General features: G+C 46.1%; 3 protein-coding genes, 1 long non-coding RNA gene and 4 pseudogenes across 6 annotated transcripts; 2 read left to right on the top strand and 6 right to left on the bottom strand.

Moving 5' to 3' along the window:
• Positions 1-10412: 10412 nt before the first annotated feature.
• Positions 10413-12202, top strand: LOC140712535 (uncharacterized). Its single transcript, XR_012094138.1, has 2 exons — positions 10413-10970; positions 11060-12202. It is a non-coding gene; the product is annotated as an uncharacterized lncRNA (long non-coding RNA).
• Positions 12203-27087: 14885 nt separating this feature from the next.
• LOC140712475 (ATP-binding cassette sub-family B member 10, mitochondrial pseudogene) lies at positions 27088-28788 on the bottom strand (annotated as a pseudogene).
• Positions 28789-35766: 6978 nt separating this feature from the next.
• LOC140712437 (putative golgin subfamily A member 8D) lies at positions 35767-36611 on the bottom strand (annotated as a pseudogene). Its single transcript, XR_012094078.1, has 3 exons — positions 36288-36611; positions 36037-36192; positions 35767-35951 (listed from the first exon to the last, which is right to left on the bottom strand). The product of XR_012094078.1 is annotated as a putative golgin subfamily A member 8D (transcript).
• Positions 36612-39352: 2741 nt separating this feature from the next.
• Positions 39353-86050, bottom strand: LOC140712438 (uncharacterized). 2 transcript variants are annotated; one of them, XM_073019493.1, is made up of 14 exons: positions 85943-86050; positions 84934-85032; positions 82320-82457; positions 81383-81447; positions 78148-78425; positions 76362-76490; positions 75225-75275; positions 75043-75136; positions 74841-74947; positions 73413-73471; positions 72942-73083; positions 71120-72612; positions 39677-40136; positions 39353-39611 (listed from the first exon to the last, which is right to left on the bottom strand). In XM_073019493.1, exons 5-14 carry the CDS (start codon positions 78229-78231, stop codon positions 39435-39437), a joined length of 2796 nt encoding a protein of 931 aa, XP_072875594.1. In that variant the 5' UTR covers positions 78232-78425; positions 81383-81447; positions 82320-82457; positions 84934-85032; positions 85943-86050; the 3' UTR covers positions 39353-39434. The 2 variants fall into 2 exon arrangements, with proteins under 2 accessions (XP_072875594.1, XP_072875595.1); XM_073019494.1 differs by lacking the exons at positions 39353-39611; positions 39677-40136 and adding an exon at positions 70325-70497 and having other exon boundaries at positions 71155-72612.
• On the bottom strand, positions 40166-44970 carry LOC140712436 (golgin subfamily A member 8C-like). The gene is made up of 8 exons (XM_073019492.1): positions 44762-44970; positions 43850-43971; positions 42961-42999; positions 42648-42695; positions 42475-42559; positions 42270-42379; positions 41147-41233; positions 40166-41041 (listed from the first exon to the last, which is right to left on the bottom strand). The coding sequence occupies exons 1-8, from the start codon at positions 44967-44969 to the stop codon at positions 40910-40912; spliced, it is 831 nt and encodes a 276-aa protein (XP_072875593.1). The 5' UTR covers position 44970; the 3' UTR covers positions 40166-40909.
• Positions 41241-42209, top strand: LOC140712450 (uncharacterized; annotated as a pseudogene).
• On the bottom strand, positions 85191-89574 carry LOC119619376 (U3 small nucleolar ribonucleoprotein protein MPP10-like; annotated as a pseudogene).
• A 17537-nt stretch (positions 89575-107111) lies between these two features.
• Positions 107112-107764, bottom strand: LOC119619377 (cystatin-B-like). The gene has a single exon (XM_037985314.2). It carries the CDS (start codon positions 107685-107687, stop codon positions 107391-107393), a length of 297 nt encoding a protein of 98 aa, XP_037841242.2. The 5' UTR covers positions 107688-107764; the 3' UTR covers positions 107112-107390.
• Positions 107765-116280: the final 8516 nt, after the last annotated feature.

Below are 116280 nucleotides of genomic sequence, written 5' to 3'. Positions count from 1 at the left end.
GGGCTGGGCAGGAAGTGCTGGGGAAGGGCCTGGCCGAGAAGCCCGAGCCAGCCCAGACCCAGGCAACTTCCGTCGGGAGCTGTGGCAGCGCCAGACCCCGCTCTGCCCCCGGGTGGTGACAGCACAGGCCACCGCTCAGCTCCAGGTGCCCCCACACGCTCATGCACACACAAACAGGGCTGCCTGCCACCTGCGAGGAGCCTGCTCTCTCTGGGCACCCAGAAGCAGGCGCCAGGCCAGAGACACACCACAGTCAGAAAGGCAGGCATCAGGAGCCAGCAGGCGCTTGGTGCCTGGAGGCCACACCCCAGACACCCACAGGCAGGGCCAGCTCACCCTCAGGAAGACAGGAGGCCCTCAGCAGGGTTCCCGGGGTGACCAGGGCCCTGGCAGCATGAGGCTGTGGAGCCTGTTGAAGCCAGGAACCCTCTCAAGGGAGTGTGGATTCCATCCTGGCTGGAGGAGAGGTTCTCAGGGCAGGGCTGGCCCTTGGGAGGCGCCACAACCCCTGTGCAGGGTCCCCCAACTGGGGAGAAGCCACCAGGCCACGCCGGAGTGGGAGCCAGGCCCGCAGCGCCAGGTCCCCGCAGCATCTGCTGTGCCCACCCCCGTAGGGTGCTGAATCCTGGCCCCTCCCAGCTCTGGGTGAGTGGTGGGCAGGCGCTGCTGCTCTCCGGCCTCACCCGGCCTTGCCCTCGGCCAGCAAAGACCCCAGAGGAGAATGAGACCCTTGGGAGCTCCCTGGAATCAGGGGTTCTGAGCGCTTGTGCTGGAACCTTGGGCGGCCAAGACGCTGCCTGACTTCCGAGTCCTGTCCTCCAGCGCCTGCACCTGGTCCTCTCCCTGCCCGTGCGGCCAGCTGGAAAGCGCGCGCCCTCCAGTGGGACGGAGAGCAAGTGGGGAAGGTCAGGAAATTAGGAGGAATGTCGGGCGGCTGCAGGGAGGTCGGAGCACAGGCCCCAGGGTGGGGGGTGGGGAGGCGTGAGGGGCCCAGATGGAGTAGGGCAGGGGGAGAGGAGCTGTCCCAGGTGGAACTGGCAGGAAAAGCCCGAGGCCTCCCAGGAGGAGCTGGTTTTTAGAATTCCAGGACTCGGGAGGAAACCGCAGCATGAGCAGGATGAGGCTCCCTTCTGGGCGGTCAGCGTGTTTCTCAGCGGGAAGGTGGATGTGGGTGCCCCTCACGTCACCTGGCGTTTATTTTTGCATGTGTGAAATGTAACAACAATTTTAAAGGGAAAACACCCTAGGGTGCACACACGTTGTAAAAGATGGTCCGAAACTCGCTGCTGAATGATGTGCTGTCATGAAATTTACTTCAAAAACTTTCCCTCACACAAAGTACGATCTTGGGTAGATGAAGGAGAAAAAAAGTAAAAATGAATTTTAAAAATCTATTAAAGTTTTTTTTTTTTTTTTTTTTTTTTTGAGACGTTGTCTCGCTCTGTCGCCCAGGCTGGAGTGCAGTGGCCGGATCTCAGCTCACTGCAAGCTCCGCCTCCCGGGTTTACGCCATTCTCCTGCCTCAGCCTCCCGAGTAGCTGGGACTACAGGCGCCCGCCACCTCACCCGGCTAGTTTTTTTGTATTTTTTTTTTAGTAGAGACGGGGTTTCGCTGTGTTAGCCAGGATGGTCTCGATCTCCTGACCTCATGATCCGCCCGTCTCGGCCTCCCAAAGTGCTGGGATTACAGGCTTGAGCCACCGCGCCCGGCCTTTTTTTTTTTTTTTTTTTTTTTTGAGACAGAGTCTCGCTCTGTCGCCCAGGCTGGAGTGCGGCGGCACCATCTTGGCTCGCTGCAAGCTCCGCCTCCCGGGTTCACGCCATTCTCCTGCCTCAGGCTCCCGATTAGCTGGGACTACAGGCGCCGCCACCACGCTGGGCTAGTTTTTGTATTTTAGTAGAGATGGGGATTCACCGTGTTGGCCAGGATGGTCTCAAACTCCTGACCTCAGGTGATCCACCCACCTCAACGTCCCAAAGTGCTGGGATTACAGGTGTAAGCCACTGTGCCTGGCATAATTATTTTCATTTTTTGTAGCAATGGGGTCTCACCATGTTGCCCGGGCTGGTCTTGAACTCCTGGGCTCAAGCAATCCTCCTGCCTCAGCCTCCCACAGTGCTGGGATTACAGGAGTGAGCCAGTGTGTCCGGCCACAAAGCTTCTTTAGATCAAGCTGTAAATAACTTCAAATAGTAAATTAGCAGAGCAGAGACAACTGACTGAAATTATTAGCAATGAAAGCACAAAGGAGTAAGCAGGGGAGAGGGGAGCTGGCGTGGAGTCCAGGCTCAGAGCACCCCACAAGTGTGCAGGAACTGGGCTGGACAGGAACTGGCATGATCCACAGTGATTGCCTTTGGTGGCAAAACTTTCTTTTCTGCAGTGCTGGCAATTCTCCGTCATAACAATGTATTGTTTTACCAGCAGGAATAAGTGGAAACGGTGGCTGTTTAGAGCTTGCTGGAGAAAGGCGGTGGCAAAGCTCTGCTGCTCCTTCTGCCCGTATTTCTGGAGCCTGTTTACAGTTGTATCCTCGCCTCTCACAGACTCTGAGAAGGACAGATATGTTTAAAGTATAGATATAACTTCCTGGAAGAACCACTGAAGGCTGAGCGCGGCGGCTGACGCCTGTAAGCCCAGCACTTTGAGAGGCCGAGGCGGGCGGATCACCTGAGCTCAGGAGTTCAAGACCAGCCTGGGCAACATAGCAAAATCCTGTCTCTACAAAAATTACAAAAATTGGCCTGGCGTGGTGCCTGTAGTCCCACCTACTTAGGAGGCTGAGGTGGGAGGATCGCTGGAGCCTGGGAGGTTGAGGCTGCAGTGAGTCGAGACTGCACCATTGTACTCCAGCTTGGGCCACAGACCCTGAAATAAAGAAAAGCTGTGGACGTGGCTGAATCATGTGCACTGCTGACCCCCCCAGCGTGGGGGCCTCACCCCACCATCCATGTGACGCCCTCACCAGGAAAAACAGAACCACTGACCTAAGAGGGTTGATGGGGGTGTCCAGAGGCCAGAGTGCCCCGGCAGGGTGGCCCCTCCCCATCTGTCCCTGGGGGTCTTTGTCTCCTTCTGTGCCGAACTCCACCCTCCAACAGCTCCCCGTGGCTGCCCAAGCAGGGGTGGTGGGGTGTCAAGGAGGGTGGGCGGCGGGAACACGGGGCAGAGGGGCTTTGCATCCTGGGATCCTGGGCAGTCCCACCCTCGCCCTGGGTGGCCACCAAGCAGTGCCGGCAGCTGGACCTCGGTGCAGAGTGTGGAGCCAAGTTCACCTGCCTTCTTGTGGCTCCCAGAGGAACACACAGAGACCCAACCGAGGCCAAGAACGCACAGAGACCCAACTGAGGACAGCCTAACTGGCGCTGCTGAAGCTCGGCCCCGACATTGGCTCAGGGCACCAAGGACCCAAGGAGGCTGAGCAGGGGCCGCAGCCGCTAATCGGGGGTTGGAGGTGGAAGGGCCCTCCTCAGCCTGGGGGAGCTCAGCCCTGTCCTCAGTGAGAAAGACCCCCGGCCCCCAGGAGTGGACGGCAGTGACCGCACAGGGGCCTGAGACCCGGGGCTAGGACCTGGGCTGAGTGTGGGGTCCAGACCCAGGTGGTAGAGAAAGGGGTAGGCTCTGCAAGTGAGTGTGTGCATGTAGTATGCTGTGTGTGTGGGTGTGTGTGCAGTGCTGTACACATCATGTGATGTGTATATGTGTGTGGTGTGTGGGGTGTGTATATGTGGTGTGTGTGGTGTGGGGTGTGTATATATATGTGATGTGTACATGGGTGGTGTGTGGGGTGTGTATATGTGGCATGTACATGTGTGGTGTGTGTGTTGGGTGGTACGTGTGCACGTGAGACAGAGGGGGTCCAGCCCGGTGGCCCCAGCTCCTGGCCAGGTGCTCCCAGGGAGGGGACAGAGGCTCCTGGACAAGGCAGCTTTGGCCCCTTCCACCTGCTGTGGCCTTGGAGGGCAGAGGAAAGTTCTCATGCTCAGTGAGTCCTCCTGATATGTGGGTGTGCACAGGAAAGGAGAAAGAAAATATCAAGAAGCCGTGATTATCTCCTCTGAGGGAGTCACAGACACGCAGCCTTGAAACGCCGGCCCTGAGCTTGGGGCAGGGCTCTCCCAGGGCCAGGGGTTAACTCTTTGCCTCCCTCTCCCACCAGGGACTGGGGGCTGCCCACGGTGGCTCAGCTGAGCCCCCAGCCCACCAGCCCCTTGAGACCATCCCAGACCCTGCCAGGGACCATGCGGTGATCAGCCTCTGGGCACAGGCCCGGCCCTCCATCTCCCGTACAGCCGGCCTGGAGCACAGATCCCAGGGCCTGGCCCCTGAGGGGACATCCCATGGGGGCCCAGGGCCTCAGGAGCCTCAGGGCCCGGCCACTTGGCTGCACTGCCCTCCACACATGACGTGGGGCAACCCCACCAGACTTCAGGTCCTCACGCTGACCTGGATCCCGGGAGCCCCCTGAAGACAGACGAAGTGACCTGGGGTCTTGTCACTGCTCCAAGCTCATGTCCTCTCCATAAACTGGGGGTGGGGCCACCAGATGTAGCAAGTAAAAGTTCAGGACACACAGTTAATTCAAATGTTAGCTAAACAATGAAAACTTACAGTGTAAATGCGTCCTAAATATTTCATGGGACATATTTATCCTAAGAAATGGTCCGTGTTCATCCGAGACGCAGGTCTGACTCTGTGGCCCATGTTATTCCGGCCAGGGCATCCCGGGGTCAGCCGGCCACCGCAGAGCGGGCAACCCCACGGCTCCGCCGCACAGCCCCAAGTTTTATTTCTATTTTATTTATTTTGTGTGGAATGAACAGTCTCAAGTGTACAAGCCCAGGGTTCTGGCAAATGTGCCCGGCATGTAACCATCTCCTCCTCAGGCCACGGAACATTCTACTGGGGACCCTGTCAGCCCACGTGGTTTGGCCTGCTCTGGGGAGGCCCGAGAACCTGTGTGTCTGCTTCTTTCATGCACAATCATCATGAATTTTTATCCATTTCTCTGTGGATGAAGGGGACTTGGGGACTTGGAGTGGTTCCTATTTGAAGACTTTCTTCTTCTCTCTTTGTTTTTAATACGGAGTTTCGCTCTTGTTGGCCAGACTGGAGTGCAATGGCATGATCCCAGCTCACTGCAACCTCTGCCTCCCAGTTTCCAGCGATTCTCCTGCCCCAGCCTCCTGAGTAGCTGGGATTACAGGGGCCCACCACCACGCCTGGCTAATTTTGTGTTTTTGGTAGAGGCAGGATTTCTCCATAATGGTCAGGCTGTCAGGCTCGAGCTCCCAACCTCAGGTGATCTGCCTGCCTCAGCCTCCCAAAGTGCTGGGATTACAGGCATGAGCCACTGTGCCCGGCCATAATTTTTGTACTTTCAGTAGAGTCGGGGTTTCATTATGTTGGCCAGGCTGGTCTCGAACTCTTGACCTCAGGAGATTCACCCTCCTCAGCCTCCCAGAGTGCTGGAATTACAGGCGTGAGCCTTTCCCGGCCTTTTTTTTTTTTTTTTTTTTTTTGAGACAGGGTCTCGCTGTCACACAGGCTGGAGTACAGTGGCACCATCACAGCTCATGCACCCTCAAACTCCTGGGTCAGGAGATCCTCCTGCTTTAGCATCTCGAGTAGCTGGGACCACAGGTGCATCCACCACACACACCTAGTTTATTTTTAATTTTTTTGTAGAGACAAGGTCTCACCATGTTTCCCAGGCTGGTCTCAGACTCTTGGGCTCAGTTGATCCTCCTGCCTCAGACTCACAAAGTGTTGGGATTACAGGCGTAAACCACCCACCGAACCCAGCCCAGAACATTCTTACTGAAGTCTTTCTGGGGATGGATGATTTCATTCCTGTTTGCAAATGCTTAGGAGTGGAACTGACAGGTCATACGGTGGACACAGGTTTCATTTGTAAGACTCTGCCCATCTCCCAGGGAACTCTACTATTTCCAGCACCTCCTTTGACAGGTGGGGAAACTGAGTCCAGGAGCAGTCAGCTTTGCTTTAGGCCTCGGCTGCTTCTCTAGGGTAGCCACTGACATTGCCCGGCCTGCAACTCAGGGGTCAGTGGGGTCAGCACATAACCTGAGGGTCAGCACATAACCCCTGACTCCCGGGACAGTGGCCTTGGGGTCTGGGGGCTGCAGGGCATGACGGGGTGCAAAGCAGGCCGGGGTGCAGGGAGGGATGGGGTGCAGGGTGGGACGGGATGCTAGGCCAGGACAGGGTGCAGGGAGGGTCAGGGTGCAGGGCGGGCTGGGGTGCAGAGCGGGGCAGGGTGGGGTGCAGGGCGGGACAGGGTGGGATGAGGTGCTGGGCTGCTGGGCAGGGTGGGGCCCAGCCTCAGGCTGTGGCCAGTGTAGACTGAGGTCTCCACGTGCCATGCAGGGGGAGCAGGCCACCCTCTTTGGGAGCTTCAGCAGGGAGAGTACACCAAGGGTTAACAGTGGGCTGCCTTTGGCCAGAGACAGCTGCAGGGATACCCCCGCCACCCGCCCTCCACCAGGCCCCACAAGGAATGGAATGGAGGGAGTGGAGCCGCCTGAAGGCCACCCGTTATCAGCGCCAGCTCTGTGCCAAGCACGTCCGCCAGACCCACAAGATCCTTTCTGTCTCTGGTAGAGGGAGGGGGGGAGGGCGGGAGGCCAGTGTGTTTGGTGTGGAGGGGCTGCTGTTGGGGTCTGAGGTGCCAGGGAGTGTCTGGACCCAGCAGCCGGGCCCCTGCCCGGGTGGCCGTCCTGGCCCTGCAGATGTGAGGAGGACACCGTCCCGGCTGGTGCTGGCCAGACTGCTGGGGCTTCTTGGGGTGGGTGGTACAGCAGGAGGCCCCGGGATGGTGGGAAGGATGCCCGGGTTGGGGGGTCCTCTGCTTTCAGGCCTTTCCACCCCCCGCACCTACAAAACCCCAGCAAGAGGTCCCCAGGTGGGAGCCAGGCTGTGCGACCTCCAGTGGGTGAGGTGGGGCCGCCCCCACGGACCCCGTGCTTCTGCTCAGACTGGGTTTCACTCAAAGCACTGGGGAGCCACAGGGAGCTCAAAACGGGGGCAGGTGTGGGGCGCGCCTGTCGGGAAGCCTGGGGTCCACCTGCGGGTTCTCCCTTGGCCCTCAGGGGTTGGGGTTTACCCTAAGTCCCTCCCTTCACCTCACAGAATCCCCCGAGGGGTCTCAGGACCTCCAGGGCTCGTAGCCAGGATGGCCAGGCGGCACTGAAACCTGGTGCCTTGGCAGCCTGCCCGTCTGATCAGTTCCACCCGGTAGCCCAAGCCCAAGACAGCATCCAGCACCTCACTGCCTGGCCACAGCCTTCCGTGGGTCCCTGAGGCCTAGGGGGAAACGGGGGGGGGTCTGGGCCCCCACACAGTTGTCACCCCGGCTCCCAGGCTCCAGCCGATGGGGCAGCAGGAAGACGGGCCCTGGGCTCCTCCACCTGCAGAGGCAGCAGCGGGGTGACCGTCCTCACACCTGTGCGCAAGTCCGACCCTCCGGCCCCTGGATGCCCCTTTAAACCTGTGCGGATGTTTAAAGTGCTTTCTTGTCAGCAGGTGTGGGTTTATAATCCAGAAAAAAGTTAGGAAAACAAAGTGAAGAACTGGGCGATGCCCTAGAATAGCCCAGGGCCTCCCTGCTGTCTCTGTCTCTGTGTGTGTGTCTCTCTGTCTCCCCACTGCCTCTGTCCATCTCTGTCCGTGTCTCTCTCTCTTTGTCTCTCTGTGTCTGTTTGTCTCTCTCTGTCTCCCCACTGTCTCTGTCTCTGTCCCTCTATATCTGTGTCTCTCTGTGTGTGTGTTAGTCTGTCTCTGTCTCTGTCTGTGTCTCTGTCTCTGTCTCTGTCCGTGTCTGTCTCTGTCTCTCTCTGTGTCTCTCTCTGTCTCTGTGTATGTTGGTCTCTCTGTCTCTGCCTCTATCTCTGTGTGTCTCTCTGTCTCTGTGTGTCTCTCTGTCTCTGTGTCTGTCTCTCTCTGTCTCTGTGTCTCTCTCTGTCTGCCTCTGTCTGTGTCTCTCTCTGTGTGTGTTGGTCTCTCTGTCTCTGCCTCTGTCTCTCTGTGTGTGTCTCTTTGTCTCTGTCTCTCTGTGTTGGTTTCTCTGTCTCTGCCTCTGTCTCTCAGTCTCTCTGTGTCTCTGTGTCTCTTTCTGTCTCTGTGTCTCTCTCTGTGTCTGTCTCTGTGTCTGCCTCTGTGTCTCTGTGTGTGTCTCTCTGTCTCTGTCTCTGTGTCTCTGTGTGTGTCTCTCTGTCTCTGTCTCTGTCTCTCTGGCCCTCTATGTCTGTGTCTCTCTGTGTCTCTCTCTGGGTCTGCTGGTCTCTCTTCTCTCTCTCTGCCTCTCTCCTCCTTCCCTCTTGCAGAACCGAGGCCAGGAGCCCAGAGTCAGGGTTGGCACTGTGTGTGTCCCAGAAGCCCTGCTGGGCAGCTGTAAACGGGAAGGGCTGAAGCCAGGTGGGGGCTCAGGATGGGGGGCTCTGCAGGGGCCTTTTGGGTCCAGGCCCCCGAAGTGTGATGCTGGGGCTTTCTGGGTAAGGTTCTAGGTGTCCGGAGGAGTGGGGCCCCTCCCCTGCTAGCGCCCTCAAGGACCCTTCCTCTGATCTGCAGACCTCATGGAGGTGGGGGACCATGGGTGTGTGTGAGTGCGGGTGAGCCTGAGTGTGAGCATGTGTGTGTCTGAGCTCCACGTTCCCTCCTTCCCCAGAAGGCAGCCCTCAGCCTGCCAGCAGGTGGATGGAGTCCAGCAGCCCCCCCGGTGCCCACTCTGGGCCTCGTTGTGGGGGCCCAGCCCTGAGCAGAGCCTGTCCCCAGCCCCGTGCCCCACCAGGAGGGCTTGTGACCGACTGCTGTGCTCACTCCCACCCCTCGGTGGCCATCGCTGGTCGTGAGAATCACCATGTGCCTGCAGGTCAACAGTTTGCACAAGGTGGGGGCAGAGGCTGCTCCCGCGGGGGGTCTGCAGAGCGGTCTGGCAGGCAGCTGGGTCACCATCCATCGTCCGTCGTCCCCCTGGTCCCTGTGGCTCCTCCTGCCCAGCAGGGCCCACGCGTCCTTCCCCAGACGGGGGTCTTGGCCACCTCGGGGGCCGTCAGGAGGACGCTGAACAGTCTAGCAGCCCCACCTGGCCCCTCATGCTCCCCGTGCCCCTCCCCACCGCGGGCTCTGGCTTTGTCCACTCAGGTGATGGGAGATTCTCGCGCACAACAGCCAAGCTCCGCCGCACCTGGGGGTGTGTGTGGCTCATTGTGTGCGTGTCTCTCTGTGTGTGTCTGTGTGTGTCTCTGTGTACATCTGTGCCTGTGTCTCTGTGTCTGCGTCTACGTGTGTGTGTCTGTGTCTCTGTGTGTCTACATGTCTGAGTGTGTCTCTGTGTGTGTCTACGTGTGTCTGTGGGGGTCTCCGTGTGTCCCTGTCTACGTGTGTCTGTGGGGGTCTCCGTGTGTCCCTGTCTACGTGTGTCTGTGGGGGTCTCCGTGTGTCCCTGTCTACGTGTGTCTGTGGGGGTCTCCGTGTGTCCCTGTCTACGTGTGTCTGTGGGGGTCTCCGTGTGTCCCTGTCTACGTGTGTCTGTGGGGGTCTCCGTGTGTCCCTGTCTACGTGTGTCTGTGGGGGTCTCCGTGTGTCCCTGTCTACGTGTGTCTGTGGGGGTCTCCGTGTGTCCCTGTCTACGTGTGTCTGTGGGGGTCTCCGTGTGTCCCTGTCTACGTGTGTCTGTGGGGGTCTCCGTGTGTCCCTGCCGCATGTGGGTGCTGCGTGGGGTCAGTTCTGAGACTCTGGCCCTACAGACCACAGGGGTTGGAGCCAGGCGCCTACATGGGCCTGCCCAGCGACATTGAGTCTCCCCGAGGACATGGTCACTGCAGCGGCCTTCGAGGCCTCAGCCTTGCTCCTTCGCCAGCCTCCACTTGCCTACGTCCTGGGGAGAGGCCACTGGCTGGGGTTCAGAAGCCCTGTCCCCTGGCCTCCTGTGGGCAGCTCTGGGCCTCTCCCAGAGGCCTGTGTCCCAGGACACGGGGGCAGTCCCAGACCTGCGGGAGTCCCGCTGCCCGCCTGGGCCCTGGGGGGAGGCTCCCTGGTCCTAGGAGAGGGTGTCTGCTGGCCTGTGTGGTCTCTGTGTGGGCAGCTGTGGGTCTGGCCAGCTGTCCCTGAGGGGCCCTCTCCCTCCGACCCTGCACTCTTGCCCCCAAGGCTGCAGAGCCTGGCGCCTTTCCATGTGCTTGGGGGCTCTGTGGCCTGGGGAAGGCTCTGGGCCTCACTATGTGGACCAGCGTCCGCCTGGTGCTGGGAATCCTCAGGGAGCCCCAGCTGTGGAGGCCGCCCCAGCCAAGCAGGGCCACCTGCCCTGGGGTGGGGTCTGGTTCTCAGTGGCCGGGACAGTGTTGGGCGCGCTGGCTGGGGGTTCTGAGAGCCCTGTGAGCCAGGAGGCTGCGGTGTAGACTGCTTATTGCTGAGCCGGGCAGGCCCAGGAGGGAGAGGTGGCCCCTTCCCTGGACAAGCAATTCTTGCTCACGTGTGCTTTCCAGGCCCTTGACGCAAGCAGAAGCGCATGGGGAGATAAGGGCTGGAGGAGGGCGTGTGGACAGGCTGGCCCCATCCCAGCTCCCGGGCCGGCAGCCCCCGGCCCCCGGCCCTCACCACCCGCCTGCCCGCCGGGCCCTGCCTCAGCACTTCCCACAGCAGGTCTTTGTGCCCCAATCTGGCAGGTGCGGGGGTGGGACGGGGTCCTTGGCGCGGAGCAGCCCTCTGGCTGCATGTGACAGTAGCGGCCAAGGTCTCCCCTGCACATAAATGTGGACCTCGCTGGGCAGCAGCAGAACTCCAGGCTCAGAGAGTTCTCCACCGCTCCTCTGGCTCAGAGGTCTCCACCGCTCCTCCCGGCTCAGAGAGTTCTCCAAGCTCCTCCGGGCTCAGAGTTCTCCACCTTCCTCCCAGGCTCACGAGGCTCACAGGCTACCCAACGCCAGCGGCCCAGGAGGCTGGACCACAGGTAAGACGAGGCCCAAGTCCTGCCTCTGGGAACTCGGCCCTGCCTTGGCTCTGCCCTCCTCGCTCCCACAGGATCTTGGTGCCCACCAGGCCTCGGTCCCGACTTCTCCCGCTGCCCGGCACGAGACCCTCCCCCAGGACGGGCCACCTCCTGGTGCTGAAGAGCTTGCCCTCCGCAGAGCTGCCCGCAGAACCGCCCGCCGTTCCTTTTTCCTATGCATATACTTCTTTGAGGGTCTGGCCTAAAGAGGTATAGGGCATGGGAAAATGGGGCAGTGGGGTCCTCCCTAGCGGCACCGCACCGGCGGCACCTGCGTCTTGACTTGGGACTCCGCCTGCTTCCTCTCTCCTGGGCCCGGGAGCCCCGGGGCTTTGGTCCCCATGTCCTTGGGGCAGAAAGGGGCCAAATGTTCCAGAACAAGGAAAGCGTGGATGTGAGCTTTTGTGTGGGTCCGGGAAGTGTCTGGGGAGGAAGTGGTCCAGGCCTCTGCAGCCCCCCGGCTGGGACCCAGGCTGCAGAGAGCAGGGCTGGAGCGGGGCGGTGCCCCTTGGCCCGTCTGACCGGAGATGGGACTGGCCGGGCTCTGGCGCCGCCTGGTGGCCAGGGGAAGTGGGGCGGGTGCCCGGGATCTGGGCTCTGGCTGGATCCACAACTCATTCTATGGAAGTTTTCTTTGCAGAAGCTGCAGCGTGTGGGGCCCACTTGTTACACCAGCGGGAGGCGGAGGGCCGGGGCGCAGATGGCAGCGAGGCGTGGCAGAGGACGCGTGCACTCTGGTCTGCGCGCTTTTGCTGCTTTTTTTTTTTTTTTTTGAGACAGAGTCTCGCTCTGTTGCCCAGGCTGGAGTGCAGTAGCGGGATCTCGGCTCACTGCAAGCTCCATCTTCCGGGTTTAAGCGACTTTCCTGCCTCAGCCTCCCGAGTAGCTGAGACTACAGGCGCCGCCACCACGCCTGGGTAATTTTTGTATTTTTAGTAGAGATGGGGTTTCACCTTGTTAGGCTGGTCTTGAACTCCTGACCTCGTGATCCACCTGCCTCGGCCTCCCAAAGTACTGGGATTACAGGTGTGAGCCACCGCGCCCAGCCGGCGTTTGCTTCTTAACACCTTTATTACTTTTGTAATCATGGGTATAAGTTGATTTTCTGGTCAGAAATGTCAGTAGAGCTAATTTCATTTAAATGTGTGAGGTGTGGTAAAGTTTTGACAATAAATGCAAATTTTGATAAAGAGGCTCTGTCGTGCTGGTCTCCTCTCATTCATGGTGGTCGGATGTCACATTAGTCAAGCGTGGACTTGGGGGAACTTAGTTAAAAATGCATGAACATAAGGGGGTGAAATGGGTCCTGGCGCCTTGGTTGGGGGCCTGGGCTGGGCACCGGTCTGGGGCCACCCTCCTGATGACCAGGGTCGCTGGAACAAGTCCAGAGCCTGGGACCGGCTGGCAGTGTTGGGAGAGCCCAGAGGGACGGTTTGTGAGGGTGGGGGGCACTGGTCTGCGTTGGTTGGGGGTCCTGTGGCTTCCCAGCCTCCACAATGGCCAGGCTGGGACTGTGGTCTTGACTTCCCGCTGAAGAAAAATGGACAGGGGGGGTCCCTCATCAGGCTGGTTTAAAGAATGACTGTCAGTTGCTGTCTTAAAAGGAGGCCTGAATGGGAGGCCGGGAGACCCCACCCTCCAGCCAGAGTCCTCGCCAGCCGGCAGGGCCACACCCAGGTCTTTGAAGGCCGCAGCCTTTGCCACCAATGAGCCCAGCAAACGGAACAATGAGCCGGCTGAGCGGGAGGCCTCCAGGTGCCCTTATCGGGGCTGCCTCCCCTGGCCGCGTCTCCTCTCCAAGCCTAGCACTAATCTCATCTGATAGTCACCTCCCACCTCCCTCACAGCCAGCAGCCTGCGTGTCCGAGGGGAAAGCTCGGGCAGCAGGCCGAGGGGTGGGTGCCTCCAGCTGGCAGGGCTGCAGGTCACATGTGGAGGGGCAGCCACGCCCCCCACCCCCATGAGCTGGACTGCTCCCCCAGCCCCCTGGGGAACGGTGGAGGTTGACCCTGCTCAGGAGTCTCTTCCAGGCCTTTGAGTCACTCTCCACAGGACACCTTAACATAGGGTTTTAAATCTGCACAGACTAAAGCAGGTGTCACCTCACTGTGCTGTGTGGACACTCGGCAGCTACAGACGGCGTCAGCCGAATGGCGGATGCAGGCACAGCTGGATCCAGGGAGCCAAAGGCTCTGCCTCACTCTGTGCTCGTACCCTACCCGGCTCTGTTCCTCTGCCTCGCTCTGCCTCGCTCGTACCCTGCCTGGCTCTGTCCCCGCAGGGCTGCGTGTCATCAACAGCACCTGCTGGGCTGTGAGAGGAGAGGCCCCTGCTCTCCAGCATGGTGGCCATTTCCCCAGAAGAGCTGTGGTTCTGGGGGCCATGCCCTCCCTGGGCTCTGGGCTGGCTGAGCTGGGCCGTGCACCCTCGCCTGTACCGCAGGGCGGGCGGCTTCCTGGGCAGGGAGAGGGGTGAATTCCTCCCAGGAAGATGGGCAGGGCTCCTAACTGCCAAGACCACGCAAAGGTGGCTGTCCAGGCTTGCCAAGACATGCCCACGTATCAGGTCCAGCTGCTGAGACCCTGCCGAGGACACTGGCAGGAGCACAGGGGCCAAGATGGGGCTGGAAGGCGCCCCAGAAACAGAGGCATCCTGACCACACCCTGAGGCTGTTGTCCCGTGAACGGCAGGTGGGGACTGTGGGGGAGTGGCTCACTGTGGCTTCTGTGGACAGCCAGTCTGGGAATGAGGGTCCTCCTGGCCTGGGAAAAAGAGGAAGCCCGCTGAGGCCTTGGGGAGTACTCAGAAGCCCCGGGAGTCCTCTGAGATGCTGACCGCCGCCCTGGGCCACCAACGGAATCTTTCTGAGGTGGGAGTGGCAGAGCCTCCCAGCCAGGCTGCAGAGCCAATGGGGGAAGGCCAGCGTTTCTGGGTGGTGGCCCCTGAGCATACCAGGTACTTTCTGTTTTTTGAGACAGTGTCTTGCTGTGTTGCCCCGGCTGGAGTGCAGTGGCACAATCTTGTCTCACTGCACCCTCTGCCTCCTGGGTTCAAGTGATTCTCCTACCTCAGCCTCCTGAGTAGCTGGGACTACAGGTGCCTTCCACCACGCACAGCTAATTTTTGTATTTTTAGTAGAGACGAGGTTTTCACCATCTTGGCCAGGCTGGTCTCAAACTGACCTCGTTATCTACCCGACTCGGCCTCCCAAAGTGCTGGGATGACAGGTGTGAGCCACCACGCCCGGCCCAGGTAATTATTCTTTTACTGGGGGCTGTGCAGGGTCCCACCAAACACCCCTAAAGCGGGCCGAGACCTGCTTTTGTTCAGTGAGCCCACTTTGCTCCAGGGGTCCTGGGGTAGCCTAGGAGGCCCTGAGCACTCTGCCATTTCCTCACGGCTTGGAAGCCAACAAGTCTGGGCTCAGATTGGGAGCAAGTGCCAGGCCTTGGAAGAGACGCTGGGGCCAGCTAGGGGCCGAGTCCAAGCAGCCCCTCCCTGCAGTTTCCTGGATAGTCTCAGGCGCAGAATCTAAACGAGAAGTGCACGAGCCCCGCGGACTCCCCACACAGAGGGCAGTGGATATTCTGCCATATTTATGTCATGCTGTGTTTTGAACCCTTTGAATGTCAGTTTCAAATCTGAGGCCCTGAGTGCTGCCTCTGGAGACAGGGTTTCTCCACACCTGAGGACACGGACCACTCCCCAGCACTGTCCTGAGCCCCTCGGAATCGTCCCCACCAGCTGTGCAGGGCCGTGCTTTCCCACACTTCTTCGTCACGGCTCATGCGTGCGTCTGCGGCTGTGTCGCCCCGGCCTCTGCACCAAGGGCACCCCGCCCTCTCCCAGAGGCTTCTGCAGGAGCCCGGCTGAGTCCCCTGGGAGTGCCCGAGGGTTCCTGTCCACTGGAAGTTAGATGTGGAGGTTCCCAGAGATTCTTGGCAGGACTATTTCATAGCAACTGCCCCTCCTACCCAATCCTGCGGGGAAGGAGCCGGCACAGCCCTTGGCCCCATGTGGCTGAACAGCTCAGAGGGAAAGGAGGGTGAGCAGGAGCCTGGCGGCATCCAGCAGGCCCCGGCCCATCAGCAGCCAGACCCCCTGGCGTCCACACCCAGGCCCACAGCCTCTCTGTCCTGACAGCCGCTCGGGTTACATACAGAGAGGACAAGGCAGTGACAAAGGGTGTCTGGGGCTTGGGAGAGACACAAGACACACGTTCACTACACACGACACGCACAGCACACACGTCCTACACAAAACACGCACAGCACACACGTCCTACACACGCACAGCACACACGTCCTACACAAAACACGCACAGCACACACGTCCTACACACGCACAGCACACACGTCCTACACAAAACACGCACAGCACACACGTTCTACAGAAAACACGCACAGCACACACGTCCTACAGAAAACACGCACAGCACACACGTCCTACACAAAACACGCACAGCACACACGTCCTACACAAAACACGCACAGCACACACGTCCTACACAAAACACGCACAGCACACACGTCCTACACAAAACACGCACAGCACACACGTTCACTACACATCCACACACAGCACACACGTCCTACACAAAACACGCACAGCACACACGTCCTACACAAAACACGCACAGCACACACATTCACTACACACACGTTCTACACAAAACACGCACAGCACACACGTCCTACACAAAACACGCACAGCACACACATTCACTACACACACGTTCTACACAAAACACGCACAGCACACACGTCCTACACAAAACACGCACAGCACACACATTCACTACACACACGTTCTACACAAAACACGCACAGCACACACGTCCTACACAAAACACGCACAGCACACACATTCACTACACACACGTTCTACACAAAACACGCACAGCACACACGTTCACTACACACACGTCCTACACAAAACACGCACAGCACACACGTCCTACACAAAACACGCACAGCACACACGTTCACTACATGACACACGCGTAGCACACGTTCACTACACACCCACACACAGCACACATGCTCTACACGACACATGCAGGGCACACACGTTCACTGCACAAGCACACACGACACACACGGTGCACATACACAACACAGTAGACACATTCACTACACATGCACACAGGACATATGCACACATGCTACGTAGGACACGGCACATTCATTACACATGCAGAACACACACGATACACAGTAACACCACATGTGCATACACTACACACGCACACACCCCACATCCAGAGCACAACACACAATCCTCATACATGACACGCACTCACACCACACACATCACACGTGACACACCCACAGGTGACTCAGCTTCAGCAGAAATCATTGAGGAGCTCGGGAGGGGCGTCTAGACACAGCTGTTTTCTGATGCATCTTGGCCACACTCCAGGACTTTCTGCCTCTCACTCAGAGCTGGACCCTGAGGGCCCCCGTCCTACCCCCCAAGCCCTGCCCTCCGGCTCGTCCGGCCACAGCCCTTGTGCCCAGCTCTGCTGAGACCTCCTCACAGAGGCTGCTCTAACCGCCTTCCTCTGCCCGGGGCGTGTGGTGTCTGCCCCGCCGCCCTGCGGCCCCCGTCATGTCAGGACCCCCCATGCCTGTCAGATGTCCACCTGGGGATGTTGAGTGGGGTGGGGCCGAGAGCAGCTGGGGTACTGTGCTTGTGGGGGCAGCTGGGGGCATCCAGGAGCAGAGGACTTGCCAAACTTGGGGCCTGACATCCAGCGGTCAGTCAGAGGACCCCAGGGGAGAGCGGGAAACGGGCTGCGGGGATTCGAGGAAGGCCCCGCCGCCTAGTGACGCAGCAGGTGGGTGGAGTAGGGCTTGGGGGCATCTTGGTCTTCAAGGTCCACTCAGATACCAGCAGCCCATGGGGCCTGGGCCAAGTCCCTACAGCCCCGGGTAGGGGACATGGAGGGAAGTTTGGAAATCACTGGTGGCAGAGCCTTCCCTGCGCCTGAGGGCCTTGTGGACCCCCCCGGAACTCAGGGTCTAGGTCCTTGCTGGGCACTTGGAGCCCGCCCCGCTCCTCAGCCTCCAGGACTTTGTCCTTTTCCAGAGCTTCTCATCTGCAGGATGGAGCCAGGGCCCTAAGAAGGTCCAGGTGTGGCTCTGAACAGGCCCAGCTCTGGCCCAATGGGCTGTCCACCTTGTAGGGCCCAGCGTGCTGACAGGACCTCAAGACACCCCCGGGTCAGGGCCCTTACTCACTGGGGGAGTTCAGGGCCAAGACTGTGTGGTTTGCGGCCCAGGGCCACACAGGGGACCGGAGAGCAATCCCTAAGGGCGGTGAGGGGCACTTGTACATTTATCACGGACGTGCCCCCATCCACATCCACAAATCAGTGCTGTCCAGGCCCCACCAGGAGCCCCTGTCCAGCCACTGCCCTCCGAGGGCCTCGCCCAGGCTTCCCTCACATGGTCACTCACCAGGACGGACGCACAGCAGCTGTTCTCCTCTTACCTGACGTTGTATTATAAAATCACATCCAGTTGTAAACACTTCCAACAAGGCAGAAGCGAGCAAGGGGAAAGTGGAACTCGCTGTGGACGTGGCTGCAGGACTACACTTCTGCTCCCGTTGGGGTGCCCGGGTGGGTTTCACAGGTCGCAGTCCTGCAGGCTGAACCTGTCTGCCTGGGCGCCCCGCGCTGCCTGCCTCCTGGGCACTCTGGGGCGACGTGGACGGATGCTCACTTGTCTAAGGTTCCATGCATGCGTCAGGAGTCTGCACCAAGAATGGTCCATCGATGGGGGAGTTCTCCCCGGGAGGGGCTTCCCAGCCTCCCATTCTGGGCACTTCCAGACCTTCTGCAGGAAGTGCTGTCCTTGAGTCATTCTGTTTTGTCCCAAGGCTGCTGTGAGGAGGGGGCAGGTGAGCTCGTGCTGGAGGGTAGGGACCTGCCGGACAGCTTCAGTCCAGGCACAGCCACAGGTCCCAGCTGCCCCATTTTCCCCGGCCGGTGAAGAGCAGCCCCCAGCAGGCTGTGCGCAGTCCCGGCTCACGCACGGCCCAGAGCGCACTGCAGGGCCCCAGCATCCCCACCTTCGTTTTCACCTGTTCCCTCCTGCTTTCCAGCTTTGGAGTGCTTGCTAAGAGGGACTTGAACCACAAGGCTGTAAACATGACACCTGCCTTCCCTTCCAATCCCTCCTGGTTTTCTTTCTGACACACAAAGCTTACAGCCTTTACTGTTTCCAACTGGAAAACCAGTTTTTCCAACACTTTTTAAAAAACAAATGATCCTTTTATCGTACACTGAAAGCCCTACCCATGACAAGCCCACTTCTGCATCTGACTCTGTTCACTGACCCTTCATTTACTTCCTAAACCAACCCTTTTGGTAACTTTCAGTGAAGAGAATATGTTCTCAGGGCGGGGCGTGGTGACTCATGCCTGTAATCCCAGCACTTTGGGAGGCCGAGACGGGCGGATCACGAGGTCAGGAGATCAAGACCACCCTGGCTAACACGGTGAAACCCCGTCTCTACTAAAAATACAAAAAACTAGCCGGACGAGGTGGCGGGCGCCTGTAGTCCCAGCTACTCGGGAGGCTGAGGCAGGAGAATGGCGTGAACCCGGGAGGCGGAGCTTGCATTGAGCCGAGATCCGGCCACTGCACTGCAGCCTGGGCGACAGAGCGAGACTCCATCTCAAAAAAAAAAAAAAAAAAAAAGAGAACTGATGAAATACCATTTCAACCATCTCATCCATCATTTTATGTAGTTAAAGTTTACATCGTTGTCCATAACATGAATATCTTCTTCTCTTCAAGAGTAAAAGGCATAAATAACGGCATCTCAAACTTTTGAAGAATAAAGATCGTGAATAACCCCCCAAAGAAGGTCAGTTTGTTTGTTTTTTTTGTTTTTTTGTTTTTTTTGAGACGGAGTCTCACTCTGTCGCCCAGGCTGGAGTGCAGTGACGCGATCTCTACAAGCTCTGCCTCCCGGGTTCACGCCATTCTCCTGCCTCAGCCTCCTGAATAGCTGCGACTACAGGTGCCCGCCACCACTCCCGGCTAATTTTTTTTGTATTTTTAGTAGACACAGGGTTTCACTGTGTTAGCCAGGATGGTCTCGATCTCCTGACCTCATGATCTGCCGGCCTCGGCCTCCCAAAGTGCTGGGATTGCAGGCCTGAGCCACCATGTCCAGCCCAAGGTCAGTTCTTTACCCTTGGCATTCACTAAAGTCCAGAGATAATGACGTTCAGTATGTACTTAATGATAGGCAAGATGAAAGACTAGAAAGAGAGAGAAGGCGTAACCTCCCGTGTGTGTGTCTGTGTGTCGCTCTCCCTAAACTCTTCCCATTTATTCCAGGAAAAGTGTCCTGAATTCTTCAATTTACATACACTTCTCATACTCCAACCCTGAGGTCAGAACAGGAGCGAGCATCTCTTCCCGTGAAGCCAGCTCCACAGTTTCACAGTTAATTGATTTAATGATGCCACCTGACCAGGGCTTGTCCAATCATTGTACCTAATTCTTTAGCTACAATGACTGGTCTAGCTTTGAGCATATGACCTAATCCAATCCAATTTGAAACTCCCCCAGGGTTTTACAAAATGAAGCTAAAAGCTGGAATTTTTTTCCTTTCTCCTTAGATAGGTATGAGGATATAAGCACTGATAATGTCTGAAATCATGCTTTTAACCTTGCCAAAAAACAGTCTGAGATAACTTGTTCAGAACATAACAGAAAATGAGAGGTAGAATCTCAACTGTTCTAATTTTCTCTTCCCTCTGATTGAGGCATTCTGTAGTTTATGTGGGCCAAATAATTCCCTGTGTTGCTTAAGTACATTCAAGTTGAATGTCTTGCATTTACCACCAAAAGTGCTCTGGCTAATACAGTTATTGAAAAAAAAATGTGCTTATCAAATGTTTATGATTAAGGGTAATATAGCGATAATTACTTTGTGTGACAGCAAATGACAATCACATCAAGTAAGAGCACAATAGGATTCATAGATGTGAATAAAACACTCACTGAGGTTGATTCTTTTTCCTCTTAATTTTATTCTGTTTTCTTTCTCATCTGCAAATAATGGATCCTAATATATAGTCCACAGTGAAGGTATTAACCAAGCGTGTTTTAGGAGGAAGAGCCTATGGCACGCATCACATACCTTCTGAACATTGTCATGTCCTGAGCATCGCTCTGGAGTCAGAGATACGCATTATTTGCATCCCAAATACACAGGATGGACTCTGCAAATTCAGGCAAGGTGCTTAAACTCTCTGATCATCAGCTTTTGTTTTGTTTTATTTGTAGAATGAGGATAATAATCAGTACTTCAAAGGTTGTTATGACAGTAAATTGCCATAAAGAAGTCATGGTACTTAAATGCACTCCATAAACTATAATAATTTCCGTTATTCTTCCTCCTTTCTTTCCTTTCATTCATATAACAAAGATGTATTAAGTTACTGTTGAGTTTCTGCTATTGGCCAGTCACTGAGTTCTCCATGGTACTAAACACCGGAGATTCAAAAAGAATGTTATTTCTCTTCCTCTTAAAATGTATATAGTTGGATAAGAGGTAATAAATAAGTAAAAATATAATAGTACATAACTACGTGTGCAATAAAAAGCTGTGTAGATTATAATGGGAACAGAGAAAGGAGTGGTTAATCTTCCTGGCCAATAAAAGCCTCTTGAAAGAGAATGTAGGGTATATGTAATTTAATTACGGAAGTATCAGAAAGGATGCAGGATTTCTGGGGCAGAGTTGAATGAGCGTAGCCACTTAGATCCTGCCTAAAGAGTGGCAACAGTTCCTTAGAACACCAATAGCAGTGGATATAACTTTCGGATTAATTTGTTTACAATGATAGTAAAATGGTATAAAGTTTACATTTCAGAATTTAAATATAATCATTCTTAAGAGGTATTTTATCATTTTAATCAAATCTGGAGTTAGTTAATTCTCTCTTATCTATTATCCAATACAGATTTCTCTGTTATCTATTATCCAATATAGGAAGCTGCTCTGGGGATTCTTCTTTACTGTTAGTTACATGTACACAATAAAGTGAATACTGTTATTGTTTCGCAGTACTGGAGATATTGAGTTCAGAATTTGCACTGTTTTGTGATATAAATGCAAATATGCTAGTTGATTCCATTTTGAGTTATGAACCAGTAAACTGTTCTTGTTTTTATTAGAAAAAGAAAATATTTTATTTCAGTGTAGAATTTTGTAGGCAGAAATTTAGTTAATAATATTCTTGAAACTTCTACCTCTACATAATATGCAATATGTTTTTCTTTTTTATTTTCATTTATTTGAGACAGAGTGTCACTCTGTTGTCCAGGCTGGAGTGCAGTGGCGCCATCTCAGCTCACTGCAACCTCCACCTCCCAGGTTCAAGCGATTCTCCTGCCTCAGTCTCCAGAGTAGCTGGGATTACTGGCGCCCACCAACATGCCTACCTAATTTTTGTATTTTTAGTAGAGATGGCGTTTCACCATGTTGGCCAGGTTGGTCTCGAACTCCTGACCTTGTGATCCTCCCGTCTCAGTCTCTCAAAGTGCTGGGATTACAGGCATGAGCCACCGCACCTGGCTGACTATTGGTGAAATTTTAATGGGGGCTTGAGAATTAGATGCAAGAATATGTTAATAATTTTCTGGTTTTGTTTGTTGTATTGTGCATGTATTGCATGTGTGTGTGGGGGGGCACACATATTACTGTAATAGATTTGTAATATATAGAATTATATATCTGTATATACACATATAGACACACAATTGTGTTTGTAGAAAATATATATGAAAGGAGAGTTTTTCAACTTTGGCACTATCGCTTTTCACATTGGGCCATTTAATTCTTTGTTGTGGGCATTTCCTGTGAATTGTAGGATGTTTAGCGACTTGCTTTGCCTTTAATAACTAAATGACGGTAGCACCCTCCTCACACCATTCCCCAGACTAACAACTAAAACTATCTTGAGATATTATCAGATGTTTCATGGAGGGCAAAACTCTCCCTGGTTGAGAATCACTCTACTACAGTATTTGGAGATGACAGAGCATCGGGTTCATTTCTATATGTTGTTCAAATATCTTTCAAAGTTGAATGTAAAATTAAGACATTTTCAGAAAAATTAAATGGGCTAATTTGTCACCAGCAAATCCATACTACAAAACATGCTAACGGCAGTTTTTTGGCCTGAAGGGAAATAACATCAAATCTAAACTCCAAATTAGAAGAAATTAAAAGCATAGAAATGATAAGTATATGAGTAACAGGAAATACTTTATCTGTCAATTTCATTGAAGGGAAACTGAGTATTTAAGTTGAAAAAGATATCACTTTATTGTGGGGTTTATGATGTGCACAGAAAAATTTATACTAAAAAAATCACAAAAGACAGAGGGGGATAAAGGAAATGTTATGGTCATCAGTTTTTGTTGTTGTTGTTGTTTTTAATAGACTTTCTTTTTTAGGGCAGTTGTAAGTTCACAGCAAAATTGAAAGAAACCTACAAAGATTTCTCAGACATCATTGTGTTCACACATGCACAGCCTGACCCTTTGTGGTCATTCTCCTGTGGAGTGTCACATTAGTTACTGCCGATGAACCTGCATTGCATATCCTTATCACCTAGGTCCATAGTTTACACTAGGGTTCACTTTTGCTGTCATACGTTCTATGAGTTTGGGTAAATGCATATACCAGTATCGTATCATGCAGAATACTTTTCTGCCCTAAAAGTCCTCGGTGCCAATGAATAGGATAGGTGGAGCACAGATCACGTTTTAGTAAAATGTTGCCTTGTTTTGATTTGACAAAGTAGCCATCGCTATCCATCACTGGAGAGAATGTAAACATAGAAAAAGGATTTTTCACGTTGTATATGAAGTTTTTTTTACATTATATATGAGGTTGTAAAAAATTACCTGTAAGTAAAATGTAGATTAGTTAAGCATAAGTTGATGATGATTATCATACAATTAACTCAATACAAAAGCAATGCAACTAACTCATCTATGCAATTTAAAATGAATACTTAAAATGCAATTAAGCAAAAATAAGAGAAGAGAAACAAACAGATTGTACAGTTTTTAAAACTGGCAACACCTTTCATTTAACATATTGATGAACTAAATCATCCAAGTAAAGGCAGAGATCGTCATATTAGACATCTAATGTTGTCTACCAGAAACATACATTAAACATAAAGACACAGATAGGTGAAAAGTCAACCTATAGGAAAAGATAAACCATATACACAGCAAGTATAAGGAAGCTTGTGCGGCTGTATTAGCAAAATGCAATGTAGACTGGAAAAGAGGGTGCATTATAAGAGAAAATGGGGGCATTTCATAATTATGAAATAACCAATTCATCAGAGGACAATAATATTCCAAAAGGGACACCCACTTAATAATAAAGCCTCATAATTCATGAAGGAAAGTAAGCAGAACTGAAGGGAGAAATGGATAAATGACAATAATAATTAAAGATGTTAACATCCCTCTGTTCATCACTGATAGAACAGTGAGACAAACCAATCATATGGCTATAGAATATTTCAACTTCATTATAAATCACCTTGATCTTATTGACATTTATAAAAACTACACTTAAAATGCTGAATATACATTGTTTTCTTATGTATTGAAAGCATCGCCAACATAGGCCAAATGCTGAATCAAAGAGTAAGTTTAAATGAATTTATGTTTTAGATTTTATAGAATATATTCTCTGATCACAATAAAATTTAATTTGAAATCAATGACATGAGATACACAGGAAATCCCCAAATAGTTGTAAATAACATGAAAAACTAACTAACTCATAGTTCACAAAAGAAATCAAAAGATAATTTAGAAAAAATATAATCAAGGAAAACAGTATATTGAATAAACATCTGCACCTAGATGTTTATTTCAGCAGTATTCATAATAGCCAAGATATGGAATCAACCTAAGAGTCCAACAACAGATGAATGGTTAAAGAAAATGTGGTATATCGGGCGGGCACGGTGGCTCACACCTGCAATCCCAGCACTCTGGAAGGCCAAGGTGTGCAGATCACTGGAGGTCGGGAGTTCAAGACTAGCCTGGCCAACATGGCGAAACTCCATTTCTACTAAAAATATAAACATTAGCTGGGCATGGTGGCACATCCCCAGCTACTTGGGAGTCTGAGGTGGAAGAATCACTTGAATCCGGGAGGCAGAGGTTACAGTGAACCAAGATCATGCCATTGCACTCCAGACCAAGACTCCATCTCAAAGCAAGAAAGAAAGAAAGGAAGAAAAGAAAAGAAAAGAAAAGTTATACATACATACATACACAATGAAGTACTATTCGGCCATAAAAGAGAAGGAAATCTTGTCCTTCACAGCAACATGCATGGAAATGGAGGATATAATGTAAGTGAAATGAGTCAAGAAAAGAAAGGTAAACATTACAGCTTCTCACTCATTATGGAAGCTAAAATATTTTGATCTTATAGAAGTTAAAAGTAAAACAGAGGATGCTAGAGGCTGGGAAGTGTAAGAGGAAGGAAGGGATAGGAAGAGATTTGTTAAAATATTCAAAATTAAAGCTAGATAGGAATAATAAGTTCTAATGCTCTATACCACTATGGTATGACAATAGTAACAATAATATATAGTTTTGAATAGTTAGCAAAGGATATTGAATGTTCCCAAAACAAAGAAATGATGTTTGCAATGATGGATATGCTAATTACTATCATCTCATCAGGGTAATTAAATATATACACTGTGTGTATTGAAACATCACTATGTACACATAAATATGCACAATTATGATGTGTCAATTAAAAATAAAATTATAACACACCTACATATTTGTGGTGCAGAGTTAAATTGAGAGAGTAATTTATTACTTTAACTTCTTGTATTGGAAAAATACGTAGGTTTAAAAGTCAATTAAAAAAACAAATTGAAGCATAATTTGAAAAAAATAAAATAATAGAGGTAATGAAAGAAATGAAATTGGAAGTAAATAGTAAATTCACAAAGTGAAACAAATGTTACTTTGAAAAGATCAATAAAGTTGTTACATACTAGTAAGACCAAGAAAAAAGGACTGATGAAAGAAGAAATATCATTACAGAGCCTCTGTATTTAAATCATCATTATTATGAACAATTCCATACTCACGAATTTGGCAGTTTAAAGTTCTTAAAAGAGACAAATTAGCAAAGCTTATTTAAGAATAAATTGATAATGTGATTTTTTTCTGTATCTATGTGTATCCTTATATTCTAGGTTTTCTAATTTATTGGCCTATGGTTGCTCATAGTAGCCTTTAATGATCCTTAGAATTTCAACAAAGAAATTAAGAAGAAATTGAAAAATGTATTGAAGCCAATGAAAATGGCAACGCAGCATACCAAAACCTATGGGATACAGCAAAAAGCAGTAGTAAGAGAGAAATTTATACTTACAATTTCCAAGATCAAAAAAAGTGAAAAACCTCAAATAAACAACCTGATGATACATCTTTTTTTAAGTTCACTATAAATTTTAATCTATGATATAAATATTACCTAAAGATATAATTGAACATCATGTATCAGAAAATAAAACATAACAATCCAATGCAATTTTGTAAATACCTCCATGACACAAGGATTATTTTCCTCAGATTCAACCTTGTAATTGTGTTTTATTTGCTTTCTGAAAATCACACTTTATAAAGAACACAAGTAGAGCTTGTTAAAATGATTGTCACAGATGTTCTGTTTACTATTTCAGAAAACACCACATTCATTCATTCCTATAAATTTTATTCATTAATTATGAAGAATAAAATAAAATATTCCATGCTTGTCATGAAACAGCGGTTTCTTCTTCTAGTCTAATCAGGGAACTAATAAATGCTTAGTTCATGGCAAAACTTCCATTTGATTTCCATTGACTTAATTACTTCTTAGGGTCTAGCCTCATCAATGGAGAAAAAGCACTTTTTTCTTCAGGCAACAGCACATTAACAGCACTGAATAAAAAATAAGGCAAATTCAATGGTTGTCAGCATTGCTTTAGTAATTTCGAGACTATAAATAAAACTATAACCATAAACAAAAAAGTTTACTAATATCTTCTTTTCAGGAGAGTGATACATTCTGAAGGTTTCTTGTTATTCTATTGAATAGCAAGGACTTCCAAACTTAAATGTCTTAAGGCTGAAAATTAGTTATGTTCCTCAGATTTTAGCCTTATTAGTGAAATTCCAAAAGTATTATAGATTCAATTTGTCTTGAAATTATAAACTTCTAACAGATATTTTTCAAAATACATGCCTTCAAACAACTTAAATGAGAAAATAATTCATTCTTAATAATACCTGACAGTTCGTCCCTTGCTTCCCAGATGTCAAACGTGAATTCAAAAAATAGGTCTTCCTGTTCACAAAATAGGTTTTCCTGTTCAAGAAATAAAGTTTCTGCCCTTTTAAAAACTTGTTAGGATTTCATGTGCCAAAATGTTGAAAACTGCACATATTCAAACGTAGTTCCCATAGGAACACATACTCCTCACCTCTCACACCTTTGAAGACACAGGCGACAGGCAATATAAATGTTCCCTTCTTTCCAGCTGATGTTAAATGGTTCAGTTTGCTTCATGGGATTATCGGATACAGGGTTAAATTTTCATTTTCCATTACTCTATCTAGTAAAATTGAACTTAAATTAGGTAGAATACTATCAGAAGAATTACACAGTGATTGGTAAACTGCCCTAAATAATCAGGCTTTTTATTTATAATTCCCTTTTTAATGTTGTCATTTGACAATTGCTTCAATCTTCAGGCCAAAGAAAATGAGGTGCCAGGCTATATTAATTAAAATATTCCACAATAAAAGAAAATGCAAACCCTGAAAATAACTTCGGTGCTATAGACATTTAAAAAGTTACAATTGTTAAAACTCTGAATAAAAAGATCTTGAGAACAGGTACATTTCAAAACAATATTTTACACACTGGAAAAAAGTATTTTTCAAATAACATGATATATGGTTTACATATTTCAGTCTTAGTGTTTTTTTTTTTTTTTTCCTGCAACACTGTTTTGCATTAAAGTCTCTCATATGGTTTACTAGATGGGTTCCTGACTCACTGTCCCAGTCTTGGATCTCAGCCACACTGGGTTTAGCTGACAGATGTCATGACCATCAAGACTGATAGTTCCAGAAGCAGGGTCCTACAACCTCAGCAGGAGCGAAAGCACTGTTGATTTGCCAGAACCACTTGGGCCAACCAGTGCCGTGACAGATCCTGACGGAATGGAAAGGCTGAAATCCTGAAATACGGGCACCTCTGGGCGAGCCGGATAGGCAAAATGCACGTTCTTAAACTCCAAAGCACCCTGGAAGCTTTTCTCATTGAAGGTGAGCCCTTTGTTAAAAGGCAGCTTGGGCTTTCTCTCCAGGAGCTCCCAGAGGCGCCCTCCGGCACCCAGTCCTTTCAATCAGCTCTGAGTAGAAAGAGCTCAGACTTTCGATGCTTGCTTATTCCACCCCAGAAAGCATACATTAACCCAGAAAGCGCACATTAGAAAGGAAGAGGGTCCACCCACGGTCATGTGGGCACTGCCCATCAGCAGCCCTCCTTTGTACGGGACAGAAAGTACGGTCAGGTTTCCGCAGAGCCTAGTTGCTCCAAAGAAGCCAGCCAGAGTCATGCCTCTTTCCTTGCTAACTGCATCACATGGTCCACTTTGCTGGCATGTATCTCTTATTTCAGTCGTTTCTTTCCCAAAACCTCAAACAGTTCTTACACTGCCAATACATTCCTCAGCTAGCTGAGTGGCTTGTGCCAGGGAATCCTGGGTGACTTTGGTCAGTTTCCGTAGCTATCGTCCATAAATTACAGCCATGATTGACACTGGAGGCACCGCTCCAAACAAAGGTGGGCAGATTAGGTGAGACAAAAACCATCATACTGATGCCTACAGAAGCCTGGGCCCCGGCCCTGAGCCCATCTGAGAGGTTTTCAGTCACTGAGCGCCCCACGAGCGCAGTGTCTCCTGAGAGGCGGTTAATCAATTCTCCTGTGCGAGTCTTGTCAAAGAAAGCAACCCTGCCTCCGAAGGGAGAAGAATGAAGTTCTCAGCCTGGAGTTTGCAAGCGGTAGACACGAATGGCATTGGCGGCAGCACCACACAGAAACACGCCACTGAGCCCAAGGCAGAGGCGGGTCAGGTTGTCGCTGCAGTCCACAGTGGGGCTGGTAGAGATGACATCGATGACCTGAGCCGGGAAGAAGGGGGAAGACATGGAGCTAACACGACATCGTGAGAAATCCAACCGCAGCTGCCAGCCTCGGGCGCTCAGGTTACACCAGCTCCAGGAGCTTCGTGGCCTCAGACTCAGGCCGCTGCGTCTCGTCCCCGGGAGGCGCCTCCAGCCGGTGCCGCAAGCCCTCTTTTCCCGCCCAGGCAGCGGCGGTGGGACCTGGGAACCCCGCGCGGGGGCGCCAAGGAGCGCCCGGCCCGGCTCCAGAGCCCTGCACCTGCAGCTGCCCGCCAGAGCCCACAGCCCCAGGAGCCGCGCCGCCCCGCGAGCCGCCCTACCCCGCCCCAGCAGCAGCTCCTCCAGCGGCGCGCGGCTCCAACCCCCGGAGCAGCGCCGTCCCCGCGCCCTATAGCGGCTCCGGCCTCAGGCCAGTGAACTGCCACAGGGACCGGGGCGCGGTGGCCCAGCCCATGCGCAGGATACCGGCAGGAGCCGCCTGGGCTCGGCGGGACCGTGGGGCCGTCACATCTTAAAGAACTAGAAAAGCAAGAATAAACCAGACCCAAAATAAGTATACAAGAAAGGAAAGAGTAAAGGTAAGAGCAGAAATTAATGAAATTGAAATAAAAAAAAATCAACAAAATGTAAACTTCATTTTTTAAAAAAGATAAACCAAACCACTAACCTTTAGCCCCCCACCCACACACACACAGAAAAAGAAAAAAAAAAAAAACTAAATAAAATCAGAGATGAAAAAGGGGACATTATCATTGATTCTGTAGAAATTCTAAGGATCATTAGCGGCTAGTAGGAGCAACTACAGGCCAATACATTAGAAAATCTAGAATAAATGGATACTTTCCTAGACACATCCAATCTAGCAAGAATGAACCATGAAGAGCTCCAAAACCTGAAAAGACCAATAAGTAATGAGATGGAAACAAAACATCTCCTAGGAAAGGCCGGGCGCGGTGGCTCCCGCCTGTAATCCCAGCACTTTGGGAGGCGGAGGCCCGTGGCAGGAGATCACGAACATCCTGGCTAACACGGTGAAACACTGTCTCTACTAAAAATACAAAAAAAATTAGCTCGGCATGGCGGCGGGCACCTGTAGTCCCAGCTACACGGGAGGCTGAGGCAAGAGAATGGCGTGAAGGGGAGGCAGAGCTTGCAGTGAGCCGAGATCGTGCCACTGCACTTCAGCCTGGGCGACAGAGCGAGACCCCGCCTCAAAAAAAAAAAAAAAAAAAAAAAAATATATATATATATATATAAGCTATACAAAATCTGTGTGATTCTAAATTAAAAAGAACAAAGTAGTAAGAAAGGTGTTCTTCAAAATCCTATTAAGTGATGAAGTGTTAAATATTAGATTAAGAGATCCCTTCATTGGTATTTTCCCTTAATGTTTTACTATAACATCTGTTGACATATTTAAAAGTTTATATTATACAACTAATGAATTAAATCTGTCTACCATGTACATTGACAGAGCATAATTTGTTTAATCATCCATCTACTACTGTTGGACCTTGAAGTGATCCTCCCTTTTTTATTATCCTGAGAGATACGTCATAATTATTTCAAAAGATTTTTACTCTATTTTAATTTATTATGTTCCTGTGTTAAGCCAAGGTTTTTGAGAAATTAAATTATACTAGCTTTACTCTAGTAACTAAATGGATTAATTCATTCAGTGAAGAGAATTCTCTTATACAGACTATAATTGAAGAATTTATAGAAAGAACACTGTCTTTGCATTCAGATTGGACTTTAAGCTCAAACTTTCCCTGGCACTATAGGAATTATGAGTTAATATTCAAATATTGTGCCCTAATCTGCAAAATAAGAGATAAAATAATCTCTCTTTGTAGGAATATTTAATGCTTTGTAGGAAGTATTAAATAACACAACTTACATAATTATCTAGTAAGAATTCTAGAACGTAACAAACAAGCCATCATAGTCTTTTTCTATCCTACCAAAGGTAAGAAAAATGACATCGTAGGGCCTGATCATCATACACAACACACTTGAAACTCCAGGTTTACTATTCTGGTATTACAGCAATTAATTCTCTGAAACTAAATTGCTTCCTGTTTTCTGAATTCTCTCCAAACTTCTCTTAGTTTCAATGTTAGAAAAATATGATTTCCTCCCCTTGGAATAGAATCACTTAAGACAATTTTATACCACACCCATTAAATGTTATTTTTTAATTGCACATAATTCCCTGACAAAATCTGAATCCCTGAATCATAGATTTCACACCATAACCTTCCCTAAAGGCTCATTAGCATATGCATCAAAAAAAGAATGAACTATTTCCTAATGTCCACTTCTAAACTGATTAATATTTCAAAAAGTCAATTTTCATTTTACCTTTTATGTCATATATTCATAAGAATTTTTCACATATATAAAATTTTGTAGAGTATATTCAGTATATGTTTCAAAATGTCTTTGGGCCATATGTATTTTGTGCTAAAGTTTCTCTTTATAAAAAAAAAAACAAAGCAGGAGATGAGAGTTTTTATGTGTGGGAAATGAATTCAATTATTATTTTCTAAGGGAGATTAGAGAGGAAAATACATTTTCCAGTTAATTCTGTGACCAACAAAAGTAAGCAATATAGCTGAGAAATTCATCTGAGCTGACAGTTGATTATATATATAATTTTTTTCTAACAGACCCACAACCAATGAGACAGTTATAGTTTCACCAAGTCAAATGTCAGCCAGAGGACTTACAGTTTTGACACTTGGCAAGGCAAAGCAAAGAAAATGTGAAGGATCCTCATGTACTTGTTAGCCTGAAAACTTAGTGTCAAAAAAGCACTATTCATCATTGGCTGTCAAACACAGGATAGTTCTCTGTCACTGGAACTTCTGCAGAAAGGATAATTATGATTAAATGGCAGTGGATTTAAAATATTTCAGTAGTGGTTAAAATAACTGTTGAATACTGATGGTATAATATCAAATCAAAGGTGCAAAACTGTCCACTAATTATCCGGAGTATAAAATATCTGATCACAGCCACAGAAATTGATAAGGGCTTAATCATGCTTTTTGGAAATACAATAAAGAAGATAATCATTTTTCTACCTTAAAAAAATAAATTTTAGACCATGTCCTTCAAGGAATACAGTTTGTATTGTTGAAAATTAGCTCTGGTTATATAATTTCCTCTAGCTGTTGCTTTCAATTTATTTATCTCTATTTTCTGATTATTCCTCTAACACAAAAATACTGAGGGCTTTCTCTATGTTAGGCAGCAGCTGCAAAGCTAAGCCCTGGAATACAGAGATGTGAAACAATGCTAAAACTGGCTCAGAAACAGTTCATTGCCTCATGAATTTTTAGCTTAGTCCTATTCCCATAAACGTTTCTATGTGAGTGGCAGGGATTGGGGGGCACCTCACTCTCCTCTAGGGACAGGCCATGTCCTAAGCAGTAGTTTGAAGGTATCACTTTGGAGAATTTAGGTCTGGAGACTGTAGAAATCAGCAAGATTTCAAAGAATCATGATTACATTGCAAAGTCACACGGGCAGGAGTAGATAAGAATATGTTGTATTTCCTCTTTTGTAGTGTGAGTTAGTTGATCTAAATGTCCACTGTGTTTTCTCTATCTTTGAATTATGCATAACAGTGTAGATAGTAAAGAGCTGTCAAGAGACCATGAGATTTCAAACAAACAGGTAAAAGCATACTCCAGGAAATTGTAAAAGAACTAATTAGAGTCCACCACGTGTTCAGTGTCAGTTCAAAGACACAGAGAGATAGGTGCTCAACAGATGGAATATGTTAGAACCCATAAAAATGACCAAGATGGGAAGGCACAAAATCACCAGAGCTATAATCAATAACCAATGAATTGGTACTCTCTTCTGTCTTTCCCACTGTATTTGGGCCTTTGTAAGTTACTCAATCATGTAAGTGATAAAAAACCGTTATTCATTCTCAAGGCAAAAGAATTATATATGCTTTTGGGAAAAAGGAGGATAAGGGAAGGTTTTTAAACTTTTATAATGGGCCATACTACGTGTAGTACACAAATCTAAAATTCATTTTTTTCCCCTAGAAACAGATCTTAAACTGGCTAGAAGTAATAGATAATGTGGTTCATCAGAGCTGTATACTCTTAAATTCAGATTTTCTGAATCCATCTCACATTATCCTAGTCTCACAAGATAACTGCAAAAATGTCTTGTTGCCGAATACATTCAACAGTGAACTATACAGTTGCCTCCAAGAAATTCACTGCACATTGGTCTGTTCATTGTTTAAGAAATCTTGCAGCTAAAAACAAACAAAAACGTACCTAGTATGTTTTAAGATATAGCATCTCCAAGATTATTTGAAATGTACTTTCCTTGTTTCTCTGAATATCTCTCAAAAGAACTGTTGGAAAATATTGCTTCACATGATTGATCTTCCATTTGAGTGACCTGCATTTACACCTATGCCTATTTTGTGTAGGTGATCAATTCATTTGTCAAGAGTGCTTTCATAATCATGCATTAAAATGCACAAGATTGTCATTCCTCAAAAATGCTACTATTATCACCTGTAATTAAGTCTACCAAATTTACACTAGAAAACAAACACAGGGAGAACAATGGGTAGTTGTTAGATCACTTAGCAATCAGAGGTAAAAATTAGTAGCAGAAATGAAATTGTCATTTCTCAAATTATTTTTCAAAGGACAATGTTGCCTTATTAACTAATATTTGATTGGGGACATTTACAACCATTAATCTAGAAAAGAAATTCTTCTACTGCAGTGCACTTCCTCTACATACGTGTGTGAATGAGTGTCCATTTTGTTTAAAGTTCCAAGTTACTTATTCATTCATTAGGTAATCTTTTCACATGGAACAAAATTTTTGTGGTAATTTATGATAGTTGGAAAAAAAAGATTTGGGGGGATTATAACTCTATTTAGATATTTCTGCCTACATCTATATCATATAAAAAAAAAGTAAAATCTGTTGACTCTCACAACTTACTAGCCAAATCTTAGATGCTGGTTGAAAATGAAGATACCTGGGTTAGTTCCCAAAAACTATGATTAATTTGGTTGGGAGTAAGAGCTAGAAATCTATTCTTCATAAACTCTAGTGAATCTGATATTAGTTGGTGTGGGAAACAGGCTTAGAGAATATCGATCTATTGTAAAAAGAGCACTTTTCTTTGGACACCTGGAAAAAAGAGCATGCATTAAATGCACTCAAACTCTATCAAGAATACTTCCATAAAATAGTTCCAAAAATATATTGATATAGCATATACAATTTTGATAACTTCCAGGGTAATGCAGATAATGTTTTTAAATGAGTTCATTTGTTTTGGCTTTTCCTTCTCCCCATTTTTCACTGTATATTGTGGATCTCCCACCTTTTAAAAAATAGATGACACTTCCACTTCCCACTCCCACTAATATACTCACAGCTCCTCTTTAGTGAAAATTCTATTGAATGTTCTTGTGCTCCAACAGAAAGGAAAAACACAGTGGCACTATTAACCATACCACTGTTAATTAGCCGCATTATGTGGTCTAACATTTTTCTTTATCATTCTGAAACTGGGTTTATCTGATACGTTGACACATTCATACAATTTGAAAGAGTCAGTTGAAGTCACAAGGACCCAATATTAGCACTTTTTCAGTGAATGCAGGCAAATCAGTTATTCCATCGTAAAATTGTATTTTGCTTTTCTGTTAATATCATATTTATAAAAGTATCATGAGGATGCCAAATGCTGAAAATGGAGATGGTCTAGTAACTAGAAATCCCCACCCCAGGGAGCACATGTACGTATCTCCCTACATCCTAATACTGTGATGTGTTTTGAACACTGACATTAGAACTTCATGAAGTTTTAACTGTTGATTCTTTCCCAAGCACCATCAAGTTATGATTTAGGCAATATATGACTGAAATTAATTCATTCATCATGCATAGGCACAATCACATAAATATTGCACAAAATATGCCCCTAACTGAAACCGAGAGGTACAAAAACATAATTTCACTCTTCGTAAAGAAGTTTGTGAGGAAATATACCTGTGATTGTATAGACACGTTTCCTGATAATACACTGACATTCACAAACAGTAGATTGCACTGCAGTTTGTAAACATTTTAAGTTGCATAAACTTCCCCTTGATTTTCAAAGACAGTATGATACTGTCTCCTAAAACTCCTTTTGTTTCAACTAAGTACTCTCACATATATTTTATAATAATGTTATTTTTTTAAAAGTGTTTTCCATTCAAGGAAAAGAAGTAAATTCCAATGTCAGAGTAACCAAGGTGTTTGAAGAATAGGTATTAGCCAGAGAGGTCTAGATGGTAAAATCAATCTTCAAGCCTCAAAGAAGCTCCGTGAACAGAGAGGAATGCCAGGTGTCACACGGCTTTCCTTCACTCTAACTTATTCTTGACTACAGTCTGTATGCCTGTTCCTGGGACATTTAAACTCGTAAAGGATTTCTTATTATCTTTGCTAAATACATTAAGAAGAATGCCAGCCAGCACCCTTTTGTGTACTGGGACATGTAGTCATGTAATTAAAACAGGTAACATGAACTCTGACTTTAAAATATATTATAGATACAAATGCTCTAAGCTAGGAAAGGTTTTCCACATCCAGTCAATGATGCAAACCTTTCATTCCTCAGAAATAATACCTTTTTAGGTCATCGAAAAAGAATACAACTGCTGCAGCTCCTGATGCAATATCTTCATGAGCCCAGAGCACACACGAATCCTAAGGGAACTGCCATAGTACAGCGCTCATTCCTGGCACTGGAACAAAGGAAACACAATCTATCCTGCACATACCTGCCGGAGCAGGCCACTGTCCTCTTTGGTAAGATTTAAAAAGCTCCCCCAAAATGTTATTACTCCCATCACCAGTACACAGAGAATGGGGGAAAGGCTGTTTCCAGTTCTTGACCTTTAAACAACTCTAATGTCAGTACTCATAGTGGCATATTACAAAGTAATCAACAGTGCACACTTGGAGGTAAACCACATATTGAGCGAATGAAGACCTTGCTGTCATTAAGATTAGATCAAACAATAGCACAATATAAGGAAATTTTATCTGAATTCTGTAATGAACATACATGCTGTAATAACATTTAAAAAGCATGGCAGCCTATGCCAAACCAGTGAGAATAGTTCTATGCAAACAGTGGGTCTTCATGTGTTTGAACTCCCACCATGTAAGGCCAACTCGATATGCATGCTAATGACCTATAATTATGAAATTAAAAAAGAAAAATGCTAAAGGATGCTAGAATGAACATCAGTGAAAGCCACAGAGACCCACTCTCTTTTAACTTCTTACAAATATAAATTAGAAACACAAATCATCATGAGTAGCTCTAACATGCAAATGAAGTAAATGAATTGTGTAGGAGATTAACCCCACAAGTTTGTTTCTTTTTAAAAAATTTCTTGACCAGCTCTTTGATGATGGTGATGTTTATCTCCTTCTTCTCTGCAGCCAAACCCAGCAAAAGAATGGCACAGAGCGGTTGCTGCCCAAGCCTGGGTGCTCCTGGTGCTCCTGCACGATGGGCTGTGCAGAATGGTTGTCGTGGGGAGAACCCTCTTTGGCCTCTCCTTGTGCAGGCTCCACGCTGTCGGTGAGGCTCATCTCACAAAGATCTTTGGAGAGTTGGAGGTGGGGATCTGAGTGCAGCGCCAGCACCCCCTCTCCTGCCTGCCCGCCCCGCCTGAGGGCTCTACTCACCACCATGCTTGTCGGCAGCCCCAAGCTCCTGGGGGGCTGGGGTTCCTGGACCGGGCTCATCAGCAGGGTTCTGGGCAGTGGCCAGGAATTTGTGGTGCCCCTTGTTATAGTCGCCACAAGCTGCAACAGCATCTCCTGCAGTGCCAGCAGCTTCACCTGGACGGAGGGGTGCTCAGCTGTCACGCCGCTGCCGGCACCCACCCTCACGCCCACGCCCACGCCCACCCCCACAGAGATGTTGCACACCCTACCTTCATCTCCTCCCTGTCCTGGGCCAGCCTGATGATGTCCTCCTCCCATTGCCGCATCTTTGGCACTGGCCCCTGCCTCTGTTACAAGGTGATGAACTTTCCTGCGGGAGGACAGGGCTCAGACGCTGGGGCCCCTCCGAGGGCCCTGCAGCTCCCCCTGCCGTGCCCTGGCCTCCCACTCACTGACGGCATCTCTCCCTCCAGTACTGGATGAATCAAAGTTCTTGTTTCTCCACCTGCTCCCTCAGGTCCGCCTTCTCCTCCAGGTGGTCCATATGGCCACTCTGGAGCCAAAATAATGGGGTCACATCTCGACAGCGACCTGCCCTCAGGTGGCACTTTCAAGTCACGGAGAAGCTGGAGGTGAGTCCTGGTATAGGACAGCTTCTCCATGACTTCCTGCAGGATCCAGTGGGTCTCCCCACTCACAGACTCATCCCCCATCCCTGGGGCTGGGACCGCTGCCTCTGGCTCCTTCTGGGCCGAGGCCACCGGGTGAGCCACGCGCTGGCAGCACACCCTCTGCTCTTTCACCCGCTCTGATAACCGTGCCTGTTCCTCCTGGGCACTGGCTCCAGCGGATTTGAAAAATGGCACCTGAGGGCAAGACCTGAGCATTCTTGTAGGGGCATACACAGAACAAATGGGGCAGAGGGGTGGAGCGCAGCCCCTCCCTTGGGGCCTCAGAGTGTGCACCTGTTGGTCACAGGTGAAATGGGGTCTGACCACTGGCTCCAGGAAGGGGTGAGGGTGCAGAGAAATCAGAAGGCAGGGAAACTAAGAGCATAAAGGGGTCCTGCAGGGACCACAGAGGAAGGTGGTAAAATGGGTGCAGGGGGAGTCAGGCTCACCATGGCCTCCCAGCTCTCCAGGTCCTCTGGGACGCTTGGCATGGGCCGAGGTCCCTCCTCCTCCTCACTGTCCAGATGTTCTCCTCCATCTCCTGTGGGGAGTGGCCAGAGGGCTCCTCAGACAACCCAACAAGGCAGGTACTGTGGGCCCAACTCTGCCTCCACCCTCACTGGGTAACCCTGAGCCAGCCCCTCCCAGAGAGGAATGAGCTGCTGTTCTTTATTTTTACTTTTAAGAACCAAGATCTTGCTATACTGCCCAGGCACAGTCCCACTACCGGTCAGTGCTGGAGTTCTGACCTGCTCCCTTTCTGACCTGGGCCAGTTCAGCCATCCTTAGGCAACTTGGTGGCCCCCCCCCCCCCCCCCCCGCTTCCAGGAGGTCACCATATTGATGCCAAACTTAGTGCAGGCACCCGGTCGACATAATGACCAGCTGTTCTAAAGGTCTCTTCCAACTCCTCAATTCTGTGCTGCTAACAGTCCCCCCTTCCTCCTGGGGCTCTCTCTTCTTACTCTAAGCGTCTCCCCTACCTTCCCCAGGGAGAGCCATGAGGCTCAACTGGTCCTGCAGCTGCTGCTTCTGCTGCCTGGCAGCTTCCAGGCGCTCCTAAGGGGCCAGGAAAGAGTGAGAAGGCACGGAGTTTGCCAGGTCGTCCCCCTCATGGCCCCGTCCTCAGCCACTCCCTCCCCTGGGTCTCCCGCAACTTTTGGCGGGTCATCTTGGTCACCACTTTGCCCCAAGCTTCCTGCTGCTGCAGCTGGTTCATTAGCTGGGTCTGCTGCAGGAACTGCCTGTGCAGCGCCTCCTTCTCAGAGGTCAGCTGCTGATAGGCGGCCACCTGCTGCTGATAGATGGCCACAGACTGCTGCAGGTCACCCAGGTAATGGTCTGGCTGCTGCTGCAGACTCTGAGCCTCTTGGCTCTTCAGCTCCACCTGCAGGAAGACCCTGGGCGTGACGGCACATGGCGGGCTGGCTTCCAGATTCGGGGCCCATTAATAGGGTAGCAAGGGCACTGTGGGGCTCTGTCGTCTTCCCAGGACCCGGGCCCCTTGCTCCAGGTCTCAGTGACTGCCTCCCTTTCCTAGAACCCCATACCTTTTTCCCCATCCTCAAATGGCATACCCTTTTCTCACCATTTAAACTGTAGGCCACAGACTGATGGAAAAACAGTGGGAGCCAACCACTATCTGCTAAGTGTGCTACAGGCCTAATGCTTTCCATGTATTATCTCATTTAATCCTCAGCACCTCTGTAAGGAAAATGCTAACTTCCTTTTGAAGTTAAAGAAACAGAGACTTAGAGATGCAAAGTACTTGAATGGTGACCAGTGGAACTGAGGCTGGAAACCAGTTTTAATCTAAGGAGCCTTTTTGTTTTGTTTTGAGACAGAGTGTCACTCTGTGGCCCAGGCTGGAGTGCAGTGGTGCAATCTCAGCTCACTGCAACCTCCACCTCCTGGGTTCAAGTGATTCTCATGCCTCAGCCTCCTGAATAAGTGGGATTACAGCCATGCACCACCATGCCTGGCTAATTTTTTTTTTTTTTTTTTTTTTTTTTTTTTTTTTTTTTTGGTCATTTTAGTAGAGATGAGGTTTTACAATGTTGGCCAGGCTGATCTCAAACTTCCGACCTCAAGTGATTCTCCTGCCTGAGCCTCCCAAAGTGCTGGGATTATAGGCGTGAGCCACCACGCCTGGTGTAAGGAGCCTCTTATCCCACTGTCTCTTCCCCTATGATTGGGGGGCTCCATGCCTCTAGCTGGGATGATGATGTCCAGACCTGGGAGGAGCCCAGGGCTACCCACCTCTAAAAGTCACGGGACAGGAAGCAAGAAACAGTCACGGGACTGTCCTGGAGGGTGCTGAGGTCACCTCCCCCAGGCTGGAGCTGCCTCTGGCCTGGCACACCCCTCCCTAGAGGCTGGTGCCCGCCTCCCAGCCCTTCTTGGATGGGGCAGAGGTTACCGTCTCCTTCACCTCCTCCAGCTTCTCCTGTAGCTCCTCTACTTGCTGCTCCAACTGCAGTGCGCCCTTGTTCTCGTTGTTCTGGACAGAGAGAAGCAATCAGCAGCCACCCACTGCAGCTGGAGACTCCAGAACTTGGTGTCTGCCTCCCACGGCACGGGGAAGGGTGGAGGCAGGTTAGAAAAATCATCCCCTCTGTCCCATAGCCACCAGAGCAGGGCTCTGGCTCACAGGTGCCTTTAGAAGTAACATTTCACATGAGGGCTACACTGCCCCATTTTACAGGTGGGGAAACAAAGGCCTGGAGGGCCAGGGAGGAGGACAGACTACCCAGGGGGGCAACGCACCAGCTCCTCAAAGCCGCTCTGTGGCTCGGCCAGCTGCTGAAGCTTCTCCTCCTGCTCCCGAAGCCTCTCCTCCTGCTTCCAAAGCTTCTCCTCCTGCTTCCGAAGCTTCTCCTCCTGCACCCGAAGCTTCTCCTCCTGCACCCGAAGCTTCTCTTCCTGCACCCGAAGCTCTCCTGCTCCCAAAGCCTCTCCTCCTGCTTCCGAAGCTTCTTCTCCTGCACCCGAAGCTTCTCCTCCTGCTTCCAAAGCTTCTCTTCCTGCTCCCGAAGCTTCTCCTCCTGCTCCCGAAGCTGCTTCTCCTGCTTCCGAAGCTGCTTCTCCTGCTTCCAAAGCTTCTCCTCCTGCTCCCGAAGCTTCTCCTCCTGCTTCCGAAGCTTCTCCTCCTGCTTCCAAAGCTTCTCCTCCTGCTTCCAAAGCTTCTTCTCCTGCTTCCAAAGCTTCTCTTCCTGCACCCGAAGCCTCTCCTCCTGCTTCCGAAGCTTCTCCTCCTGCTTCCAAAGCTTCTCTTCCTGCACCCGAAGCTTCTCCTCCTGCTTCCGAAGCTTCTCTTCCTGCTTCCGAAGCTTCTCCTCCTGCTCCCGAAGCTTCTCCTCCTGCTCCCGAAGCTTCTCTTCCTGCTTCTGAAGCTTCTCCTCCTGCTTCCAAAGCTTCTTTTCCTGCTCCCGAAGCCTCTCCTTTTGCCTCCGGTTCAGGAGACTTACGTGCTGATTGTTCTCTACCTGGACCTGGAGCTCTCCTGCTGCTCTCTCTGTAGTTCCTTCCTCAGGTGCTGCAGCTCCACCTCAGGGGGCACTGCTGGGGGCTCCGGGGACAGGGGTTCAGCTGAGAAAGGAAGCGGTCAATAAGGGCCTCTGGATTCTCCAAAACCAAAAAACAACAACGAAACCCCTCCTCTTGGTGCACAGCTCCTCTCAGGCTCCCCAAACTTGGCCGCACTGCTAATGATTCCTCACACCCGGATGGTAGCCAATCTTCCAACCACTTTCAGATACAGAGCACTGTGGGTGGCTGACAATGGGCCCCCTTTGCTGATGGGGACACTGAGGCTCATGGAGATGACAAGACTTGCCATCTCCTGGCACAAACCTCTTTCCCTCTGCCTCAAAGCCCTTCCATCCACCCACCTCCCTGGGGCATTCTAAGCCCCCCACAGCCCTCTGATGCCAGGCCTGCTCCCAGGTCACGCCAGCCCCATCTTACCCATCTGGTTTTTGAGTTTGGACAAGCTCCTCTCCAGGTTCTCTACCTGATGCGTATCATGCTTCTTCTCCTTCTTCAGTGTGCAAACCTACCCAAAGCACAGGGGGAAAGGGCCCTGGAGAGAGGGGCTGGTGGCTGGTGGCTGCCATCTCCCTCTCTGCCCCCACCTCCACAAAGCCCAGACCCATGACCACCTCTGGCTGTACTGTTCCCATTTTACAGATGCCCAGAAAGATTCCGTGACCCATCTAAGGTCAGGGGGCTGAAGGGTCAGATCTCACCTCCTGAGACATTTTCCTCATCCTCTGCTGCCACCGGACTCTCTTTTTTGTATGTTGAGCATATTCATCTCTCTCTAGATGGGCTTGTTTTAGAGACTCCTTCAACTGCAAGAATGGGCACAGAAGTTAGGAAGGGCTGTCACTGGTCCTCACCTGCTCCTGGCCACCTGGGGTCATCTTCCTTCCCTCCCTCCCTCTGCAAAACCTCACCCGTGTCAGGCGTGCTTTCAGCCGTGCCTTCTCCTGTATGGACCGCTCTAACTGCCACTCAATAAGTGCTTGACTGCGGCTTGAGAACTGGATGATGAAGAGTGAGAAGTTTCCAGTTGGGGAGCCCGGGCCATTCCACATAGTGCCCCTTAAAAGGGCTAGGGCTAGGCTCAATATACAACTCAGTCAATAAAGATCAACGCACTTCCAAGCCCATGGTCTGGTTTTTAACAGAACTCAGTAAAGTTGGAAGGGACAGGGAAAGAGATGGAATTTACAGCTGCCTAACAGAGGCCCAGAGAGATCAGATAATATTGCTCTTGTTATTACTGTTATTACTACCACTGTCTGAACCTTTATGGAGTGTTTCACCAGGCACCATGCTAGCAATCCCATTTAATCCTCACAACCACCATAGGAGACGGTTACTATGACGACCTCTATTGTGTAGATGAAAAAACATGGAGTATTTGAGGTTAAATGTTTGCCTAACATCACTTAGGCAGAGCTGGGATTTGAACACCCAGGTCTATCTGATTCTCTAAGCCCATTTTTTTGCTGGGGTTGGGGGTACAGATAGGAAGGGGAAAATTAATCTTTCGTTCAGTTTTTGAAACGATGATACCTTTGCATAGTCCAAAACTCAGAAGGTACAGAAGGAAATTATCTCCCAGCCACCCTGTTGCTCTCTCCCAAGTTTTTTATGAACGGTTGCAGACATGTTTTACGTATACTATCATAATATGTGCGCGCGCACACACACACATACATTTCCTCTCTCTACAGAAATGGTATCATACTAAAGGTAATCTTCTGTACCTTCACAGAACAAGTACCCAATACCCCACCTAGGATTTGGCCAAGACCACAGCCAGGTAAGGGCAGGGCAGGCACTTGGCCTCCAAGCTCTGCATCCAGTGCTCACCCCCCACTGTGCCCCCCAACTCACCCACAGCAGCTGACTCAGCCCCAGGCTGCCTCTAACAACCACACACAAAAGCAGCGAGACATGGCCATGCCGCCTCCTGGGCAGGACACTCCATCCTGCAGAAGGGACCCTTAGGCTCACTCCTCCATCTGTGAAGCCGGGCTCCCAGGGGACGGGGCAGGTGGTTGGACTCACCCAGTTCGCCGCCGCCTTCTGTGTGGCGGTGACAGCACAGAGCACCTGCTCTAACTCTCCTGTACGCTGCAATGAACATTGCAGGCGGTCGGCCAGATCCTTTGACTCCTCTGTAATGAGAGAGTTGAGATGGGGCCCAAAGGACTCCCCCTAAAGACCTGTCAAAGTGCCAGGCTGAAGGATGACAGGGTGCCCAGATTCCCACCTTCAAAGTATCTGAGAGAACGTTTCATGTGATACAGGTCCGTCCTTAGTTTCCCTTTCTGCATGTTCAGTCTCTGGATTTGAACCTTTGGGAGAAAAGCCAAGCAAGTGCTGAAAGAGAAGGAAAGAAACTTTCCTCAGAGGACAGGAGAAAACTTCACACCCTCCACTCACCTCTAGCTCCCTTTCAGTTTTCTGTTTCTCGTTGTTTGCTTTCTTTTCCTATAGGAAGAGGAAGACAGAGCTTTTACCAGGGGGAGGTAGAGATGGCACAGCAAGAGACATGCCCCCAGAAAGCCACCGATGCCCCAGGACAGGCCCACCCATGGGAGCAGGTTATCAGGGACCCTGTGGGGATGGGGTGGAATCTGAGGGGTGAGCCTTCTTCCCCAGGTTGGGAGTAGGGGAGAGGAGACTGGGGCCTCTACATCTGAGAGCCCCCCAAACCCAGCAGTCATGTTGTGAGCAAACAAAGAAATCACGTTACTTCTTCCAGCTGATGTTCCACTTGTTTCTTCTGTTGTTGCTGTGGGGAGAGTCAAATTAAGGTGATGGAGGGTGGCCCCTCAACTCTATTCCCCACACCAGGAAGCGGTAGGTGGGGCCAGGAATGGATTTTAAAGGCAGAGTTCTCAGACTCAGTGGGAACACGAACTGGTCAACTCTCCTCAAGCGCCCAAGGACAGAGAATTCGGGTCTTTGTTGGTTTTTGCCCACAGCCACAGAACTCAAAGTCTGAATCTGGAATCTCTTGAGAGGACAAGAACATAAACCTCTAGAGATGGAGTTTGAGAAAGGCCCCCTCCTGCCCGCTTGTGATTTAGAAAAGTGCGTTCATTCAATAAACATTCACTGAGCACGTATGGGCCAGGTACGGTTCTTCACAGTATATATAGGACGGAAAAGGACAGACAGCAGCCCTTGTCCCTGAGGTTTCTGTTCTAGGGAGCCTTTAAATCTCGGACTCTCACAGCTAACAGACACCTTTGATACTCACTACCTCCTCTGGAAACACGAGTCCAGAAAGGAGAGGCGGCTTGTCCAGAATCAAAGAACAAATTAGGGACTGAGTCACAGCAGAAATACGGGGCCCCTGACAACCAGTCAGGCTAGCACTTCCCCGAGAGGCAACAACCCCAGGGCGTGTGTAGCAAGGACTCGAGCAGGGGTGTGTGGAGAGGAGACAGTCGGCAAAGAGGGCTGCAAAAGAAGAGCCATGCTGCGTGCTCTGGGGTCCCTCCATGTGAGGCCTGGGCACCCCAGCTCCCTATTTGTCCTTGGCACCAGGGCCCCCAGCCCCTTTCTTCAGGGCCCCAAGGGAAAACTGGAGCCCATGATTGGCAGCGTGGAATCAGGGGACCCCACTGGACTCTTACCAAGGATTTGATGGTGTTCTTCAATTGACTGATTTTGACGGACCTCGAGTCCAGGGCTGCTGGTAGTTCCTGGCACAGGCTCTGAGGCACATGCAGAGAGGAGGAGGTGGAGGAGGAGTCATGGAGAGGTAGAGAGAACAATCATTAGGGCTGGGGTGTGTAGGCTCTCTCAGCTGGCAGAGGGGCACCCACTCCCTGCTGTGGGAGGAGGTTGGAGGATTGGCCTGCAGGGTCACTGCACCTCCGCCCAGAGCCTCTTACCTCCAGTTCCTTCAGGGGAGCAGATGACGTAGGGACCTCTCCGTCGATACCCGTTGCTGACTACAAGAGATGAGAGTGCACGTGGAGATGTTCTGTCCCCCTCAGTGTCAGAGCCTTCTGACTTCCTTTCTTCCCCATCAACTGGCAACATTTCATTTTCTGCCAATCTTGAACCCTTTGTCCCATAACTCCTTTGTGCCAACTTCTCCCATGCTTTTTATCTCCCCACCATCCCACCCTGGGTCCCTTTCAGTGAATCCTGATGACAAGTGGCTGTTCTCATTGTCCTGGCTTCCCCTTGAGACTGGGGATGAGGAAAATCGAACAGCAATGACCATATCCTGGGTGTCCTGGGTGTTTACCGCAGGCCATGTACTAGGGATTAACATAAAAACAACAGTAACAAATCTCATTTAAACCTCACAAATGGAAGTCAAACAATACCACTTCTATTATACAGATGTGCAAAGAGAGGCCCAAAGAGCTCAAGCAACTTGCCCTAAATCATATCCCTAGCAGACGGAGAGGCAGGATTCAAACCCAGAATTCTGAACCAGTACCCAGCAGTCCATCCACAATCTTAATAATTACCCTCTACTGCCCCTGAGGCCCCCTGTCCCCAGGAGCCTGGTCAGCCAAGACTCACATCCCCAGGTGAGTGGCAACCACCAGAAGTGGCTGTCTCAGGGACACTGCCATTTGTTTTCCTGTTCTTCTTCGCTCCTGTTGGACCACCAGGGCTGTTTCTCTGCCAATATTCTTTTAACTGTGGGAAAGAAAAGCAGTAATACTCATGAGAACCATCATCCCCTACAGCCACATCCTCCTTACAGTTTTTACAAAATACTCTATACACCATCTGATTTAATGGCACCAACAACTGTACAAGGTGTTGTCACAATCATTTAGTGACTGAGAGGGCTTGATATGGATAGAAAAAAAAAAAAAAAAGAAGAAGAAGAAAAGAAAAAGGCAATACTGGAACTTTGAAACTCAGTCTTCTGACTCCAAGCTCTGGGGTTTTGCCAAGAATGAGCAACTGCCAGGGACCAAAACCAGAGGCAGAGGTAGAAAAGTAAACATTAGGTAGGCAGGAACTGGATGCCGTGTGGTTTAGAGTCATACATCCTCACACGTCTGTTAATGTGAAGAAGTGCACCAGTACCTCTCAAACTTTTATATCAATGTATCCTCACGGCAGAAGGCAGCCTTTCTGTTAAATTTGGGAATTCATCAGAAAGAGGACAACCCAAACCTCATATGCCTCAACAGCAGCAGATCAGGGTTAAAAAGTCTGGAGTCAAGGGGAAAAAGTAAAATTGGATCATTTCCAGAATCTCACAAAAAACAACAACCTGATGTTCTAAGTGCCCAACACGAGCAAATTAGAACCTTAAATAGAAGAAACTCTTAATGCCTATCCTGGCATAGATTCAGCACCAAGTACAATCTCATTTTACTGGTTTACCTTTTTCATCCTCAGAAGTACGGGCTATGAAAAAAAAAAACACTAAAATTTCTTTAAGAGAACCTTCTACTCACAATCTAACTTACATAATCAAAACACTCTACTGAGGGTGAAAATTGGGTATTATAAGAAAATAATCACCTGTTTTGTGAGAAGTTTCATGCATAATGCTCCCCCACCCAATACGCACCTTATAAAGAAAAAAGGAAACATACAAAATTATCTCGAGAATTATTCCTGCTTAAAAAATGTCTACAGGTCGTTACTAAGAAAGTATGCACACAGTAAAGATGAAAAGAGAACATGCAAGCATGAACATAATTGTTAGGGATATAGGACTATGGGTAACTTAAAAATTCTATTGGTATTACTCTCATGTAATTGCTCTGAAATTGTAGTCCATCGTTTGAAATGGCTCTTAGAACAAAATAGTTGGAAATTTTTGTGATGTCAAAAACTAAGGAATTAGCCCTAAATATTCCAAAGAATAGGGACAGAAAAACCCATTCCCTTAAATGGCATTAGAGTACTGTTTACAACTCAAACTTTCTCTCCTATCCTGTGATGGCCAAAAGTTTTTCCTCTGACAATGGCATTGACCTTACCCTATCCAGAATATGAACATCTGCATGGTTTCATGGTTAAAATTGTTTTTACCCATTCTGTCATGAGAATCAAATGGTTCAGACCATGCAGCTCCTCTCTGGGAATCCTCAAGTCCTTTCTAGGTCTGAAGACTATTTTCTGAATGAAAGACAGCTTCTGGGGATTTATCAAATCTCCCCATAGAAAATTATTTAGATCAAGATGTTTTAACCTTAACTTTTTCTCAAACAAAATAATTTCATTTCTCCTTTACTGTTGTTTTAAATTTGAAAATACACAGATAGCATGCCTAAAATAAAATCAAGGGGATGACAGTTTTAGAACACAAACTGTGGTAATTTTGAAAACACAAAAGCTAAGACCACTGATGAGGTCTATGTGGACACCAAGTCCACCACAACCTGTTCTGTCCTCCAGGTCTCTGCCCACGCCTTTCCCTTGCCTGAGATTCCTTCTGCTTCCTACACTTCTAAATGCTGAATTTCCCCCCAGAAGAGTTGCCAAGACCACTCCAGCCTGCACATCTTCCATTCCAGCTAACCAAAGGCATCCTTGCACTGCCTAAACCAAATTATTTTGTAGAGAAGGCATTTAAAAACTTCTACTGTAGACCATTCATTCACCTTAATAATTGTTATCGTGACATTATTCAATAATAAAATGAGGGAAAGAAGTCCTCTTCACTCCCTTATCCTGGAGAATCCAAGCCAGTGTCTTTCCCACTTGCTTTGCCCAAACCCTGGGACCTTTCAAAGTAACAGTCTAATGGAAAGGAAAGAAAATCTAAAAAAAAACTCTCCAGAAAATTAAACATGGGCAAAGAATCATGGGATTAAAAATTTTTACTCTTTGTGTGTTTGATTCCTGAAACGTAGAAATCTATCTCCCACTCCTTAAATCTGCCACTGGGCTAAGAGAATTTTGTATAGAATGTACACTTACTGATTTAACAGAATTAGAACCTCCAGGCACTCACTGAGATTTTGCTTCCACAACCACTCAAAGTCTAGTCATTAGTTAATGAGTTAACACCACACTTGGTCTTCACATTTTGGAAATGCTGACAGTAGACAGGGACTTGTTTTGGGAAAGGAAGTATACAGTAGACATTGCTACCCATTACCCAACCACCACCACCTTTCCTTTAAAGTACTCCACTCTTACTTTAAGGTTGCAGAGTCTCAGAAAGTGGGAAGAAAGGAAGTTTTTGCATTTTCAGGTCAAAAGAAAGTACATTTGTACAACCACATAATACCTCTGCAAAGGTTTCTTGAAATATAAACACGAGACAGAAGTACTTCTAGCACCTCCACAAAAAGTAAGATAAACAAACTTTTCCTCAATATACACTTTCAGCAGCATCGACACCTAAAAGTGGTCGACTCTACTACTATATTAAGTGACATTCATTTCGTCAATATGTGTTCCAAATTCCTACTGCTGTTTGACTCCAAAGGGTTCCTGCTGAATATTGAGACAGTTCAATACTAGAGGAAAAAATTCTTAATAATCAAAGGAAGGGTCACCTAAGGATAATATGCTACATACACAGACACAGTCAGATTTTCAACTTTAAAAAAAGTTGAGTTGTCAAAGTTGTACAGCAAACACTATGCTAAGCTTAGGCTCTTCTGGCATTTGATTTATAATCTCTGTAAAGAAAAGCCAGTCAGAAAATGGCACATTTTGTATGATTCTACTTATATGAAATGTCCAGGATAGGCAAATCTACAGAGATAGAAATTAGATCAGAGGTTTCCGGGATCAACGGTGGGGGAGACGGGTACAGGGAGTGACTGCTAATGGGTATGGGGTTTATTTTTGGGGAGATGAAAATGTTTGGAAATTAGGTAGTGGTAATGTTTGCATAACTCCGAATATACTAAAAACCACTGAACTGTACACCTGAAGGGTGGGGCTTATCATATAAAAACTGTATGACAATAAAGCTGTTTAAAAAATGTTTGGCTATGTCAAGACATAAATAGCGTCATAGCTAGAAGATACAGGATATAAAATATATGGGACAAACCTGCTCAATAATCTATCTAGGATCACACAATGCTTAAGATTTACCCTGACTAAAATTGCAAGCTTTGTATTTTATTGATATTTCTCAGTTTTTACTTCTTCCTAAGTCAGTCAATAATTCCTCCTTCTCATTTAACTATTGACTACAAAGACCCAAGACATTTTGACTCTGCCGCCAATGAGGTTCACATTTCATTCCTCGTTCCATCCCCAGGACTACCAAACCAGTGTGTGTTCTCCTCATTTCACTGTAAGACAACAGCGTGGCCCTCAACTACTGTCACACTCTTCAAGGCTCTGTGAGGACAATGTGTCTCATATTCTCTTCCGCTGTCACCAGATTTATTCTAAGACAGTTTCTTTACTGTTACCCCTGTTTCTCAACCAGTTACACAGAAAAATGAATATCCAGTGATGGTGTCATGTGCCTGTAGTCCCAACTACTCAGGAGACTGACACAGCAGGATCGCTTCAGAATGGGAGGTTCAGACTGCGGTGAGCCATGATCATGCCACTGCACTCCAGCCTGGGCAACAGAGTGAGATTGTCTAAATAAATAAATAAATACATAAACAAATGTGGTCTATCCATGCCATGGAATATTATAATATTATCAGCCTAAAAAAGAAAGAAGTCCTGTCACATGCTACAACATAGATGAACCTTGAAAACATTATACTAATTGAAATGAGCCAGTCACACAAAACCAAATAGTGTATGATTTCTCTTACATTAGGTTCGACATTAGTCAAACTCATAGAAACAGAAAATTGAATGCTTGTTTCCAGAAGCCAGGGGATACAGAAATGGGGAGTTGCTGTGTAGTGGGTATAGTTTCAGTTCTCCAAGAGCAGCAAGTTCTAGCAACTCGTTATTCAACAACATGTATATACTTAACACTACTGCACTGTATACTTATAAATGGTTAATACGGCAAATTTTATGTTGTGCCTTATCAGCATTTTTTTGGGGGGGGGGGAGTCTCGTTCTGCCGCCGAGGCTGGAGTGCAGTGGCATGATCTCCGCTCACTGCAAGCTCCGCCACCCAGGTTCATGCCATTCTCCTGCCTCAGCCTCCGGAGTAACTGGAACTACAGGCACCCGCCGCCATACCATGTTAATTCTTTTGTATTTTTAGTAGAGACGGAGTTTCACCGTGTTCATCAGGATGGTCTTGATCTCCTGATCTCCTGATCCACCTGCCTCGGCCACTCAAAGTGCTGGGATTACAGGACTGAGCCACCGCACCCGGCCTATCACCATAATATTTTTAAAAGAAGGGGCTTGTGTTTCCCTTTGTTGTCATTACCCATTTTTCACTTCAGCATTTTGAACTTTAGGTTTCCTGCAGCTGTTTTCCTGAGCCCTGGATTTACTGGCTCAGAATGTCTCCACCAGCTTGTAACAGCAGGCAGACACTTCTCAGCATCTTATTGGGCTCTGTGTGCTTGATGCTTAAAGTGACATGGAGATATGCCACTTGCTGAGAGGCAAAGGAAGGCAAAAGGTGACTGCCTTCCTGGCATCGATGAAGGCAGAGAGAAGGGATCTTGGAGGCACAAAGGTTAAGGCATAAGCAATAAACAAGAGTTGCCAACAAAAGAACTAACCCCTCTCCTGGTAACATTTGCAGGTGTTTTTCACACGGCCAGTGCATTTCACAATGTGAGTGCTGTCCAGCACCAAAGGGAATGGCCAACAGGCATGGAGCAGCCTGCAGCGTCCAGCACCCAGGAGGATGGCCAGCAGGCACGGAGGAACCTGCAGGGTCCAGTTCCAAGGAGGGTGGCCAGCAGGCATGGAGCAACCAGCCTGTCCCAGGAAAGCAGGAGTCACAGGACACAGCTGGACCCAGGTAGGCATGTATATTAGTTTCCTGTGGCTGTTACAGCAAATTACCAAAAATTTGGTGACTCAAAACAACAGAAATTTATTTTCTCACAGTTTTGGGTAACAGAAGTCCAAAATCAGTACCACTGGGCTGAAATCTAGGTATTGGCAGAGCCAGTGCTCTCAGGCGCTTAAGGCAAAATGCATCCTTTGACTTTCCCAGCTTCTGGTGGCTGCTGACATTCATTGGCTTGCAGCTCCACCACTCTGGTCTCTCCCTCCGTGGTCACATGGCCTCCTTCTCTTCTGTCTGAACTTAAATCTCCTTTATCTCCCTAAGGAAGCATGTGCCAGGATTTAATGCCCACTGAGACAAACAAGGATAATCTCTCCTCAAGATCCTTAACTTAATCATACCTGAAAAGATGCTTTTTCCAAATAAGTAACATTTACTGGTTCTAAGAATTAGGACTTAATGATTAGCTCCCACTTATAAGTGAAAACATGCAGTATTTGGTTTTCTGTCTCTGTGTTAGTTTCCTTAGGATCATGGCCTCCGACTGCATCCATGTTGCTGAAAAGGACATGATTTTGTTCCTTTTTATAGCTTCATAGTATTCCATGGTGTATATATGCCACATTTTCTTAAAAAGATTTATGCGGCAATATTCACAATAGCAAAGACTTGGAACCCACCCAAATGTCCATCAATGATAGATTGGATTAAGAAAATGTGGCACATACAAACCATGGAATACTATGCAGCCATAAAAAAGGATGAGTTCCTGTCCTTTGTGGGGACATGGATGAAGCTAGAAACCATCATTCTGAGCAAACTATTGCAAGGACAGAAAACCAAACACCGCGTGGTCTCACTCATAGGTGGGAATTGAACAATGAGAACACCTGGACACACGACAGGGAACATCACACACTGGGGCCTGTTGTGGGGTGGGTGGAACGGGGAGGGGTAGCATTAGGAAATATACCTAATGTAAATGACGAGTTAATGGGTGCAGCACAGCAACATGGCACATGTATACATACGTAACAAACCTGCATGTTGTGCACATGTACCCTAGAACTTAAAGTATAATAAAAAAAAATAGAGATTTATTATGGGGTCGTGGCTTACATGATTATGAAGGCAAGAAGCTGTCATCTGGAAACTGGAAGACTCAGGAAAACTGGTGATTTAATTGTGTCCAAGTCAGAAGGCCTGAGAACCAGGAGAGCTGATGATGTACATTCCAGTCCCAGGGGAGGAGAAGATGAGGTGAGATGTCCCAGCACATGCACAGAGGCAGAAAGAAAGGGGCGAATTCTCCCTTCCTCCTTTTGTTCTACTCAAGCCCTCAGTGGGTTGGATGATGCCCATCTCCACGGGGCCATCTACGTTACTGAATCCACTGACTCAAAGACTAATGTCATCGGGAAACACTCACAAACACACCAGAAACAATGTTTCATCTGAGCACCGGTGGCCCAGTCAACTTGGCACATAAAATTAACCTTCACAGTGTAATCCCAGGACTTTGGACTGCCAAGCGTGGTGGATCACTCAAGCCTGGGAGTTCCAGGCCGGCCTGGGCAACATGGTGAAACCTGTTTTTTTTTTGTTTTTTTTTTTTTTTGAGACAGAGTTTCGGTCTTGTTGCCCAGGCTGGAGTGCCATGGGATGATCTTGGCTCACTGCAACCTCTACCTCCTGTGTTTAAGTGATCCTCCTGCCTAAGCCTCCCAAGTGGCTGGGACTGCAGGTGTGAGCCACCATGCTTCGCTAATTTTTTACTTTTTTGGAGGACACAGGGTTTCTCCATTTGGTCAGGTTGATCTCAAACTCCCGATCTCTGGTGATCTGCCCGCCCCGGCCTCCCGGGGTGCTGGGATTGCAGGCATGAGCCACCGCACCAGGTGAAACCCAGAATGGAAAAACAAAACAAAAACCACAAAGATTAGGTGGGCCCAGTGGGCTGCGCAGGTATTCTCAGCTACTCTGAAGGCTGATGTAGGAGGATTGCTTGAGCCCAGCCGTCTAGGTGGTAGGGAGCTATGATGGTGCTGCTGCACTCCAGATTGGGCGACATAGAGGGACTCTCTCTCGAAAATGGAAACGGGAAAAGAAAAGGAAAGTAAATAAAACTACTAAATCAAGGAACAGCTTGACAGTATATTATTGAAAGAAACAGAGGCAAAGGTTAGCAGACACCAATGTTCACTCAGTGGGAACTGCAGGTGTTCCCTGGACAGGAGGCTGCTACTTTTCCAAAAGAAATCTGTTATTGACTACCAATAAAAAATACACTGTACGTTTGTTACAATATACAAATAGTGAAACTTTATATAGCCAAGATCATATTCCAGCACTGCTCTAAGACTTTTCCTGCTCTGAAATAGCTACTGTTGTTACCTCCATTGTAGAGAAAACAGATGCCAAAGCTTGTTGTGGAAGGACCAAGGAAACTCACTATGAAATTGACTTCTTATAAGTTTTGGACTTAAAGGTTCTTCCTGCTCTGCTCCTACATTCCCACATTTTAGTTAACGTACCTCTTGAAATACTGGTCCTTTCTATATTTGGAGGGACTCCTTGGAATTTGAAGTTTTTTCTTGCAGTCAACATTTGGTCATAAGATCATCTGTGTTTTATGTCAGTTTAAGTACCTCTTTAGACATTATTCAGTTAGGAATGTAAATAGGAGCTAACATTGTGTGTAACAGTTGCTTACAACCATTTTTGTTTGATAATACAAATATAAATCAGTGTTATTGCAAATGCAGGCTGGGAAGGGAGGGAATATATGCAGAGAGAAAAGCCCCATGTCTGCTTGAAGTTCAGCACTGGGTCTCCTTCCCTTCCTTGTCAAGGCTTCCACAGTGACAGAAGCACACAGGGCTGCCTTTTAGTGACACTCGCTGGGACGGACCTGGCAGAAGGGATTGCAGATTTGCATGGTTCCTGGCTGCCGCTGCCGGCCTGAGTCAGCAGCCCACTCCACTCCATGCTGAGCTTGGACAGCTCAGGTTTGAAAAATTCCCCCTTCCCTTGGACCAACCACCATGTTTCAGCAAGTTGCCCAGGCTGGTCTTAAACTCCTGAACTCAAGGGATCCCCCACCCTGGCCTCCCAAAAGTGCTAGGACTACTGGTATGAGCCACTGTGCCTGGCCTACAGCAAAATGTTTCTGGAACTTGTGGGTTGTCGGTCTCACTTACTTCAAGAATGAAGCCACAGACCCTGGTGGTGAGTGTTACATTTCTTAAAAATGGGGTGTCCGGAGCTTGTTTCTTCAGACTTTCAGATGTGTCTGGAGCTTCTTCCTTCTGGTGGGTTGGTGGTCTCCCTGTCAGGAGCTAAGCTGCAGATCCGCCTAGTGAGTGTTACAGCTCTTAAAGCTTGCGTGCACCCAAAGAGTCAGCAGCAGCAAAACGTATTGCAAAGAGTGAAAGAACAAGGAATCCACATTGCAGAAGGAGACCCAAGACAATTTGGTCGGATTGCCTCGGGCAGCCTGCTTTTATTCCCTTATCTGACCCCACCCACATCCTGCTGATTGGTCCACTTTAAAGAGAGCTGATTGGTCCACTTTAAAGAGAGCTGATTGGTCCATTTTGATGGAGTGCTGATTGGTGTGTTTACAATCCTTGAGCTGGAGAGAGAGTCACAGAGTACTAGTTAGTTAGATACAGAGTTAGCTAGATACAGAGTACCAATTTGTGTGTTTACAAACCTTGAGCTAGACACAGAGTACTGATTGGTGGATTTAGAATCCTTGAGCTAGACACAGTCACAGAGTGCTAGTCCTCCAAGTCTCCACTAGGTTAGCTAGATACAGAGTACCCATTGGTGTATTCACAAACCATGAGCTTGACACAGAGTGCTGACTGGGGCACATAGGACCCTCTGGCTAGATATAAAAGTTCTCCAAGTCCCCATCCAGTTCAGGAACCCAGCTGGCCTCACCTAGTGGATCCTGCAACAGGGCTGCAGGTGGAGCTGCCCGCCAGTCCTGAGCCTCAGCCTGCACTCTTCAGCCCTTGGACTGTCGATAGGACCCAGGCAAAGCAGGGGGCGGCACCCTCGGGGAGGCTCAGGCCCGCGCCGGGTCCCACTGCAGGGGGAGGAGCTCAGACACCACGGGCTGCAGGTCCACAGCCCTGCCTGGCCGGGAGGCAGCCAAACCCGGGGAGAATTTGAGTGCAGCCCCAGCAGTGCAGCACTGCTGAGGGACCCGGCACAACCGCCGCAGCTGCGGGTCGGGTGCTAAGCCTCTCACTGCCCTGGGCTGGCAGTACCGGTTGGCCGCTGTGTGTGCGGGGCCCGCGGAGCACGTGCCAGCAGCTGCCGGAACACACACTGGCCCGGGAGCCCAGCCAGCAGCTCCGGTCCGGCCCGCGCCTCTCCCTCCTCACCTCCCAGCAAGCAGAGGGAGGGGGCTCCGGCCTCAGCCAGCCCAGAGAGGGGCTCCCACAGTGCCCTGGTGGGCTGAAGGGCTCCTCAAGCGCCTCCAGAGTGGACGCTGAGGCCGAGGAAGCGCCGAGAGTGAGGGCTGCTAGCACTTTGTCAGCTAGCACTGGGCCTACAGGTATGAGCCACTGTGCTGGGCCTACAGCAAACTTTTTAAGGAATGTGTGTAAGCTAGATGACTCACAAGGTTGCCAGTTCAAACCTCACATGGAGCAGATAAGCAATTAAGAGTTTTGGCTTAAAACTTTCCTCCTGCTCCCAGAAAACAAAAGGTGGTGTTGTCATTGTTCTTGGTCAATAAAGCACTTATTACACAAAGAAGGTAATAGGACATATCTGAGAACAATCTGTTGACATGTAGCTAAGATTACAATCTGAAAAACTGAACAGAATTCCAAAAGAGAGCCGTGTTATTATAGCATAGTAAAATGTAATATAAAGTGTCTCATGTGTCTAAAATATAATGTCTCTGAAGTAGCTCAGGATTTTTGTAGCTCCAACAACCCATTCTACCACATAATCATTGAGATTGCAATGAGAATAGTTACTAAAAATTTAACAAACAAGGAAAATGGAACCAACAGAAAACTATACGAGGTTAATTTGTAGAGAAATGATAACTGCATAGTTTCTTTTAAAGAGACAGACATTATTTTAAGGATTTTTACATTGAAGAATTCAAAAAGCAGTAATTTTTGGGAATTTGTTGATTTGCATTTCAAAGGAACTGCTGACAAAGATTCACCAGTAATAATCTGAACAAGTTGGAAACTACAGGCGACACTATTGAAACACTACTAAAATATTTTGGGGACATAGGCTTATTAGAACAAAACTTCTCAGATGCTGTCTTTGATGTGAACATTGACTTATTTTCTAAACACACAGTGATAAAATTAACAATATTCAATCACCTGTGTTCTTTCCGGCATATATAATAATTAAAATACCAATTACAAAACTAATATATCTTCTCATTTCTTATGGATATGATTTCAGTGTTTCACTGAATAGTGGTGTGGTTTAAGTGATTTATTTCATTTACAAGTTAAACCACAATCCACCCAAAGGGAACTGACAGTCTATAGACTCATAGTGCAAATAAACACTTTAGGAATGCAGCAACTGACATTTCTAAACTACAAAACAGATACAGTTCGTAGAAGATACATGCAAAAAGTTCTACTAAGCAGATGGCCACAGAACTAGAACATTGATAATTTTACTGGTGATGTCCATAGGACTCCAGATGTTTCTAGACTCAACTTGAACTCTCAACTGAGGCTTGTTTTGTATTTTGCTTTTCCGGTTTCACTAATGACACAAACATGCTATAAAATGAAAATCCAGACATTCACATTTAAAAAGTATATTCTGAAATGAAAGGCAAGAACAGCATTTTACATATAAGAACACTGTTATGTTGCTAGGGTCCTTACTAAACAGAGATAGTACTACTGTATTTTAGACCAGTAACTTTTGGGGAGGGTATCTTCTGAAAACAAAGCAGTAGTCTGTACCATTAGTTTAATTTGTTTTTTGTCTTAATATGTAGTTTTTTGGGTTTTGTTTTGTTTTGTTTCTTTGTGTTTTTGAGACACAGTCTTGCTCTCTCGCCCAGGTTGGAGTGCAGCGGCGCAATCTTGTCTCACCACAGCCTCTGCCTCCCGGGAGCACGTCATTCTCCTGCCTCAGTCTCCCAAGTAGCTGGGACTACAGGCACCTGCCAACACTCCCAGCTAAATTTTTGTATTTTCAGTAGAGACGGGGTTTCACTGTGTTAGCCAGAATGGTCTTGATCTCCTGACGTTGTGATTCGCCCAACTCAGCCTCCCAAAGTGCTGGGATTACAGGTGTAAGCCAGCATGCCCAGTTCATTTATTTCTTTCTTATGACCAGATTTATCATCTGAAATAACAAGGCAAAAGTTATTATATAATACAGCTGTTCAACTATTTCAGTTAACAGGAAGTGTCACCCTAGCCTGGCCAGGTTCCAGTTCTAAGGACGTCAGTACTAGACTACAGCTTTATGTTACTAATAGGAATCATCAGTCTGTTCAAATTATGAGGTGCTGGAAGGAGAAAACAATTCTGTTTCCTAAATTTTTCAGCGGGTTTTGAAAAACGAGTGAGAAAAAGAAGCAATTACATTCAAATCCCTGAAGTCTTCATTAGAGTCAAGGGCATATCCTACAACAAACTTGTCTGAATTTCAAATCCAACAACTGAAAAGAATCATAAGTCATCATTTAGATACAGAAAACGTCACTTTTAAATCTAATACTGGCAAATGCGCCTCTCTACAAATACTCTCTGAGCAATCATAAGCCATTTCACATAAAACTCTTTTAAGTTAAAGATGGTTAAATGAATGACAAAGTAATTCCCTTAGAGTCTGGCCTATAGACAAGACTTGGTGGGGACCTTTTCACCAGCAAGCTGTTAGTTAAAAAATGTGACATATACAGAGAGACTACAGGGCATTTAAAAAGAGAAGATTAGTGTTTCTAAACACTGTTTCATTCCATCCATGCTGAGTGTGCCATGGTCACTGTTAACACACCCAAGGAAAGTCTATGAGATGGAGAGCTAAATTGTGGGGATTACTAGGAAGGGGCAGCAATGAGTTGACACTACAGACAAGAGCTTTGATTGATCACCTGGAGCCTGAAGGACAGTTCTGAGACCTGCACCGTGACTACTCATGTGTCCATCGAAGGGGAGCTAATCAGGAGGATGAATGGGGATAGAGTGTCAATGAGCAAAGTTGAAAAGATAAGGGTTCTCAGTCCAGAAGCCTTGGAAATACAATCCCTAAACTGTAAAAGGGTGTGGGAGAGGCGAGCACCACCTTTCATCACAGCATTCTCTGTTTTTAAAGAGACGAGTCTCGCTCTGTGACCCAGGCTGCCGTGCGGTGCTGTCATCACAGCTCACTGCAGCCTTGACTTCTTGGGCTCTAGCGATCCCCCCACCTCAGCCTTCCGAGTAGCTGGGACTACAGGTGTGTGCCACTTCATCCTGGCTGCATCACAACTTTTAATAACTGGCTTACAAAGAGGAACTTTAGGCTAAAACAACTAGTGTGCCAAAAGAACCACTATTTATTTTTGAGAGCAAAAGCTGCAGGTGGTATAAGTCAAGTCTACCAAAAGCTAATTTTGTAACCCAAATGCTGCCTGTTGAATAATATTCAGCCATTAAAACAAGTTTTGGAAGCTGCTTTGAAAGTCTTTATTGATGTTAAAGGCAGTCTCAAGAAAACTTATGCTTTCACACCTTCCTAGATAAATACATGTGTTTAAAGAGCTGGAAAGGGCCAAAAGTGATTCTCAACCTGGACGGCACATCAGAATCACCTGGTTCCATTAAAAAACCACAACCCAGGCTGCCCAGGCCACAGCCCCGACCAATCACCTCAGAATTGCTGGAGATGAGACGCAGGCTGCCCAGGCCACAGCCCCGACCAATCACATCAGAATTGCTGGAGATGAGACACAGGCTACCCAGGCCACAGCCCTGACCAATCACATCAGAATTGCTGGAGATGAGGCGCAGGCTACCCAGGCCACAGCCCCGACCAATCGCATCAGAATTGCTGGAGATGAGACACAGGCTACCCAGGCCACAGCCCCGACCAATCGCATCAGAATTGCTGGAGATGAGGCGCAGGCTACCCAGGCCACAGCCCCGACCAATCACATCAGAATTGCTGGAGATGAGGCGCAGGCTACCCAGGCCACAGCCCCGACCAATCGCATCAGAATTGCTGGAGATGAGGCGCAGGCTACCCAGGCCACAGCCCCGACCAATCACATCAGAATTGCTGGAGATGAGGCGCAGGCTACCCAGGCCACAGCCCCGACCAATCACATCAGAATTGCTGGAGATGAGGCGCAGGCTACCCAGGCCACAGCCCCGACCAATCACATCAGAATTGCTGGAGATGAGACGCAGGCTACCCAGGCCACAGCCCCGACCAATCACATCAGAATTGCTGGAGATGAGGCGCAGGCTACCCAGGCCACAGCCCCGACCAATCGCATCAGAATTGCTGGAGATGAGGCGCAGGCTACCCAGGCCACAGCCCCGACCAATCACATCAGAATTGCTGGAGATGAGGCGCAGGCTACCCAGGCCACAGCCCCGACCAATCGCATCAGAATTGCTGGAGATGAGACCCAGGCTGCCCAGGCCACAGCCCCGACCAATCGCATCAGAATTGCTGGAGATGAGGCGCAGGCTACCCAGGCCACAGCCCTGACCAATCATATCAGAATTGCTGGAGATGAGAGGCAGGCATAGGGTGTCCTAGTTTTTGTTTTTACCTCTCAGGTGATTCCAATGTGCAGTCTAAGTAGAGAATGACTGACCTAAGCCATAGGCTCCCAGGGATCATCTAACCATGTCCCTCATGACCCTTCCAGTAAATGGATAGAGGAGACACTTCAATTCCACTTCCATTTAGAAAGAACATAACGAGCCAATCACAGCCAAAACCCTTTCCTCTACCTGAACTCAGGAATGCTCCAGAAAAGGTATCACTAAACTCAGTGCAATCTGTATGAGGAGTTCAGGAGAACTCAGCACCTCATATGCCTACAGATCTGAATGTTTAATAAAGCTCCATCTCTAAGGCATGACTAGAGTTGCATCTGAAGCATTTTCCATACTATAAATGAGTAACCACTCCTAAGAGGATATATGCATATGGCCAATAAGCAGACAAAACCATGTTCACCATCATTAGTCATCAGAGAAACACAAATCAAAACCACAACGAGATACCACATCACAGCCACTAGGATGGCTATAATAAAAAAGACAGTAACAAGTGTTGTCAAGGCTGTGGATATATGGGAGCCCTCAGACATTACTGGTGTAAAATAGTACATATACCTTGTTAAACAGTCTGGCAATTCCTCAAAATGTTAAACATAGAGTTACCATATGACCTAGCAATTATATACTCCTGAAAACAGGTATTCAAACTTGTACACAGACATTCAAATCAACATTGTTTATAAGAGCCAACAGGTAGAAACCCAATGTTCACCAACAGATGGATAAACAAAACGGGATATAGTCATACAATGAAATATTATTCAGTCAAAACAAGGGATGAAGTACTGATACACGCTCCAACCTGGATGAACCTTGAAAACACTATGCTGAGTGAAAGAAGGCAGGATATTGCATGAGTCCATTTATACAGAATGCCCACAATACACAAATCTGTACAGACTTTCTGTAGAAAGTAGATTAGTAGTTGGCGGGGGCTGGGAGAATGGAGACCGACTGCTAATGGGTACGGGTTTCTTTTGGGTTTGATGAAAAGTTCTAAAATGAAATAGTGGTAGTAGATGCACAACTCTGAATATACCAACAACCACTGGATTGTACAACTTCAAAAGAGTGAATTTTATGTGACTCACAATTCCGTTAAAAAAGAGTATGTTTACAGTTCCAGAACCAACTGCGTATATAATATGCTAAAAATCTTGTGTCTTCCCTACATTGTAAAGGCACAATTAAGCAGTTAGCCAGCTGCTCACTACAATGAGATCACATTGTAGCCAACAGTGAATCAGTGTTTGCAGTTAAAAAGATTCTCAAATATATTATTTCCTTGACTCACATAGTTCCCCTAAGAAAAAGATGTTAACAATCATTGCCCTTTAAAGATGAGTAAATACGTTCAGAGAGATTAAATATGGAAGAGTTTCTCAGGTTAAGTTGCAGTGAAATGGCAGACTAACCTCCCACCTCCACGTCTTTCTCACTTTACTGCTCTGCCTAGAACAGGAAAACAGGAACTGGGTGGGAAGAACCTTAGACATCATCTAGGCCATGCATTCTCTCTTTTCTCTCTCTCTTTTTTTTTTTTTTTTTTTTTTGAGACAGGGTCTTGCTCTGTCACCCAGCCTGGAGTGCAGCAGTGGTGCAGTGCTGTGATCACAGTAGGCCATTTATTCTCAACAGAGGCGATATCACCTCCAAGGAAGCCACAACTAATTCTCAGCAGGGAGACATTACAAATCGTAGACATTACAGGATTTGTGACTCTCCAAAACTCAACCCTACCCAACACTCTTATTCCTTAGTGTTGAATTTCTCTCTGAGTATCCTATAAGTAGCACTGATGTGTAGTTCATGGAAGATACATGAAATGTGTGCAAGATCAGTGCTACAAAACTATGGCGAATAGATGGCTTGTGTCAACAAATGACCCAAGTATTTTTTGAGCGTGTCCTGCCTGTGGCAACACAAAATCTCTCTCACGAACCAGTCTATCTCAATTCCACAGCATATACAGGAAAGAACAACAAAAGACTACCCAGAGGATTAAAGTCTATGCCACGGTAGGTTGACATTGAAAACCCTAAAGAGCAGGTAGAAAAATAAGCAAGGGCACTGGTAAGTTTCTATTAGGTTGGTGCAAAAGTGATTGCGGTTTTTGCTATTTCTTAGGACACTACTTAGTGTCCTATAACACATCACTCATACTCCCATAGTGCCTGTCCCAAATCTATTTAAAAGATAACTCACTGAGAAACACGTGAACTGGATATTAGTAAAGCCCATACCGTCAAACTACGGACACATGGCTCACTAAAGGCTTACTCTGATTGAAAGATGCTCGACACATACTGTGATTAAAGGGGTTTATAAAAACCTGTCAATCACTCAGGAAAAAAATAAAAGATCACTACCTGACCCCTACATAAAAACTGCAGATTGATCAGAGACTTCAATTTTTTAATGATATTTTAAAAGAAAGAAACATATTCTTAAATGTTTGTTTGATGTCATTCTATTAAAACTTAAAGTAGTAAAAGTATAAACTCTTTTATAGAAGATGCAGCATCCATCACTCAATTCCAGGAGGTCCCGATCTTCAGGGCCCACCCCTTCCTATCACTTCCTCCCCCCCTTTGGAATCCTGATTCTTAATTTTGTAAGGGGGGCCCAAAATCCTCTGCCATGCTACTCAGGACAAACTGAGTTTTTTACTTTTTTTTCCAGCATGCTGAAGAAAATAAATGTTAATATTAGGCAAGGAGGTGACCGTAATTATAAGTTTTATTAACACATGACACAATGATTTAAAAGGATTATATCTTAAGTCTTATATAATTTAAAATTACTTTTTAATAATAAAATGGTAGTTGAAAACATTTATCCTTACAAAGAAGCAATCACTTAATCCTCCTTCAAATGGGAAAAATAGTATATATCAAAATGTCATACATACCTGGTGACCTTGACCATCTTTGGGTTGTACTGCCTGACCAAGGAAAGCAAAGTTTGCATTGTTTTGCCAGTGTCAATAATATCCTTTCAAAAAAGAAGACATTGCATACCTTTAAATTCAGAGTCACTATAGAAACATAAAGTACCAAAACCCCCATGTATAACTGCAATACTGCCATTGTTTTCAGTGCAGTGATTCTCACCAAAATTCACACTGAGATATTCTGGAATCTACAAATCATCGTCCCTCAGCAAACAGTAAGAATGCCTATCCCCAGGACTGGATTTTGTAGGCACAGAGGTCAATGACAGCAAATTTCAATATATACAGGCACATTTTATTAGGTCCTTCGTCATAAAAAGTATTTTAGATTTTTTTCCCATAAATTCAAAGTAGAGACTCTCTCCTTCCAGCTCTCCAATATAGGTGGCTAACAGAGTACACTTTGAGAAACACTGCTTGATACCATTTTTAAAGGCACCCAAATTAATAAGGCTATAAAATGACTTTACATAACAGTGAATCTCAGCTTTTCAGTCAAAAGTAGGACATTAAACAAACCCAGCTGTGTTAGGGAAAAGATTTTTTAAACCATAACCCTCATGCTTTTCAATAAAATACTCTTTAAAAATGGAAGAAAGCAGTGTGAGCCATCAGAAATACCATGTCTGCAGACTTGGGAAAAATGCAGATTTCTGGGCTGTGGCAGGTGGAATTCTGATGGCTCTAAAAATTCCTGCCTTTTTTAGGGAAAAAAAGACTTTACGGGGGGTTCTGTTTGTTTGTTTGTCTGTTTTTAAGTAGGACATTACTCTAAACAAACCTATCTCTGTTAGGGAAAATATTCCTGCCTCTCAAAATTTCTGCCTCTTTTAGGGATGAAAGACAAAAGAAAGAAAAGGAAGGAAGGAGGGAAGGAAGGAAGGAAGAAAGGAAGGAAGGAAGGAAGGAAGGAAGGAAGGAAGGAAGGAAGGAAGGAAGGAGGGAGGGAGGGAGGGAGGGAGGGAAGGAAGGAAGGAAGGAAGGAAGGAAGGAGGGAAGGAAGGAACGAAGGAAGGAAGGAAGGAAGGAAGGAAAATATTCCTGTCTCCTGGTGTACACAGTCAGAAGAGTTCCCTCCCCTGGAATGTGACCAGGATCTGTGAAAATAGTGGGAGAGCTGCTCCTGTGACTAGGTGATGTGGCAGACTAGAGCAGGATGCTCCTGATGCTTTTGAAGAAGTCATTTACCATGTTGTGAGAGTGTCATGGGCTGGCACATGAGCCTTTAAGTAGCTGAGAGCAACCCCTGGCCAGCAGTCGGTGAGAAAATGGGCCCTCAGTCCTACAATCACAAGGAACTAAATTCTGCCAACCACCTGAATGAACATGGACAAGGATCGTGAGTCCCTTGATTCAACTTGATGAGCCCCCGAGCAGAGGACACAGCTAACCTGTACTAGGAAAGTATAAAACACATGCATGGGAATGATACATTTCAGCTTTAAGGATAATTGTCACACTTCTGGGAACGAAGGGAAAGAAATGTATTAAGACCTTCAGTTTCTATAAAAAGTAAGATCAGAAGCAAATATGACAAAATGTTAATACTTTGTGGTGGGTGCTTATGTATTGAGCATTCCCTTTGTTCTGAGTTCAAAATACTTCATAATTAAAAGTAAATGCAGGCCAGGCACAGTGGCTCATGCCTATAATCCCAGCACTTTGGGAAGCTGAAGTGTGAGGATGGCTTGAGGCCAGGAGTTTGAGACCAGCCTGGTCAACATGGCAAAAGTCTCTACTAAAAAAAAAAAAAAATGAAAATGTCAGGGATGGTGTCTCACACCTGTAATCCCAGGACTTTGGGAGGTCAAGGCGAGTGGATCACGAGGTCAGGAGTTCGAGACCAGCCTGACCAATATGGTGAAACCCCATCTCTACTAAAAATACAAAAATTAGCTGGGCGTGGTGGCGCACACTTATAATCCCAGCTACTCAGGAGGCTGAGGTAGGGGAATTACTTGCACCTGGGAGGCAGAGGTTGCAGTGAGCCGTGATTGTGCCACTGCACTCCAGCCTGGGAGACAGAGGAAGACTGCGTCTCAAAACAAAAACAAACAGCAACAAAAAACATATATATAAGCCCTGGAATGTTTTGAGCTTTGGGGGTGGATCTCCCAGGAAATGTGTTTTATGGCACCGCCGCCTCTCGTCACCCACCCCGAGGTGTGGTGGGCCTGGACAGATAGCTTGACTGACGGCCAGGCTGGTGAAGCCAAACCTGCCACTCAGGAAGGGGACCCAGACCTTCTCCAGACAGAGTTCAAATCTGAGGACTCCCTTCTTTGGGCCTCAATTTCCCCACCTGAATTCCAAGAACCCTTCTAGCTCCTACACTCTGGGCCAAGCTTTTCCTCTGAGCCCCAGTCAGCCTAGAGGACCAGGGCTACATCTTCCTTGGACAGAGACCCACCATAGGGGCAGAAGGAGGTAGGGGTGGGGGTAGGCAAGGTTCCTGAAGGGAGGTGGAGCTGTCATCAGAGATGGTGTCCGCAGGCAGTGGGTGTGTTGTGGCTCTGCTACTACTTGCTGAGGACCCTGTGCCATTTCTTTCCCCACTCTGGACCTCAGTTTCCCTATCTGTTCTATGGAGATGAGATGCCTGCCTACGTATATGGGGACTTGGAAGTGTGTGGGGAGTTGCAGTGTTTCTTAGGTGTGGTCCTGGGGCAGCCTGCACCACCCCATAGAAATTTCCAGGCCCCACCCTAGGCTCACAGGACCAGAATCTCCGGGAATGAAGCCTGGGAACTTACATTTACACAGGCATCCAGGTGATTCTGACATGATTCAAAAACCACTAATAGTATGTGGCAAGTTCTTCATAAACGGTAAATTCATAACTGCCTTTTACTAAACATAAATCTTACCTTTCCTTCCTCAGTGAGGGACACACACTCCAGCTGAAAGTCACTGTGCCTTTCCAGGTGCAGAATGTGACCTTTCCAATAAGATTCTGTTAACTGTTGCTTTCTGTAGTTTGTATTCCAAAACAAGGGGAATAGCTTTCCATTTTTTCAATATAAATGATGAAGTCGGATATGCTTTTTCAAACTGGACACACACTCACACAGTTTAGAATTTCAGCTACGGCTTCCTCTCAAATTATCAGCCCATTTCTGCCAGGGAGCAGTTTTTCCAAACAAGAACCTGGACAGAGGCTGGTGGGGCCCCCTCCTCATCAGAATCACTAGATCATGACTGACTCCTAGAGGCGACTTCTCTGCTTAACTGTCATCCCGTGGGCTGGGATGTGACCCCCAAAGCTGCAGCAGAAGCTTCCGCCCATCCTGGGCCCCCCTGCCATCTGTGGGGAAAGGGCCTGTCCTTGTCTTCTGGGCCCAGCCGGCCTCACAGGCATTCCGCAGATTCCAGGCGAAGCATGTGCTGTGCTTGGCTGGGCTCTTCTGTGCCCCTTTTTGGGGTGAGGCAGAGTGCATTCCAGCCCCCAGCATCCCTGCCGTTTATTCCCACCCCTCATCCCCACCCCCATACACACTCACAAGTACAAACACAGGCACAGTCACGGACACACACCGCCCTGGACAGCACCATTTCCAGCCTCGGCAGGGCAGTCTCCTTACAGGGAAGTTAATGAGGCACCAAAAAAGGCCCAGGGGACAGGGAGAACCTCTGTCGAGAAGAGGCTCCTAGACCCGGTTCTGCCTCTACTTGCTGTGGGTCCTTTAGAAAGTTGCTTCCCATCTTTGGTCTCAGTTTCCTCAGCTGAGAAATGGGGGGTTGGGCCAAATGGTCTAAGGTTCTGGGAACCCCTAAGTCAGAGCCTGTAGCTGGTGATCAAGATGAAGGACAGGACCTCAGGGTCAGCCGAATGCCTGAAAGGCAGGACAGGCCCAAGGGTGAGCAACCTGAGCACATCAGGTGGGCTCAGAGCTGGTGCATGATCCCCACAGCCTGCAGAGCTGCCCTGGACTCGGGAGCCTGCTCACACCAGCCCGGTGGGACTTCAGAGATGTGGGGTCCAGCCTTTGCTACTATTGCAGGGCTGGGGCCTGGGAGCTGCAGATTCTGTCCCCACAGCTGCCTTAGACATGCCAGATGGGCTGGGGCAAGACACACCCCTCTCTATGAGATGACCAGTCAGTCCAAGTAGATGCACTAATGAAGGGCTGTGGGATGGACCCAGCTGTAGCCTGGGGCCACAGTCAGGCTTCCAGGGTACTCGAGCAGCTGGGCTCTGGGGTAGTAGCCCCAGGTATGAGAGGCAGGACTCAGAATCTAGGCCGAGCCTCCACAGGAAGGACATGTAACTGACTCCTGAGCCTGACGAGTCAGGCAGCCCCTCACCAGCATCCCCAACCCCACCTCTCCAGCCCCCTGATTCCCTGACACTCATGTCCGCCCCCTGCCCCAGCAGTTTCCTCTGCTCACGCTCATCTCTTTTCCTGCTCCCAGGCTCGCCTGATCACATGTTCTTCACTCTCCTCTGAGTCTCCCTCTTTCCAAGCCGCCTCCACTCTACTTGACACATTCTCCCTTAAGACACCAGAGTACACAAGCTCCAGTCCCTGCACCTCACCTTTACTCCCAGACATGGGAGGGAGATGACACAAAGAACCAAACGCCACTTGGCAAGAGATCTGGGGTATGCAGAGGGGCAGATCTGAGGCTGTGGAAGCTCCAGGAGCTCCCTGCAGGAGGCTGCATTTCAGCTGGCTATTGAGTGTGGCTCTGAGCTGAGAACTCTCCTTGAAGCTCCAGACCAGGAGCCACCTGCCAGCTGGACCCTCCATTTGGTGTCTCCGAGAAACCTTGCACTCTGTGGGTCTAACTCTGAACCCAGAACATCCCCCCATCTCAGTCCTGTCTCTTCATACGGAAAGCACCACCTCAGACCCAGTTGTGCACCAAACCCACACTTGAGTCAGGGGCTCCTGCCCTTCACTGTGAACGCTCTAGATAAGCCAGTGCCGAGGGGGAAAGAGCTCTGAATGTCAAACCATGAGTTTCAACTCCACCTCCAGCTCTGAGAGCTGTGGGCAGGGAAGAGACCTAGTCCAGTGTGCTGTAGAAAGACCAGTCTGCCACTGTATGGCACATGGATGGTGGGGACAGAGTGCGGGTGGAGAGACCAGAAGGTGGACAGGGCAGGGGAGGCAGGGACGTGGCTGTAGCTGTGGAAATGGGAGGACAGACAGGACTTGGTAATTACTTGGATGAACCAAGGCAGGAGTCTGAAAGAGACACCCAATTTTGTATCAGATGTGTGGAGCGTGGGATGCTGTTCATTGATTGAGGGAGGAGGAGGAGGAAGAGGTGTGGCATGGGAGGAGGTAGCTGAGCTCTGTCATGAATGTCATTTGAAGTCCCCAGGGAGAGCCAGGCCTGTCAGCTCCTTCACTGCTTCAGCTGGCCCTCGGGGTGCCTGTGCTCCCTGGCCCTCTTGGCTCCCGCTTCATAGCTGTCAGCTGCAGTGGGGGACAGCTGCTCAAGGACCCAGGATGTCTGTGTGTTTAGCCAGGGGACTGCCACATGGCCCATGCCAAGCAGAAGCTGATGGACGACCCTCTGAACAAAACCCGTTACAACAACCTGATCCGCCCAGCCACCAGCTCCTCACAGCTCATCTCCATCGAGACGGAGCTCTCCCTGGCCCAGTGCATCAGTTGGTAGGTGCAGAGGACACCTGTGGCTCAGGCTCAGGTGAAGAGGCAGCTCATGCCCAAGCCCCCGGCAATCAGTGTCCAGAGGAATGAAATGACTAGAGTTGACTTAGACTCACCAATGCATGGCGGGGAGGCTGGAGGAGGGTCCATGAGGTTTATAGGTGTCCAATATTTAATGCGGTCATGGTTTTGTTAAAGAAGAAACGAGGGTGGGAGCGGGATCACCACTGGCCAGGCAGCCAATGGGCCTGCATAGACTCTGCTCCGCTGAGTCTCCAGCACGACCATAAGCTTCTCCTCCTCATCCTCCCAGCCCCACCCTACTCTGTCCCCCAGCTTGCTCAGCAGGTGACCTTACAGGCTCCCTACTTGTTGGGGGAAATAAGAACCAGACTGGGGGAACTGATGGGTACAGAGGCCCAGGTGTAGGGGCAGGACCCCAGGCAGTGCAGCCTCTACTGAGCCAGGAGGGTGAGGGTCTGGAGAGTGGGCATGGCTGCTGCAGGCATGGAAAGGAGGCGCAGGTGGCGGCACTCCCAGGGACCATCGTCAGGGTCTCCATATGTGGGTGTGTGCGGAGGTGGGTGCTGAGGGAGGAGGTGCGGGGAATTTCTCATCTTCTCTCCACTGCCTCTGAGTTGGAGATGTCAGAGGGAGCCATGGCCCACTATAAACTAACACAATGTCCCCACCCACAGGGTTAGAAGCCCTCCCCTGGAAGCGGCTCTGAGGGGAGCAGTCACATGTGGAGAGTGCAGGGCGCTGTGTCCAGCCAGGGGAAGGAGGTCACCAAGGGGGTTGACCCTCCTCTGGCCAGGTGGCTGCCTTCTGACACAGCAGCCTCTCTCTCTAGCACGGTGGCCCCCACACACCCAGCCTGTCAAACCTACAGCCCTCAAGAAGGCTTTGGCCAGATTAATGAACAGCTCCCTCTCCCAGGAGGAAGCACAGCTGAAGGATGTGGAGGGCAGTAGAGTTGTGTATGCTCCGCCCCTCTCGCCACAGTCGGACCAGAAAGAAGGGGGCTTTCAGCCAGGCTCACCCAGGCTGGGGTCTGAGTGTCACTGACCAGTGACTGGCTTCTTGCTTAACGGGTCAGCCCAACTGCTCCTGTGCAGCTGCCACCCTAGTGAGGGTGAACCAGCAGGCAAGTGACATGTCTGATAGTTTGGGGATACAGGAAAGATTAGGCTGTGGGCTGCGCCAGGAAGGGGTGTTTATTTTCAGGGTTTATCTACTGACTTGACAAGGGAGGGTTATAGGTACAACCAGTTTAAAGATGGAAATTTTGAGAGAGCAGACAGAGACTTAGTGCTGGGTAAGGCAAGCAGGCTTGTCAAAGCAGCTCTTTTGGGGAGACCAGAATCCTGTACCAATGTCGTCAGCAGGTTCATCAGCTGCTGGGGGAGTGCCGGACAGGGTTAAAGCACAGGAGAACTTTCAGGATGATAGGAATGTTCTATATCTTCAAAGGAGGTGGGATACATGGGTAATGCATTTGTTGAAATTCATCAAAATATACACCAGATCTGTGCATTTCACTGAAGATAAATTAACCTCAAATTAAAAACATTTTTTAAAAGAGAGATGGGCCAGACGCAGTGACTCATGCCTGTAATCCCAGCAATTTGGGAGGCCAAGGCGGGTAGATCACCTGAGTCAGGAGCTCGAGACCAGCCTGGAAAACATGGTTCAATCCTGTCTTTATTAAAAATACAAAAATTAGCCAGGCATGGGGACACAGGCCTGTAGTCCCAGCTACTCGGGAGACTGAGGCAGGAGAATTGCTTCAACCCAGTAGGCGGAGGTTACAGTGAGCAGAGATCACACCAGTGTACTGAAGCCTGGAAAACAGAGCGAGACTCCATCTCAAAAGAAAAAAAAAAAAAAGACAGATGAAGGTTTTCAACTTTCACTAAAGGCAGAGTAGCTTGTTATAGATTAGCCTCTCCACAAAAACAGTTAGAGAAACTGGACAAAAATGTGCCCCCACCACCAAAACAACTGTTTGAAGGTAATTGGAGACCTCAGTCACGACTTGAGTGACCAGGCCTAGGAGGTGACCCTGATAGTCTGTAGTGCTTTTCCCACATTTGGTGATTGGTTAACAGTAGAGGGCTAAGAGGTTAAGAAACTGAGTCTGAAGTGGTGGTTAAGAGGCTGGAGAGCCTAGCTGAATGTTTGGCACTCACAGGGCTGAAATGACCTAATGAGAATTTGGGTCCCAGTAAGGAGATGGGACCTTGGTGGGAACCCTGGAAGGGTCACCCCTAGCAGTCCAAATGAATAAAAAACAGACCAGCCGTCACAAAAACTAAAACCTGCTTTGAAACAGCTTTATCCCAAACTAGATGAAGGTGATCTGCCCTTACTCCAATTGTGTGCCATAAAGTCAAAGTCAATACTCTCTGGAGGCAGATAAAAGTTTACTAGGAACGCCATAAGAAAAGACAAGACTAAATGAGAAAGAACAAGAAAAAAAAAAAACAATAGAAACATACAAGAAAAAAACCAATAGAAACATACAAGAAAAAAAACAATAGAAACATACATGTAAGTAAGATAAGGAAGAAAGGTTTTTTTTGTTATTTTTATTTTATTTTATTTTATTTTATTTTGGAGAAGGAGTCTCGCTCTGTCACCCAGGCTTGAGTGCAGTGGCACGATCTCAGCCCACTGCAACCTCTGCCTCCCGGGTTCGAGCGATTCTCCTGCCTCAGCCTCCCAAGTAGCTGGGATTACAGGCATGCGCCACCATGCCCGGCTAATTTTTGTATTGGCCAGGCTGGTCTGGAACGCCTGACATCAGGTGGTCCATTCACCTCAGTCTCCCAAATTGGTGGGATTACAGGCATGAACCACTGTGCCTGACCAATATTTTGCCGCAATTTAAAATAAATTAATTTTCTTTTTTTTTTTTTTTTTCAGGTTTGTGCTCAGACTATATTCTAAACAGTCACACGGCGGCTGACTCTTCTCCAGGCCTTGCTGCCGGCTTTTACATGTTTCTTGTTTTTGCCTTCTTGTCACGTGCTCGGTAGATGGCAGCTTCCAGGTGCTCCTAAGGCGCCAGAAAAGAGAGTGAGAAGGCACGGAGGCTGCCAGGTCGTCCCCCTTGGGGCCCCACCCTCATCAAGTCCCTCAACTGGGTCTCCTGCAACTATTTGGGGGCCACCTCGGCCACTGCTTTGCCCTGAGCTTCCTGCTGCTGCAGCTGGGCAGAGCCTCCTTCTCAGAGGCCAGTTGCTGATAGGCGGCCACGTACTGCTGCAGGGGACCCAGGGAATGGTCTGGCTGCTGCTGCAGACTCTGAGGCTATTGGCTCTTCAGCTCCACCTGCAGGATAGGCGTCAGGGTAGGCAGTGGCTGGCTTCCAGATTCTGGGCCCATAAACAGGGTGGCGAGGGCACAGTGGAGCTGTGTTATCTGCCAAGGCACCTGGCCCCTGGCCCCTTCCTCCAGGCCTAAGTGACTGCCTCCCTTGCCTAGAGGCCCATGCCTCCCTCCCCAGCCTCAAATCTCACACCCTTCTTCCCACCATTGAAGCTGTAGGCCACAGACTGGTGGAAAAGCAGAGGGAGCCAACCACCATCTGCTAAGTTGTGGTGAGGTCGTTCTGTATGATCTCCAGGGTTTGCACCCACCTCCGCCTGCTCCCCCAAAGCTCGGCCTTCCGCCCCAGCTCCCCCAGCCTCTCCTCCAGCTCCTGCAGCCTCACCTCCTGCTTCTGCATCTTCTCCTCCTGCTGCCACAGCCTCATTTCCTGCTCCCGCATCTTCTCCTCCTGCCTCTGCATCTTCTCCTCCTTCTCCCGCATCTTCTCCTCCTGCCTCCACATCTTCTCCTCCTGCTCACGTATCTTTTGCTCCTTCTCCCATATCATCTCCTCCTGCTTCCACATCTTCTCCTCCTGCTCCCACATCTTCTTCTCCTGCTCCCGCATCATCGCCTCCTGCCTGCACATCTTCTCCTCCTGCTCCCCTAGCTGCTTCTCTTGCCTCCACATCTTTTCCTCCTGCTCCCCCATCTTCTTCTCCTGCTCCCACAGCTTTTCTTCCTGCTCCCGCACCATCTTCTCCTTCTCCCACAGCTTCTCCTCCTGCTCACACATCTTCTTCTCCTGCTCCCACAGCATATCCTCCTTCTCCCCCAACTTCTCCTCCTGCTCACACATCTTCTCCTCCTGCTCCCACAGCATATCCTCCTTCTCCCCCAGCTTCTCCTCCTGCTCACACATCTTCTCCTCCTGCTTCCGCATTATCTCATCCTGCTCCCGTATTATCTCCTTCTGCTCCCGTATCTTCTCCTCCTGCCTCCACATCTTCTCTTCTTGCTCCTGCCTCTTCTTCTCCTGCTCCCGTATCTTTTCCTCCTGCTTGTGCATCTTCTCCTCCTGCTCCCGTATCTTCTCCTTCTGCTCATGCATATTCTCCACCTGCTCCCGTATCTTCTCCTCCTGATTGTGCATCTTCTCCGCCTGCTCCCGTATCTTCTCCTCCTGATAGTGCATCTTCTCCGCCTGCTCCCGTATCTTCTCCTCCTGATTGTGCATCTTCTCCGCCTGCTCCCGTATCTTCTCCTCCTGATTGTGCATCTTCTCCTCCTGCTCCCGTATCTTCTCCTCCTGATTGTGCATCTTCTCCTCCTGCTCCCGTATCTTCTCCTCCTGATTGTGCATCTTCTCCTCCTGCTCCCGTATCTTCTCCTCCTGATTGTGCATCTTCTCCTCCTGCTCCCGTATCTTCTCCTCCTGATTGTGCATCTTCTCCTCCTGCTCCCGTATCTTCTCCTCCTGATTGTGCATCTTCTCCTCCTGCTCCCGTATCTTCTCCTCCTGATTGTGCATCTTCTCCTCCTGCTCCCGTATCTTCTTCTCCTGCCTCCACATCTTCTCCTCCTGCTCCCACCTCTTCTCTTCTTGCTCCCGTATCTTCTCCTCCTGCTCCTTTATCTTTTCCTCCTGCTTCCACATCTCCTTCTCCTGCTCCTGCCTCTTCTCCTCCTGTTCCCGTATCTTCTCCTCCTGCTCGTGTATCTTCTCTTGCTGCCTCCACATCTTCTCTTCCTGTTGCTGGTACAGGCGGTTCCACAACTTGTTCTCTTCCACCTGGGCTTGGAGCTTCGCTGACACACTCTGAAGCTCCTTACCCAGGTGGTCAGCCTCCTCCTGCAGCTGCTGCTGGAATAGTGAAAGTGTTGGTTTGAACCTCAGAAGGAAACAGACTCATGGGATAGTCATCTAAATGTAATCTATCAAACAATGGTTTTCACCCATGATCCTTTAAAATATATATTTTTAAGCCCTAACTCTGAGATTCTGATTCCCCAGGCAGGGCCCCACTTTTGTAGATTTTTAGTACACTCTAGAGGATTCTATGGCGGGACCAGAACAAGGACCCAAATATTCTAGCTCTTGACTGGAGCCTCCCCATACCCTGCATGATCCCTAGACCATGGTCCCAGCTGGACGGGGATCCCACAACCCCGGGGGCTGTAGCCGCTTGCCTGTGGCAGCAGGAGCTTGGCCTTCTCCAGCTTCCTTTCTAGCTCCTTTACATTGAGCTGGATCTCAGACTTCTCAGATTCTACAAGTCGAAGTTTTTCTTGTAGTTCGGCATTTTTCTCCTTCAGCTCATCATCGGTTATGCTACGACCAGAGGCAGTAGATAAAGGAATGAACGAAGAACAGAAAGGACTGCTTTGGTGATCAACCCTCTGCTTTCACCCCACAACCACAGAACCGTGGCATTGGATGGGACCCCAGGAATTTAAAGCCCCAGGTGGCAGGCCAGAGAGAAGACATGAGTTGCCTGAGGCTACCCCATGAGTCAGTGGCACAGCCAGCACTAGAGCTTCCCTGTGCCCACATGAAAACCTGTATGAGCCTCTCACCATGCTCACCTGTACCCCCACCTCCCAGCACACCCCCCACGCTAAGAGCCCCCAGACCTCCCATCCCACCGTCCCCCATCCTACGTGTTCCTGTACAGTTCCAGACTCAGGGCGTCCCTCTCCTTTGTTAACTCCTCGATGTACTGCAAATAGAGAAAGGTGAAGTCAGGATAGAGCAGGCAGAGGAGCGGCTGGCCGACCAGGAACAACAGCCACCGTGACCACTCCACACACCACTCCCCACTCCCGGTCACACCTGACATGCTCTCAAGGCACTTCCAAGCCCAGGATCTCCTTTGGTTTTCTTTTTTGTTTTGTTTTGTTTCTTTCTTACTTACTTTTTCTTTTTCTTCAGGCAGAGTTTGACTCTTGTTGCCCTGACTGGAGTGCAATGGCGCAATCTCAGCTCACCACAACCTCCGCCTCAGCCTCCCGATTAGCTGGGATTATAGGCATGTGCCACCACACCCGGCTAACTTTGTATTTTTAGTAGAGATGGGGTTTCTCCATGTCCGTCAGTCTAGTCTTGAACTCCCAACCTCAGGTGATCCGCCAGCCTTGGCCTCCCAAAGTGCTGGCATTACAGGCATGAGCCAGAGCACCTGGCCCTCATTTGTTTTTCAAAGAACTCAGTAAAGGTGGAAGGGACAGGGAAAGAAATTGAATTCATAGCTGGCTAGCAGGGGCCCTGAGACATCAGATGGTATTGCTATTGTTCTTACTGTTACTACTACCACTGTTGGAACCTTTACTGACTGCTTCACCAGGCACTGCACTAACAATCCCATTTAATCCTCACAACCTCCATAGGAGACGGTTACCATTATTACCTCTATCGTATAGATGAAAAACATGGGGTATTGAGGGTTAAGTGCTTGCCTAAGATCACGTAGAGCTGGGTTTTCAACACCCAGGTATGTCTGATTCTCTAAGCCCATTCTTTCACTGGGGGTAGGGGCAAAGATAAGAAGGAGGAAATTAATCATTTGTTGACATTTTGAAAGGATGATACATTCGAATCGTCCAAAACTCAAAGTACAGAAGGGAAATATCTCCCCCCAACACTGTTCCTCTCTCCTGAGATGTTTATGAATCTTTACAAACATGTTTATTGTATATTCCCATAATACACACACACACACACACACACATACACAGGCTCCCTCTCTCAACACAAATAATAACGTACTCAAGCTACTCTTCTGTACCTTGATGGTATAAGTATCCTAACTGCCACTTGGGACTTGGCCAAGGCCACAGTCAAATATGGGCAGGGCGGGCACTTGGCCTGCGAGCTCTATGTCCAGTGCTCACTCCCCATGGCGCCCCCCAGCTCACCCACAGCAGCCGACTCAGCCCCCGTCAGCCTCTAACCACCACACACAAAAGCAGCAAGAAATGGCCATGCTGCATTCTGGGCAGGACACTCCATCCTGCAGAAGGGACTTTTAGGCTCACTCCTCCATCTGTGAAGCCGGGTTCCCAGGGGACGGGGCAGGTGGTTGGACTCACCCTGTCAGCCTTCTTCTTCTGTGTAGCAACAGCAGAGAGATCCCGCTCTAAATCTCTTGCAAAGTTCCATGAATCATGCAGGCGGCTGACCAGATGCCTGGACTCTCCTGGAATGACAGACATTCAGATGCGGCCCAAAGGATTCCCCCTAAAGGCCTGTGAAAGTGCCAGGTTGAAGGATGACCGGGTGCCAGATTCCCACCTTCCAACTGCTGGACAGCACGCTGGCTGTAATAGAGTGCCGTCTGAAGCTCCGTTTTCTCACATGTAAGGATTCGTATGGTATGAACCTGGGCCTTTGGGAGAAAAGACAAGCAAGTGCTGAAAGAGAAGCAAAGAAACCTTCTCCAGAGGACAGGAGGGAACTTCACACCTTCCACTCACCTCTAGCTCCCTCCTTAGGGCTTCCTGATGTTGGTGGCTTGCCTTCTTTTCCTATAGAAAGAGGAAGACAGAGCTCTTACTAGGGGGAGGCAGAGATGGCACAGCAAGAGATGCCCCCAGAACGGCACCACTGCCCCAGGACAGGCCCACCCATGGGACCAGGTTATCAGGGACCCTGTGTGGACGGGGTGGGATCCGGGGGGTGAGCCTTCTTCCCCAGGCTGGGAGTGGGCAAGATGAGACTGGGGCCTCTACGGCTGAGTGCCCTCCAAACCCAGCAGTCATGTGAGCAAACAAAGAAATCACGTTACTTCTTCCAGCTGGGCTCGGTTCTGTTGTTTCTGTGGGGAGAGTCAAAGGAAGGTGACCGAGGGTGGCCCCTTCAACTCTATTCCCCAGGCCAGGAAGCGGTAGGCAGGGGCCAGGGATGGATTTTAAAGGTAGTTCTCAGACCCAATGGGAACACGAACTGGTAAACTCTCCTCAACTCCCAAAGTAAAAGGACTTGGGTCCTTGTTGGTTTTTGGCCACAGCCACAGAACTCAAAGTCTGAAACTAGATTCTCTCAAAAAGACAGTCACAGAAACCTTCAGAGATGGAGTGTGAGAAGAGCCCACCCTTCTGCCAGCTTGTGATTTAGAAAGGTGCATTCATTCAACAAACATTGAGTGAGCACATACGGGCCAGGGACGGTTCTTCACAGCGCGGATATAGGACGGAAAAGGCAGATAGGAACCCTTGGTCCCGAGGTTTCCATTCTAGTGGGCCTTTAACTCTCGGGCTCTCAGAGCTAACAGACAACTCTGATACTCTCTAACTCTACCTCAGGAAACGCAAGCCCGAGAAGGAGAGTTTACAGCAGGCCGTGGACTAGGGATTAACATAAAAACAACAATGATAAATCTCATGTAAACTTCACCAATGTAGGTAAAACCACACCACTCCTATTTTACAGATGTGAAAAGAGAGGCCCAAAGAGCTCCAGGAATTTGCCCTATATCATATGCCCAGCAGATGGAGAGGATTCAAACCCAGAATTCTTAAGCAGTACCTGGGAGTTCTTCCACAATCTTAACAATTACCCTCCACCACCCCTTGGGCCCTCTGTCCCCAGGAGCCTGGCCAGCCAAGACTCACATCCTCAGGTGAGTGGCAACCACCAGAAGTGGTTGTCTCAGGGTTAGCACCATTATTTATGTTCTTCTTTTTGGTGTCGCTTGCTCCTGTACCAACACTAGGGTTGGCCTGGGGATGGTAGTCTCTCAACTGTGGAAAGGAAGAGCAGTGATACTCATGAGAACTATAAACTCCTCCAGTCACATCCTGCTTTACAGTTTATACAAAATACTCTTATGCACCATCTGATTTAATGCCACCAACAACTGTAGGAAGTGTTGTCACAATCACTTAGTGACTGAGAGGGATTGATACCATGGCTGAACAGAAGGCAATAATGGAACTTAAACTCAGTCTTCTGACTCTGAGCTCTGGGATTTTGCCACAAATCAGCAGCTGCCAGGGACCAAAACCAGAGGCAAAGGCAGAAAAGCAAATATGACGTAGGCAGGAGCTGTACACCGTGTGGTTTACAGTCATACACCCTCACACGTCTGTTAGTGTGAAGAAGTGCACCACTACCTCTCAAACATTTATATTAATGTATGCTCATGGCAGAAGGCTGCCTTTCTGTGAAATCTGGGAACGTAACACAAAGAGGACAACCCAACCCTCATTTCAGAGAGAAGTCTTGTATATTCTTATGAATTTGTGTGACAGTCACTCCTAAGTACATTAATGTTTTGTCTCTCAGTAGACTCAAAGGAAACTGATGCTTCAGAAAGATGCCCCATATTTATCCTGTGGCACTCGAAGTACCCCAGGTGGAGATGACATGAGGAAGATTCAAGCTGTCAAGTTCAGTTTCCCAAGATCTGTTCCACAGAAGATAGGCAGATCTCACTCCAGCAAGCACTGAGTGAGGGGCACTCTGGTCCCAGAACAATGCAGAATTCAAATCTGAGGTGGAGAACTCAGAAACAATGTTAAAATCTCTCTGGAGAGTAGAAGCCTGGGAGAAAACCAAATCAAACCTGTTCTCCCATTGCCACCCAGAGACACTGTTAACGTGTTGAGCTCATGGGGGACTTGTTGGCTTTTCACACTGTCAATGTCTGTATTAAGGAAGTAAGGCAGCCTGAAACCTCTCTCTCCTAGGTCCCAGGGTCCCCATTCCCCTTCCAGCTGGAAACCTGTGCTGCAACCAGAGGAACCTGAAATGGGCAAAAACACTTAGGGGACTGGGTCCTAAGTCCAGAGACCGGTCTCGTTGCAGTAATGACAGTTCCTAGAGGGACTGCGACATCACTACATTCCACTCCTCGGTGGAGTGGTGGGGGACACGTGAGTGCAATGCCCAAGTTGCCGCTTTGAGATTCGGGAGGGGGGTCACAGGATTGGGACCCAGGTCCTTAGAGACGCAAGCCCAAAGAGCCCAGGGAGGTCAGGCTTGGGGCGGTGGGAGGTGAGGGCCGAGTATGGAGCAGGGAGCCCCAGGAGTCACCTGTCCAAAGTGACTCTGGGGCAACTGGTGGAGGGCAGGTTCTGGGGCACCCAGGTGCTTGGAGACATGAGCCCAAAGACCCCAGGGAGGTCGGGTTTCGGGTAGCAGGAGGTAAGAGTGGACTATGGAGTGGGAAGCCCCAGAAGTCACCAGCTCAAAGTCACCCTGGGGTGACTGGTGAGGGCAGGGGCAGGACTCATGAGGGGGTTGGGCTGGCTCACAAGATTTGGGTGTGGGGAGCCCAGAGGCACTGGGGGAGGGGCAGCCAGGTGTGCCTCAGGAGTGGCACAGACTCTGGCAGCAGTTTGGCTGTCAGAGGGAGCCTGGGGCTGAGTTGGGGTGCTGCAACCTGGTACATTTTACCTTTTCCTTGGCCTTAGCCGATTTTTTCTGTAGGGTTTCTTCGGACATCATGGGATGGGTAGGGCAGTGGGGTTGGGGCCACATCAGCACAGTCCAGGCGAGGACAACTATACACCTCCAGTCACCTGCCACGTAGCTGTGTGACTGAGCCAGAGGAGGCGTAACCAGGGCCACAGTAGAATGCAGAATAGGGGCGTGGCCTTAATGCTTCAAGCTCATTGGTCAATAAGATGCAAGGGAAAGGAGGCGTGGCCAGACAGCAGCGTGTCATGAAGGACCTGTGGTGTCACAAGGAAAGCCGCCATGCAACTGCTGTCCCCGCCCACTCCAGGAGAGGGGCGGGGCTGGCTTTCACTTTAAAAACTTTAAAACTGTATAACCTCAATTGAGGTACAAATCCTATTAAAATGGAAACTTATAATGTGCTTGATGATTGATAAAGACTATATTATCCTATATTTCAATAAGATAAATAATCACAATGATTTCTCTTTTTTGGAAAAACTTTCTCTTATTCTCCTATATTATTGTTAAGGTTTTATTAAACAAACAAACAAAAAAAAAACAAGAAACCTGTCTAACATCTTTAAAAACACAAAGCTTTAGAGCCAGGTGTGGCGGCTCATGCCTGTAATCCCAGCACTTTGGGAGGCTGGGGTGGGTGGATCACCTGAGTTCAGGAATTCAAGGCCAGCTTGACCAACATGATGAAACCCTGTCTCCATTAAAAATACACAACTAGCTGGGCATGGTGGCAGGTACCTGTAATCCCAGCTACTTGGGTGGTTAGGCAGGAGAATCCCTTGAACCTGGTAGGCGGAGGTTGCAGTGAGCCAAAATCATGCCACTGCACTTCAGCCTGGGCTACAGAACGAGACTTTTTCTCTAAATACATATATACTTACACACATGCATACCTACCTACACACACACACACACACACACACACACAGAAAGTTTTCCATTTAATAAGCACTCAAAGGTCTTTACAAGTTTAAAACAAATACAGGACCCTTCTAAAGTAAGGCTAAATGCTAAGTGATGTGGGAGAGAAAAGGACATAAATAACGCCGACTCTCCTGAGGTTAATCACTAAATCCTATTTTTCTAGAATCACCTGGCCTCTCTAAGCCCTGAAAATGAAACTGAATTTCTCACTTGATACTTGGCTGTGACTTGCAATCATGAAAACCAAGAACTGTGTTCTGTCACTGTGTAGTGCTTGCTACCTGGGATCAAGGGTTGACTTTTTCATGATTTGCTCCATTACCTGTGTGCTTCTTATCCCAAACTAAGCTTTTTTCTAAAGTTCTACGATTTATAGTTTTACTGTATTACTTCTTGCTTTTCAATGGATACAAAGCAGAGTCCTGCTAGGCACATTTTGTATACCTGCAAAGATGCAAAACTAAACAGTTCCCTCTGTTCAATATTAAAACAAAAGTCCTGTAAACCTCAGATGGTGAGTGTAATACTTCAGCACTAGCATGAAAGTCTCAAATACAAAAAAATACCAAGAACACTCCTAGCAAACAAAAGTAAGCTCTTGGCCGGGAGCAGTAGTTCACTCCTGTCTTCCCAGCATATTGGCAAGCCAAGGTGGGGTAAGTCAGGAGTTCAAGACCAGCCTGCGCAGCATAGCGAATTCCATCTCTGCAAAAAATTTAAAAATTAGCTGGGCATGGCGGCACACACCTGTAGTCCTAGAACTACTTGGGAGGCTGAGGTGGGAAAATCGCTTGAGCCCAGGAGTTTGAGGCTGCAGTAGCTATGATCATGCCATTGCACTCCAGTTGGGGAGACAGAGTGAGATCTAGATATTACATTCTGTCCTGCTCCTATTTACACTAAAATCACTAAGTTAAAATATTTTCATTCAGCAGGATAATAATTAAGTGAAATTTGACTTTGGTGCTTTGCTAGCAAAAAATAAATAAATAAAGTGAAATGACAAATTACTTACCGGGAGAAAGTCTTTGTAACCTCAATGACAGATAAAAGGTTTATATCCTTAGCCTATAAAGAAATCTTTAAAATTACTCAGAAAAAATATGAATGATTTCCAGCAGGAAATGGGCAATGGAGAAACCGGCACTTCCCACTAGAAGAAAAATGGTCAATGAGCATATGAAAAGGATTCAAAAGCACTAGAAATCAAAGAAATGTAATGAAAACAATGAGATGTTCTGCTTAAAGACCAGCAGAAATGACAAACGGCAGGTGGAACCTGGAGCTCCGTCCCTGTTTGTGGGAGTGTAAACTCAACAATTTTCCTGCAGGATAATTTGATCATTTCTTTTAAAAATCCTAAAACTGTTTTATATTATTTTCCTCTAGAAATTCTACATCTATGAATTTGGTGCAAAAATCCTTACTCAAGTCCATTAAAATGTATATGGAAGGAAATTCACTCTGGGGTGGCAACGATTCACTTAACATACATGCAGTTATTAAAAATGATGATGCCAGGATATATTTCTCCCATAGAAACATGCTGAAAATATAGTCAGCGACAAAAGTCCACGTATTATGATTCTACTTCGTTAAAATGTTTCTAGGCACAAAAAGTGTAAAAAGCAACAAACCAGAATGTGTTGAGCGGCAAAATTAAAGATTTTTCTTTATATTTTGTCATCCAAATTCTTACAAAAAGAATGTGATTTCCTTTATAATCAGGGAGAAGAGTTGTTTTCATTTATTTATACTTACATTTCTTTTTGTTTTCTTCTTTTTTCTTCTGTATGCATCCCATGTAGGCTAGAGAGCTTAAATCCCTGCTTCTTGAGGGAAATCAGCCCATTTTCAGGGCGTGCAGTATGCAAAGCTGCCCCATCTACCCTTTATTTTTTATTTTTATTATTTATTTATTTATTTATTTACATATTTATTTAGAGATGGAGTCTTTCTCTGTTGCCCAGGCTGGAGTGCAGTGGTGCATCTCAGCTCACTGCAACCTCCATCTCCCAAGTTCAAGCGATTCCCCTGGCTCAGCCTCCCGAGTAGCTGGGAATACAGGCACACACCACCATGCCCAGCTAATTTTTGTATTTTTAGTAGAGGTGGAGTTTTACTATCTTGGACAGGCTGGTCTCAAACTCCTGACCTCAAGGGATCCTTCTGCCTTGTCCTCCCAAAGTACTGGGATTACAGGCATAAGCCACTGTGCCTGGCCTGTCATATGATTTCTAAACATTTCAGTGATATTTCAATTAAGTTAAATTTAATTCTTACTGACCTGATCTCTTATCTTGTTTAATGATATCTTCCAGGTGAAAGGTGTTTCCTCTGTAATCACAGGTGCTAAAGGAAATAAAACATGTATTAATTAGGTAGCTATCTGCTAAACCACTGATCCTCACATTGTGGTCCTTAGACCCTCAGCATCAGCAACACGTGGGAACTTGTTAGACATGCAGATTCCTGGGCCAGCCCCACACCTCCTGAATCAGAAAGTGGGGAAGAGGGACAGCTATCTGTGCTTTAATAAGCCTTGAGGTGCTCCCTGGAGTTTGAAAACTACAGAACTAGAATACGTGTGGCAGTAAGTGCTCATACTTTGTCCCAGGTACCTAGGGACTCTTCCCCTCTTTTCCATTCTCTTTTCCGCTGAAATAAAATGAGAGATCATTTTGACTTAATGGGCATAAGAAAGAAGGCAGTGAGATGACCAGGGTTTCAAGGGACAGTTCAGAATTTAATCAGTGGACAGTGACAGGATGCAAGTCTTGTACACAGATTACTGCAAGAAAGCTGATGATAATCTATACAGTAGGTATCATTAGTGTATTGACGTTAAATTTTGGGGGTAGATTAATGGTATTGTGATTATATAGGAGAATGTCCTGGTTCTTAGAAGATATCTGCAAAAGTACCTAAGAGTGAAATGCTCTGATACTGGCAACTTACTTTGAAATGATTCAGGGGTTAAAAGGGTACATATACAATCTTTCATATGCGGAAGAGAGAAACAAATATGACAGAACGTTAACTAGTGAATCCAGTTGAATAGCATAAAGACGTTCACTGTATGATTTTATCAACTTTTCTATGTTTGCAAGTTTTTAAAATAAAAAGTTGAGGGAAAAGAAACATCACCCCAAATGTTTCTATGAAAGGGAACCATAGAAAAAGCACAGAACTGAACACTCTGTAGAAGAGCGCACCGTACCCACCCGGACAGCATGGTCACAGCGCAGGGTCTCCTCCAGGAGGCTATTCTCTGGTCTCTTCTGTGCTGTCACTGCCCCCTGACTCTGCCGAGGCTTTATTCTAACAACTCTTTTTCTAAAGATATAACTCTTTTCTTTCATCTAAGAAAGAGACAAAAGAATGAGTATACACTTAGAAAATAATATTACACATACTTGTGTAAAAGCAAAAAATACTTTGAAAAGTGGGGAAGCAAGAAATGTACTGTTCCACAATTCTGTTCTTACCATCTTTTTATTCTGCCAATGACTTCCTATTCCTGCTGCCTATTGGGGGGTGAGCTGCAAATGATTTCTTTTCCTCATTGATTTAAAATGTCATGTTTATAATATACTTAACTCCCTCAGAAGCATTTGGGTTTATTTCTGAGCTCTATTCTATTCAAGTGATCTATCTATTCACAAGCCACTATCAATTATCAATTTTGATTATTAGAGCATCCTAAAGTTAAGTAATTCTTTTTTTTTTTTTTTTTTTTTTTTTTGAAATGGAGTCTCTCACTCTGTCACCCAGGCTGGAGTGCAGTGGCACGATGTAGGCTCACTGCAAGCTCCACCTCCTGGGTTCACACCATTCTTCTTCCTCACCCTCCGGAGTAGCTGGGACTACAGGTGCCCGCCACCAGGCCCGGCTAATTTTTTGTATTTTTAGTAGGGACGGGGTTTCACCGTGTTAGCCAGGATGGTCTTGATCTCCTGACCTTGTGATCTGCCCGCCTCAGCCTCCCAAAGTGCTGGGATTACAGGCCTGAGCCACCACGCCCAGGCAAGTAATTCTTTGATTAGAATATTAGTATTTGATGGAGCCTGACTCTTTTGACTGTAAACTCAAAATTCTTCTTATCTCAAACTTTTAAAAGACAACAATTATGACTTCAGTGTATAAAATGCCAGCTTTTTGAGCTACCTTACAGAATTATCTTGTGTTCCCAATATCGATTCAGTTTATCCATTCGGTTTTCTCTCCAAACACTAATGTTTTCATTTTAGTATCCCTAATATATATATATACACACACACACACACACACACACACACACACATATATATATATATATTTTTTGAGACACAGTCTCACTCTGTTGCCCAGACTGGAGGACAGTTGCGCCATCTCAGCTCATTGCAGCCTCTGCCTCCCAGGCTCAAGCAGCCCTCTCACCTCAGACTCCCAAGTAGCTGGGACCACAGGCGCATGTGACACTCCAGCTCATTTTGTATTTTTTTGCAGAGATGAGGTCTCACCATGTTGCCCAGGCTGGTCTCAAACTACTGAGCTCAAGTGCTGTGAGCTCCTGAGCTCCCAAAGTGCTGGGATTACAGGTGTGAACCACGGCTCCCGGCAGTTTTCCTAATCTCTTGTCTTTATCTTTTGTAGTTGCACTGGCTTATGTGGCTATTAACTGTTAGTGTTAATTAACGGGGGTAACTGTAACACTGGACATTTTGTCTTATTCCTGATCTTTAAGGGATGTTTGCAGAATTTCACCCATCATGCATGATGGCAGCTTTTGGCTAGATGTGTTTATAATCCACTAGTAGTAAAAAAAAAATTAGAAATAAACACTGAATTTTATCAAATGTCTTTCTAACATATATGGAGGGAACCGTGTATTTTCTCCTTAACGTCTTGGACCAGGAATCGTACCAGATCTTCTAAGAGCGATTCCAAAGAATAGGGTTCACGTGGTTGTGCGGCATAATGTTTCCACTGGGCTACGTCTGCGTCACGAGGCATGAATGAGAGTGTGTGTGTTAATGCTGTCTTTGTCAGGTTTGGGTTTTCATATTCTAACAGTTTCGAAAGAAAAAAGCTTGAAAGTTCTACTTTATATGTGGAAATGGTATTAAATTATTTGTGATTTACTGAAAACTTCACTTGAAGGTCTGATAAAATTTCAAAGCAAAACCAAACCTTCCTTTCTTTTTTGTGGGGGGAGGGTGGGAGGAGTGGGATGGAAGGACACTTATTGATACTTTATGGGCTTTTTTGTTTTTTGTTTTTTTTTCTTTTTGCCTTTAGAATTTATCTTCTAGGGACAATTTGGCAATGATGAATTTAAATTTAGGTTCGCAGATTTTAAAAATAATTCTTTTGATATTCTTGGTATGGCTTATTTGCCTATTCTCCAGCTCTGTTGCCCAGGCTGGAGTGCCATAGTCCAATTATAGCTCACTGCAGCCTTGAACTCCTGGACTCAGGCGATCATCCCGGATCAGAGTCTCGAGTAGCAGAGAATATAGGCTCACGCTACCACGTCCAGCTCATTTTGAAAATTTTTAGTGGAGACGGGGTTTCACCATGTTGCCCAGGCTAGTCTCGAACTCCTGGGCTCAAGGAATCCTCCCTCCTCAGCCTCCCAAAGTGCTGGAATTGCAAGTGTGAGCTACTGTGCCTGGCACTATTCTCATTTTCATTATAATAAAATGTTAAGATTGGATAAATAATATAGCCAAATTATTGGAGCCAGACTACATCTACTAAAAATAAATGAAATTTCACTTGTCTGAAATCAGACATACTTTGGAAGATATGTTTGTTATGGTATTAATTAAAATTACGGCTATTTTTTGCACTCACCAACATCTGTGGAGCACCTTAAAGACACAGGCGGTATCCTCCAGAGCAGTGAAAACAGTTACAAGAGGCTCTCAGGACAGCTTTGTCAGGAGAGACATGCTATACATATAAAGACATGAGGAGAGAGAAAAGAAACAACCATTTTATACACAGTCCCCACATTGAAAGCTATAGGCTGGGTAATGCAGGCACTGATTTTTGCAAATCAGATGCTTTCCATATGGCATCTCTATATACTGTGCTTTTGCTTTAGAGAGTAGCCCCAAGATTTTCGGTTTTCTGTTTGTCTGTTTGTTTGTTTGAAGACAGGATCTTGCTCCACGGCCCAGGCTGGAGAGCAGTGACGTGATCGTAGCTCACTGCAGCATCGACCTCCCGGGCTCAAGTGGTCCTCCCGCCTCAGCCACCCGAGTAGATGGACTATAGGCATACAGCACCACGCCCCACTAATTTTTGAATTTCTTTTAGAGACCAGGTCTCACTGTGTTGCACAGCCTGGTCTTGAACTCATAAGCTCAAGTGATCCTCCCGTTTCAGACTACCAAAGTGCTAGGATTACAGGCGTAAGCCACTGCACCTGGCCAAGATATTTGTTTTCAAAGGATGGATGGTTAATAGTTACACGAAAAATAGGGAACGCTGAGGCACAGTGGCTCACGCCTGTAACCTCAGCACTTTTGGAGGCTGAGGCAGGAGAATCACCTGAGGTCAGGAGTTCGAGACCAGCCTGGCCAACATGGTGAAACCCCATGTCTTCTAAAAATAGAAAAATTAGCCAGGCATTGTGGAAAGCACCTCTAATCTCAGCTACTCAGGAGGCTGAGGCAGAATCACTTGTGCCCGGAAGACAGAGGCTGCAGTGAGCCGATATTGCACCATTGCACCCCAGCCTGGATGACAGAGCAAGACTCCATCTCAAAAAAGAAGGAAAACAGGGAAGGTTTGTTAGTACTCTGTCAGTTCCACAATCATATCAAGCATATTAAAAATTCCTTAAATTCCTAATTACCTTTTCCTGTCTTTTTACAAAAGAGGATTTAACTTCATCAGAATTGTTCTTTACATTTCAAACACCTGCATCGTCAGTTGCCTCATCATCCAGTAAAGCAAAGGTCACTCTTTTCAAGCTTTCTTTACATTGTTTACTGTCTTCACTTTCTTCCAGGTCATCATCTTCATCCCAACACTACAAAAACTCTTATAAAAAGAAATATACTGCTTTCCAATAGAAAAACAAAAGGAAACATATTTTCCCCCAGTAAACTTCTTCTTTTATATGCCTAATGCAACCAAATACTCAGAACTTCCAAAATCTTCCAGGTATTAAGGAAGAGAAGGTATCATTTCGGTGAAATGCTATGTAAGAAACAGAACAAAAAGTGTGTAATATATAGAAAACAAATCATTCATTGATCTATAATACAAACCTCCTATCTCACAAAAATAACAGGATTTCTGGGGCACAAAACCAAATCAAAGTTCCTGGTAAGAAAGGTTTGTTTGCTACTGCCAGTAATATTTTTCTTCATTAATTGATCTCTAATGTCCCTTTCAATCCAGAGACTTTCCTCTGGCTATCTTGAAAATATCTGATAGGAGAGAATCTAACTTCTTAAAACAAACATATGTGAAAACCACAAGTACAAATACATGAGTGGGCAATTCCAGTTCACATTGTAAAGGATGGTTCAAAATACATTTCAGAAATGCTTAGTTCTTCTGCTGCTTCTTCAGCAATTTCATCATCTTGTTGGAACCCAGCTCATCATCATGATCACTTGCTATGGCTTCATCACTTTCAACTGGATCAAAAAAATCTTTGTACTTCACATTTCTGGAACTTTTACCTGACTAAGATAAAAATATTTTTAAAACTATTAATTAGGAATAGAAAAATACATCATTAACACATGCATATATATTTGTATGTGTACTGTATGTCTACATTACTTTCTAACTTAATAACACTACAAGTCAAAAAATAGTTACTAGGTGAAATTGGCAACTAAAAACACTACCATAAAACTATTACAGGAACAACTGGAACATAAACTGAATGGAAGTACAGATTCATTTATAACTGATAAGATAGAGCATAATATTTCTTAGCTCTAAATCTTCTGACTACAATTACATCTCTCCTAGGAAAACAGAACAAAAGCTAATTTGAGGAGGAGGAAAGGGCTCTCTCCTCTCTCAACACTTTACCTTAACTTTTTTACTTCCAGAGAGTCCCCCTTCATCTTCATCAGCATGAATATCTTTAAAAAGATCAGTATCTTCCACCTCATCATCATCATCTTTTTGTTCCTCTTCTTTTCCTCTGTGTTCTAAATAGGCCTCCATTGCAGAGAGTTGGAGGAATATCTCATCTACTATGGACTTTTCTCTTGGTTTTCCATGTCCTTTGTTTTGCACCTTGCTCTGCTGTTCCAATTTGTTGATACCAAAGTCAAGATCAGAATCCTCAGCACTGAAAACTGGGCTTTTCCTCAGATGGCATTTGCTTGAGTTTGCTCTCTCACCCACTTCAGGATTGTCACCACCCATATCTGACACTTCCTCCTCCTCCTCTAAATCTTCTGCGTCCTCCTGGCCACCAGCCTGTGTCTCTGAACCATCCTCTTCACACTCCTGTTCTTCACTCTCTGGGAGACTGATATCTTCATCTTTGTTTCACTAACTGCATTTTGGAAGCTTTGTACAATTGGGTCATTTCGCAACTCAGGTTGTTGCAAAGTCTGCTCATCATCAAAACTTCCTATCACAAGTTTTTGTAAAGGGCTTCCATGGAGCCTACCATTCTCTAATATTTTATTAAAGTCATAAAACACTTTTGTTAAAGAAGTGAACTTTGATGCCAATCCGTCTTGCATCCTATTGGGAGGAATAAAACGAGATTTAGAATTACAGATAATAATTTCACAGCTCTGTTAATTAAACGAAAAATGAAAACCCCAATTCTTCGGTAAAATCAAATTTGAATGAAGTGTAAGTATAGATTCTGGCCCCAACAACATATAAACTGATGAGCCACACTGATCTATAATACCTGTCAACCAAGTATTTGTGAATCAGCTGTATAGATTTTAGGCAGGAAAAGCATTACAAATCTCTTTGCTTGGAGATACATAGTGATTTAGCCTTAAATTATCAACTCTGCTACACTATACACCACTCCATTCAGTCATTCCCTTTTTCCTTCAGTGATCAACATTTGCTTTGGCTACAGTGGTCAAAGAAAACCTCTCTTAGATGTGACATCTGAGATGAAACCTACAGATAAGGATAGTATTATAAAGATTGGGAAACACATATTCCAGGCAGAAGAAACAGCAAGAACAAATTCTCTAAGATGCAATTGAGCTTGGTAAGCCTGAGGAATGAAAAAGTGAGCGTGGCTAGAGTGTGAAGGAGGCAGAAGGTGAAGTGGGAGAGACTGATGGCAGCCAAATTCCAGAGGGCTCAAGGGTAAGAGTTTGCCATTTTAAGTGTAATAAGAAAACACGAAAAGATTTTAAGCAGGATGAAATGATAATTTACACGAAGGAAGAAGAAAGGGAGGAAGGAGGGAGAGGAAAGTAGAGTGATTAGAAGGTTGATGCAGCATTCCAGGCAAAGGATCATGGTAATTTAAGCTGGAGTTAGAGCAGTGAATATGCTGAGTACTGTTTGGAGGTAGAACTGACAGGATTGCTAAGGAATTAGATACAGAATAGAGAAAAATGAAGACATCAAAATAGCAGCCTAGTTTTATGTGTGAGCAACTGGAAAGACAGAACTGCCATTTACTGTGATAGGCAAGGCTTGAGTGGTGGAGCATGGGGAAAGGACTTCAGGGGATGGCAGAGTATGGGTGGGTAGAAACAACATTCTACTCTATTTTGGACACTGAATTTGCGATGCTGACAGTACCAAAATTTTAAAAATTGTTAAAAGCCGGACAGTGGGGATATCCCAGTTGTGTGCTACTGAATTCCAACTAAACTCTGTCTGTAGTTGCTGTCAGCTGGGAACTCAAGGGAGAGGTTGGAGTTTGAAATATAAATGAGTCATAATTTTATAGATCATATTTGAAGTTCTTCAACAAAATACACATGAAACGCTTGTGCTGGGAAGAGACATGAAAGTTCTAATTCTCAAGAAGCTTAGTTGGGGTGGACAGACAAGTGACAGGTTTGTACTTTCAATGAAGCATGATGACAGGTAAACACTGAGCGCTTTAGGAGCACAAAGGCGAAGGAGAAACCAACACAGTTTGTGGCGGGGGCGGGGATGGGGCCGTAACAAGCCTCAAGGGGAGCTTCTAGGCGTTAATAACTGAGGTTCGGTTGATTTCAATAACATGCAACGGACAGAGCCATACTGTAAAAATTTTAAGAATTTTTAAAATGTTGATAGCCTAGGTCCTCTGAAATGTGGGGAAAAGTGAATTACATTTCCCCTTACCTTCCCCCAGCTCAGCAATTTGCCAGGGGTCTGCAACCCGTGTCCACGTGCGACCCCAGTCGCACTGGAGCCCGGGATCTGCGCACTTATGTGAGGATGTGCTGGGGCAGCCGGTGGCATTACCCACCCCCGACCCCCGTCAGACACCACTGCAGGGTCTGTCAGCGCCAGGCCCGCGGGGCCATGGCTGTCTCCAACGCCCCACACAAGCGGCAAGCGGGGCCAGAGAGCCGCTGGGAAAGCGCACCGCAAGGACGCGCCTAGCGGAAATCGGAGCTCCGAGCCCAGAGTTCCGCGGCTCATAGGTTCCGGACTCACCCCCAGCCAGAACCGCTGGCAGCGCGAGCGCTGTCCCGTGTGCACAGGGACGGGAAACAAAAATTGCCACTGGCCAACCCAAGCGCCTTTGAACTGTCTCCAAACTTGGTTTTGTAGTTTTCAGGGGCCCACAAGGGGTGGTGCCTCCTGGCTTTAATTTCTGCTTTAGGTGAAGTGGGTGTGGTGTTTGCGGTAGGAAATCAGCAGCCTTCGCCACGCCCCCTGCCGGGTCGCCCCGCCCCGCACCGCGCACCTGGCTCGGGTCAGCGGCTGACAGGGACACAGCGGAGATGGCGCGTGGCAAAAGTTTTAGGTAAACACAGGGGCCAGTGAAGGTCCCCATAGGTCAGGGCATGTGGGAAGGAGGCCGAGGGAGGCCTCCACGTGGCCAAAGCACCTTGATGATGCGCTCTGTCCCCCGGGGCGGGTTCCGCGGCCACTGCCGGCACCTAGGCAGAGGGTACCTTCCAGAAATGCCTCAGCTTAGCGCGGGGATGGCCTTCTTGTGCATGAGCCCCACTGCCACCCGGGAGCTGTGCGCCCTGGGCGCTGCACCTTCCAGTATGTGGGTCATAGAGGTGGGGGATCCTGCCCAGAGGGTCTGGCAGGGCAGGGATGGAAGTAAATGGAAGCCAGTGGGTAGGTATGTAAGTGTTACTTTACCGCGCACCCATAAAGAGGCTGGGAAGAAACCAGAAAGAATAGCAAGTAATGTTAAAAAAAATAATAAAAATAAAAATAAAAATTCAGCTGAACTGCAAGAATGACCAGCATCCTGTTGGGACCACTCAAAGGTCAGTGTTGTAAGGAATACAGAAGGAGTTACTTTTCCACGTGCCCTAATAAGTTTATCATCGCGTGCATAAATGGAAAGGTAAAGCACGTGGATTTAGCAACTTCCTTGATTTCTGTCTCCCTTCATTTTTTAAAATTGTCTAGATAAAATCATTTGTGACTGAAACTTGCATTTTCTGACTCTCACTTTCTTTTTATCCTTTTTTTCCCCCTCTTTCTCCTTTTATAAGAGAGGCAAGTGTTTCCATTAATCTGAGAATAAGTGTCAAGTGGTAAAGCCCCAGAGTTACTCCGGGACATTCGTGATAAATCTTTCTAACACCATAGCCCACATTCTTAACCATGAGGCATACTCACTTCTTAGGTGATACACAAAATCGGAAGGTGAAAATATAAATAAAAAACGAATATTCGGGAAAAGGTATTTTTATATCTGTATTTTTAGAACTGCACACTTTAATGATTGATGGTTTGGGAGGAGTATGACTTCCAACAGGCCATACACTTACTGCAAGAACTGAATACAGTTAAAGATACATTTTTGTTTTGTAACTTACACATCTTGGCATAAAGTAAAAGAAAAATGAAAATAGTATATTCCAAAGATTGGTTTTGATTTGTCCTATTAAGATACTTGAAACATCGTGGCTCCATTTTGTGTGTGTGTAGTTGAATGTATGTAAAGTAAAATTTACCATTTTAACATTTTTAAGTTATAGTTCGGTGGCTTTGACTACACTCACTTGGTTGTGAAACAGTCACCACCACCCCTCTCCTGAGCTTTTTCATCTCACCAAACCCGAAACTCTGTACCCATTACACAACACTTGCCCATTCTCCTCTGAGCCAGCTCTTGGCAACCACTGTTCTACCTTCTCTGTGAATCTGACTACTCTAGGTACCTTGTGTAATGTGGAATCACATACTGTTTTTCTTTTTTATGTTTGGCTTGTTTCACTTAGCATAATGCCCTCAAGGTTCATCCATATTGTAGAATGTGTCAGAATGTATTCTGCTTTTTTTTTTTTTTTTTTTTTTTTTTGAGAATGAGTTTCTCTTTTGTTGCCCAGGGGTGGGATCCTGACTCATTGCAAATTCTGCCGCCCCAGTTCAAGCCATTCTTCTGCCTTAGCCTCCCGAGTAGCTAGGATTATAGGCATGCACCACCATGCCTGGCTAATTTTGTATTTTTAGTAGAGACAGGATTTCTCCATGTTGATCGGGCTGGTCTTGAACTCCCGAGCTCAGGTGATCCGCCTGCCTCGTCCTTCCAAGTTGCTGGGATTACAGACATGAGCCACCGCACCCAGCCTACACTCTTAGTTTATTAACACTTCTGTTCTCAAGTATCTCATCCATTTATCCACACATGGTTGTACACTGTAGTTTATTCATGCAAAGCAATCTTTATTGTAATAATTGGAATAATCACAAATTATACATTACAGTATTCAAAATAATGCAGTTCTGCTGCACGATTCTGAAATGGGAGGCAGAGAGACCTAAAACTGAAGAGTTGTGAATTTCTACCAATTGGGGGCTAACCTGAAATAAAAATATCTTTAAAAAATTAGCTTAGAGAGGGGCGCCCAAGATGGCCAAATAGGAACAGCTCCAGCCTTCAGTTCCCAGCGTGAGCGACACAGAAGAGTGATTTCTGCATTTTCAACTGAGGTACTGGGTTCATCTCACTGGGGTGTGTCGGAGAGTTGGTGCTGGTCAGTGGATGCAGCCCAACCAGTGAGATCTGAAGCAGGGCGAGGCATTGCCTCACCTGGGAAGTGCAAGGGGAAGGGAATTCCCCTTTCCTAGCCAAGGGAAACTGAGACACACAACATCTGGAAAATTGGGTAACTCCCACCCTAATACTGCACTTTACCAAGGGTCTTAGCAAACAGCACACCAGGAGATTTTATCCCACTCCTGGCCCGGAAGGTCCCATGCCCACAGAGCCTCCCTCATTGCTAGCACAGCAGTCTGAGATCTAACTGCAAGGTGGCAGCAAGGCTGGGGGAGGGGCTTCCACCATTGCTGAGGCTTAAGTAGGTAAACAAAGCCACCGGGAAGCTCGAACTGGTTGGAGCCCACCACAGCTCAAGGAGTCCTGCCTGCCTGTATAGACTCCACCTCTGGGGACAGGACATAGCTTAACAAAAAGCAGCAGAAACTTCTGCAGATGTAAATGTCCCTGTCTGACAGCTTTGAAGAGAGCATTGGTTCTCCCAGCACGGAGGTTGAGATCTGAGAACAGACAGACTGCCTGCTCAAGTGGGTCCCTGACCCCTGAGTAGCCTAACTAGGAGACATCCCCCACTAGGTGCACAGACTGACACCTCACACTTCGCACAGCTGGGTACACCTATGAGACAAACCTTCCAGAGCAAGAATCATGCAGCAACACTTGCTATTCAGCAATATTCTATCTTCTGCAGCCTCCACTGCTGATACCCAGCCAAACAGGGTCTGGAGTGGACCTCCAGCAAACTCCAGCAGACCTGCAGCTGAGGGTGGACTGTTAGAAGGAAAACTAACAAATAGAAAGGACACCCGCACCAAAACCCCATCAGTACATCACCATCATCAAAGACCAAAGTCAGATAAAACCACAAAGATGGGGAAAAAGCAGTGCAGAAAAGCTGGAAATTCAAAAAATCAGAGTGCATCTCCACCTCCAAAGGAACACAGCTCATCACCACTCAACGGAACAAAGCTGGATGGAGAATGACTTTGATGAGTTGAGAGAAGAAGGCTTCAATCAATCAAACTTCTCAGAGCTAAAGGAGGAACTATGTACCCAGTGTAAAGAAACTAAAAACCTTGAAAAAAGAATGGAAGAATGGATAACTAGAATAACCAATGCAGAGAATTCCACAAATGAACTGATAGCGATAAAAACCATGACACAAGAACTATGTGACAAATGCACAAGCTTCAGTAACCAACTCAATCAACTGGAAGAAAGATTATCAGTGATTGAAGATCAAATGAATGAAATGAAGTGAGAAAAGAAGTTTAGGGAAAAAAGAGTAAAAAGAAATGAACAAGCCCTCCAAGAAATATGGGATTATGTGAAACGACCAAATCTACATCTGATTGGTGTGCCTGAAAGTGATGGGGAGAATGGAACCAAGCTGGAAAACACTCTGCAGGATATTATCCAGGGGAACTTCCCCCACCTAGCAAGGCAGGCCAACATTCAAATTCAGGAAATACAGAGAACGCCACAAAGATACTCCTTGAGGAGAGCAACTCCAAGACACATAATAGTCAGAGTCACCAAAGTTGAAATGAAGGAAAAAATGTTAAGGGCAGCCAGAGAGAAAGCTCAGGTTACACACAAAGGAAAGCCCATCAGACTAACAACAGATCTCTCGGCAGAAACTCTACAAGCCAGAAGAGTGTGAGGGCCAATATTCAACATTCTTAAAGAAAAGAATTTTCAAACCAGAATTTCATATCCAGCCAAACTAAGTTTCATAAGTGAAGGAGAAATAAAATCCTTTACAGACAAGCAAATGCTTAGAGATTTTGTCACCACCAGGCCTACCTACAAGAGATCCTGAAGGAAGCACTAAACGTGGAAAGGAACAACAGGTACCAGCCATTGCAAAAACATGCAAAAATGTAAAGACCATCGATGCTAGGAAGAAACTGCATCAACTAGTGAGCAAAATAACCAGCTAATATCATAATGACAGGATCAAGTTCACACATAACAATATTAACCATAAACGTAAATGGAATAAATGGTCCAATTAAAAGACACAGACTAGCAAATTGGATAGAGTCAAGACCCATCAGTTTGCTATATTCAGGAGACCCATCTCACCTGCAGAGACACACATAGGCTCAAAATAAAGGGATGGAGGAAGAGCTACCGAGCAAATGGAAAACAAAAAAGGCAAGGGTTGCAATCCTAGTCTCTGATAAAACAGACTTTAAACCAGCAAAGATCAAAAGAGACAAAGAAAGCCATTACATAATGGTAAAGGGATCAATTCAACAAGAAGAGCTAACTATCCTAAATATATATGCACCTAATGCAGGAGCACCTAGATTCATAAAGAAAGTCCTTAGAGACTTACAAAGGGACTTAGACTCACATACAATAATAATGGGAGACTTTAACACCCCACTGTCAACATTAGACAGATCAACGAGATAGAAAGTTAACAAGGATATCCAGGAATTGAACTCAACTCTGCACCAAGTGGACCTAATAGACATCTACAGAACTCTCCACCTGAAATCAACAGAATACACATTCTTCTCAGCACCACATCGCACTTATTCCAAAATTGACCACATAGCTGGAAGTAAAGCACTCTTCAGCAAATGTAAAAGAATAGAAATTTTAACAAACTGTCTCTCAGACCACAGTGCAATCAAACTAGAACTCAGGACTAAGAAACTCAATCAAGACCTCTGAACTACATGGAAACTGAACAACCTGATCCTGAATGACTACTGGGTACATAATGAAATGAAGGCAGAAATAAAGATGTTCTTTGAAATCAATGAGAACAAAGATACGACATACCAGAATCTCTGGGACACATTTAAAGCAGTGTGTAGAGGGAAATTTATAGCACTAAATGCCCACAAGAGAAAGCAGGAAAGATCTAAAATTGACACCCTAACATCACAATTAAAAGAACTAGAGAAGCAAGAGCAAACACATTTAAAAGCTAGCAGAAGGCAAGAAATAACTAAGATCAGAGCAGAACTGAAGGAGATAGAGACACAAAAAGCCCTCCAAAAATTCAATGAATCTAGGAGCTGGTTTTTTGAAAAGATCAACAAAATTGATAGACCACTGGCAAGACTAATAAAGAAGAAAAGAGAGAAGAATCAAATAGGCGCAATAAAAAATGATAAAGGGGATATCACCACCAACCCCACAGAAATACAAACTACCATCAGAGAATACTATAAACACCTCTACGCAAATAAACTAGAAAACCTAGAAGAAATGGATAACTTCCTGGACACTTACACTCTCCCAAGACTAAACCAGGAAGAAGTTGAATCCCTGAATAGACCAATAGCAGGCTCTGAAATTGAGGCAATAATTAATAACCTACCAACCAAAAAAAGTCCAGGACCAGATAGATTCACAGCTGAATTCTACCTGAGGTACAAGGAGGAGCTGGTACCATTCCTTCTGAAACTATTTCAATCAATAGAAAAAGAGGGAATCCTCCCTAACTCATTTTGTGAGGCCAACATCATCCTGATACCAAAGCCTGACAGAGATACAACAAAAAAAGAGAATTTTAGACCAATATCCCTGATGAACATCGATGCAAAAATCCTCAATAAAATACTGGCAAACTAAATCCAGCAGCATATCAAAAAGCTTATCCACCATGATCAAGTGGGCTTCATCCCTGGGATGCAAGGCTGGTTCAAGATACACAAATCGATAAATGTAATCCAGCATATAAACAGAACCAAAGACAAAAACCACATGATTATCTCAACAGATGCAGAAAAGGCCTTTGACAAAATTCAACAGCCCTTCATGCTAAAAACTCTCAATAAATTCAGTATTGATGGAACATATCTCAAAATAATAAGAGCTATTTATGACAAACCCACAGTCAATATCATACTGAATGGGCAAAAATTGGAAACATTCCCTTTGAAAACTGGCACAAGACAGGGATGCCCTTTCTCACCACTCCTATTCAACATAGTGTTGGAAGTTCTGGCTAGGGCGATCAGGCAAGATAAAGAAATAAAGGGTATTCAGTTAGGAAAAGAAGACGTCAAATTGTCCCTGTTTGCAGATGACATGATTGTCATTATGTCATTAGAAAACCCCATCATCTCAGTCCAAAATCTCCTTAAGCTGATAAGCAACTTCAGCAAAGTCTCATGATACAAAATCAATGTGCAAAAATCACAAGCATTTTTATACACCAGTAACAGACAAACAGAGAGCCAAATCATGAATGAACTCCCATTCACCATAGCTTCAAAGAGAATAAAATACCTAGGAATCCAACTTACAAGGGATGTAAAGGACCTCTTCAAGGAGAACTACAAACCACTGCTCAGTGAAATAAAAGAGGACACAAACAAATGGAAGAGCATACCATGCTCATGGATAGGAAGAATCAATATTGTGAAAATGGGCATACTGCCCAAGGTAATTTATAGATTCAATGCCATCCCCATTAAGCTACCAATGACTTTCTTCACAGAATTGGAAAAAACTGCTTGAAAGTTCATATGGAACCAAAAAAGACCCCACATTGCCAAGACAATCCTAAGCCAAAAGAACAAAGCTGGAGGCATCACACTACCTGACTTCAAACTATACTACAAGGCTACAGTAACCAAAACAGCATGGTACTGGTACCAAAACAGAGATATAGACCAATGGAACAGAACAGAGCCTTCAGACATATTACCACACATCTACAGCCATCTGATCTTTGACAAACCTGACAACAACAAGAAATGGGGAAAGAATTCCCTATTTAATAAATGGTGCTGGGAAAATTGGCTAGCCATAAGTAGAAAGCTGAAACTGGATCCTTTCCTTACTCCTTATATGAAAATTAATTCAAGATGGATTAGAGGCTTAAATGTTAGAACTAAAACCATAAAAACCCTGGAAGAAAACCTAGGTAATACCATTCACAGCATAGGCATGGGCAAGGACTTCATGTGTAAAACACAAAAGCAATGGCAACAAAAGCCAAAATTGACAAATGGGATCTAATTAAACTAAAGAGCTTCTGCACAGCAAAAGAAACTACCATCAGAGTGAACAGGAAACCTACAGAATGGGAGAAAATTTTTGCAATCTACTCATGTGACAAAGGGCTAATATTCAGAACCTGTAAGGAACTCAATCAAATTTACAAGAAAAAAACAAACAACCCCATCAAAAAGTGGGTGAAGGATATGAACAGACACCTCTCAAAAGAAGACATTTATGCAGCCAACAGACACATTAAAAAATGCTCATCATCACTGGCCATCAGAGAAATGCAAATCAAAACCACAATGGGATACCATCTCACACCAGTTAGAATGGTAATCATTAAAAAGTCAGGAAATAACAGGTGCTAGAGAGGATGTGGAGAAATCGGAACACTTTTACACTGTTAATGGGACTGTAAACTAGTTCAACCATTGTGGAAGACAGTGTGGTTATTACTCAAGGATCTAGAACTAGAAATACTATTTGACCCAGCCATCCTATTACTGGGTATATACCCAAAGGATTATAAATCATGCTGCTATAAAGATACATGCACAAGTATGTTTATTGCAGCACTATTCACAATAACAAAGACTTGGAACCAACCCAAATGTCCATCAGTGACAGACTGGATTAAGAAAATGTGGCACATAAACACCATGGAATACTATGCAGCCATAAAAAAGGATGAGTTCCTGTCCTTTGTAGGGACATGGATGCAGCTGGAAACCATCATTCTCAGCAAACTCTTTCACAAGGACAAAAAACCAACCACCACATGTTCTCACTCATAGGTGGAAATTGAACAATGAGAACACTTGGACACAGGAAGGGGAATATCACACACTGGGGCCTGTCATGGGGTGGGTGGAGGGGGAAGGGGGAAGGGATAGCATTAGGAAATATAGCTAATGTAAATGATGAGTTAATGGGTGCAGCACACCAACATGGCACATGTATACATATGTAACAAACCTGCACATTGTGCACATGTACCCTAGAACTTAAAGTATAATAATAATAATAAAAACCTGAAACACACCATTGTAACCTATACCTAGATTAGGAAACTGAGCATGACAGCACCCTCCGAGCTCCTCATGACCTCTTTACCATGATTCCCTCCCCTATACTGACCACTGTCCTGAGTCCTACACCATAGATTAGTTTTGCCTGGTTTTGTATTTCATATACATAGAATTATATAGAATATAATTTTTTAAAAATCAACATACAAAAATCAGTAGCATTTCTATATACCAACAGTGAACAATCTGAGAAAGAAATTTTAAAAAGTAATTCCACTTACAATAGCCATAAAAATGTTGAACACCTAGAAATTAACTTAACCAAAGAAGTGAAAGATATCTACAGTGAAAACTATAAAATACTGATGAAAGAAATTGAAGAAGACAACAAAGAAATGGAAATATATTCCATGTTAATAGACTGGAAGAATCTATATTGTTAAATATCAATACTACCCAAAGCAATCTATAAATTCAATGCAATTCTTACCAAAATACCAATGACATTCTTCACATAAATGGGAAAAAAGTCTTAAAACTTATATGGAACCACAAAAGACTCAAAATAGCCAGTTATTTCAGCAACAAGAACAACAGTGGAGGAATCACATTACCTGACTTCAAATTATATTACAAAGAGAGCTATAGTAACCAAAACAGCATGGTACTGGTATAAAAACAGACACACAGACCAATGGAACAGAATAGAGAACCCAGAAACAAATGTGAACACCTACAGTGAATTCATTTTTGACAAAAGTGCCAAGATCACACACTGGGGAAAATACAGTTTCTTCAGTAAATGGTGCTAGGAAAAGTGGCTATCCGTATGTAGAAGAATAAAACTAGACCCCTATCTCCTGCCATATACAAAAATCAAATTAAAATCAATTAAAGACTTTAATATATCAAACTATGCAACTACTGCTAGAAAACATTAGGGAAACTATCCAGGACACTGGTCTGGGCAAATATTTCTTAAGTAATACCCCAAGAGCACAAACAACCAAAACAAAATGGAAAAAATGGGATCACATCAAGTTAAAAAAAAAACTCCTCGGGGCCTATCATGGGGAGGGGGGAGGGGGGAGGGATTGCACTGGGAGTTATACCTGATGTAAATGACGAGTTGATGGCTGCAGCACACCAACATGGCACAAGTATACATATGTAACAAACCTGCACGTTATGCACATGTACCCTAGAACTCAAAGTATAAAAAAAAAAAAAAAAAAAAAAAAAAACTCTGTACAACAAAGGAAACAAATTACAAAGTGAAGAGACAACCACAGAATGGGAGAAAATATTTTCAAACTACCCATATGACAAGGGATTAATGATCAGAACATGTAAGGAGCTCTAATAACTCTATAGGAAAAAATCTAATAATCTGATTAAAAATGGGGAAAATATTTGAATAGGCATTTTTCAAAAGATGACATACAAATCACCAACAGACATGTGAAAACGTGCTCAACATTATTGATCATCAGAGAAATGTAAATGAAAACTACAATGAGATATTATCTCACCCCAGTTAGAATGGCTTTTACTCAAAAGACAGGCATTAACACATGCTGGAGAGGATATGGAGAAAAAAGAACCCCCATACACTATTGGTGGGAATGTAAATTATACAACCACTATGGAGAACAGTTTGGAGTTTCCTCAGAAAAATTAATAACAGAGCTACTATATGATCCAGCAATTCTACTTTTAGGTATATGCCTAAAAGAAAAGAAACCAGTATATCTAAGAGATATTTTTACTCTCATGTTTGTTACAGCACTGTTCACAATAGCTAAGATTTGGAAGCAACATAAGGGTCCATCAACAGAGAAATGAATAAAGAAAATGTGGTACTTATCACAATGGAGTACTATTCAACCATTTAAAAAATGCAATCCTGTCATTTGCAACAACAAGGATGGAATTGGAGGGCACTGTGGTAAGTGAAATAAGCCAGGTGATATGGTTTGGCTCTGTGTCCCCACCCAAATCTCATGTCAAATTGTAATGCTCATGGGTCGAGGGACAGACCTGGTGGGAAATGATTGGATCATGACAGCAGATTTCCTCCATGCTGTTCTTGTGATAGTGAGTGAGTTCTCATGAGATCTGATAGTTTAAAAATATAGGACTTTCCCCCTCATTCCCTTTCTCTCCTGCCTCCATGTAAGATGTTCCTTGCTTCCCCTTCATTTTCCACTGTGATTGTAAGTTTCCAGTCACCTGCCCAGCCATGTGGAACTGTGAGTCAATTAAACCTGTTTTCTTTATAAACTACCTGATCTCAGGTAGTTCTTTATAGCAGTGTGAAAATGGACTAATACACCAGACACAGTAAGACAAACTTCACATGTTCTCACTTATTTGTGAGATCTACAAATCAAAACAGTGAACTAATAGAGACAGAGAGCGGAAAGATGGTTATCAGAGGCTGGCAAGGATAGTGAGAGGGTGAAGGGTATGTAGGGATGGTTAATGAGTAACAAAAAAAAAAATTAGAAAGAATATAGAAGGTGGATCATTTACATTTACTTGGTTACTGAAGACATTGGTCTATGTTCCCGAACTCCTCTCAAGTTATTTTAGCCAGTTTCAGTTTTTGTTTTTTTTTTCAATACATCTGTGGGTGGTGTGGACTGGGAGAATCCTGGTCTTCCATGTTGCTGATGTCACTCTTCTCAAGTCAATAAATTGATGACTGTCAACTTCTAATCTCCAAAGAAGTCTTATCCCTGAAACTCAGAGTCGTATCCAATTGCCTTTCTGTCATCTCATTTTAAACTTAACTCATAATCTGCTTCATTGTCTCAAATTTACTCCTGCCACCTTCTTTCCCATCTTACTAAATGGTAACGTCATTGTTTTATTTGCTCAAACAAAAACTTTGGAATCCTCATGAGTTTTCATGCAAAATCTCAGCAAGTCCATTAGCTGTTTATCAGAAATATATCCTTTATCTGACTTTTTAAAAATCATCTTCATTGCCACAACTCAGGTGTGAAATTATTATCGTCTCCAATTTGGATCATCACAATAGTCTCTTGTCTTTTATTATCTTTCCCCCTTCCTTGCTGCTCTGTCAGAAGAGTCAGAGTAATACTTGTAGAATGTAACTCATATCAAGTTACTTTGGCGTTATTGAGAATCTAGAGCAGTGCAATCCAACCAAACTTTCTGTGATGATGTACACTGTGACAGTTTGGAATGTGGAAAGTATGACTGAAGAACAAAATTTTTATTGTATTTAAGTTTGAATAATTTTATTTTAATGTTACATAGTCATATGTAGCTACTTGCTATCTTATGGAACAGCACCACTACAGATGGACAAATATCAAATCCCAGGGACTGGTACATATGAAAAATGCTGAAATGGTACACAAAGCTGAACAGGAGCCATCAATGCATACACTTCACTGAACAGACAAACCAGAAGTGTTTTAAACATGCCTGTCTACAAACTTCTATCAGACACCCAATCTGCTAGCACATTGATCTTGGACTTCCCAGCCTTCATAACTATGAGAAATAAATTTCTGCTATTTATGTTTCCTGGTTTATGATGTTTTGCTATAACAGCCATAATGTAATAAAACAAGGGGTAAATTCTGCCCACGTTACTCCACCTTGGCCAGAAGCAGGCATCCTCAGTTTATTTAAATTGATGCTTTGTAAATTTTTATCTAGCTTTTAAGGTGTTTATAGAAAAGAGGATTAGTAAAAGTCACCTTAGGCTTCCACAACTACTTGTATTCTATTCCTGATATTGTATTTTCTTTTCTGACTAACTGTCATTATGGGCTATTAATCATAACTGGCAAATTATTTTTATTAATAACTTGAAGTCTAAAATGATGGTATATTCCTCTAGAATGACATACTATTTTCTGATAAACTTTTATTGATACCATCATGTTTCTTACCAGTTTAATCTGGGTGACTGATGAGGGCCAGCTTTCTGGTCCACAGGTGCCATCTAGCTGTGTCCACGCATGGTGGAAGGGGCAAGGCAGCTCTCTGGGGCCTCTTTTTAAAAAGCACTAGTCCTGAGGGCTCTTCTCTCATGACCTAGTCACCTCTCAAAGGCCCCACCTCCCAATGCCATCACATTTGTATGTTGATTATGTTTCAACATATAAATTTTGGGAGACACAAACGTGCAGACAATAGGACCCTCTCATGTTAAACAAGAAAATAAGCAGAGAAAAATATAAAATACTGGTTTCAGACACTGGACCTCAGGCACTGTATTAGTTTGCTAGGGCTGCCATAACAAAGTAACACAAATTGGGTGCCTTAAACATCATACATGTATTATCTCACAGGTGCAGATGCTAGAAGTCTGAAATCTAGATCCTGGCAGTGTCGATGTCACCTGTGCGGGAAGTATTTGTTCTCAATCTCTCTCCTTGGCTTTTAGATGGTTGTCTTCTTCTCCTCTGTCTATTTAATTAATCTTTCTTCTATGTGTGTCTGTCTCTGTATCCAAATTTTTCTTTTTTATAAGGACATCAGTCATAATGCAGTAGAGCCTACCCTCATTGTATCTTGATTAACTCTGTAAAGATTGATCTCTAAATAAGATTACATTCTGGGAGTTAGAATGACAAACTTTTTTGAGCAGACAAAAATCTATCCTGTAACAGGCACTGAATAACTATGATTCCCTGAGCGACAAGAAACAAATGCTATAATCCCTATAATTTTCCTCTTTTACTGCTTGAGTTCCCAAACCATGGTGCAGGCAGGGGTAACCCAAGTGTAGGATGGCAGACTACCAGATTTGGGGATATGGCACTTAGTCTTAGGAGACTGAGAGGACTATAACTCATGTGGGAGAGTATCAGAAAGGAGACAGCTGCACAGAAAGACAAAGCCAGAGACTTCCAGCAGGTTCCCACCAAGTATTCATCTGAGGACACATGTACAAGAAAACTACCTGTATTTGAGGGTCCCCAAGACCACCCTCAGGTTAAATGATTGCTACAAGAACTCACAGAACTCAGAAAAGCTGTTATGTTCATAGTTAAAATTTGTCCCAGTGAAAGGATACAGAGTAAAATCAGCCATGGAAAAAAGAGTTGATGTCTTCTCATTTCATAGTGCAGTTACTACCTCTAGGTTTTGAGGACTGGTTTCAGTGGGGTGAGACACCTACAGGAGATGTGAGTGCACCAGCTGTGTGGGGTGCGTTAGTTCTCATTCCTGTGAGGGCACAGGTGTATAGTTTCTACGCAGCATGATAAGCTGAGGTCAGCATGAGTAAAGATGGCAAACGTCCTCAATGGCTGAGGCTGCAGATGTCCACAGTAGCAGCAAGAATTGTTGGGGTATTCAGTGGCAAGTGATTCTGGAGTCCTCCTAAACTCTTTTTTTCCCATGATGGAAGCATGGCCAAGGGTGTGTCTCTTGGTACTGGGTCTGGCTTGCAAGCACACTTGCAATGGTGGTGCTGCTGGTGTCGGATGCATATTACCCATGGATCAGCCACAGAGATGGCGCCGAAGCATTGGCATGGATGGAGGACTTTGACTCCAGGGTCCTGGGCAGTGTTGGCACCAGTGCTTGGAGCACAGGCGCTCAGCTGCAGCACTGGTATTGGTGTGAGAGGAGTGGGTAGCATGTAGCAGGCAGGGAGCTGGGTTTGGGACTTGGGCATGTACAGAGCCGCAGTGACTCGGGTCTGGAATGTGGGCTAGCCATCCATGGTAGTAACTCAGATGCACAGATACACATAGAATGGTTGCAGAGCTGAGTGAAGTCCAGGGTGCAGGCACACACAGATTGAACGCAGTGATGGTAGTAACTCCACTGGTCGATGCACAGATACACATAGAATGGTTGCAGAGCTGAGTGAGGTCCAGGGTGCAGGCACACACAGATTGAACGCAGTGATGGTAGTAACTCCACTGGCCGATGCACAGATACACATAGAATGGTTGCAGAGCTGAGTGAGGTCCAGGGTGCAGGCACACACAAATTGAATGCAGAATATAGTCAATAATATTTTATATGCAAGGGTACAGGGCCTGCATGGGTTTGGGTGGTGTGACAGCCCCATTTCTGTGGCAGCACAACAGTTTCTCCTTCTTTGTAGGGGGATGAAATGCAGTGTTTTCCTCTCCAGGGTTCCTGTGGCAGCAATGGCCGTTGGTTTAGCTCGGTAGCAAAATGCCTGGAATTCTCTGTGGGGCAGGCCACTGGGTTTGTGCTAATGAACTCTAGGGAGTCCTCTGTGTGAAATATGCAGGGAGTCTTCAGCTGCCATTGGGCTGTTAAGATCTTTAGCAGAAAAGGCTGCCAGTTTCTTCTGTAGGACAGACCATTCAGGATCAAGGTGGTACCCACTGCCTGTCTAATATTGATAGCCTCCCTCTTCTTGTTCCTAGTTGCCTCCAGACAGCTCAAGTTTGTAGACCTCCCCAATAATATTTTATATGCAATTATTTTCCTTTTATTGTTAGATGTATGTCTCCCCTTTCTTAATTGGACTTTTGAGTCCTCCCTGGGCTATGTTTATTTGCAGAGAGTTGTCTGATTTTTATTTTTGCAGGGGAAAAAGGCTGATGCTTCTCACTGTGTCATCTGGCTGATGTCCTGCAAAACCACAGAAGTTTGTTTCTTGTTTATTTGTTTGAGACAAGGTCTCTCTTTGTCACCCGGGCTGGAGTGCAGTGGTGTGCAATCACGGCTCCCTGCAGCCTCCAACTCCTCAGTTCAAGTGATCCTCCCACCTCAGCATCCCGAGTAGCTGGGACTGCAGGTGCGCACCACCATGCCTGAGGATTTCAATTTTAATTTTTGTAGAAACGGAGTCTCACTTTGTTGCCCAGGCTGGTTTCAAACTCCTGGCTGTAAGTGACCCTCCCATCTCGGCCTCCCAAAGTGTTGCAATTACAGGCACGAGCCATCATGCCTGGCACACAAAAGTTTATTGGCGGGGCGCGTTGGCTCACACCTGTAATCTTAGCACTTTGGGAGGCCAAGGCGGGAGGTTCACTTGAGGTCAGGAGTTCCAGAGAAGCCTGGCCAACATGGTGAAACCCCGTCTCCACTAAAATACAAAAATTAGCCAGCCATGGTGGCGGGTGCCTGTAACCCCAGCTACCCAGGAGGCTGAGGCATGAGAATTGCTTGAAGCCAGGAGGTGGAGGTTGCAGTGAGCCGAGATTGAGCCATTGCACTCCAGCCTGGGCGACAGAGTGAGACCCCTTCTCAAAAAAAAAAAAAAAGAAAGAAAGAAAAGAAAAGAAAAATAAACAAGAAAAAACAAATCAAAATATTTATTACATTTTTTATTTTTTTCTTTGAACTGTTATGAATATAGAAATATGCATATTGAGATTTAAATGTCAAATGTAAGAATAATTTTCTAGTTATTGTTTGTTATTGATGTCTGACAATCTCAGACTATCATTAGAGAATATATTCTGGATGATGTCAAGTCTTTGAAATTACTGAGATCGGTTTCAAGCTCAGCATGTTGCCAATGTGTACTTGAGAACAGTGTGTCGTCTAGATCAGAGGCCTGGTGTTTTACATACATTAGCTCAAGTTCACTGATCATGTCGGTCAAACTTTCCAAGGCTTGCTGATTTTTAAAAATTATTCAATCACTTGCTTACAGGGACACCTAGTGGTTCAAAATACTCATAAGCTAACCCAAGTTATTACACACTGGATATTCAATGAAAATCAATTAGTTTGGTTATTGGTAATGATTTTTCTCCCTTTTGAAAAATAATAGCCACAAATATTTTGATGAGGAAAGGGGACAGAAAATGCACTAGGATATATTTTACAAGTATTTTAACCTCTTATTTTAACAAGAATCTCCCAGGAGGCACAATATGGATTAATTCTATTGATTCTTACTCTGTGGCCTTTCCAGTGCGTGCTTCCATGCAACACAGTTTCCAGTTTCTGTCACTGCCAATATCTTTCTTACTTGACATCTGAAGGAGGTATCGTGGCTCAAATGTGTGTGTGTGCGTGTCTGTTCTTTATCCCTGTCTTTCTCTCTCGGTAACTCTCTCTCTCTAGTTTGCCATACATTTATTAAGTTCAAACATTGTGTTTAGTCTGTATGGTTTCCTTAAGAAAGCAGAAAGCAATTTTGTAAAAAACAACAACAAGAAAGAGTACTTTCACCTACTTTTTTTCATTGCAGAAACACATCACCCAATTACCCATTATTCCTCTCACAAATGTTTAATACAAACTTTCCATTGAAGCATAACATATATACAAACATTTATTCTCAAGTAATAAGCATACCGCTTTATAAATACTCACAAATTGAATACACACATGCAATCATATGATATTTAATGAATTATAATTAACATAATTATCATAATTAACAGCCCAAAGGAGTCCCCTTCCAATCACTAAAATTGTTACCTCCTTTTATGTTGGTTTCTAACACTATAGATTGATCGGGACTATTTTTTTTTTTTTTTTTTTGAGATGGAGTCTCACTGTATCACCAGGCTGGAGTGCAGTAGCAAGATCTCAGCTCACTGCAGTTTCCTCCTCCAGGGTTCAAACGATTCCCCTGCCTCAGCCTCCCGAGTAGCTGGGACTATAGGCACAGGCCACCACACCCAGCTAATTTTTTGTATTTTAGTAGAGACAGGGTTTCACCATGTTGGCTAGGATCCCAATCTCTATATTAAACCAAGGGGGATCCAGCATTCCCAGCTTGCTCACAGAGGTCCATCTTTGATCCATATTTTAGCCAACCAACCTACCAGTTAGAGCTCTTTCTAACTCCCTGAGCTGCAGTAAGTGCAGAATTTCTGCTTAGTGAGCCTGTATTGATAAATTAATACAGATTCAACTTTACATTTCTTCCCTCATTGAGCCACACCCTTTTTTTTGTTTAAGGATTTTAAAAATATATCTATTTTGAAAATATTTTGAAAGTAATTAAGATCACTGATTGGGAAGGAAAGAAATCAACACAATGAAATTTAGGAAGAGAAATGCAAGAGCAGCTGCTGAATCCCGCCCCTTCCACCCCGAGGGCACAGCACGGAAATGAAGCTTATTTTCGGATCACAAGTGCATGCTCTGGTCCACGGAGGATCACTTTAATTATCAGTCTTCTGGCTGAAGGGTCCTGTCCAAAGTCAGGATCAGAAATAGCTCAGCTCGTCGTGCTTGGCTTCGTTGGTCTGGTAGTTAGACAAGGTCAAGGGCTTGTTTTCGTTAGGAAGAGATTTGAACACTCGCAGGTGTACGAAGTCCTCGTCGCCAACGTGCACCTTGATGAAGTAGTTTGTCCCCGCCACCACCTGGCTCTTGAACGACACGGCCTTAAATACAGGGAACTTCTTGTTTTCTTTCTCTTCACGCTGGGACCTCACCTGGTCGGCAATGTCCTGGGTCTCGGCGGTGGCCGGCTGCACGGTGGAGGGCGCCCCGCACATCATCTTGGCGGCGACGGAGGGAACCTGGCGAGGGGACGCGGCGACCGAGCCACACCCTTAATATCTATTCCCCTACACACTTGCTGGATTTCTGCTTGCGTAAATTAGAAAACCACATTCTTGGGGATCGTTAGTCCCTGCTACAGTTAGATATTCTGTTTTGATGGTTGTTTGCATGCATGTGTGTGTGTGTGTTGTGTGTGTGTGTGTGTGTGTGAGAATATAGTCATGGGAAATCAGAATTCAATCACAGAATGCAGCCTGCTTGGGTGCACTCTTCAAAAGTAGTCTGAATATAATCAGGAGCCAGTGGAACAAAGGAAAGTGATATTCTTTTGTAATGCTGTTTGGCTGAAGTGTTCTTTGCAGTTCAGAAAGTTTTGGACTCTCCATGGGTCTTTGAAATGTCGTGCTGTGTTACGATGGGGTTCATTTTGCTGCTGAACAGGAAAGTGAGGTGGAGCTCTGCATATCCAGGCTTTGATGCTGCTGTTCTCAACAGGGTCAGGCCTGGTGAGTATGGGATGTCCTTCTGTAGTGTATTTGGCCCCAGTTTTCTTTGGAGTCTGAGGAGGTTTGGCCTTAAAAAATCAAACTACCATGGAAACTGCTTTACCCAAAATTTTGTTTCCCAGCCTTCACAAGATTGCCTACTGAGGGGAGTTTACTCATGTGAACATATTCATAAACTGGTGAGTTTGTAATGCTACCTTACGGCTAGAATTCTGAGGTCAAAGGTATTGAATCTTTGTAGGTGTGTATATGTTTCTGGATATCATGTGTTGTTTATATAAGGTACCAAATTGACTTACAAGTAAAAGATCACTCATAAATTAAGTAAATAAGTCCAAGCATTTAAAAAGTTCATTTGACGTAGGTAAATCTTTACTAAACAAGATGCCTTCAATATTCTTGGTAAAATAAAAATGCTTTTCAAATTTTTGGCATACATTTTTGCCTAGATTTTATATTTGTCTCTGCCAGGTATTTTAAAGTGTCAGAGTTTGGGACAAAAGTTTGTAAGATTGTAAACCCAGCCAAGAGGAAAATGATGTGTTTGTGGGAATTTTTTTGAGAAATAAGTCTAATTTAATGTGGCTGGTTTAATAAAAGCAGCTGAATCTTCAGAGTTATTAGCAATAATGTCCACGTAGTTAATTTTAAGCCTCTTACTTGGGTAAACATTTAATATGTGCAGGTTATAAGGATGGTGAAGAAGAAAATGACTACATTTTTCTGATATCTCAGTTCTCATAAATAATCTAGATAAACTGCTAAAAATAAATAAAATATAGATGAGATAATTACTGTAGGTGACCTTTTTGTGTAATTTAAAGTCTTGAAATTGTTTTGGATGCTAATTCAAACATATCTGGGTCATTTCAAATTAAGAAAGTGATGATATGGGGAAACATGTTTTCTTTAAAAAATTGTAAAATCGTCTAACCTACAAAATGCTAATATCTGATAGACATTTCAGGGTTTCTTGCTTCCTAAATATTGCAGTAAAAATTAAGGTTACTAAGAATAAAAATTCTAGTTATTATACAATCCTGTATATAAAATATGCTAAAAAGATACGTTTGTATTTAAAAAATTGTCTAATTCAAAAGTTATCTGAAGATTCATTTAAATTATAGAATTGGAAGGGTTATTTATGAACCCAGGTAAAAAGGAAGCTGTAAACAGGAGAGAGAGATGTAAAAAGGTTAACACTGGCCCTTTATGTTAGAACAAGGCTTCCTTAAAATATTTATTTGTTCTTAATAAAATTACAAGGAGTTTTTATTTTGATTCTATAATATGCTACTTTTTGAAAACTTCTCAGATTCTTGTCTTAGAAGTGCAACTTTGCTGTGTCTTGCTGCTTTCAGCTTTTATTCTCCACTTGAAGAGGCCTCAGATGATGATAAATATCTTTTTTTTTTTTTTTTTTTGAGAGGGAGTCTCGCTCTGTTGCCCAGGCTGGAGTGCAGTGGCGCAATCTCGGCTCATGGCAAGCTCTGCCTCCCGGGTTCACGCCATTCTCCTGCCTCAGCCTCCCGAGTAGCTGGGACTGCAGGCGCCCGTCACCACACCCGGCTAATTTTTTGTAGTTTTAGTAGAGACGGGGTTTCACTGTGTTAGCCAGGATGGTCTCGATCTCCTGACCTCGTGATTCACCAGCCTCGGCCTCCCAAAGTGCTGGGATCACAGGCGTGAGCCCCCGCGCCGGGCCAATAATTCTCTCTTACAAAGGTTTCATAGGCTTCTGCAATGTTTTTCTTCTGGTTCTAGCTGCTGTTGTGGCCTGATGCTGAAATGTTTATCTTGAATGTTTATCTAGAAAAGCAGTGTTTTCCTCTAGGATAACTTGATTCTGTACTCTTGACTTTTCTTGATATGTCTAAATTTTTTATCAGATATTGAGACAGCCAAGTGTAAAGGGGTTCCCCGGAGAAATTCCAGCTAGCCCGTGCGCTGGGAGGACTGTGCACTGGGCTGGAGCTGCACAAGTTTGTGCCCTTCACGGGGGGGGGGGGGGAGGAGCCTGGCCCATCCTCCTCCTGGGTGGAACCCGAGATTCATCTGCAAGGCAGGAAGCACAGGAGCAGGACTCTGGCTTTGTGGAGGGTCCCTGTTTCCCCTTTTTCCCCAATAAATTCCATTTTTTTCTCACCCTTCACAGTGTCTGCAAGCCTAATCTCTGATGGCTGTGTGACAAAAACCCAGCTTTTCGCTGAACTAAGGAAAAACTCCTGCAACAGCTTCGTTGTCCAGAACATGGGGCTTGAGAAGGGGTGAGGGAAGTGGGGACTCAAAACTTCTCACTGTTGTTTCTGAGCCTTTTGGTCCTGTGGCATTCCTCTTCTCTTTTTTCAGTAATTGCACCTCTTTTTTCTTTTACAATACTGGAAGGGGTTCACATCCACCCCAACATCCACAGGAGTGCACGTGAGATGGGCAGGGCAGCTCTAAGCTCCCGCTTTCCTATCAGCTGGGGTGCACGGCCTTATCTGCCGCATGTATGCGTGGTGTCCAAACACGGCCACGCAGGGTGGGAATCAGCCACAGTGGCTGCCTGGGCCCCAAGGCGCCCCACACAGCTGGCTAGCGTTCCCTGCCACATGCCCACGGAGTCTCCTCCCCTGGCCAGGGAGGCCAGCTCCTTGTCACAGCAAGTAAGCTTTTCTCCCTGATGGAGGAACCAGTTGCATGAGAATAAGAGGTTCTTCCCCCAAGAATCCTTTTTTCTTTTCTTTTGTTTTCCTTTTTTTAATTTTTACTTAATTATTTTTTGAGATGGAGTCTCGCTGTGTTGTCCAGGCTGGAGTGCAGTGGCACGATCTGGGCTCACTGCAAGCTCCACCTCCCGGGTTCAAGCCATTCTCCTGCCTCAGCCTCCCAAGTAGCTGGGACTACTATATTTCACCAAGAGATTGGTGAAATATTCAATCCCTTGGTTATTGTTATCCATAATAGCTAAAATAAAAGTAAGAGTGCTGAGTTGGACCCTGAAGGGAGACCAAATTCAGACATGGGTTGGTCTGAGCCCAGATCACTAGTTTCAAGGCTACCCTCGAAAGGGGGAAATCATGTCAGGGAACCAGAATGTACCTCTGAGACCTGTGGTTTCAAAGAAGGTAGTCAATGTGAGGGAAGGGCAAAACCAAGTAACTACTGAAACCAGAGGGTATAATGTTTTTTTAAAAATGTTCCATTTTTATACATTGGTGTCATCAGCTTCCTGAGGAGCCTTTACTAAAATTGATTGTAATATTGGAGCAATGTCTTTGGTTTTAAACATTGTAGAATGGAAGAGTATGTTTTGGTTGATGCATGACCTGCACCTCACTACTGAATTGTTATAGATGGAGATATATGTATACGTATGTGTGTGTGTATATATATGTATGCATATATATGTGTATATATGTATACATATAAAATACGTATGTATACATATAAAATTTGTATATATGTTGCAGACGGAGATGTGTGTATACATACTGTAGTATACATACTATATATACTATAGTATGTATAGTATATATAGTATATAGTATATATGTATATATACTATATACTATATATACTATATACTATGTATATAGTATATATAGTATATATGTATGTATATATAGTATATATGTATATATGTATGTGTATACTACTATATATAGTATATATAGTATGTATACACACATATATGTGTGTATATGTAGTATGTATACACATATCTCCATCTGCAACATATGTATACACACACACACCATATATATATATATATATATATATATATATATATATATATTCATTCCAGACACACAGGAGCTTATTTCTGAGAGAAAGCCAGCCTGGTGAACTGGATGAAAGTCACTGTAAGATCTGTTGATCCTGAGAAGAGGAACTGCACAACTCCACCTGTCCATGCCAAGTGGAGCACCCGGATGACAAGCTGATAGACTTCCTATGCAAGCCAAGGGAGCTTAGCTTGATGACAGGTATCAGGGGAACCCACCCCGATAGTTAATGTGGGTTCTTTTCTATTTCCCTAAGCGTCAGCAGGTCTGAGAAATGAAGGGAAAGAGTATGAGACAGAAATTTTAAAGCTGGGTGTCCAGGGGAGACATCACATGTCGGCAGGTCCTGTGATGCCCCCTGAGCCATAAAACCAGCAAGTTTTTATTACCGATTTTCAAAAGGGGAGGGAGTGTATGAACAGGGTGTGGGTCACAGCGATCACATACTTCACAAAGTAATAAAATAAAATATCACAAAGCAAATGGAGGCAGGGCGAGATCACAGGACCACAGGATAGGGCGAAATTAAAATTGCTAATGAAGTTTCAGGCATGCATTGTCATTGATAACATCTTATCAGGAGAGAGGGTTTGAGAGTAGACAATCTGTCTGACCAAAATTTATTAGGTGGGAATTTCCTCGTCCTAATAAGCCTGGGAGCGCTACAGGAGACCAGGGCTTATTTCATCCCTTTGGCTTCTACTGTAAAAGAGAGCCACCCTCAAGGGGGCCATTTAGAGACCTACCCTCAGAGGTGCATTCTCTCTCTCAGGGATGTTCCTTGCTGAGAAAAAGAATTCAGTGATATTTCTCCTATTTGGTTTTGAAAGAAGAGAATTGTGACTCTGTTCCACCTGGCTCACTGGCAATCAGAGTTTAAGGTTATCTCTCTTGTTCCCGGAACATTGCTGTTATCCTGTTCTTTTTTCATGGTGCCCAGATTTCATATTGTTCAAACACACATGCTCTACAATGTGTACAGTTAACGCAATCGTCACAGGGTCCTGAGGCGACATACATCCTCCTCAGCTTATGAAGATGACCGGATTAAGAGATTAAAGTAAAGACAGGCATAGGAAATCACAAGGGTGTTGATCGGGGAAGTGATAAGTGTCCATGAAATCTTCACAATTTATGTTCAGAGATTGCAGTAAAGACAAGTGTAAGAAATTATAAAAGGATTAATTTGGGGAACTAATAAATGTCCATGAAACCTTCACAATTTATGTTCTTCTGCCACAGCTTCAGCTGGTCCCTCCGTTCGGGGTCCCTGACTTCCTGCAACAGACAGGAATATTAACCTTACTTTTTGACTTTTGGGTTTTGGCGATTAAGTTGTTTAAAAGGGTTTTAAGAATCAATGAGTGCCTACCCACCTTCATTCCTGTCTGGCCTAACATGTTTACTTGGATATAAGTCTTTTCACTCTAAGTCTCTTGGCCATAGGTGGTCTCACCGAGAGACAGGCCAGACTCAGGCCAGGTAGCCACAGCAACCTGGCAATAATATGGTACAAAATAAAAACTTTGCCATTGATGGGCTCTCTTGCATGTCTTGACCATAAGAGGTCAAACTAAAATAAATTCCTAAGTTTGGGGAAAAGAAAGAGAGATCAGACTGTTGCTGTGTCTATGTAGAAAGGGAAGACATAGGGAATTCCATTTAGAGCTATACCTTGAACAATTGCTTTGCTGAGATGCTGTTAATTTATAACTTTGACTCAGCCACTTTGCCCCAGCCACTTTGGCCCAGCTTTGAGCTCACAAAAACATGTGTTGTATGGAATCAAAGTTTAAGGGATTTAGGGCTATGCAGGACATGCCTTGTTAACAAAATGTTTACAAACAGTATGCTTGGTCAAAGTCATCGTCATTCTCTAGTCTCCATAAACCAGGGCGCAATGCACTACAAAAAGCCAGAGGTACCTCTGCCTTGGGAAGCCGGCTATTGTCCAAGGTTTCTCCCCATGTGACAGTCTGAAATACGGCCTCGTGGGATGAGAAAGATCTGAATGTCCCCCAGCCCGACACCCGTAAAGGGTCTATGCTGAGGTGGATTAGTGAAAGCGGAAAGCCTCTTGCAGTTGAGATAGAGGAAGGCCACCCTCTCCTGCCTGCCCCTGGGAACTGAATGTCTCAGTATAAAACCTGATTGTACATTTGTTCAGTTCCGAGATAGGAGAAAAACTGCCCTATGGTGGGAGGCAAGACATGCTGGCAGCAGTGCTGCTTTGTTATTCTTTACTCCGCTGAGCTGTTTGGGCGGAGAGAAACAGAAATCCGGCCTACGTGCGCATCCAGGCATAGTGCCTCCCCTTGAACTTAATTGTGGCACAGATTCCTTGGCTCACATGTCTTCTTGCTGACCTTCTCCCTCTTATCACCCCACTCCCCTACTGCTTTCCTCTTGCTGAGATAATGAAAATGATAATCAGTAAAAACTGAGGGAACTCAGAGACCAGTGCCGGTGCCGGTCCCCTGGGCCCACTGTTCTTTCTCTATACTTTGACTCTGTGTCTGATTTCTTTTCTTAGTCTCTCGTCCCACCTGACAAGATATACCCACAGGTGTGGAGGGGCAGGCTACCCCTTCAGTAAGTGCCCCACTGGCTGAATGGACCTACTTGTGACCAAAGGGACCACAGTTATCAAGACACAACCTTACCTAGGAATAGGTCTTTTCTCTTGCTTTGCTGAAGACACAATAGCCCCACTAAAGTGAGTTGCCTCTTCCCCTTCAAAGTATTTTCTGAGAGACTACTTCTCTGAGCTCCCTGAGACTTGTGGATTTTTATCATATATAAAACAATTAAAAATAGTCTTCCTGAATTTGCTTCCAAAATGCTCCAGTTTCCTATAGACGTGCCTCTTCACACTTTAACACCAGGAACCAAGTTCTGCTGAAGACCTGAAAATCCCACCTGGGTGAGGGCCAGCTGCAGCCACAGTGGTCCAGTCCGTTTGAGATGCTGCTGATCACCCCCTCATCTGTCAGGTTAGCCAGTGTTAAACCATAGATTCATCACACTTGGTTAAAACCTGTCCCTCTGGGATCCCTACAGGAAAAACAATCACAGTCTTGTAAACCTCAGTGATTGGCTTTCTGTAAGGCAAATAGTCACAGGATTTGTGTATGTGAGTTTTAGCAAGTTCAGCCCTGTAGCTACTGCAGATGAGAGTCTTTTTAAGAGTACAGATAAATTTTTCTGGTCATTGATGCTGCACTTGAGCTGGGAGTTCTAATCCCTGATATCACTCTTTCAGCACTTTGTCCAGTAACTTTAGAAGCAACCAGCCAACCTTGTTAATCATGTGTCACTTAACAATGGAGATACATTCTTTCAAATGTTCTAGGTGATTTTGTTATTTTGTGACATCATAGAGTGTACTCACGCAAACCCGGATGGCATAGCTTACTACAAACCTAGGCTGCACAGTATAGCTTATCGCTGCTAGGCTACAACCTGTAAAGCATGTCACTATGTTGAATGCTGTAGGCAATGATAAGTATTTGTGTATCTAAAAATGTCTAAATATAGAAAAGGAATGCATTGCACTATAAAGTTATGACAGCAATAGAATTTTTTTCAGTTCCATTGTAATCTTACGGGACTAGTCATATATGTGGTCTGCTGTTGACCAAAACCTCATAATGTGGCACATTGCTGCGTATTTGTCACTTCTCCAAAAGTGTTCAGAATTATATGCACATTCATACTGCTTCTTGCTTCTTCTAAGTGTTTGATTAGTAGTATCCAATGAAGATATTTTTATATCTCTATTGCCAGATCATGTCATAGACTGTGTTTTCTTTACTACTATAAATAGAGTGATTGGTGTCTTTAATCAGAGGGTCAATTCCAGAGACCCCAAAATCCATCCAGAGAACTCATTCTTAAAATTCTGTTCCTCCAGAACCACTCTTGTTACAAAAACCAGTGTTCTCCACAGAAACAGAGCCAATAGGAAATAGATTGGATAGATGGATGATAGACAGATAGCTAGATGAGAGATAGAGATAGATAGATAGATAGATAGATAGATAATAGATAGATCGATAGATAGATAATAGATAGATGCAAGATTGCAATCCTGGGTACTGGGAGACCTGATGGTATAAATTCCAACCTGAGCCTGAAGGCAGAACAAGACTTATGTCCCAGCTTAGAGACCTGCTGGGAGAGAGTGCATTTGCTTTTGATCATATTGTTTCTGTTCAGGACTTCTTGGACTGTTATCAGGCCCCCCCACACTGGAAAGCACAGTCTTCTTAGTCACCAATTCAGATGTTTAGCTCATCCACAACCATGCTCAC

The sequence above is a fragment of the Chlorocebus sabaeus genome, chromosome 9 (assembly GCF_047675955.1).
Source record: "Chlorocebus sabaeus isolate Y175 chromosome 9, mChlSab1.0.hap1, whole genome shotgun sequence".
Classification (NCBI taxonomy): Eukaryota; Metazoa; Chordata; class Mammalia; order Primates; family Cercopithecidae; genus Chlorocebus; species Chlorocebus sabaeus.
The sequence above is the reverse complement of the archived record's forward strand: the minus strand, read 5'-3'. Positions and strand labels throughout refer to the sequence as shown.

Coding starts and splice junctions, on each gene's coding strand:
- LOC119619377 (XM_037985314.2), bottom strand. CDS start 107,687: ATGATGTGCGGGGCGCCCTCCACCGTGCAGCCGGCCACCGCCGAGACC.
- LOC140712438 (XM_073019493.1), bottom strand. CDS start 78,231: ATGTGGCCCCAACCCCACTGCCCTACCCATCCCATGATGTCCGAAGAA. Junction 75,137..75,224: donor CCCTAAGGAGGGAGCTAGAG/GTGAGTGGAAGG, acceptor TTTCTCCCAAAG/GCCCAGGTTCATACCATACG. Junction 74,948..75,042: donor TGCTGTCCAGCAGTTGGAAG/GTGGGAATCTGG, acceptor CTGTCATTCCAG/GAGAGTCCAGGCATCTGGTC.
- LOC140712436 (XM_073019492.1), bottom strand. CDS start 44,969: ATGGTGTATAGAGTATTTTGTAAAAACTGTAAGGAGGATGTGGCTGTA. Junction 43,000..43,849: donor AGAACACCATCAAATCCTTG/GTAAGAGTCCAG, acceptor CTCTCCCCACAG/CAACAACAGAAGAAACAAGT. Junction 42,696..42,960: donor TGGAACATCAGCTGGAAGAA/GTAACGTGATTT, acceptor CTCTTCCTATAG/GAAAAGAAAGCAAACAACGA.